This window comes from Ricinus communis, chromosome 10, assembly GCF_019578655.1.
Source record: "Ricinus communis isolate WT05 ecotype wild-type chromosome 10, ASM1957865v1, whole genome shotgun sequence".
NCBI classification, from domain to species: Eukaryota; Viridiplantae; Streptophyta; class Magnoliopsida; order Malpighiales; family Euphorbiaceae; genus Ricinus; species Ricinus communis.
In genome coordinates, this window is record NC_063265.1 from 7,861,493 (window position 1) to 7,991,654 (window position 130,162).

Here is a 130,162-nt window from a genome sequence, read left to right on the forward strand (position 1 = left end):
TCATATGGAGACATCTAAAAGAATTTAGTTTGAGTCTTCACTTCTAAAAGAAAAAGAAAAAATAAAATTAAAAAAGATGGTGGACATGGTCCAAATTCACAATCAAGACGATGACGTGTTTGGTTTCTGGTTGGACTTGCCCCCTTTTGCAATTTTACTCTTTTATTTCTATTATTATATAAAATTCAGGTCAGGAGTAGTATTACTGTGTTGAACATCAATCAAACCCGTGATTCGATATTCGCTTCCCAGGCAGAAGAGTCCAATCCATCCTACGGTCGAAGATTTGTCGTCCGTCTCTGCCTTCCCCTTCAATTTTCAATCCTTTGTAGGACAATGACAGCTTAACACCCCCTGCTCAAATCAATAAACCTAATAATTATGAATCTCAATGTTTCGAAGGCTTCATCACCCGAAAATTAAATATTATGCAATAAATTATTTCCCATCTTTCCTAGTGCTCCATAAAAAATTAAAATTGGCCAACAAAATTTAGATTTTGTTTCAGTATTATTGTTTCATATTATTATTATAAGTTTATTTTAATCATTCAATATTTTAAATAATTTATTTGTTTAATATAATATTTTTTTACTATTTTAGTCAATAAATTTGCATAGATAATTTTAATTATTTTATGCAAAAAATAATCATATAAATGAAAATTTGCAGTTTTTCAAGTACCATTTATTAAATTTAAAAATAATAAAAATAATTAATTAATTAAATATTTAATTATGTTAATAAATCATTAGAATAAAAATAATAGTATTTATCAATTTAGATAGTACTATACGCCATAGTCCATTTAAAGAATTCAAAAGGGTTAAGTTAATTTTACAGTAATGGCTTTCTATTTTCTAAAATTTAAAATCATTTTACAGAAATATATAAGTTTATAACCAAAAAGAAAAGAGCTCGTGTGAACTAACATAAATACATGTCCACTGGCATACGAATTACAGCTATCACATCCTACGACTTGTGGTCGTCGTTGAAATTTCAAATTGGTTCTTTTATGTTAATTTTTTTATATTTAACTGTAAATCGAATATACAAAATTTTAATATATAACTGATGTAGCCAGATAATAATTATATATTTTAATTTAAACGAATTTTTAAGTTTCTATTTTATTAAAAAAATATAAAATTTAAGCGAATAACTTCCAAGTGTTTTTTTTTGTGTATGATAAAATAATAATAAAAAGCTAATTTTTGAATAATTATTTTTCTAAAAAGGCTTTTCCGAATTATAAGTTATTTTCCAGAATAAATAGTTGAGCCTAAGTTGCTTTGAAAAGTAAAAGAAGAAGAAGAAGAAGAAACCAACAAGAATTGACTTGGGCCTACAATCGTTTCAAGGGGGATTAAATGTGATCAAACAGCACATTGAAAATGAAAGAATCTACTAGGACCTACATTTTCTTAATAATAATAATAATCTTATGAATTCCTGAATCAAACCAACGTAAACCCTGAATTTGAGGCAGTTTAATGATGTTTATTACCCTGTCCAATTAGAGGTTTTCTGTCTTCTTGTATCAGTCACCGTTTTGTGTCCCAGAAGACAGTCTCCATGTTTCCCTTCCTGTTTATATTACTATGGTTTCCTGATTTCATGTACATATATGTGTATGAATACATCATCAGGATTCAAGTTTTATTTGCCGAGCAAGCAATCACAATTAGTTAATGAAATGTGTAGGCAGACTCATACAGTCTGCTGTTTATATATGCATTACTTTATTTTATTTTTTTCTTTTTGCTTTCCCTTTGGTTTCTTCCAGGAGACAATTATTTTAGGGGTTCGGCATTTGGAGTACGTTTCTTACAACGCACAAAATTAAAATTTGCTCTCTAAGTCAAAGTAAAGAGCACTGATTGGGCACCCACTTTGAAAACTATGAAATCCTGGCTTTTACGTACCGCTTCAAATTAATATTTTTTCTATTTTCTTATGAGTTCTTAAAAACATCTTAAAATCAACAGCAAAAATATTATTTTTACTCGATAATTCCTTTAAATACTGTTTTTTTTTTAATTTTTTAAAATACGGTATATAGTTATTTCTATTTTTTTATCAAAAAATAAAAAGAAAACCGAAACTGTATTTTTAAGAAAAAAAAAAGTATATTTTTGATATTTTTATACCATAAAAAAAATTACATTATATATTTTATAAAAAAATGTTATAAATATTTTTATTATTTTCTCTATTTTTTATCATACAAACCTGCATTACAAGGCCCAAGACAATTTATAATTTAATAGCTTAAAACTAAAGGATGTAACCCCGTAAGTCCAACATACTAGGCTGAAAGCTCAATGCCAAATTGGTTTTGAGGGCTATAAATACTAGAAAAGTATAAACTGGTTTGGAACTTGAAACCTTGTATCCAGATGTGACCTTCTTCTTTCTTCTAAGCACAACCACCGTAGAAAACCGGAAACCGCAACTCTAATCCTTCTTTAGGACCCAAAATCTCAAGAACCATCTGCCCTCAAACCACAACGTGATGTATAAACATATCTCTTTTTATTGTACATAGAATCTAACCTCATCAAGCTTAAAACACACTGTCTTGAGCTTCAAATTACAAAAAAAAAAAAAAAAAGAACATAGAAACACGGTTTCTGTCTATTCTTCTGTTCAATCCAATTAAAAGCTAGGGTAAGAGACAAAGAAAATGATAGATATGGAGCTGTTGTTGCTGTTATTACTTCGGTATGTTTGTTGACAACGAATGAATGGATTGGGTTTGGGTCTTAGGTTTTGTTTTGGTTAAATTATAAAAAGGAAAGGGCAAGATAAGAGAGAGAGAGAGAGAGAGAGAGAGAGAGAGAGAGAGATCTGACAGCTGCAAATTCTAATTTGCTGTCTACAAACGATGATAGTGAAGAAAGTGGGTTTTGTAATATCGAAAAGCACTTGAATTTCTCCTCTTTTTCTCTGCATTAATATCCTCCCCAACGCTTCAATCAATTATTTTTTTTCTTGTTTACTGAAGACTGAAAGAAGAATCATTTCTATCTTTTTTCTATTTTTGTTTAATTTGAAACTCAGCACGGTGTATTTTAAACTTTATGAGATTGGATTTCTTATAGAAAAAGTAAAAGACATGTTTATACGTCACGGCGTCAATGATACATGTCTAAACGGCGTTAATAATACATGTCTAAACGGGTTTAGATAGACTTGATAAAGAATATAAAGTTAAAGTAATTAAAAGTGAGAGCAAGTCACATACGAAAGATAATAGAAGATATTGTCTGAAACTAAGAAGAGAAAGCCATCAAAATTGGAGATGCAAATGAGGTGAGCCGAGCTTTTTAGTGTCCACATTGACTTGCAGAAATTTAATTAAATTATATTTATTAATTTTATTTAAATAAATAAAATTAACTTGCTATAATACTTTATTATTATAGTTTTAGAAATTATTATTAAAGAATATTTTTAAAAAATAAATTAAAAATTATAATATTTATTCTAAAATTTTAAAATAATCAAAATAAAATTATTAAAAAATATAAAATATAAAATTTAATTAATAATTAGACTCTAGTTTAAAGTTTAAGTTTAATTAAGCTTTGACCAAAAAGTTCAGGAGCTTATAAATTATTATCTTTTTCTATATAATTATTTAATTCATATAAATTAGTTTTAACAAAAAGAAGTATAAAACTTTTCGAATTAAGAAAATATTTAAAATTAAAATAAGAATAACAGCAAGCACAGTATGCAAATGATGAAAAGACAAATAATATATCCGGGAGCTACTGGGAAAACGGATTAGTGCAATGCAAAAGTTGATTTAGCTGGAAATATATAATCAATTTCTGACGAGAGTACGTCCATCCAATTAATACCCTTTCCTCTGCTATGTTTGCTTTGTTACTTTACTGGTGAAATTAGAGATGGTAATTTGCCCCTACCCTTGAGTAAATCTATAATCTGATCTGAACTGAGCCCAGAATACCTATACCTGCTGCTACCGACGGGATGGATACGGATTTAAGTCTCTCTGCTCTATAATCTGTCATAAACTATAAGTAAATAAATATTATTTCTTATAAAATATATAAATATATTTTTTAAATATAGAATTTGTTCTTTCAATTATATTTAATAATATAATTAAAATATTAAATTAATAAAAAAAATATTTTTAGCATAAATCTAACCAATATAAATATCATATCTAATAATAATATTATATATGAACGTATAACTAATTTTCTGGTAAACTTACCCTACCTAGAAATTTATTAGGCATTTAAGTCCAAATTAATCACCTCAACCGTTGAATAATTATACCATAAGCCAAACTGCCAAGTAGGAAAAGAAAAGATCACGAAGATAAATTTCAAGATTAACAAAAGAAAAAAAAATGATTTGGGGAATTTCGATCGGGATGAGCCAATAATGAAGAAAATGGAAAGAAAATTTGCCCCATTGATCATCTTATACAATTCAAATGGTCTTTTCAATATTATAATCTGTGTACAAAAACCTGAATATCACCACCATACCATTTAACTACCAAACGAAAAGACCAAATTTACCAAAATGAAAACATCAAATATATAAGAAATGAGAGTGAGAAAACATCTAATCGAAAATCAAGAGCTGCGAACAAGAACACTCCGCATCATATCTTTAAACTCGAAGAAATCGACGCGGCCATCGTGATTGCGATCGACGGAACAGATCATCTGTTGAACCCTTTCAATCTCTTTAGCTTCAGGCATGCCGAGTTTCCTCAACACAACCTGAAGCTCATGAGCAGAAATGTAACCATCGCCATCTTCATCAAACACCTTAAAAGCCTCCGTTAGATCAGACTCTTCCTGGGTCACAGCATCGACTCCGTTAGCCTCCACCTCCTCATCGTCGTAGCTAAAGAATGCCTCGTCCAACGACTGATGAAGCGAAAAGAAATCCTCAAACGCAAGCCCGTCGTTGCCGGGTCTGATATGAGACCTGATGGTGGATTCAAGTTCTGAGAAATCAGCTTCGAGCCCTAAAAGGCTAAGCGCTTGGCTGAGGTCTTGAACAGTTATCATGCCGTCGCCATTCTTGTCGAAGAGATCGAAAATGCGGCGGAGACGGAGAGAGTTGAGGCTGGGGCTGCGGAGGCGGAAGGAGGAGGCGGTGGATGCTTTTCTTGAAAGGGTCGGCCTGGTTCCTGTAGAGGCTGCTGCTGGTTCTACTTCCATGGCCTGTTTTTCTTCTTTCCCCAAGTATTAGCAGCAGCTAAATTGATTTTCTTTTTAAAAAAGATAAATGCCGCTAAAAAGCGAACGGATTCTGGATAGGAAAGAAGAAGAAGAAGAGGGAAATGGAGTTTGGAAGTATTATACGTTATTGTGATTGTGGAAGTAAGAAAGGAGTAGCTATATTATACGGGATAAAGCGCGTTTATCGGTTTAATTAAGAAGGTTTGACCAGCCATCCACCATTCATATGACCTCTTCTTACATACTTCCTTATGTTTGCCAGGCAATTTCAATTCCTATTCCTTCACTTGCGTATAATGCATGTACCGAAATGTGAGTGGCCACTCGCTCCCTCCTTCCTTCTAAATTAGGAAAATTCTTTTTATATATAAGTAAAATATATTTCATATCCAACATAAAACAATTTTATTTCAAAAGCAAAAACTAGTCTCTTGATAGGAATTGGAGAGATTGTTTGAATCTCTTCACAATCCATTCGTATTAATTTCAGTTTATATATATTATCTATAAAATAAATTAAATAAACATGTAAGAAGAATAAGGTTAAATTACTACATTGACTACTCTTTTATTAGAGTTCACATTATAGGTTACATAAGCATGTGCTATTGCAACATAATTTTTCATTCCTATTAAATCATTGAAACTATAGTGATTGGAGAGAATCTTAACATAGAATGGTCCCTCGGACATTCACATTATGATATGCAATATAATTCAGATGACAAGTCTAGATTCTTTTGGTCATGTTATTTTAAATCTTTGAAGGAAATATTAATTAAATGAAAAAACATGAAAGTATTACAAAAACAAGTGAAATAATAAAATATATAATTATTAAATAAAAGAATTTACAACATATTATATTTTATCAATCAACAACCTATTATATATATATATAGTATTGGAAACTGAAGTCTCGATTTCTATAAAGAAAAAAAAGACAACTTGCCTTACTTTGTCAGCCCGTTTTGTTTTTCCTAATGAAATTGAGCACGAAAATTGTGTTTAGGGAATAATTATTTTAGCTGTCGAATAGTTCATCTCCTAAAAGAGTATATCAAAGTTAATGGAAAATTAAATTTAAAAAAAAAAAAAAAAGTAATTCCATATGGGTAGATTGATCATTCACAGTGCAACGTTAATAAAAAAGAAAAAGAGTAAATATAATTCAAATTCTGACATCTCATTCTATATGGGGTATTAATTTGAAAAATGGTATAAATGGTTGCATGAAATATAATTTAAAACTGTATAAGATGCATTGCTGGATGAAATTGTAAAATGGAATTAATTAGCAAGAAGGAAAGAAAGAAATGTTCATGGTTGGCAGGCTGATTATAAACATGTTTCATTTTTCAAAATATTTAATTTTTATATGGCTAATTGAGGCATCGTGGGGAGGCAGTTATTGAAGCCAATTATCTGACCTTTAATTAAGCCAGCCACAGTCCACCAGACCAGACTACTTCCATTCCATCAATGCCGTAATGCTCTTCTAGTAGCCCATGTTCTCCGACCATGTCACCCTGACGACAGTATTTCGTCTGTGAATGTTACCTGAGCCAATGTTCTTTATCTTTCAATAATAAAAAATTTATTAGTGAAAATTAAAAAATTAAAAAATAAACCCATTAATAGTTATGCAGAAAACAATCAGTCTAAAATAAAATATAAAATCGATATTGAATTATTTTTAAAATATTTTTTATCATATAAATAATTATTTTGTAAAATAAACTTTTCCCAAAAGATAATTATACGTGTAACTAAAATATTGACATTTAAATTTAAGACACGTATTCGAAGGCTGGAATCAGAATAATTTTCAACTTTTTATAAATAAGAAAGTTAGTTGAGTAATTTATCTTTTTGCAAAAAGGAAAAAAGAAAAGAAGAAAATTCGACTCCAACTGTACCGACGTGTGAGTTGTGACTGGAACTGAACCATGTTAAAGGTGTTTAGAAAATCTTACCCGTTAAAGAAAGAGAGCCGCAGGTGACACGAACGCGCCCATAATAATAATTGAGGGTCGCAGAAGGTGACAGAGACGCGCCCATACGAACTCTGCCTCTGGGACTGGCATCTGATAGATCACGTTCGTACCCACATCATGTGACATCCACTTTCCCCCAGTTGCAAAAGCCCTAATTTTCTCAGTTCGCGTTTTTCAACAACTGGTTCATTTTCCATACACGCTGCCGTTTAGCCCATTTTCACCCACACTTTCTCTCTCTCCAGACAAAAAGAAAACAACTTTACCCCCTCCCTTTCCCTCCATTGCCGCCGCCGCCCTCCGCCGCCCCAACCCCCTCTGCTGCTGCTGCTACTGCTTTCTTCAATCTTTACCACTATCCATTATCTTCACCTCTAACCTCAGGTACACTTAACACGCTCTTTTTCATCTTCTTTGTGATTTCTTTGCCATCCGCATTGCGAGTTTTTTAGTTTCTTGTCTTCTGCTTGGTGTATTAGGGTTTGATTAGGATTTGGGATTTTCTAGGTTAGAGCAAAGTTTCATTTTTGTTTTGTTTTTGCAGGAAGTTAATTTCATCGATATCACCAATTGTTGTTGTTGTTGTTGTTGTTGTTATTGTTCTGATTATGGGTCAATTGGGTTTTGAAAAATGTACGGAAGAAACAGGGAGAAATCAAGATTTTTCCAAAAAATGGACTGATTGTTTAGATGAATCTTGTGCTAATAAGCCAGAAACTGAGCAATCTCTCGGGCCTATAACTCCTGCAAATAAAGAGAATGGGGATTTTTCTTTGGATCTTAGTTCTCCACTCACCGTAGTGAAAAAAGTCCCTAAAGCACTAATCTTTGATTCTAATACCAACCAAAATCAAGACCCACTCACCAATATTGATAGCTCTAGTAGCCCCAGAACGCCAAAGGATGGCGTTTTTGATCCGTTTGCTCCTGGTCCTGAAGACAAGGCCTGGGCTCCCCAGTGCAAGAAATACTCTGATGAAGCGAGGAGCAGTGTTGCTAGACGGCTTAATTTCAGTTCTTCCTTCAAAGGTTTGGGTGATGAATGTGCTGGTGATTGTGTGGAGTCTATTTCGGATGAGCAGATGTTTGAGTCAGTATATGAGAATCTCTTAGAGGCTATTGTCTCTAAGCAAACTGAGTGTTCTCTTGCTGAACTATCAAAAATGGAATTAGATTCGGATAGTTGTTTGACGCCTTCTTCAGCTCCACGATTAACTGGAGTTGCTGATGCTTGCCCTGGTGCTCCTATGAAACCAACAGGTAAATCAAGGATTATCGATTTGGGATTATGCAGGAAGCTTGAATTCTAACAGCAAGGACTTGTATGATTATTTTGCTCTGTTGCAATTATGACACTGCGCTGATGACTAATTCTGCAAGCTGGCATTATATATTATTTTGAAGCTCTAACTACTGTGCCTCATAAGTTTAACTTGTGGTTCTTACAGATTTATTTTGACAGGAAATTTTAGCTGTCTGACCAAGATCAATGTAGTGGTAACTTGTATAGGAATTACTGACGCTATGGCATCTTTGAAAATTTGCAAATGTTCCTTTTTTAGACTGCTATAAGTGTTCTTTTTATGTGCATGTTGTGTTACGCATTCTGTTAGTCTGTACATTCATAAACATGAAATCTTCGCTTCTACATCTGGTGTCATTATGTTTGAGCCAAATGTTGACTGAATTTGGTGACCAAAGTAGCTAGCTGTTTGTCCATTAATTGATGAAGAGAATGAAGAAATAGGTGGATGTGAAGATCATCGATAAATTGGTTGATAAAGGAGTTGTTATGTCCAAGCGAACAGGGTACTCTATTCTATCAACTTTTGTAGAAGCTTTCTTTCTCTGTATCTTCAAGTTCTTAATGAGTAAAGCACATCTTTGTATCCAACTGCATCGCAGAACTTTTCATTGTGCAGCAAAAGTACCGCCTTACTTTGCTACTACTTAGAACCTTATGTACGAATAAGACCACTCCATTAGCTAATCTAAATGTCCAGTTTTTCCATGTCTTTATCTCTGTTGTTGATTTTGATATTATCTGTACCATTCCGTCAGGGACAAGATTCTGTATTTGTATTTAATTTATCAAAAAGCTTAAACAGGAAAAAAGTACTGCAGAATGTTGTACACTTTAATAATATTTTTTTTGTTGTTATACCCTATATGCATACTCGCTATTAAGCAGCTCAATTGATGAAGATAAGGTTCTCCGACTTGGCACTTTGTGCTCCAACATCTGCTTGTTTGCATTGTCAGTAAATCAAGTGCCTGACGAGGAAAGATGAAAATAACTTAACAAGAAAAAACACTTACAGGGTGTGAGACTTGTTATGCACCCCATTACCAAGTTTTGAGTGTGAAAAGTGAGCTGAATTATGCGATGTGTAATATCTTTTAAATGTTGCCTATGGGATCGATCTGGCCATAGATATTATGGGTTCAAAGTTTATTTGAAATTTGAGGTTTTGCCCAACTGTGGAGAAGAATCAAGAAAGATTATGTTTGCAGATTTACAAAAAACAGTCTCAACCCTACTCCCTTGAGAGTAGTTAAGGGGCATTAAACATTACAATAAAACATATCTAAGAGAGTCTCCAGTCTACGCCACTAAATAAAATATTCAAGCACTCGTGGGGGCAACACTGAAGCCATACGCCTTGTGTTGATGCTTTCATTCAAAAACCATATTCTTATAACTTTGTCTTGCTCCTGCACTCCTGGTTTTGAATCTTCATTGCAGGAAAAGCAATCGTGAATCTGCATGCAGAAGTAGCTACGGCATGCTTTTTTATTATCCCCAAGAATGTAACCCTGCCTGGAATGCTTGTCCGTGTTTCCATAACAAGCTGTCCTGCCAACACATCCTGGATTAACTCTGTCATGTCAGATGCTAGTTCATCCACCTCAATAGTAAGCCGGCAAGCAAGCGGTGCTGATCCTCTAGAAGGTATAACACCCGGATACAGATCCGCTTCTCCTATCTGCTTATCTTGATACAGAAGGGAAGTCTTGCCAGCACCATGCTTGAAGCTGGCATAATTTCGGTTGTGTACCAGAAGATTGAGATTAAGCGAGATGTTGAGTTGAATATTGATTACTGGGAACGAGATGCGAGGAGAGATGCCATCTAGTGTGGCTGACACAAGATCAACCTTGGGTTCTTTAGCCTTAAAGACCGTCAATACTAAGATGAGAATGATTATAAATAGCAACAGCACCAAGAAAAGAGCCACTCCGCCAACGATGAAACAGCACCGGCGGCGTCTCTGACGTTTGCTTGGAAGTTGATCGTTAGTTTCCGTCATTGAGAATACGGAAACGATCTTTATGGTGTTGTGGGTTGTGGGTTGCGAGGTAGGAGGATTAGAAATAGAGAAGAGAAAAGCTATAGTAACATACAATTATGCGATCATGTAAAGATTGTGAGAGGTGAAAAGAAGCCATAAATTCGGAGATTGAGAGAGATGAGGTAACTGATTAATAGTGGAGTGTTTAAAGAAGATTGGTCAGGTGAGCTGTTGGGGGTTGGATGGCTTTAATAATGATGGTTATATTCAGCCTAATGTCTACCTGTTGTTGCCGCAAAAGATGCTTACTTACTGGCTTATATTTGAAACAAAATCAACCCTATTAATTCCCGCAGACTGAAATCAAATATCACTTTCCTCGTCGGATCTCGATTTGAATTCCATTTACTAATCCAGCCATTATTCTTACAATTATTTTTACCTTAATGAACACTTAATTAACTTTATAAACCATTTAATTAATATTTTTACTTATTAAAAATCTGAGAGATTTTGAATTAGAATTTTATCTGTCAGTAGCTCTATTTAAAAGAGTAATGTTACACAACCTATCACTATTTGTATCAAATTTTATCAATATGACGTGGTATATAATATATTTATTATAATTTTATAAAAATATAATATGTTATGTCAGTTGGACAAGAGTTATAGATTTAGCATTAAAAAAGAAATATCTAGAATTAGATGTAACTCTATTTAATACTACTGATAAGTAAAAAGAGATCAACCTGAGGAGACAATCAAATAAACTTGATTTGCCAAGTATTATTTATTGAATACGTGTTCTAGTTGACGAAGATGAGGTGGGTAAAATTTAATATTTCCAAAAGAATTGTTCTACGTGGGATACATGCACTATGCATATAGTAGCATACCTTTTAATTATCCTATTAAATGAGAATTTAATGGCTGAAGCTGTATATTCAAAGAAAATACACATTTCGTTGCTAATTCAAGGAACACTGCACCTGCGGTGCGTATGTGACATTCACACACAAGCAAACAAAACTAAAAATTGTCAAAATTTGTCCTACGATTAGTGTGGACACTTCTGCAGGTTACTACCACTTCCCATTATCAAACGATCCCCTTCATCTCTTTTCTTGTTTTATGACAAAATTCTTACCTGTAGAAAATTAAACAGAGTTATTACCGGCTTATTTGGTTCAGCTGATTTATGCAGCTGGTGATTGATAAATTAAACTGTTTACTATAATTTTATTAGCGGTTACTATTAGTATGTTAAATGATAAAATTTATTATTAAGTATATTTTATTATATTATATTATATTTAATCATATAAATTAATAAAAATAACTTATAATAATTAAAAAATATATAGTTAATATATTTTTATCTTAATTTTATTTATTATTAAAATATTTATAAAAATTATTTTAAAAGTAGAAATCTAAAATTAAATTCTACTAATAAAAATTCTAATTTCAAATACCATAATTTTAAATATTATAATTATATAACTATTAAGAATAATTTAAAAACAATAATTATTTATTTTAAAATATAAAAAAATTTAATTACATGAGATCAATTTAAAGTAAGTTATTATTAATAAGTCTTAACGAGGATAATAATGTTCAAATAAATAAAAATCAAATTAGCTATCAACTGGTAAGAAAAAATTCTAAAATAGAGCTGATTAAAAATAAATCAACTATCAGCTGTTGTTTTTTAAGTTTTTATCAAATGTTTCAATATAATTGTTCAATGAGAAACAACTATAGTTGTATTAAATCTCTAAACCAAACACCTTTATTAGAACTAAATTTTAGAGAAAGTTAAAAATCTAGAGATTGATTTTAAATTTTGTGATTGATTTTCCTTTTCTTTCGGAGCCGAAAGAGAGGGATTTGGGCATGTTATCTTAATGGCACAGTAGTACGGGCCTTTAGTTTAAATTGTGGAGCTTGCAGCTGTTGTTAAGGTGGGGGAAGGGTTTTATTTAGCAGAGTTCAACTGCTGCACGTGGGCCAGCAGTTTGTTACTATGCAAATGCAATCAAAGATATTATCGTTATTCTCGACGTGTACTACCGCTCAAGCAATTCCTTGTGAACTTTCACATGTTGGGAGCTTTCATATATTTTAATGGGTGATAATGGGATTTCTTTTAATCTTCGAATTATGCACATGGAAGTCTTAATTAATCCTGGACTCGATGCAAGTGTTCAATTTTGTCAATAAAAGGCGAAGCTCCAGTTCCTTTGACATGGAAATTTTATTTTTTTTGACCTAATCAAAAGAAGAGAGAGCTTCAAGTTCCTTATCATTTCCTCCCAGTTAGGGGAAAGCCTGATTAACAGAACATCACATGTTAACCAAGTTTCATGACAAAAGACACCATAAGTTGGCCACAATTTGTGTGAAGTTTTGAGAATAAATTATTCAATCATTGTCCTTTCTATGATTCCTTAAATGAATAGAATCAAATTTTGCAATAGTAATTCCCTGGAGATGGAACACAATATTCATATGACAAGCTCATGGACGACCAACACACAAGTTCAATTTCATAAAAATGGCTTCATATAGAAAACAAGCATATGGTTTGATTGCGAAAGAAGTGCATTCAAATTCAAGAATTGGCATAATCACAAAGCAGAATCAAGAATTCTGTCTGTATCTGGGCAATCAAACAGTAAAGATCAAAACAGAAAACCCCCAAAACGGGCGAAGTATAGAATCGTACAATCGTGTGTAACTCCTCCGTAATAATAACATAATTATCCCAACCAGCCAACAAAGAACAAGAACATATTCTGCAAGTAGAATTAGTACACTAGACAAAAAGACTAAATATCTTGAAACAAATACAGAGGTTGTCTAAATTTTTGCCTTGTACTTGCACTTCTGATCTGCAATAGTAGCATTTGCAATAAAGACAGAAACATCGCATGTAGTAGTTGTATCCACACTGATTTTGAAAATATTAAAAATCGCAACTTTGCCAGAAAGTTTAATTAAAGTACTCACGTTCAACAATCCGGACATCACATCAGAAAAAAGCTGAGGATTAGACAATAACCGATCCGCCATGACAGTAACAGTAACATTCATGGGTCTGGTCTCGTCGGCGCCCATCTTTCCTGCAGGAATCGGGACTTCACCAACAAGTTCACCTCTATAATTCAGCAAAGCTGAACCATTCTTGTACTTTAGGCCTACTTTGTTTGGGTTGGTGACGGTGAGATCAACGTCCATAGTCATATTCAGGTCGACACCCATTCTCGCAGCGTCCAAATCTACTTTGAGATTTTCTAGAGAGATTGAGTCGATTGTGGTGGTGGGTTCTTTGGCTTTGAAGACTGTGAATGCTAAGATCACAGCTATCACGACGATGAGGACGATGACGGAAGCAGTTATTGCAAGACAGATGTTTCTGCGCCTGTGTTTGCTTTTAGTTTTGGGCTGTGTTTGAGCTTCGGTGTCTTTTGTTGAATTTAGAGCTGTTTCCTCTGCTTTCTTCTCCACCTCCATTTTTTCTTTAAAAGAGCGTCTGCTTTGGGTTTTGTGCGTTTAATTCTTGCTCTCTTGGGGTGGTTTAGCGGGTGGGGTGATCCGGGGGTCTCTCGTTTGTAGGAAACTACATGCCTATAAATACATACTGCCCAACTACTGGTTTCAGCTTGACCTTCTTTTTTTTTTTTTCTTTCTTTCTTCTTCAGTGACGATAAATATTATATTTTATATTTAAATACCTGCATTTCTAAGTTATTGAGTGCACAAATTTAAAAATACCCAACTCTGATAATACACAAAATAACTCTAATAGAAATTTAATCTAAATTAGCATGTAATTTAACATAATAATGTATTTTGAAATTTTCAATTGTTTGATTGCGTTCTTGTTTATTAAAACTAGTGAGATTTTAATTTTGAGACTTTCCATCATCATCCATTCAATTTTGATAAAAAAAAGTTTATAATATATACAACAAGAGCCTAGTAGTTAAAAAAAAATTATTTGGATTCAATATATACACCTCTAATAGGAGAGTGATATATATCTATGAGTATTTTATATTTTAATATTAGATAATTGATATATATTTTATATTTAAATAATTAAATATTCGCCAATTATCTATTAATTTAGCATATAAGTAGAATATACACCACATATAAATAAAAAATTTCTAATAATTAAACTTCTAATGAATTTAAAAAAAAAAAAGAAAAAAAAGTGCTCCTCAAAGTATCACATTCTAATCTTTAGATAATAATTATTTATAAAAACTGAAATTTGTCTAACACTATATTTAGTTGAAAGAATTTATTTTATTTAAAAAAATATATGAGAAAAAAATAAAAATATTAAATTTAAAAAAAAATTAATATTATGAAATATATTGATTTACTATCTATTTTGTTATATTTTAATTTAGCTATAACTAATTTTATAAATTTAATAATGTAAATTTATAAATTATTTTTATTTTAATCAAAATACATAAATTTTATATTTGTAAATAAATTTTTTAAATTTCAATCAAATATGATGTGAATAAATATACCAAATCAATTAAAATAATATTTTATATTTTATTTTAATTAAAAAATAGCGAAAAGAAATGTAATTATGAAAATTCAACCTTCCATGTAAAGAGTTTATTTGCCCGAAAGCATACAACATTTTCTATTATCCCGTACTAGTTTCTCTTCAGTTTTTCATTCTACTAGCTAATTATTATGGGATGTAATCTTCTTCTATGAAAAGTAGGATCTCCTTATATATATATATATATATATATATATATATATATATATATATAAAGTACAATAAGGTATAATTAGGTCAGTGCAAAAATTCAGACAGGAAATTAAGAATGATTTATTTTCCATGAGGACTGGAGACTTGTTGGGGCTGCTTATGAAGACCACTCTAGCAACGCGGTTAGGAAGTCTTATTTGTGTTTAAATTAAATACTTCCTTCTTCTACCTATTTTACTGGGTCGTCTTCAGATATCCAGTATTTGCTGTTGCTGTGAAAAACAGAAAAAGAACTGTTGCAATATATGATTAAAACTTTTCAAGCTCCTTGTTTATCTCCTAGTTCCTTTTTCCGAGTCCATCATTCTTTAGAACACAGCAGAATTCAATTGTTTTTAAATGTATAACTAAAAACCTACATATATATAAGGAAATTTCAGAATCTAAAATTAATTGTTCAATGATCATCGTTTGACTTCTTCCTGTGATGATAATCAAGGAGAAGAAAATATACCAAAATATTCAATATGCTTTACTTTATGGAGAGAAAAACCAAGAATGAAGCAAAATGATATCAAAATAGAGAGTAATTAATTAGCATTCACTTTGAGAGCAAAAAACATTTGGCTGCTCCTGGAAGCATGGAAAGTAACATGTTGAGGATTGCGTGCAAGAATTTTAGTACCCTTTTTGTCCCATATATCAATACTTTTTAAGAATAAAAATAAGAAAAAATTAGTTTGACTTTGCAATCCTTAATCAGCATTTGTAATAGCTGAGGACAAAACAAAAAAAAAGGGAAAAATAGACAATCTAGTTAGAACGTCCAGGTCTTCATTTGCCCGCTTTACTGGGTTATTACAAAGTGCATTTGCAGACAGCCACCCTAATTATCAAATCAGTGACTTAATAAATAATATGCAATTTTATGAGAAAATTTAAAAATTTGAGTTGAGCTTTTTCTTTTTTTGCTGTGGAAAATGAAGCAGAAGATTGAGATTGATGTGGGAAGGAATTATGAGTTCAAAACAAGAAAAGTATCATTGCCAAGAGGATGACTTGGTGTGTTAATATATATAATATAATGCAATGCAATGCAATTTATGCTGCCTGCCTATGAAGATTTTACTAGAATCAAGCAAATAGACTTTGCCTATTTCAGCGAGTGAGAAGAACTACATTAACCTCACGTTTTCAATTAGAGATTTCTTTTTAATTAAAAAAGAGGAGAGATTCCCACAACTATTGAAATTCATAAAAAATCAGTATTTTCATTTTCAGATATCTATCTTTAGTTCATCTTTTTTACTTATTTAATCTACTATTGTTTAATGCTTATTTAATTTTATTTACACTTAAATAGAATAATAGATTCCTATTGATAAGAATAATCAAAACTATTTTTTTTTTAATTATTATAAATAAAAGTTCTTCAGAAAATTAAATGTTATAAGAGAAATTTAGATAAGTGGGATGTTTTATCAAATTTTTTTATTCACTAAATCATTATATAATCAATTTTTTTTATCTGTATTCCAATTTGTTTTATCAATAAATATTTTAGAAATAATCCCTGAATAAAAATAAATGCATTTGCTGAATATGAAAATGAGGTACCGTATTATCATCATGGCTGCTTGGTTCAAACTAGTATAAAAACAATGATTAAAAATGGGCCTTAAAAACGCTGCGCAGAAGATTAGGCCCAAGAAGAGGAGGAACTCGATTCCACGTGTCTCTTGGTCAATCACAGTCTTCTGCTTCCAGAAGCTGCTGTCTCCGTGTCTGTCGGAGCGCGTAGCCGCTTACACGTCTTATTTATCAAAGATCGTCGGCGAACGCCTGTGTGATCATTCAATGTTGTTCCAAATAGGTCAAACCCTTGACCTGCAGGTTTCGATTCCATTATTTCTCTGTGGGATTAGTTTTTAGAGTCAAAATTAATCCACTAAAGAATTTCACAATTTTTTTAACACTAATAATTAACACACATTTCTTTTTCTTTTTCTTTTTCTTTGTTTCTTTCTCCTCTACTTTTTAATAGGTTTGATTTTTTTTTTCTTTTAAGAAGAAAAATAAAAATAATGGTGGAAACTGAGCTTATTTGTTTAAAAATATTTACTAAAACCTTGTTTATTTCACAGAAAATAGTTTAAGTTTTTCTATATTTATAATGTTTGAGAGATTAATACCAATTATTATTATTATTAGACTAAAGTACCACATCAATATAAATTGACAGTATATGTATATAAATAATTATTAATGATTAGCAATAATGTATTGTACTTTATGAATATAAATTATACAATATAGTACTCTCTAAATAAAATAAAAAAATTATATTACGAATTAGATACCTAATTTACTTATTAAGATATCAAAACTATAATAATCCAAATAAAAATTAACCGCTAATCTAGATTACCAATTTTGACATATTAGAGGAATTTCCTTGCACGTACGATTTCGAATTCAATTGATGTGTAAAAGTGAGAGCAATGACTCGAAATATAATAGTAATCACGAGACTCGTGTATGAAGTATGTGGAAATCTTTTAATTTACCTAAACTTTGATTAATTATAAGTTAAATTGATTTTAAAATGTATCGTGTTTAATATAATAAAATTAATAATACAACGTTTTGGACTTTGACGATGCCGGATGACTCTTCAAATTCAATTTCTTCTAGATGTTTGATTTTCTGGATTATAGTATTCTTTATCCGGATTTCAATAGATTAAAAAAGTTAATAAAGGAATTTAGCCCTTTGTTAATTTCTGGATGACTCTTCGTGTATGTATGGATGGAACGTGATAATTATTTAATCTACTAACTGAATTTGCCTTTTAACTTGTCAATCTGAATTTCATAGTTTAGCATTTTAAAAGTAATTTTTAAATATATAGACATAACTTTTCAGAGTATTTTTTTCACTTTATTATATATAAAAAAAAAAAACTAGATTAAATACACACATTCATATTTTAACTTTTTGTCGATTAATTAATTGGTTTCTTAAATTTCAATTTTAATTAATGTCAAAGCTATTGTCCTTAATTTATTTCATTAATATTTTATTAATAAAAATTGATAAATATACTTTTAAAAGTATATTTTAATATAAAAAGTAGAGATAAATTTCATATATTAAAAAATACATGTAAAAGAATATACTTTTAATAGTTATTATAATTAAATTGCCGAAATTAATAGATTATAAGTTTATAAGATATATATTACACTCAGTGCATTAAACTACATATTAACTTTATAAATCTTTTGATAAGTCAGATTGTTTGAATAGCATATTGAAATGGAGAAATAACTCAACAAATACATTATAATTTCTATAAAATGAGAACTTAATATATTTAGAATGGAGAAACTTAATTTTAGAAAATATATATAAATATTTATTTATTTAAATTAAATATAAAATTAAAAAAATATTTCCAATTTATAAGTAATCGGCAATCAATCAAAAAATATTTTGAAAACTTAAAAAAGAGTCTATGGGTAATGCAATTTTCGATTCTACCCTAATCCAACTTGGGTTGGAAATTAAACAGATCTATTTGCATGCAACGCTATCTCCATGCAGTATATATACCAATTTAGTTATAATTATATTTTTAATATTAGACGAGTGTCTGCATATTATTATAATTAGTGCTTTATGATTATTAAAAATTTCAGTATTATTTTTTAAATAAAATATTTAAAAAAATTAAAAACATAAATTTACATTGTTAAAAATAAAAAAGATAATAATATAGATAAACGATGAAAATTTTAATTAAATCATTAAGAATATATATATATTAAAAAACACACAAATATCTTTAAATAATAGAAAAAATAATATTTAAAAAAAATTATTCTAAAATATGTAATAATTTTTTATAAATATATCAAAATGCATAAGAATGATTTAAAAAATAAAAAAAAATATTTTAAGAAAATAAAACGTCTCTTAAAATATTTTTTTTTAAATAGAAAAATATTGATTTGAATTTAACTAATCTAGTATAGAAAAAATAAAAATAAATTTATTTATTCATAAAAAAATTTCTGATAAATATAAAAATAAATAAAAAAAATTAAGTTGAAGAAGTTGACAGTAACTTGTGAATAAAATAAATGGTAAAAAAAATAAAAATAAAAAATGCGAATTAAGACTTTTTTTTTAGAAATAAAAAAAATAAAAAAATTATAATATTTAAAAAATAAAATTTATAAGATATATTTTAATTATCATATATCTTTTTGCATTCTAAAGATTGTAATCAATTAGATCATATTGACATGAGCTTTACCGGCTCATTAAAAAGAGGAAAAATTGTAATTAATTATTAACTAGTCTTTTATGTTATTATTTTGATTATAAGTTGAGTTGATGGATATAGTTTAATAAACAATTTAATTTTTAATATTAATTTATAATATTTTAAAAATAATAAATTAATTATTTTTAAATATTTGTTAAATTTTCTTAGAATTATATAATTATATAAAATTATTTTAAGAATATTTATTAGTTAATTTTAATATATTATAAATTAATTAATAGTATTAATTATATCATTATTTTAAAATTTTAAAATTTATTATATGACTAAAATTAATTTACTATTGAATATAATATTAAAAATATAATTTAAAATAAATTAGAATTATTATCTAATTACAAAACTAACTTATTAGTTAATATAATATTAAAATATAATTAATATGTTATTTTTTTAGGATAGAATTAGTTTCATTATCTAATTAGTAAATTATTTATTGATATTAAATATAATTAATATGTTATTTTTTAAGGATTGAAATCAGTATTTAATTATGAATGTTATTTAGTAATCAATAAATTAATAAAAAAGTATAATATATATAAATTTCTGAGGCTTAAAATATTTTTTGATACATGCGTTTAATTTTTAACATGTAAGACTTTTATTTTGACACGTGTATTATTTGACAGGTATAATTCAAATTTATGTGTAATTTTATGATTTTTATTTTTATTTATTGATTAATAAGTTTTTTTTAGTTAAACACTGATTTTAATTCTAAAAAATAACATATTTATTATATTTTAATATAATATTAACTAATAAATAGTTTTCGAATCAAATAATAGTAATGATTCTATTATAAAAGATAGCATATTAATTATATTTTAATATTATGTTAACATAAATAGTTTCTTAATCAGATAATAATATTAATTATATTTTAAAAAGTAGTATATTAATTATATTTTAATATTAATATTAACTAATAAATTAATTTTTTAATTAGATAATAATTCTAATTTGAGAAATTAACATTAGATTAATATTTTTAATATTATATTTAATAATAAATTAATTTTTTATTTATATAATGAATTTAATCATAAAAATAATAATATCAATTATAATATTAAGTTATATAATTCTAAGATTAATTAACAAATATTTTTAAAATAATTTCTATATTATCTTACTAATAAAATTCAAAAATTTTAAAAAATTAAGGATATTTAAAAAAAAGTTAATTTGCTATTATTTTTTAAAATATTATAAATATTAAAAATTTTATTAAATTATATCCTGTAAATTTAATTTTATAATTAAAATAATAATAATAATGGTAAACGACTAGTTACACATAAACTTGAATTCCATGTGTAAAAAATAAGTACATATGTCAAAACAGAAATTTTACATATAAAAAATCAAGTAAACGACTAGTTACACATAAACTTGAATTCCATGTGTAAAAAATAAGTACACATGTCAAAACAGAAATTTTAAATATATATATATATATATATATATATATATATATATATATATATATATATATATTTAAAATGACCTAAAAATATAACTATTTTGTTATGTTATATAATTTGAGCAACTAAATAAAATAAAAAAATTGTGTACGATTAAAATAATATATAAATAGTGGCTTATCTAAGTGAATTTGTTCTCATTAAAAAATAGACATTTATATACATACGGAAAAACGACGACAAATTTTCTTTGCTATGATCAATTTTTTTTTACAATTTTTTTTTATAATTAACTTTATTTATACGATATTGTCTTCGAAACTACACTATAATATTCTTGTATTATATTTTTGTTATTGTCAAGTGACTTTATAATTTAATTTTAATTGTATTTTTATATATTTTAACTACATTTAGTATATATTTGATATATTATGATATTTTTATGAAACACATATTCATATCATTAAAACACACTAGTTGCTATAAAGACATGTTAAAAATTATTCAATTCACAAATACAAAACATAAAAATGTAAAATAAAAATAATAAATCTACCTCATTTGATTGATTTTACAGTAATACAAATCAAAATAATATTCTTTAAGTATTTTATAGATATATTTTTATTATTTTTTTTTGACGAAATTTTTAAAAAATAAAAAGATATAAAATAAAACTGATTTTACAATAGTACAATTTAAAAATAATATCATTTAAGTGTTCTTTAAGTATATTTTTGGGACGAAATTCTGAAAAAGAAATTTATAATACTAGAAGTTAGAATAAATAAAATTAGAATAAATAAAATTTGAATATTTTTTAGGTATTCTAATATTGTTTTTAAATGGAATTCTAAAAAGTATAAAAAATATAAAATAAAAAGTGATTTCACAATGATATAAATTAAAATAATATTTTTAAAATATATTATTAAATTTCTTTAGTAAGTAAAATTTTCAGAAAAATATTATAAAAGATTTAACGCAACAATAATTTTCCATCATAAAAGATAATGTCTACAAATTTCTTTGAAAAAACCGGAATATATATATATATATTAATTTATAAGACCTAAATTTTTTTTGATATGTGTGCTTAATTTTCTACATGTAGAATTTTTATTTTGATATATGTACTATTTTGGACACATAGAATTCAAACTTACGTGTAATTTTATGATTTTTATTATTATTTTGTTGATTAATAAGTCACGTTTCTAATTAAACATTCATTATAATCTTAAAAAAGAGCATACTACTAATAAATTAGTTTTTTAATTTGATAATGATTATTCTAAAAGATAGCATATTATTTATATTTTAATATCATATTACCTAATAAATTAGTTTTCTAATTAAATAATAATTCTAATTATATAAAATAATATTTTTAAATATTATATTCATTATTAAATTAATTTCTAATTTTAAGAAAATAGAAATATCAATTATATTGATAGTATTTATATAATATTAAAATTAATAAATAAATATTTAAAAAATAATTTATTGATAGTATTAATTTAAAGATAATATGAATAATATATATTTTATTAGTATAATAATAAGAAAAGATATTTAAAAATTAAAAAATTTAAAAATAATTAGTTTACTATTATTTTTAAAATTATAATAAATTAATATTAAATATTAAAAAATTAATTAAATTATATTTATAAATATAATTTTATAATCGAAATAATAATAATGACGGTATGATTAATTTGTTCTAAAAGATCTACCGCCAATATGTGGACTTCATATTTGATTAATGTTTATTTTATAACTATTCCAATTTTAAGTTTTACCATTATTAATTTCCAGCTATGACAAGAAAGGGGAGATTAAAGAGAAAAGTTCCAGATAGACCCTTTGATTATCATCCGAAGGCCACTTAGGTCTATTATTTTATTTTGGTTTCCAATAGAGATCTTATTATTTCAAAATCAGCCCGTATAAATCCTATTGTTATTTCAACCTAAGTGAACTTTAGTTTTGATTCTGATTTAAAATAATAAAATAAAATAATTTAAATTTAAAATTAAATTAAAATCATCAGTATGTTTTTTTTCTAATATTAAGTTAAAAAAAAGAGACCGCGACATTTAATCAAATAATTAAATAAATTTAAAATTTACAACATATTACTTTTTTTTTTTATAAAAAATCAATTTGAATTGAACTGGAATCGATGCCAAACTTGAATTGTCCACTATCTTTGATTGAATTAAAACTGATTTGAGCCAGTTTCGAATTGGGTGGGCTGGTTGTGAAGGTGTTTGGTGTGTAAATGTAAAAACGACAACAATAAATACAAAGGCAAGGGCTGGTGGGGAAGATAGCAACGGAGAGGTGGGTGCTAATCACGTGATACAAAATCCACACAACAACTTATGAAAACAATTGCGATTTTCTATATGGAGTAGACTAGTCAATTAAACAGAAGAAAAAATAAAAAAGAACAGAAAGGAGCAAAGCTCAACTGAATCAACAAATCAAAATACTATATCTATAACAACCCATAGGAACTGGAGAGTAATTTGAAGGAAATGCTTTAATTTTGATGGAGCAGGAGAAGAAGAGAGAAATGATGGTGGAAGATAAAATCTTAGAAACAATCAAAGCATGTGAACAGCGACAAGAAGGTCCTTTAGTAATGGGGATGGAAGTAGCAAAATGCCTAGTCTCTTTAGGAATAAGCGTACCTAGTCCTGAATTAGGGCAAGTTCTGGTTTCTTATCTTTGCTTCCAGAATAATCACCCTTCTCTATGGAAGTTTCTTCAACAATCTCTTTCTTCTCGTCTCGTTTCTTCTCTGCACGTTCTCTCGCTTCTCTCTTCCAGGTTTTCGTTATATTTGCGTTATTTCTCTGTTTGTTTTTTCTTTTTGGCAATTTGATTTTGTTTTTCAATTCTTAATGTTGTGTTTGTATTGGTAGAGTAATTCCAAATCGACGCTCGCAACCGGAGGCTTATAGACTGTACCTTGAATTACTTAGTCGATTCTTGTTTTCAGCTGATACAATTGGTGATGATGCTCGTAAAGAGAAGTATGTTTTTGTTTAAAAGACAGAACTTAATTATGTTGTTTTGTTGTTGTTGTTGTTGTACATTTTTTTCTTTTTCAAAACTTGGATCAGGTAGAAATGGTTTTGACTTAAGGTTTACTGTTAGGAAGAAAAATAATAATATCTTTCTTTTCAATAAAATATTAATGTTAAATTTTGTTAAACTAAGGCTTACAGGAGGTAAAATGAATGGTCAGGTTTGTGATTTAAGTGTGAATAGAAGTAGTTAATTACGAAAATTCTGTTGTGATTACTTTGAGAATAGCACTTTAAAAAAAGAATTGTTTGGAAATCAACATTGTGTATACTAATAACTTAATTACACTGGAAATCCCTCTTAACACTATTATGATATTCACTTCTCTTGAGTCTGATAAAAGATTTTTATTTTGCGTTCGGGAATGCCTTATCCTAGTTGGGGATATAAATAATCTTTGTTTTTCTTTTAAACGATTTACTATAAGTTGCTCTTGCATGAATTTGAGAACATTGCTTAGTTGAGGGGCTCAATCAGCATGAATGATGATTTGATTAAATTGGCATTAGCTGACATACTGGGGCATGGATGTTTGATTTAAGTCACAATTTTCACCTCTCAATATCATTTGTTTGATTTATGAGACTCTGGCAGAATGCTAGCTAAGGGGTGTCTCTATTTCTTATTTGGTCGCCCTATTAAACACTGGAAATTGTGCTCTTCTGTCTTGTAGGATAATAAAGTCGGTTGATGTTGCTCTAAAGCTTTCTCAAACTTATGGAGTTCAGATTCTGGATCTTGGGCATGTCCTGGTGCTGTTCTTTTTTAGTATTGTTGTTGGCTTGATTGACAGCACATTCAATGACTGGGGATTACTACTGAAGTCTCCAAATGTACAATGTGGACCATTTGGAAATGATGATAACCAGGATATGGATGTTGATGCCAGAGGGAATTTTAATATGGGAAGACATGAGCATCGTGAAGTTTTAAGGAAAACTAATCCTATCTTTGCAATAGAGGTTCTGCTAAAATTAACAGAAAGTAGAAAGGCAATGGTTCTACTCCGTGTTGTTCACTCAAACATGTATGTATCATTATTCTCCAGTTAATTTGCATTAGAATTTTTCCTCTGCCTGATGTGTGTGTGTGCGTGTGTGTAAAATTGTAGCTCATGATAGCTTGATATGTTGTTTTGTGACTCTACCTTCTGTGTTTAATTTCCTAGGGGTTGGGTATGCACATTTGTGATTTTGCTCTGAATGCATATGTATGCATTCGATCAACCATCTGTGTTTTGTTAAATTTATCAACTTTATTCTGCTGCACATTGTGAGAATTTGAACAAATAAGAATCCTTTATTTTTTTTATAGAATGGGCAGTAACAACTACTGCCAAGAAGGCTGTAATGCAGATGATTTCCATTTTTATTTTTTTTTCCAATTCTTATGGTTGTCATTCTGTGATGTGTGTTCTTATAATAAAGGTGTACCCAATATACATGCATCCAAGAATACTTAGTATATTCCTGAGTTAAAAGTTCAATTTCACATTGATATTATATTTTATAGAGGGGTAATGACCAATTGGCACCCAAATAAACATATTGGCAACAAGTGAAAAGAAACTGGTTGTTTTTTCTTTCCCTCATATTTACTTGGTTACGAATCAATAGTAGTTTACGGAAGAAAAGACAAATACTTCACTCCCATCCTTGTTTAATAAATTAAAAATTTTGTTGTTTTGTCTAACTAAGGCTTAATTTGTTTAATGGAGAAAACTTTCGAATGTTTAACACACCTATGAAATTGAGTAGATGAAAATTATTTATCCAGTGTCATAACACATATTTCTTAGACAAATTATTTTGGAAAAATATCAAAATACCCATTTTTTTTTTTAAATTTTTTAATCAAATTTATGATATTTTTAATTTTTTTTTTCATTTTTACTGTGTTAAATATCAAAAATACGGTTTTTTAACTTTATTTTTTTCAAAACTATGGTTTTGGTTGTTTTTTGGTTTTTCTTTGATTGTTTTTGGGTAAAACAACCGAAGAACTACCACAAAACAATTGAAAAACAACTAAAAAACAATCACTCCGTAAATTTGAAAAAAAAGTTAGAAAACAGTATTTTTGAAAAAAATAAAATTTACACAGTAAAAACAATATCTTTTTTTATTGATTTTAGGGTATTTTGAAAAGTTCCCATATTTTTATCCAAAAGAAAAAAAGAGTACAAAGTTGGGTGAAATACCATCTTACTGCTTAAGTTGATTGCATGTGATAGAAGCTTATATGTGAAGAAACTACATATATTGAGGAACTCGCTATATTCCTCTGTTTTTTTTTAAATTATTTTAATTTTTTATAGGCCTGATATATTCAACGGGCTCCTGCAAAGGCTGTTGTTTTGTAAAGCCAATGAATTGGCATCCTCCAATATGGAATCCGCAAACCAGCTTTTGGAAAGATTATTCGCCAATATTCAGAGGGTTTATAATTTTGAATACCAGTTAAACCAGCAGCAGATTATTCAGATGCTTATTGATACCAAACCATGCAAGCCTATGGCTTATTGCAATTTAGAATCTGAGAAATCTGCTTCTTGGGTTTCCTTTGATATTTACATGGAGAATATAATGGACGGGAAGCAACTTCACATTAGATCATCTATTGCTATACTTAGAGGTAAATCTTTTGGAACGTTATCTTTATTTTGCACACATAAACACATGTATGCTTTTATTTGTTTATGTAGATATAAGTTTAAATAAAAACATTTTGTTTGGGAGCTGCAAGAATTTTTCTTATACTGTAGTTTGCATGTTATAACCTGCAGAAACAATTAAGACACTCCAAGTGCTTAACCGTGCAAGCTGGCAGGAAACTTTCTTAGCACTCTGGCTTTCAGCTCTTCGGCTTGTGCAACGAGTTGAGATGATCCCGTGTCAACATTTTTTCACTTAAGAAGATAGGTTCCAATATATAAAGAACACTTATTTTTCTGCTTCATGGCTGTCTCTTTTCAGGAACGTGACCCTGTGGAAGGTCCTATTCCACATCTTGAGTCTCGTCTTTGCATCCTTTTGACTATTGTCCCCTTGGCAATTGCTAATATATTGGAGGATGAGACCAAATCTTGTTCCTCTGCGCTTCAGGGAGCTGGAACATCTGGACACATGGAGACTAGGTTTCAGTGTCAGGTGGAGGGGAATGGTCAAATTTCAAGGAAACATGGACTTATTTCAGCTCTTCAGGTCCTTGGAGACTTCTCTGGTCTCTTATGCCCTCCTGCATCTGTCGTTGGCGCAGCAAATGCTGCAGCTATAAAGGCAGCAAGTTTCATTTCCAATTCCAAAAATGCAAAAAGTGGTTTAGGTGGTGGTAATCATATTGATGCTTCTGTCAATGCAGGTAACTTGGGAGTGGTCATGTAGTTCAATTCTTAGTCTTGCAATTCTTGTTCGCACTATATTAACACTATATCGATGGACCACCTGTTTCCCTTTTTACTTTCCAATGTTTTACATGATGTTTTTGCTCTTTGTTCATGCTTTTCAGGTGGTAACATGAGGCACCTCATAGTAGAAGCCTGCATTGCAAGAAATCTAATTGATGCATCAGCATATTTTTGGCCTGGCTATGTACCTGCTGCAGCAATTTCAATGTCAGATTTACCACCGCTTCAAAAATCTCCTTGGTTAACATTTATGGAGGGATCAGCACTGAATAATTCTCTTGTAAATTCACTTCTCACGACTCCTGCTACCAGGTAAAACAAATAAGATAAGATAACAAAAGAGAAAAAGCAATTTGACTTCCAGAATAGCAAAGTTGTTAATTTTGTCCTCTTCATTGCTTCTGGTAAAGTTTAGCAGAGATAGAGAAGTTATATCATATTGCATTAAATGGGTCAGCAGAGCAGTCAGCAGCTGCAAAAATTCTATGCGGTGCATCGCTAACTCGTGGATGGAATATTCAGGTAGCACATGCGCTTCATTTATGCTGAAATATTTCAATTTGGCGGCCTCCATAACTTCTTATACATGAACTAGCTAATAGAGATTGTTGTTTTAATTGTTCAGATGTTTCAAAATTCATGATCATGCTATTTACCTTTTTTGTGGTTGTTTAATGGAGTGTATTCTTATATGAAATATGTTAATTTACCATGGAGTAGCTATGGGAAAATGAATATTTCTTAATGTTTCTGTCTTAAAGAGTGTACATGTGTGTAGATAGATAAATTGTCCTAATTCAACTGAAAGCTTTCAATGTCCTTAGATCTGTGTAATTGCTTGGCAAATGGAGGTAAGGTATTTATTCTAAATTTTGCAAAGTAAAAGGAAATTTAATATGATCTTGTCTTACTCTTGGCACGAGTAAAGTAATGCCTTTTTCCATCATGCTCTGAATGTACTACAGTAGGAAAGCAAATTCTACACAGGTTCCTGCCTGAGACATTGATGAATAACTATAGAAGGGTCGAACAAAGTAAAATGGACATGGTAAAAGTATGAAGTGGGATTAAGAGAATGGTAAAGGGATACTTAAAGTGCTGTTCATGTTATTGAGGACAATATTTTATTAGGATGCACAAAGAATTTAAAATCGAATGGATAAGCTCATCCGAAGTGTTGTGGAACTTTCTGATTTCTCACTTGTTTGTTTGTCTGTGAAGGTGTCAACTACCTCTTCATTACCTAAGCTCATACCCAGGGTAAAGTATCATATGGTCAAAGCCTAAAAGGAATTTATGAGACTGTTTTGTTACTAGCCATATCTACATAACCAAATGTTTAGGGAGTTAGTTAATGCGATAAACAGTGGTGTATGGTTCAGAAAGGTCCTCTGAAATTTTCTAAGCATAATGAATCAGAAAGACAATGCAAGGCACCCAAAAGTTAGAGAAGCGAAGGAAGATCTTGAGTTGTGTAGCTGAGCTGCTTTCTAAATGTTGCTTGTGTAGTTCTCTTTGTCACCCCATTTATCCCCTTTTCCTAATATTCATTTGAGCCTAATCCCAAAGGCTAGGTAAAGTAGCTGAATGTGCTTACTTCTTCCTAGAGATGATATTGGATGTACTACAAGAGTTATGTTCTTGTTTCAGTTAAAAATTCTTTATTATTACATTTGTTTTTTAGGACCCGATATTCTTTGTTTTACCACTGCTATGCATTTGAAGGTAATTCTTATATCTTGACACTGAATGTTTCTGTGTCAGGAGCATGTAGTGCACTATTTGGTCAAGCTTCTTTCTCCTCCTGTACCTTCTACACACAGCGGACTAAGGAGTCACTTGGTTGACTATGCTCCTATGCTCAGTGCCATTCTTTTTGGAGCTTCATCAATTGATAATGTCCATATACTTTCTTTGCATGGCGTTGTAAGTGAAATAATACGACTGTCTTTTTTGTTTTTATTACTACAAGCTGGATTTGCCTTTTAACATTTGATGATATGGGATCTTTCTTTTAGCCTTATATTTCTTGGATATGAAAAGAAATGTTATTAAACTAGAAGGGAAGAAGACATGGCTCCATTCTGACTTTCATATTCGATTTTATTGGCGAGTTTTCATGCTAGAAAATTTACTTAATTTGTCTTCGATGACTTCGTCTCACATCTATTTGGGTTTTTGGAAAAATTTAGAAAAGTATCTTGTGATTAAGTGCTTGAACACTTAAGTAACAAGACTCTTGTGCTATTTTAGTACTTTGAGGTTTGAGTTATTTCCATTTTAATACTATCTTTATATTTTTATTTTTTTTTCAAAATTTATATTCAAGTAGTATTTTCTATGATTAGAAAAGGAAAAGATATTTATTAATAATATCTAAGATGCCTTGAAGAAAATTTATTTATTAATTTTTGTATAGTTTTCTCCGTCATGAACTCTTATTTAAAATGAAAAAAGTTGTTCATGCTGTATTGATATGTACAATGTAATTCTTGTATGGATAATACACAAGTTACGAGCAGCACAAAAACCAAAAGGTGCATTTCTGAAATTTCCCCTTGTTCTCTATATTGTGATGATCTCTTTATGTTTCCATCTCTTTTAGACATTTGTGAAGTTGTAAAGTTGAATCTCCTTGTGATCTGATGAACTCAATGATTCTATTCGTTCAGATTCCTGAATTTGCTGCTTCTTTAATGCCTATTTGCGAGACATTTGGGTCGCTTATGCCTACGTCAACTAATGTATCTAGTACATGTGATGAGCCCTCATTTTACATGGTTTTTTCTGCTGCTTTTCTCTTTCTTCTTCGTCTATGGAAATTCTATAGACCCTCTGTTGAGCAGTGGTTGACGGGAGGAGGAACCTTGGGAAGTGAGATTACTTTGGAGTATCTTTTAATGTTGCGCAACAGACGCATTGCCTCAAAAAATTCTGCTGCTTTGGGTGAAATCAACAGTGTTAACAGTGATTCGGTCCAAATTGAATCCATATCAGATAAGCCTGTATATGTTGACTTTTATCCTAAATTACGAGCTTGGTATTGTCAAAACAAGTCGTGTGTAGCTTCAACACTGTCTGGGCTTTCTACTGGAAATCCTGTTCATCAGGTTGCTAACAAAATCTTAAACATGATTTACTCAAAAATGACTAGAATCGGAACCTCTCCGGGAAATTCCTCAACTCTATCAAGCAACAGCTTATGCGGGTCCTCCTCAAGTAGTGGTGAAGATCCTTATCAGAGACCAATGCTTCCTGCATGGGAAGTGTTGGAGGCTGTTCCTTTCGTTCTTGAGGCTATATTAACAGCTTGTGCTCATGGAAGGCTTTCATCTCGGGACTTGACAACAGGTTACATAAAGGCTAGCTTTCTTGTTTGTTAAGAATTTTTGGTGGTTTTATTTTCTTATTATGATTGTGTTGATTAATCCATCTCTTTGTCATTAGCAGAAAGACAAACACATGTTTTATTGGAAATTTGGAAGTATAAAACTGAAGTCACTCTATGATGTCTGTTTTCAGTTACTCAGTTTACTTAACACTTGCAGGTCTGAGAGACCTCATTGACTTTCTTCCTGCATCTCTTGGAGGCATTATCAGTTACTTTGCTGCAGAAGTAACTCGGGGCACATGGAAACCAGTTCCAATGAATGGAACAGATTGGCCTAGTCCCGCAGCTGTCCTATCATCTGTCGAATCTGAAATGAGAGAAATTCTTTCTGCTGCAGGAGTTGATTTTCCGACCTTTTCTTCCAGTATGTTTCACCAAGTTTTATTTATTTATTATTATTTTCTTATGGTCTATCTAATGAATACAGCAATCTAATTCTATTGTCTTCTTCTTTAAAAATTTTCATTTAATGGAGTTCTGTATAGGTATAGATGAAAAATTAAATTTCCACTTGAACAACAGTATATTCTTGGACTAGGAAATGTGGACTTTAGCGTATGCGTATATGGGCTATAAATGGGGAACGCTATTACTATATGGTCTTGCTGAAGTAGGTGTCCCGGGCTAGGAGAATCCTATCTTATTTTTCTCAAAATGGTTGGGTTCTTTAGATTTGAATGTACTCTTCCCTTCTTCCCTGCAAACTTAGACTTTCACTTCTGCACCAAACAATGGTCTCATCCTTATGTTGACACGACTGCTTGATGCGGAGATTCTGCTTGGCTGTTTTGCTGTTTTTGAGTGAGCCTTGTTTTATGGGGCCTGGCTTGGCACAAACATGTTGGAAGTTCGTAATTCTTTTATTTTTGCTGGTTTCTCTCATTTTTGTGGACTTCTTACAATTGTAGCTCCATTCAGCAATGGAACTGTTTCTAATAAATGGATGCAATATCGAATTGAATGATGAGACATGTAGTAGAGCTGTTATTACAAAATTAAGAGTGCTTATTTTAAATCCTAAAGCCTGTGTAACTTCTTGCAGGGCATTTGCCTGTCATGCTTCCATTGCCAATGGCAGCTCTGGTCAGCTTAACTATCACTTTCAAACTCAACAAAGGCCTCGACTACCTTCATGTTGTAGTTGGGCCAGCGTTGGAGAATTGCGCATCAGGTTGCCCCTGGCCTAGCGTTCCAATAATTGGCTCTCTGTGGGCCCAAAAGGTCCGTCGCTGGCATGACTACATAGTTGTATCATGTGCTCGCTCTGTTTTCAGGCAAAATAAAGAAGCCGTCTCTAAGCTTTTAAGAAGTTGCTTCTCCTCATTCCTCGGATCAGTTAATGTTTCATCGCCTTTGTTGACCAATCAATGCAGCATAGGGGGTCTATTGGGAAATACTATTCCGAGTGCTTGTGGATCCCTGGCTCCTGGATTTCTTTACCTTCGCTCTTGTCGGACGATACAAGATATTCAATATGTGAATGGTGTGATCATAGGTCTTGTAGGAGAGCATGCCAGGGAATCAGCTGCGAGATGGGCAAACACAAGCTCCTCACGCCTGAAGTCTAGCCAAGCATCTCTGAACCTAGCAGCTGCAAAGGCAAGGGAAGCAGCCACACTGGGTGCAAGCCTCTTATGCATTTCAGGGGGGATGAATCTCGTCCAGGAACTCTACCTGGAGACGATACCCACCTGGTTACTCTCATCCAAAGCCGTGAAACATGGTGAGATGAGTGTTGTATCTCGGATTGTGGAAGGATATGCAATGGCTTACATGTTGGTCCTGTCAGGGTCATTAGTATGGGGGGCTGGGAGTAAATCTCCATCATGGGCATTGTCTAGAAGGGCGCACATTGTCGGCTCCCACATGGACTTTTTGGCAGGGGTATTGGAGGGACACATATCGCTTGGCTGTCATCCAGCCACTTGGAAAGCTTATTTCTCTTGTTTAGTTCGCTTGCTGGCAAGTTTTGCTCCAGCCTGGATACAAGAAGTGAGGCTGGAAACTATGAAGAAGTTGGCCAATGGATTGAGAGGATGGTATGAAACTGAGTTGGCTATCTCTCTGCTCGAAAGAGGTGGGGTTGCAGCCATTGGCCTTGTAGCCGAGCTAGTAAATGTTTTGGATTGAGTAATTCCAAGCTGAGCATAAATCACAACTTGGTTTCTGCTCCTCCGCATGTTGGGAGCATGTCAACTATGGTTCCCATATTATGTGTGTGGAGCATAGACTTGGCTTCTGAGTGGCGAAGGAATGGGCAGAAGGTTTATGGTGTAAGCAATTTGTGAAACTTTGCCGTATCTGATTGACACAGATGATTCAGAGAATTAAAATTTGAACCGAGTACCTGAGGTTGAAGATATTGCGATTTGGCCTTCGAAGAGGCTATGATAAGGAGTTGGAGCTATACAATAATGATAGCTGTTCCCTCTTGGAAGCGAAGTTGGAAGAAGGTACGTATTTAATTGTCAACCATATGTTGGGGTGCAGAACCATGTGCTTTGTTTGGCAAAGAACATACGTCAAAAATGAAGAGGTGGAAAGGGTTAATGTTCTGCCCATGTGCAAGAAAAATTACAAAATCGATTGAGGGAGAGCTGGAAAAAGGAAAAAACAAACAAACAAAAGAAAAATTCTTATCCTAAACAAATTAATCATGACTTTCTAACTAATTTTTATTGTTTGCCATTTTGTTTTGTGCTTTCTAAAATCCATTCTCGTTTAAGCTGGAAGCATTACGAAAACGAGAGAACTGCTAGTTTAGAAAATGAATCTCCTCACATATAGTCGCAGGATGATGTTGTTGAATGGAATTATAGAACTGACCCTAAATGTACTTTGGGTTATATAATTCAATAGTTTGTAAAAATAATTCAGCTCAATTTTAAGACTTTCTCTTTGAATGAATATTATATTTAATTCTTTCGATACCAACGGTAATTGAATTGCTCTTACCAAATCACTGTGAACTAAAAAAAAACTCGATCTGAATTGTTTTTGAAATATTAAAAAAAAAAAACAAAAGAAATGCAATTTTCTCTTTTATGAAAAAAAGAAAAAGCAGTAATGATTTTTGCTGGGAAAAACAGATTGGCGGGGCCGCCTTTCGAAAACGAAAGTTCATTGTTTGAAACTTGAAAATTTAGAACGAGATTATTATAAGGAAAGAAAGGCGCAAAAAAAGAAAACGAATAATTTGACCCCTGTATTATTGAGGTTTCTGCTATTAAGCCCTTGTATATACTTAATTAGTGACAACTAAAATGATAGCACAAGGGCTTAACACCAAAAATTCAAATTGTATAATGGCTAATATTATGCGTTTGGTAAAAACAATTGATCAATTTTATCGATAATTACTTAAATTTTCGCCAATTTTATTATACAATTAAAAGCTCAAATATTTAATTTTAAAAATTTAAAATTCGTAGTAAAATTTAAATTAATGATTTTATTTTTGATGCAAGATAGGAAAAAACTAGAAACTAGAAAGCGATTAAGCGCTGATGAGAAGTACCACGTAAATCATAATTTTCTTTTAATTTAAACAAAGTATTTACCAAATAATATATGGAATATTAAAATAATAAAAGGAACTCAAAATTTAATTTTGAAAATAGTAAAAAATATAATAACGTTACTGAATTCCTCCTTCATTCTTCCTCCTCCTTCCTCTCCTCCTACTCACACAGCCTGCTCATCTCTCAACTCAAACTTCACATAAGGAAAAGAGACAAGGTAGGTGTTTGCTACAGTGATACCCTAATGCTATTCCAATTCAACTGTTTACCGAATTTCAGATTTTTATTTGTTTCAGATTAGGGTTTGGACTTGAGGTTCAAGTAGGGGTCTGGCTTTTTAGAGTTAATTTATATCAGTAAACAATCGTAAGCTCAAGAGAAAGGAATAAAGATTGTGGATGGAAGGAAGGAGAATATCGGCGAATCCAAGGCCGTGTTCGGGAAGAAGAGTATTAGCAAAGAAAAGGCAACGGTCAAATGGGTTAATGAACACTGTTAAAAAGCTTCAGCGACGCGAGATTTCTTCTAAACCAGATCGCGCTTTTACTATGAGTAATGCTCAGGAACGATTCCGCAATATGCGTTTAAAGGTCTCTTTCTCTCTTATTCTTCTTTGTTTTGTTTTTAAAAACTAGGGCAAATACAGTAATTTGCTTTTCCTAATTCTTGAAGTATTTGCAATTATTCTCCTTGAATTTGAATAATGTATACTGAAACTTGTACAATTTATTACTTAATTGTTGGTGGCTGTTGCTGTTGTTTTTATTTTTAGTATTATCATTTCAAGAGTTACTTTTTCAAGATAGAGTTAAATGTGTCTGGTTTTCAATTTTAATCAGGAGGAATATGATACACATGATCCCAAAGGCCATTGTTCAGTAGTACTGCCTTTTTTGATGAAGAGAACCAAAGTTATTGAGATTGTGGCCGCTCGTGACATTGTCTTTGCTCTTGCTCATTCCGGTGTTTGTGCAGCTTTTAGTAGAGGTACTAACTAATTATAATATCATAATTGTACTCTTTTTCCAGTGAAGGAGTGTGATTCTAATTATTATTGTTAATGCAGAGACAAATCAGAGAATTTGTTTTCTGAATGTGAGTCCTGATGAAGTCATTCGAAGCTTGTTCTACAATAAAAATAATGATTCCCTCATAACAGTTTCAGTTTATGCTTCAGATAACTTTAGCTCGTTGAAGTGTAGATCTACTAGGATTGAGTATGTTAATACCTTCTCTTCTTTTCATTATCTCTTTTCTTTATCAAGGTTTATCTTATGATTGTGTATATTAGATTCTTTGATGTGTGTATTATTTTTAAATGGTTAGGTACATAAAAAGGGGCAAGCCAGATGCTGGTTTTGCTCTTTTTGAGTCCGAGTCATTGAAGTGGCCGGGGTTTGTAGAATTTGATGATGTTAATGGGAAGGTTTTAACCTACTCTGCCCAAGACAGGTGCTTTTCCAGCCCACTTACTGTGTCATTGCAAAATGTCTCATTACTAACTTCTATTTTTTAATTTTTCATATGATAATCACGATCAGTGTATACAAGGTTTTTGACCTTAAGAACTACACGATGCTGTACTCTATATCGGATAAACATGTACAAGAAATCAAGATCAGGTAGTCTCTCTATCTTTCTATCTATCTGTCTATCTATTCGTGTTTGCGTATGTGGGCGCACTTTACGCTTTCTGCTTAGACTTATATTTGGTCTCATTGTCATTACAATGTAGTTTTTAATTGTAGGAAAATGTTATGAATATAGTTAACCTCTCAGTCTTTCAACCTTCTGCAAGAGCATATATTGAAAAAAAAAAAAAATTCATTAGGTTGTTCATATATGTTACCGTTTTTTCCTGACCTTTTTGGATACTAATTCCAAGTGGTCCTTCATTTACCCAAATTGAATGAGTTCTAAGATGTGTCATTTTATGTGTTACATGATCTGCAGTCCAGGTATCATGTTATTGATTTTCAATAGAGCAAGTAGCCATGTACCTCTTAAGATTTTATCAATAGAAGATGGCACAGTTCTCAAAGCCTTCAACCATTTACTTCATCGGAATAAGAAGGTGGACTTCATTGAACAATTTAATGAAAAGCTTCTTGTCAAGCAGGAAAACGAGAATCTCCAGATTCTTGATGTGAGTTATCAGTTTAAGTTAGTGACCTTTTTGCTGCATGATTACTTTATATGCCAGTAATTGAATATTCCTGTAAGCAGGTTCGAAATGCTGAGCTAATGGAAGTTAGCAGAACTGAGTTCATGACTCCCTCTGCATTTATCTTTCTCTATGAGAATCAGTTGTTCTTAACTTTCAGAAATAGAACTGTTGCTGTCTGGAACTTCCGTGGGGAGCTTGTCACGTCATTTGAGGATCACCTGTTATGGCACCCTGACTGTAACACAAATAATATATACATTACGAGTGATCAGGATCTTATTATTTCTTACTGTAAAGCTGAGACTGAAGAGCAATGGATGGAAGGAAGCGGTAACTTTTCCTGCTACTCTTTTAGTTGTTTACTATTATCGAATGTTTATACAGCTTATGGTTTGAGCTAGCAGAATACTGGTACAATCTTAGTGGGACATAGTTATATTGGTTCAAACTCTTAGAATATCACCCAGCTCCTTTTTGCAAGCTTGCGGAAAGGCTTTTTTTTAATTTTTCCTGAAGTTTTTGCAATTGTAGTCTATTACAGTAGCAAAAACCATAAATTTCACCTTTAGCAAGCTAATGGAGCTTTGATACTTTTGAGTTCATTTATAATGATACAATCATTAGAATTCAGACATAATCAATGCAGTGAGATTCTACCTGGAAAACATCTTGGCTGCTACCCTGCGGTCTCATGTACTAGCTTGGAATACTTATGTCTAATTTCAAGTTGGCTGCTAGGGATAGAACTTGTCTTCTTGCAACTGAAGATTCAAAACCTCTGCTTGGGTCAATATTATTCAAAACCTCATATGGTTTGAGTTGTTTGTTTGTTGCTTGGATTCGCATGAACTCTAATGAATTTTACCATATCTTATTGAAACCTACAGTTAACTCAGGATTTTGATCTGTCGCAAAGTAACCAATTTAGGCTTTCTTTTTAACCATTCTTTCTTTTAGCCACCAATTTTTGTTGCTTTGGCCAATGTTTATATCTGATGCTAAGTAATTAAAAACAAGTGTTTGATTCTAGAGTATGTGTAAATGTTGCAAATGCTGTATCAATTACTGAATTTTGGGTTATGAAAAAAATTTATTGCCACATCTTTTCAGAAGGAGCAATTAACTTTGCTGAATTTTGCAGCTCCTGACAATTTGTGTTCTTGTTTTATTTTTCATGTCCCTCTTAGGGTTGCTGTTGTCCCACTTTTGCATGCATCACCAAGGGTTGTCAATCTCCAACTCCTGCATGTGTCTGGCAGACCTTTGTTCAGTCAAATATTATTTGTTTTTCACTGTGATGTGGTGAAGAACACTGCATCTGAAAGACCCATCTCATCTTTTACTTTTTATGCAGCGGGGTCTATCAATATTAGCAACATCTTGACAGGAAAGTGCTTGGCTAAAATTAATGCTGGCAATGGTGGTCCAAAGGGTGGTGAATGCAGCAGCAGCAGCAGTATTGGCTGCTCGAAACAGAGTTGCTCTTCCATGCGAAGTACAGTTGCTGAGGCACTGGAAGACATAACTGCTCTTTTCTATGATGAAGAGCGAAATGAAATCTATACTGGTAATAGGCATGGGCTGGTTCATGTATGGTCTAACTGAAGTTGCAACATGTTTTATCATTTTGATATGGATGTTACAAATCTGCACCTAGAGGATATTCCATCATGTCTGCAATGAGATCTATACCCCTAGTTGATGTGGGCTGGTTCATGTATTGGCATATTGAAGAGCAGAATGAATCATGTTGACCTGAGTGCTATGATTCCACAATTTGACGGTCTGTCATGCCTGCACAAGCTCGAAGCTGATGTCTGCATAGCATTCCATTAAATTGCTTCAGAATGAAGATTGAGTTGTACCATTAGATAATTGTAGTTCGTTGTGTAGCAATCTGTAGATTCTTACAATTGGGGTTTCTTAGGGTATCTGTTTGAGATGCCAAAGAAGGGTTTAAATTTGTCAAAGCCTGAAGACTATTCAGATTATGCTATATGTAACATTACTTTGTATTCTGTCTGCCAAGTAAACAAGATGTTTGCTTGTTAACTATATCTCTCTGCCACTAGTGAGGATAATGTGCTCAAAATTTGTGGTTGGCAAGGAAATCTGACAAAAACTAAATTCATACTTGGAGAAGTACCCATATGGGCTCGAGTCTGTAAATCTTTTTCGAATATACTGTCTCATACATTCAGTTAGGATGATGATTATTTTGCATTTTCTCATATTGGTTTATCAGGTTAGGGTTAGATGTATATTTTCTTTATTGTTGATATATTTTCTTTCTAGTCATAGTAGGATTAGTTAATTTTTCTTTTCTTACTTTGTTTATTATCCTTATCATTAGAATTAGTTTTAGCTTTTATATTTTTCTAGCTTATGTATGTAGAAGTCTTAGGGTTGGTATCCACCATCTACGGATGTGTTATGTTCTAAACCCTAGAAATCATTAAGTATCAATTTAACTTGTTTATCCTTCTTTAAAATGCAGCCATGTGCTCTAATCTGATATCAGGTTAACTCTGTCAGATTCTTTGCACAAAGAGAAGATTGATCAAGACCTCTAATATTGAAGAAAAAGATTCACTTAGGTCGATCAGGCAAGGCAATATCATATTTTCCAATGATCATAAGGAATCAAGTGCAAGAACGGCCTTGATAAACACTGTACGGCGCATTGCTTTTTCTTTTTCTTTTCCTGCGAAAACCTACTATTAGTTTTACAGGAAGAAAAGTTGAAGCAGGTACATCAGATAAATCACTAGAAGCTGACAGTTGTGTTACAAACCGATATGCCAAACATTACCTATGAGCAGTTGGTATATATAAAAAGCTTTCTGATAATCTCAGTTACATGAATTAACCTAGATGATATAGAGGCTTTGACTCACTGGAAGCTGAATATTTTACAGGTGAAAAAAGGCAAAACACTAACTAAATTGTCTATGGCGGAGAGGGAGGTGCCTCTCTGTTGGCAGAGAACTATTCAAGCTGTCCTGCTTTTCCTTTCCAGGGCTTCAGAATCTGAAATGAGCAGAGCAAACTTTCATTGACACACATTAGTGCACCGGCATTGTTAAACTCTCCGCAGTAGTTTGGGGCTGAGAAAATGGTAACCAACTGCCTTTCTGCGAAGAACTCGTACCCATCCTCAACTACCTGTCAGCATTTTCAACAAGAAAAAATGTTACGCATTTAAAAAAAGAAAAGTGTTAAGCATCAAGATACTAGAATTCCGCTCTCAAGGAGCAAGAGATCAAGACCTGGTGAGCACGGCATATGAGATCAAGATCATGTTTCTTCAAGAATTCTGCTACCTTGTCAGCTCCAAAGGTATAGGAGACACCTCTATCATTCTCACCCCACCCTCTGATGTCTCTATCAGGATCAGCCCAGAGAAGGTCACAAAGAAGGCCTTGGTCTGGCACATCTACAGGCCTTTCAATAGCTCTAATCTGATCCAAGCTCTCCATATCTGGTGAGAGTCCACCATGCATGCATAGGATTTTATCATCCACTACTGCAGCTACTGGTAAACAGTTAAAGCAGTCCGTGAAAGTTTTCCACAGACGGACACTGAAACGGCGTTTGCACTCATCATAAAATCCGTATATTCTGTTGATAGAAGCACATTCATGATTCCCTCGGAGGAGGAAGAAGTTGTCTGGAAACTTGATCTTGTAGGCAAGGAGAAGACATATAGTTTCTATACTTTGTTTTCCTCTGTCTACATAATCTCCAAGAAATAAGTAGCTGGAATCTGGTGGAAACCCACCATACTCGAACAGTCGTAAAAGATCTGGATATTGGCCGTGTATGTCACCTACATATCCAAAATAACCCAAATAGTAACGAGATACATGGAGGGAAAAGTACAGATTTTCGAGTATCAAACTAGTCTTTTGATATGTTGTGGCATCTATTTCATTGCTTGCATTACTCTTAATCAAATCCACTTGCTCGCCTAGATTATTGAGGTTGAATTAGCAAGTCGAGCATACTGAATTAACTCATCCCCACCACCCCTTGATCTAAAATAAGACTTCGATAAGGTAAATAATGATCAGCAGAATCTACATAAAATTAAGTTATTTCTTCATAAAATTATCCTCTACAAAAAACTTTGTTCTCGAAAGATATAACTATCAACTTATAAGCTGATTCGCTTGATCACTATACCTGTAGTTTGCAGGTAAAGTTCACAGGTCATGTTTGCCTTCGTCCTTTCAGATTCAAAACAGCAATTGCAAATGCAGCTCATTTTCTGAAGCATTTCCTTAACAAACTTCTATTAAATGCTTCACCATTCCAGTGAAATATCCAAAACAATACTTCTAAACTAAGCTTAGTCTAAAACAAAATGAAATTAAGAAGCATCATTATTCAATGAAACTATTGTCAAAGCCTTAAATAAAGAAAGAAGTGGATAAAATAGCATGAAGCTATAGCACCCATCCACAAATGATATTAGGCTTGTGATTTCCTAGGAGCTATAGCATTGTATGGAATTCTGAATCAATGCGCAATATGAGCAAGATAATTCTCAAATGTCAAAAGTAACAATGAGAAAATACTTTCTTGGTTCATATCAAATAAGCAAAAATTACAATACATATATTATCCAATAAAGAAAAAGAAAGAAAGAAAGATACCACAGATGTTGATAGGAGCTTCTAGTTCAAGAAGTACAGGCTGAGCAAGAAAGACTTGTTTAGCAGTGAGACAGAGATTTCTGATCTCAGGTTCAGTAAGCTGAATGCGTTTGCCTCTATTGTTTTTTCCTTCCAAAAGCCTCTGTATAATCCCTTCCAATCCTTCCATTCCACCCAAGAGGAGACAATTTCCCTCCTCTTGATCTTTCTTTATTATTGTAATCTTGTTTCTTGATTCTTGATGGGTTAGCTAAAGATCATTTATTGATTCTTGATATACAAACAATACATTCATCTAATAGTGAAATGAGGATAGAAAGAAAGAAAGAATTCAAGAAAGCGAAGAAAACAAAAAACAAAATTTAATTTATCTATTGGTTCTTGATAATTGATACAAGAATTGAAAACTAAATCTCATCCTCTAGATTGAGAGAGAGATTGCAAAAGAACCGCGGGAGTTTGAGATATATTTGGAAATGGAAGTTGGGTAGAGAGCGAGAGAGAAATTGGTAGCAGTTAAATTTGACTTTGTATTTACGGTTGTGGTAATTGGTAAAGGTGCGGTTGTTTAACTTTTGCCAACTAATGACTTTTCTTTTTGGTGTGAAAGGTAAAAGAAAAGTAAAATAATTAGTCTTTTAGTAAATTCTCTACCGACTTCAATGCCTACCCTAACAATGATCTTTAAATGGATAATTATTCAAGTTTTTTTGGATACAAGATAATTAATTAATCAAATTTCCTTTCTCTAATCAACGGTTTTAACAATTTCCTTAAATTGTTTGTAACATTTTAAGTATCAAATCCTTCTATGATATGTATTGATAATATTAAAATAGTGCACTTCCCATGTTTTCACTTATATTTCAGATTCTATGTATCCGGACAACTCCAATTTATAATTTAAAAAAAAATGTGCTACTTCATCCAATATTATTATAATAATTTATTATACTAGTTGATGTGATTTTATTTTTTCATTTATCTTAGTTGCTTTTTAAAAATAGAAATATGTTATTTAATTATAAAGTTTACATCTATTAAATGTTAGGTTAAATGGGATTACCCTTAATTAAATAGGTGGTTTATTTCCTAAAAACAAAATTGAAACCCCAATTACAAATGAGAATTTTATGTGGAGAATTTTTTGAGAAAAAGAAATGATTGACTTATCAAATACTATTGTTTTAGATAACACAAAATATGTGTACGAAGTGGCAGTAGAAAGTAAATAAAATGTAAGATGGGCATGAAAGACAAGTTATATCAAACTGTGCAAAGTCTGAACAGCCTGTTTTTTCTTTGGTCTTTTTGGAGACTTTTCAGAAGGAAAATGTAGTAATTTGACTGTGGATGATGTCCTAATCCAATACTAGTGACTAAAAAGTATAGCTGTTATGTGCGGCAATAGAGTTTTCAACCCTCGTGTTATATTATAATATATATATATATATAGAGTGTGTGTGATATATTAGTAAATTTCTTATAGGATTAAAAATGTTTATAAAATTATAATTAAATTAAATTAATCATTAATTAATTTTATTAGAATTAAAAAAGTAATTACTAATTAATTTTATTAAGATTAAAAAATAATAGTTAATTAATTCTATTAGAATTAAAAAATAAATAAATTATATATATATATATAGTTAAAATAGAGTAAAATTAGTAATTACTAATTAATTATAAAAATATTTTAATCAATTAATCCTTCATATTTATAGATAGATAGATTGGAATTTTATGGATTCGAGTTTTCCATTCAATTTGAATGGACCCAGCACGCCAGAGCTGTAGTGCGTGCAGCTATCCTTTGCGTTTAAATTTGTTCTTTTTCTTATATCATCGAGGATATGGGTACCCAGTAATCAGACAATAGCGAGTCTTTGTTTCTTTGCCGACATTGAAATCTATAAAATCCAGATAACAAAACGATATCCCCTCCTTCTATGCCTTTACATTAATGTCCATAAGATAGCAATCAACAATAAAATAAAACTCAAAAATATAAGAATGCATACTCTCTCTAAAATAAAATATTTCAGATATCCAAGTGCAGCACCAATCCAAGCAAATTAACCTATTGAATTTCATTCTCTGGAATTGTCAAAATACATTTGAGAGAAGTGCTACTAAGGCATGCAATATTAGATTAATACGCATATATCATACTTAAAAGTTCAATTGTTTAATCACCAAGATGATGAGCCAAGCATTTTTTGACATCACTATTAATAGAACTAACTTCTCAATGAACGCAGCATAGAAGAAGAAGAAGAAGAAGATACAACTTCCAAAAGCTGTTATATAAATCCTACGACAAAATCCCAGTCACGCATGCAGCTTCAGAACTGAGACTTGTCAAGGCTGTCAAAATACGGATGATCCATAGCTGCTTTGGCTGAGATTCTTTCTGCCGGATCATATTTTAGCATTTCCTGCAGTTTCCCAGAAACAAGAAACTGTTAGGACCTTGAAGAAAAAGCACTTGATAGACCAATGACAGTAAACTAAGCAGAGCCACCCAAAAAATTAAAGCACGTCATTTCTGAACATGGCAATTCCATCTTAAAGTGGAGGAAACAATGTGAGATTTTGACTAACACACTCATTCCAATTCAGATATGCTAACATTTAAACCAGCACTTTCCATGCCACCATATATTACCGATTTCAACTTCAGAGACACTTGCAAATCCAATTATAAATGATCCCAGAGCGCGATATCTAACATGGCCACTTGAACTAGTGACCCCACAACTCTCAAAACTTGAATAATAGACTTAGAATTATTCAACAAACATTCTATCCATCTGATACTCTTTTCACATCAACGTTCAATTCAATGCCAATTAGTGGTAAGAGTTTATAATAATTATGTAATCCAATTCAATGGCAATTAGCCACTTAGTGGTAAAACTTTATAATAATAATAATGCAACTAAAGAAGTAAATAATTACCGATAAAAGATCAACACCATCAGGTCCCAAACTTGAAACAGCTCGCGCCAAGTTTTGAGGCTCCCACTGAGGATACACATGCCAATCACGAAATGAAGTCACTCCTGGCCACTGTTTTTCAGTTGGTGTCCCCAACAACCTTCCGATCAAAAGCAGAAAAAAGTTGAGGAGATTACAACACTGCTTGAGGATACTAAATTGAAGTGGTAAAGAAACAAAGACTTAAGTGATAGATACACGACAACTTCATAAGCAATATAGAAATAATATAGGGCTGATTAATAGGAATTCAGCATTTGAGAAAACTAAAAAAGAGCCATCTAGCCTAAACAAAACATATTGCGTACTAGTTGGCCATTGGCATTTTCACAAGCATATTGTGTACTAGTTGGCCTGGATTGGAATTCATCTTTTTGCAACAGTTCAATTGAATTGAATTCATGCAAAATCATGTCACTTCTTTGGCATGATCTTATTTCTTCCATAATGTCCTTTTTTACTTAAAAGAATTGAACTAAAACAACTAATTGCCTTGTTTGGTAAAATTATTCGACAAAAAGCCTTGTTAGAATATATATTTTTCAGCAGTATAGTTGACTTTAGTTCTTTCAAAATTATGTCACTTTTTATTTCTGTATGATATTGTTTCTTTCAAACTGTCCTTTCTTTTTAAAGCTAGAACAGAATTCTAATTTCTAAAAGCTATAAGTTTGCCAAACATGAAATGGCTAAAACCATATTACATTTAAAAAAAAATTCCAAACAGAAAGAAAATTGAAGAAATAGATGTATAAACCAGAGAAAATAAAGATAAAGATAAAAAAAAGAAGCAAAATCATTCATTAAGTAATACCTAAAAATATGAAGCAACTGCTGAAACTCGGAATCACCAGGAAACAGAGCTTGCCTTCTCGCCATTTCAGCTGAAAACGAATTTCATGAGACAACTGAGAAATAAATAAAAAATAGAGGCATAATGTGCAATTGAAAGTGAAAAATGCGGTGAACATAAATTACCGAAGATACAGCCAACAGACCACATATCAACAGCAGTAGAATAATGAGTAGAACCAAGCAACACCTCAGGAGCTCTATACCAAAGCGTGACAATCTCATGTGTATAACTCTTTAAAGGAACCGTAAAAGCACGTCCAAGTCCTAAATCAGCAATCTTCAAAATCCCCTTTTCCTGATCCAATAAAAGATTCTGAGGCTTCAAATCACGGTGCAGTACACCATGACTATGACAATGAGCAACTCCCTTACAAAGCTGAAACAAGAAACTCTGTATTAAACCAGGCGCAAGCGGCGTAGGCTTTGGACCTTTGCGGTGGGAATCAATAAACTTTTTAAGATCGGTGTCAAGATATTCAAACACTAAGTAAAGGTTAGATTTAGAGATGGCGTTTTCCTTGTTAATGTTGTCATCATCAGCAGAATTGACATCAACGTGTTCGACGGAGAGGAGGCGAACAACATAGAGGGATTGAGAGAGCATTTGGAGTAAAGAGACTTCGCGGAGAGCGGTAGGAGGGATGCCTTCTTCGTCCATTTCGAGACGTGTTTTCTTGAGGGCCACTATTTGGCCTGTAACTCTATCTTTCGCTTTGTATACTTTCCCGTATGTTCCTTCTCCTACTTTCTCTAGCTTCTCGTACTTCTCCATTGTCGAAATTGTAACAGAACCCTAGATTTGCAGACTCGCCCGTTAATGATGATGTGACGATGATGATGATGATGATGACTTGTTTTGATTGTGAATCGAGAGAGAGGGAAAATAGGGGGGTTACTGTGAGTTGTGTGTGATTTGAAATTCAAATTTGTAAGCGAAAGGAGGGAGAGAAAGACCACTGGATCCAACGTACAGGAGCGTCTCTCGCTTTTCGGTGCCAACGGAACTCATGCCCGTTCCTACCCACGTGCTTTCCTAATTTTTCTTCTTTTGTTGGCTTTTATAGTCAGTCTATTTGTTATTTTACTGTTTTTGAACTATTTTTCATTTCAATTTTGCATCTATGTCATTATGCCATCCTGGCCGGTCATTTTCTTCAATACTGATTTTGATGGAGTTTAAAAGTGAATATAATAATAATTTTAAAAAAATTATATAAAATTTATATAAATTATGGATTATTCAATATAAATTTTAAAATTTTTTAAAAAATTATAAAATATTCAATTTTTATTTTTATAAAATTTTTAAAAATAAATTAGTATTTAAAAATTCATTAACTTTTATGTACTTTTAATTACTTTTTATGCATTATTATGAATAAAAATTTTCAAGGTTTTTTTTTTTCATTTTTCATCAAAATTTCAATGGACTTTTCTTTTCAAAAATTTATATTTTTTCTTTATAAATTTTCTTATATTATCGTCATCATTTCTCTTTATTATATTCTCTATCTTAAAGATATAAGAAATTATTAAACTTTAGAAATTTAAAATAATTTATTAATAATATTTTTTTATATTCAGACAAAAATTTAATTAAAATATTTTAATTTAATATTAAAAAGACCTCATAAAATTATGAATTTAAAATAAAATATTTAATAAATTATTTTGAGCAAAAAACTCCACCATATATAGACTTTGAGATTTTATTAGAAAGATTATTTAAATAATTCTTTATATTGGTAAGTATAATTATCGGTTTAAGTATTTATCAAATAAGTAATAAACAAAATATAACAATTATAACATGAATTTGGTGGTTTAATTGGAGACAAATTGTAACATATGATAATTTCATTTAAAAAAATTGTTTTCTTAATAAAAAAAATAGTATTGATGTTGTGAGATAATAAAATTTAAAACTGGTATAAATTTAATACAATAATAAAATGAAGTATGTTATTTTGTATATAATATTATGAAAATAATATTTAAAATAAACAAAAAAGAATGAGGAAAATAATAGAAGTAAAATGATTAAATTTATTTTTAAATAATTAAATAATAAGTAAATAATAGTCTGTAAAAATTAATAAAAGTCTATTAATATCTGTAAAAATATTTTTAAATAAAGTCTATAAAAGTCACTCATTAAATCATAAACTCTGTAAAAATCATTAAAAGTTCAAAAACTTTTTAAAATTAATTTATTTTAAAAAAATCTTTAAAAATCTTAATTAAATACATCATCCTCTTATAGATGTTATTTTAAAAAAATTTAATAAGAGTAAGGCCTGGCCTCTATTCATTCACAATCAAATTAAGAATATAATTATTCATACATGTCTTTTAAAATCAAAACCTTTGAACAATGTACTAGTCGCTAGGGTACCTTTTTTTTAAGAGAGGAATAAATAATTTCATTAAAGAGAGAGGATTACAAAATAGACCTATACATAAAATCCAAAGGGAAATAAACTCCATTCAGGCAACAAACACAGGATAACAACAAAACACATCCTCAAGACAATTAAATAGAATCACTGTAGTTATTCTGATTCTGAATAATAATATATAGAAAGATTTAATATTATAATTATTTATTAACTTTTAGAAAATAATAAATTTAACATCTTTCTAATAATTTTTTTAATATAATTTCTAGTACTTTAAACATACAATGAATATAAAATATTTGAAAGATATTTGATAATTAATTTATTTATTATATATTATAATCAATGTTAAAAAATAATTAAAATATTAATTTCTTAAAACTAGAAATTATTTTATAATTAAATAATTAATATGTATACAGTACTGATACTTCATATAGGAGTAACCTCCACATAGTAATAAAATTATGATTTTAATTTGAACCAGTTATAAATGTGAATAAACTCGTTACTTTTTAAGAAAATATTCCTCTATGTAGTTATATTTTTATATATAACTCTTAAAAATATATATTATGTTACGTTTTGCTTGATTATTATTTTCTTATTTGTATAATATGACAAGATATTACGTATCTTATCTCTAATTTATATCATATAATTTATAAACTTAAATATTTAAATTTTTATTAAGTTATAATCTTTTTATAGTCATAAATTTAAATTGGTCCTAAATATAAAACTATAAAGAAGTTTGAGCGTATATGTAAAATTGTTGGCATAGACTTCAAATAGTTATAATTCTATTGGCTCATATATTCACAACTTTAACTGTTGCTTGTAAATACTTGGCCCATTGCATTAGTTGAAGGAAGGATCGTGAAACAACGGGATATAGAACACTTTTTTCCCTTCAGCTTCAAACCAGTTAAAAAATTGAAGGCGAAGTGAACAAGAATAAGTGATTCAAAAGGGCCAATTCAGATAAATAGCAAAAGTACATTTAAAATACAGTTTTCCAGTAAACTTTCGATCATAAACAGATGGATATCCAGATCCATGATAGGATTAAAAAGAAAAAAACCCGGCCGAGGATGATTAAAATAACTTATTTAACAAGATAACTTGCTGTGTATCACTGGCTTCCGCATTGCACAGTTTCTAATCAAAATTTATGCAAACCTAAACTTTTTTATAACTTTTTTGGGTTTCTCCCTCCTGTCAATCCTAGTTATCAACAGCCTCAATGAGTGTAGGCTCATAATCACTAGGAGCCTCAAATCCATGAAGATTCATCACAGTTGCAGCCACATTGGCAAGTCCGCCAGTAGGAATATCGCTGCGGAACCTCACTCCAGGTGTCAATCCAGGACCTCCTATGGCAATAGGCACCTGCACAAGAAGAATAATCCAGATTTGAGTGGACAGATCAACCGGCACAGCAAGATGGAGAAATTTAAATATAGTCCAAGTGTCTCAAGACTGTATTACTGAACGGCAACGGCTTATCCAAACCATGACAAGCTAACAACCGAGCAATCTCACTACATGATTTCTTCTCTTTCTTTTGCAGCGTTTCAGCCTACTTAAATTTCTAAGAGATTTGCTACAGCATTAGGCTCTTCCTCGTTCAGTTTTTATATAATCAATCTCTCCCCATCAGTCATCACACTTAAGCCATCAGAGTTTAGAAACTACATTAATGATTGCTCAATATTGTCTAGCTACGAGTTCAGTGCACTTACAGGCTGCAGAGTGTGAGATGTGAGAATCTGAATCTTGCCACTCTTATCAGCCATAGGTTTCCCAGACTTGTCCCTCTTTACCATGTCTTCTGCATTGCCGTGATCTGCAGTAACAACATATATTCCACCGACTTGCTCTATAGCATCAATGATCATCTGTAATTAGTAAATAGTTCCAGTCAGCAGAAAGGCAGTAAATAACAAAATCTGTCTACTTCCATAGCATTACAGTAGCAGCTATGTCGAGTGATACTTCCACAATTATCAAATACCCACAGTTTCAACCTAACATATCCTTCAGCCAAATTCTTACATCCAACATAGCAAAATATACTAGTAATATGTTCTAAAATTAGCAGTCTAGGACCAATTAGCATTTAAATTACTTTAAAATACCAGCTATTCCACCAAAAAAGGTGCAAGTTCCTCATGAGAAATCACCCCTAAAAGTTACCCATCGGGAAGAGGGAGCCTGAGACATTATCTACCCATGTCATGTTTCCCATATAACAGATGAGATGTGGGACCATAACATGCAAATCTACATTGGAAAACAAAGAAACAACAGTACAGGTTTGCATTTAGCAACAGAAGCATATACCATCGACTAACATCCAATTTGGGAAACTAAACTCTGAAACCCTGGAATTTAGAATTAATAAAATTTAGGTTTACCTTCACAGCTTCGTCAGCAGCCTTGCAAGCCACAACTGTGGCTTCAACATCTCCTGTATGTCCAACCATGTCACCATTTGGTATGTTAACACGAACCTAAACCAGCATCGAAAAGTACAGATTACTGACTAGTTCCTGTATAATATTTTGCACAAGACAGATGCAATAAATACCTGCTGGAATTTGCCACTGAGGATAGCATCCCTTGCCTTCTCTGCAATCTCTATTGCCTTCATCTTTGGCTGGACATTGAATGTAATTCCCACATCACTAGGTATTTCGACATATTCCTCCATTTCTGGGTTGAAATAACCAGAGCGATTTCCGTTCCAAAAGAAAGTGACGTGACCAAATTTGACAGTCTCACTGTTGAATAAATTAATGCATAGGTTAAAATAAATCCAAGGTGGCCCAGACTCATGCAGGAAAATGAATTTTGAAGCCAACCATGCTCGCACAGATTAAAAATCAAGTTGAATAAGCAAAAGTAACAAGTTCCTAAAAACATTTTAAGCGATGGCTATTTCTCACTAAACCATTACAATATAGTACTGGGGCATGCTGGCATGGCGGGTACAGATATGCAGTCCCAACAGCTGTTAAAATAACAAAGGAGATATAACATAGAAGGAAGCAAAACATATTGTTTTCTCTTTTGAGAAAAAATAAAGAGCACTGTGGCATGTTATTATAAATTAAGATACAGCCAGTGCTCACTGACCTGCAAGCAAACGTATGAACACCATTATGCACTAAATATTCACCAGATGTTCTTTCTATCTCTGGAGGAGATACGAGGTAATGGCTTGGAAGCTTGAGCTCGCCATCATACTGAAGCATTCCAGCATAATGGATCTTAGGGAATCGAACTCTATCAAATGTGTCAAAATTTTCGTATTCAAGCGCCTTAGCAAGCATAACCATACGATCTGCACGAAAATTGATCGTGACAACAGCATCGCCATCCACAATTGGGCCTACGGGCTTCCCGTTCTCATCAACAATGACAAAAGGGGGTAAGTACTGGTCATTGGCTTTGGGCTCTTCCCTTAGTTTCTTGATGGCTTCAACAGCACTCTTAAACTTGTATGGGGCTTCACCAAGAACCTGAGCGTCCCATCCTCTTTTCACAACATTCCAGTCATTCTGCAAGAGACAACAGGTATAATTTACATAAACATGGGCAAGATGTTGCTTAAGGTTATTAAACTTACCTTTTTTGAATTAGAGTAAGTGGAATGTCTACAAAATTGTATAATAAAAAGATAAATCTTCACAAATTATATTAACTTCCATTCAAATAACAACTATTACTCAAAACAAGCTTATTTCCAGTTTTTATAGTATTATTAGGATAAGAATTAACTGTATTTAGAAGTAATTTTTCTGTCACTATATAATTAGTTTGAGAAGAATTTTGCCCACTAGCAATTCTAGAATTTAATATTTTGTATATTTAAAATTCAATAGTTGGAAAGATGGTACAAAAACAAATTAGCAATAGCTGCAACCAAACATTTTTATGAATGTTGACTGATACATAATAGAAAAATGGTTCATACCTATAATACATGAACACAATGTAAGATATTTACACATATCATTATTCCATCTTGGTAGCAGTAACTAACTATTCACTTAGATACTATTCACGTAAATAGTATAAAACTAGAGTGCAAAACAGCCGCAACGCTGTGGAGGCATGATACAGCTCACAAGCCTCAAAGTGTTACGAGCATAAAATTTTACATGGTACAATGGTAAAATTATATTAATTTTACAATGGTAAAATGGTCTTTTAAGCCCTTGAACTTTTTTAGTTTTATTCTATTGAGCCCTTTAATTTTTATTTCATTTCATCAAGTCCTTATACTTTTACTTTTGCTTTCATTAAGGATTAATAATCCTTAACCAAAGCAAAACCAAAAGTACAATGGCTAAAAAGAACAAACCAAAGTCTCATGATATATGTATAAAAAGTACTTAATAAAACCAAAAATGAAAATGCAAGGGCCCAATAAAACAAAATAAAAAATTCAAGGGCTCAATAGAGTATAACAAAAATTTTCAGGGGCTTAATAATAGAGTTTGCCTTTTACAACCAATAAAATTGATTTCAAACATTCCTTGATTTTAAGTTTGTATGCATTATTTGAATTGATCGCACCATTCTAACTCATAAGTAGTAAATTTAAACATGTAAACTGAAATTTTTTGACGATGATGCTAAATTGATAATACCAAAGAATACAGACCAACATCCACAACAGCAGGAAGCAGGAAAAGAGCTGATTAACATTATTGTGGCTATTTCCTAATCCCACATGCCCTTTCTCCTTTCATGATAAGCTTACCTACATGCCACTGTTTTCAGTTGTGTCCCAGTTTATCTGAATTTGACAGTGATATAAACAGTTGGCCATCTCCAAAGGAATACTATCTTACAAACCATTTTCAATTAGACCCTAGGTGTCACTTTTCTAATTCGGTAAAGTTGATAATGAAACTTAAACTCCATAGAACTCTACCAAGCAAAGGAAAAAAGAATAGTTGTGCAAACAAGATCCATTTAATCTAGACAAAGTACCTCATAACGATCCATTGTAACATACATGCGACCCCCACCAGATGCAACCTGTGCATCAACACCTTTCTCTCGCAAATTTTCCAGGTCTTTCTCAAGAGTTTCAGCAAAGCCAACACTTGTACCATCTATAACATCACGTCCATCAGTAAGAACATGAACTCGGATTCTTTTAGCACCATGTTCAGCAGCACCTTTTAGCAACAACTGGAAAATAAAATTAGAAAACAAGTGAGGAAGTTAATATCATCGTTCCAGAAACTAAAGCTCTGGCAGATATTTAAATAAATAAATAAGCAAGCCCTCAGCCACAAAACTCACCTGCAATTGATCCAGCCTGGAATGAACTCCACCGTCACTCAGTAACCCAATGAGATGCAAAGTGCCTTTGTCAAAACATTCCTTTACATACTTAAATCCCTCTCCTTCATAGATTTTTCCAGAGGCAAGAGCAAGATCAACAAGCTTTGCACTGCATTTAAAAGTACATATAAACTTCCCAAACTTGAAGCTAATTTAACAAAGACAGTGTTTATCAGTAAATAAACACCTAGAAGCCCACTCATGCAGTTTATAATTCATAAAATCTTAAGAACAACCAGCTATATAAGGAACTAATGACTGCCATATACAAACAGATAAGGATTCTATCATTGGAAGGACTAAACTAGTGCTCCTGAGACACTTCAAAAATTAAGAAGATAAAAAGAGAGAAAGCATGACTAGATTAGGCATTAGTGACCTAAGAGAAAAAAAAACAGTGAAGCCTTCATTTTTTGCGCAAGAAGAATGAAATTGCAAAATTTATCACGTAGAACGCTTATTTTCTAAGTTGAAGTCCAAACTTCAAAAAATATTATTAAAGTACATTATTTAGCCCCAGAAATACAAAGCAATTAACAAATAAAGCATTAGGCATTCTTGGTTTAAGTTTAACAATCATACTTCTTATAGAGAGACACATGTATTTAATATGCATTAGATTCGATCAAGGAAGCCATTGCTCAATGGTACAGTGAAACAGTTGGGCATAAGACCACAAGGTCCACAGTAAATCACTTTAGCATTTTACCGACGCAAAAATCAAATGATGAAAGAATAACTAATGGAAAATTATAGGGAATAGAGATAGACCCTTGAGCATAAATGCGTCCAGCACCGAGCGCGTTGTGACCAACTTCACTGTTGCCCATATCATCTTCAGTTGGAAGTCCCACCGCTGTTCCATGAGCTTTAATCAGCCTCCATCTCTCAGGTGCAGTCTATCAAATTACAGAAATGGTCAGAAAATAAACAATAAATAAATACCCCTACAAGTACGATTTTAATTGAAAAAAAATAGATCTAAAATATATACAGAAAATTGAGATCTCCAAATGATCTTAAATTTGATAAAATGGTAAGGACCTTTTTGAAGGAATCCATGGTGGGAGTCTCGGCAACGTGGATACAATTATACTGATCAGGTTTAGCCTCACCCCAACCATCCAAAACAACCATTGCTATTGTCTTTCCTTTTGGTAACTTTGGATGATCCGCCAATTTCCATGTAAATTCACCTGAGCTTCCCATCTCTCTTTCTTTCTCTATCAAATCGAACCAAACCGAAAAAGTTTTATCTACATATCAATTCAAATTCAATATGAACACTTGAAACACAAATCAAATTAAACCACATAAACAAGAAACGCAAAAGTCCAAAACTAATCGCATTATATCATTACCTGAAAATCGACTGGTGAAGACAAACAAAAGAGATTAAATCAGGGTTCTTGGGTTATGATAAATCGGGTTCTCTGCAAATCTACAGAGTGAGATAGAGCGAGTACATAGTAGGTTGCATGCGTTGGTTTATATGAGAATGTGTGGACCGTGGATATTGAAGTTCGAGATCAGAAATGAGCGGTTTCTCGCCGTTGGATTTAAATACCACTTGCTATTCGCTGCTTTTTGCCGTTGTTATTACTACTTTAGGGTTAAGGGTACACTTGGCTGTTTGGCTTTGAACCTTTTAATGTGTAACTGGTACACGTCGTGCTTCGACACGTGACATTTCTAGGAAAAAAAATAAGAAAAGTACTTATTCTCCCAAGGAAAGGAATATTCCGTTTTATGCGATGTCGTTTTTCATCCAGCCTGCTATGTAATATTATTTCCTAAATATATGATTAAACGAATAAATTTAACTTAATTAATAGTTAAGTGACATTTCTCTCATTTCACGTATAATTTTATAAGAAAATTCCTATTTACACAGATCAATTATAATTTTGAATCATATAAAAGATTATTTTAATCAAAAAAATAAAAATAAATAGATAAAGTTGGTTGGAGGAAGGGAGATGAAACCTTCGGTTGAGAAGTTAGGTACAAGAGAAAGAGTGTGTATCCAACTTTTTTTTAACACCAAACACATCTTTGTCTCCTGTACTCTCAATTTTCATTTTTATATATAAATGAATATTTCTATTATGTAATCACCATAAAATAATAATAATAATAATATTGTAGTGATTATTGCCTCTTTAATAAATTAAATTTAAGAAAATGGTAACAACGTTTATGTCTCTGTAGTTTAAATTTAAGAGAAATAATTAAGAGCAAGACGAGTTTCCTTTCCTTCTATTATAAATATGGCATATACAGTAATTGATAATGTTTCCTTTTCTTTTTAACCATTTGAGTCTAATTGGAATTTACCAGATTGAATTTGATAATCACTAAAGTTGTAAATATACTTTAGACTTTTAAGTTATAGATAGATACTATATTAAGTATTATAATAATAAAATAAAAAATTTACGTTAAATCGGATTAGATTCGTAAAAAATATTGGTTATAAAATAAAAATAAAATGTAAATTAATTCTATCTTTGTATTGTATTAATATTTTCTTTATGTTTCAAAATATTCAAGATAATAATATATATGGTCACAATAATAAAAATCGTGTTGTAAATTTATAAGAACAAGTTTTCTGTTCACGTGCGTTGCACATGAATATTAATAATTCGACTTGTATATATTATTTTTTTTGTGTAATTTTTTATATGTATTAATTTAAATATATAAAAATTTTACTTAAACTCATTATTATAACATATTTTAGAACTGTTTTAATTAATAATAAATATTAGATGAACAATATAATAATTAATAAAAAATATATCTACTTTAGATTGTTGTTTAATTGATATATTCATCAATCATATTAACAATTTTAAAAGTAAAATAGAAAAATATGATAAAAATACATAAATAAATACTTTTTACATGATAATTTATCTTTAATTATTAATTATACTTTGTCTATTTTTAAATTCCTTACTCAAGTTATTTTTAGTAGTTATTTTATCTTCTTTTTTATTTTATCTGTTTTGAAATTTTAAACAATTAATTAAAAAGTAAGATATATAATTCAAATAAAATTTAATATCTTAAGTATTTAGCTAAAAGTTTCTTGATTAATCACATCTTATGTCCTAAGGATGCTTCAAATTGCCTATAGACCAAGTTAATATTTAGTTACTTAAATAAAGTAAAAATCAATCATATGACAAAATTATGACACAAATATAGTCAAATATGAAAATAATCTCTAAAAAGTAATATATTTTTTATTTAATATTTTTATTAGTTAATTTAGTAAACTCTTAATAGAGTTAGAGTTTTATTAAAAGTTACCTATATAGTTATTATATATTATATGTTTGTTTAGTGAATATGTCTTATTCAACTTCAATATTCTTTTAAGTATATGAATTATAATACATTCATAAGTTAAACTTTCATAATTTTTTATGTACTAGAAATACCACACTTATAGTATAGTCTACATTTTATAAATAAGCTTTTTCTATTTTTTTTTTAGTTTTTTTATTTAATAATTTATTATCTATAATGTTAGATTTGTATTTTAATATATTTCTATATTATTTAATAATATTATTTGTTGTAGTTTTCTCTATTTCTCATTAAAAAAGCATATTCTATCAAAAAACCAATAACGGAAATGTTATCTTTAGTTGTTTTTATATTTCATTATTTCTTTTATCAAATTTAATGGTCTATTATATATAAAATATATTTTTATTTAATAAAAAATTATTTTATAATTATATTGAAAATTCTAATAGAGTTGGAATTTTAGAGTTAGGCTTATACTTGATGAATTATTAATAAATTTGATTAACAAATGACCAAATTAACTAGATTATACAATCGGTAAGGTTTCTCCAATAAATTTACATGTTATCTCTCTTTTATACTTATATATATATATTTGTTACATTTTAATAATAAAAAATGACACTTTTAATATTACATAATTACGTAGTATTTAATTAGATTAATTCATCTAAATATTTAGAACAACTATTAAATTTACAATTAAGGACTTTTTAATATTAAAAATTATAAATTTTTTAAATTACAAGGTCCATTGTTGACCATAATGCAAAAAAGATTAATTTTAGATGACAAACTTATATATTTAATATTACCTTTAATACTTTAGACATAAATTTATAAATTATATTTTTCTAAATTTATCCAAACTTATTACCTTTAATCTTTTGATTTTATTTTTTTCTATATAATTTTTGTTGTTCTCTATCTATCATTTTTTATATACTCATTTAATATTATTGTTGATTTTTTAATTACTATTTTATATAGTGTTTTAAACAATCAACTAAATAGATAAGTTTTAGTTGTTGTTGATTCAGTTAAATGGAGAATCTCGTGAGTATTTTTATTTGTGAGAAAAAGAAAGTCTAAATCTTTTTACTATTGTCTATCAATATTAATTAGAATTTAGTAATTTATAATGAGAGATTCAAACCATTAGACCTCTAATAATTTATAATTTATACTATAAATACTCAAAAGGCTATAACTTTTAGTTTTTTGTCTAGTATGTTAATGAATCAAAGATATTATTTCTTTTCTTTTATATTTAATTTATGAGTGGAAGTCGATAAATCATGCGTGTCTCATATTTATATATATTATTTTTCTATCACCAGATTTATAAAATCAGTTATAGACAATACTCAAATTTAATCAATGTAAAGATGTAATAAATTAATTTAAGATATGTACACAATTCTAACTTATAGATACAAATTGTTTTCTCAAAGAAAACGTATAGATACGAATGTATAGAATGTCTCATAAATATATTATTTAAAAATTATTTTCTACCAGTTGTATGGATATGAAAATAAAAACTCTTTCTATAAGATTTTTTTTTTTTATTTTGAAAATAATATAAAAATAAAGTTAAAATTCATATTTTATTATGACTGCACATTTAGTCGGTTCAAAGTTAATGTTTTTCTATAAAAAATTTGAATTTCCTTACAATAAATTTTTTTAAGTTAAATACTATTTCTAATTAATTGTAAATAGTATATTATATATATATATATATATATATATATATATATATATATAGTTTATTAATATAAATTATTATTTAATATATTTAAAAATATCTAATTACTACTTGTCCAAACTTCATTTATTAACGATGAAGAAGTTGAAGTAGTAATATAATGATTGCTACTTCAAAAACATTAACAACTTGTTATTCGCATGTATCTAAAACTCTTTGTTGTTTTTCTTTTAAACAGATTTTTGTTTATCTTTTTTCTAAAATTTTCAATTGTTAATTTTTCCTTTTTATTAGTAGATTTTTTATTTTTTTGTTTACAACATTTTAGTGTCATATCTCCATATAGATTTCATTCTTACACTATTATCATATATTATTATTTTATATTAATCATATTAAATTAGTATTAACCAAATTCATATTAAATAGGATACTAATCCTAATAAAAATATATTATTATTATTATTATCTTAAGTGTTATCGACTTTTGAAATTTATTTAATATTAAAATATTAATAGAGTTGGACTTTTAGAGTTAAATTTATCCAATTATCTAATTAATTAAATAATTAATAAAATATTTTTAGTAAATCTGTTTGTCCCTCTTTTTGCACATTTATTAACCAAATTCATATTAAATAGGATATTAATCCTAATAAAAATATTTTTATTATTGTTATCGACCTCTAAAATCTATATAATGTTAAAATACCAATAGAATTAGATCTCTAGAGGTAAACTTATCAAACAATTCAATTGCTCAATTAATTAATTAAGCAATTAATAAGATCATTTTAGTAAATATATTTGTCATATCTCTTTGCACATTTATATATGATACGATAAACAATATATATTAGCGTTCTCCATAGACAATAATATTTGTCTCTTGAACCAATAATTATTGTAGTGAGTCAGCGATGGTGGTTTAATAATAGTAATAATAATCGTTGAATTGCATTACCGAAGGAGGCATGCGCGCATGCTGCAGCAGAACACTAAAGAAAAGCAGTGACGATTATTAGTGTGTTCAATAATAAACAGTTGAGTCAATACGCATGACGAAAATGCACGAGCCTGAGCATAAGCAGGAGGGTGGTGGCTTAACGATTAGTGTGTTAATTTACAGGTTGAATTATGCTTTTCTTGTTCGGTTCTCTTCTCCCTAATTTTTACAAAGGAAGATAGCCCATCCTACCTAAATGTTGAGGGTGGGTTTTTATTGTCTTTTTTGGTCAACGTCTCAGGAAACATAATATACCCATTAGTCCCTTTCACTTTGCAATAGTTGAATTAGTCAAAATGTTTCGCTACAACATCCCAACTAAGCAAGCCTTTTCTTTGTTTCCAATTGTAATGGGCCACTTGCCAGTGTACCAAGATTTTGATCTAACATTTATAAAAATTATGAAAATAAGAAAACAAAAAGGTTGTGCCCGGTTTTATTGATTGGTGGATGGCAGTTGCAATGCTTCAACAGCTACAAGTGATAATTAAGCAAGAGGTTCGTCCAACAATTTGTACCTAACTATAGTGCATTGTTTTGGGAGCACAAGAGATAACATCAACATTATCTTGGGTCAAGGCCCAAAATATATCACCCCGGGCAGCTGGCCCATTTGATGTTTTCATTACACACGAAATTATATCTATTTTTTCACTTTTCCCCTCATTCTTTATTCTTCTTCACCGTTTTATATATTTAATTCAGAAATAGGGTTTTTATATTTTTCATTCGTTTTCAAATTAGATGATAACTTTTGCACAGTATATGTGTACATATAAAGGATAAAATAAAACAAAACGAGATCATTTTTAAGAAATGAATTTTTGCACGGCCCATTGGTCCAATCCAAAGATTACAGGCGGGGAAAGTAGTTGTTTTGGTCCATTTTGTCCGTCAAATTCACACCCTCAATTCCATCTAAAGCATGTCATAATTTGCAAAAAAAAAAAAAAAAAAAAAAATTAATATTTTAAAGCTTGATTTAAGGCCGATTGGGGTCATCAAAATTAGGTCAACATATTCATTCCACGAAATATTTCTCTGTTGCCTTCTCCTTAATAATGTTATTGTTTAACGTTTTGATACCATTAAAATATTGCAAGAGGCAGAAGTACACAAAAAAGGAGCAAAGTTGAGATACTAGCCATCATCTGAAGAAAGAAGATAGCATCAGTCATATGATGCAGCTATTTCAAATCATTAGATTTACCTGTGCATTTGGGTACCCGAGGTTAAACTCTAAAACAAGCATGATGGCTCCATATTACGAGAGTGGTTGTTTTTACAACCAGAGGAGGCGATAAACCAAGCAATTAGGAACGAGGGAAACCTATTTTATGGTGCAGTTGATCGTTATTCTTCCAGCTTAGCCTTAATGAAAGACATGTCTTACGAGGCGCAGGTCTGCGGCTGAATAAAAATGTTTATGAAGCTAACTCTTCAATAGTTATTGATAATTGCAATAAGCTTAATGAGGAGCCTTACTGGGTGAATCAAGCTATTTTGTATTTTGAATTTTCTTAACGGATGTGCAAACTGTACTTCTGATAGAATTAGTAAATCCTTCCAAAAAATTTAGAGGTCCATTGAAATCGTGATATATGGTTCCCTAGCAATCAATGATATTGCATCATTCTTGATCAAAAAAGTTACAGTAGCAGTCTAATAATTGAATATCTACTTGACATTATAATTGCTAAGAATATTCAATAAAATTTTAATGACATTAATTAGAAATATTAAAAAAATAAAAAGAAGAAGAAGAAATAAACGGCATCGTTATGTTAAATAGAATTGAAAGATATATGAATATTGTGTAAGCTCGCTTAACATTTTGACAATGTAAATTATAATATGTAGATCATTATAACAGTTCTTCCCACTGCAAGAACCATAACAAATTAAGATATAAGACCAAATAATAATTGTTATAATAATAACCAAGCTTTATTTGGCTATTCAACTTTCATTTATTTGTTCTGAATTTTCTACAAAGAGAAATTACCATTTCATTGAAAGTAATCACCACACTTGTACACCAGACCCCAGCCTTAGAAAGAAAAAAAAGAAAAAGAAACACCTTCAAAGTGAATTAAAAGAAGAAGAGGAAAAGGGAGTATTTGTTTTTGTTCTCGAATCATATATACAACTCCCATTGAAGCTTGGCTTTTTATTTAAAAGGAAAAAACCAAGCTCTAAAGTGACCCTAAAAGGTTTCAAAAAAAGGTGTATATATATATGTATATATATATGAAAAAAAAAAAAACGGGGATTTGCCATCGTCGGTGGTGGAGGCGGGAGCAGTGGCTGTAGGGTGCAGCAAGCCTGCAACTGATAGTTGACTAGTTCGTTTAATATGTATATAACACGAAAATTTTCATTTTAAGTGATTAGGTATGGAAGCGTCTAGAAGAACCAAACATCTGGTCAAGCAGGATGACAATTGCCATAGCAACTGACGTATCCATTTTTGGCCCTATGATAAGGCGGAAAACGTCGACACCGAAGGCTACACCGCCTACGGCCTCTTTTTGTTTGATCTCCGCCACTCTCCTGTGTTTGTCATCATACACCGCGCAGCTCCTTTGTGAGTACGATCCTTCTATTTCATACACAATATTCTTGCTATTACTAGTACTACCGCTGCTGCTGTTGCCGCTCACGTGAGCCAAACTCTTCGTGTTTAGAATTTTCACGTGCTTCCTCACGGAGAAAAGCGGATTTACCGCGGTTTCTCCATCGTAAACCAGCCAGTTATCCCCTAGGCTCAGCCTCTGCATACACACAAATGCACAAGCAAATGATTCAGTTGAAAGAATTAATAATTAAGTAATTAAATATAGAGTGAAGTCTTAGTCAGGCTGCTGGTAAATTGGAATTGCTACAAGACTATGATATATACCTTGCGGCGGATGGTGAGGAGAGGCTTGCCGTCAGCGTCCATGAGAACAATCTCACCATTAGCACCGGAGCCGGCCATGTAATTATCGACTCTAAAAACGAGATTACCAGAGCCATCATAAACCGTAAAGCCGTTGCAGTTGAAAAGCAAAGACTTCTTCCAAACGGTCAGCACAATCGCATCCGCCGTATCTAATGACGAAGATTTAAGCTTCTCCACCACGGGCGTAGATGCGGCAGCTATGTTTGGGTATACCTTAGTCATTCCGGGAACTCTAGACGGTACCGTTTCCAGGCTGGAGCAGAGAGAGAAATTGAGGTTGAAACTCCTTTTTCAGTTTAAGGCAAGTTGGTGTGTGTTTAAAAGTGGAGACGCTGTAGGGGAATATATATATGGAGAAAAAGTGGGCCCGAGAAAAAGGAAATTATACCTTAGGCAATACTAACAGACGCGCAATTGAGGCGCACGATAGTATAAGTTAGAAGCCAAGTGCGCCTCTCCGAACATGACGTCAAAGCTTTGAGATAAATACAAAACAGCTGTTAATTAAATACAAAATCTTCTCGTCGGTAAATTGACTATATATAAATACTATAATATTAATTGTATATTTTATTTTATTGTTGGAATAAGCACTTAAAATTATAAGTGTTTGAAATCAAAGAAATACTTTCAATTTGGTAAAATAATTTCTTATTTAATATTATAGTGAATGATTGGTCTTGTGCATTATTGCAAAATCCAGGGATACATAATTAAACTTATAAATGGAGATGCTAGATTTGATTTCTTTCTAATTACATAAATATATCAACATTGTATATAGTTATTTAGTTAATTAATTTACCAAGCTTTAACCGTACCAAATAGAATAATTAGATTAACTCTAATAATCAAGAGATAATGATGGGTAGGAAATTGATAAAGAATAAAATGATAAAATAAGAAACCTTGAGCCAATTTTAAATAAAGCAATCTCAAACTCTATCTTTACTTGTAAGGCAATATTTATATTATGAATTCTTGGTTTGCTCGCTTAAAATATTAAAAATCAAAAACTTATATAATCTTGTGGCTGAGGACCAATTTGTGGTGGAGGAGCAACCAGCTGTCCACTCTTTGCTTAGATATTTTCATGCTTCGACTTTTACAAGGTCTTTAATTAATCACTCACATTCTTAATTGAGATAATCCAATAATTAATTTTTTAATCAGTAAATATGTGATCATAAATTAATCGTATGTGATTGGGTAGGGCGGTTTATATGACTCCTCCGAAGCAATCGAGCCAAGTTCTCATGTTGGATGCTTCTGACTTTCTATTTTAATTATATTTTTGTTTGTTATATTATATGGTAAGATATATACACGCACGATCCATTCATTGGTATCATTTGAATATTATTAAAAAGCTACTCAGTAATAAGCATTTTGGTGTGGTGAGATTGCCTCCAATTTAATTGGTGAAACATTCCCTAGCCAATTTATTTATATATATATATATATATGTATGTAAAATTTAACTCGATAACCCATCAAAATCTGAAGTCAACATTAAGTGAGAGCCGAAATAATTTTTATATTAACCTAATTGCGACCAATCATATTATAATTAATACAGATGCAATGTTAAGCTGTTATTATATGTTTATTTCAAGAAATAGAAAATAAGGTGTGATATCAAACTAAAATTGGGAAACAATTTGCTACTACATGTTCTTATATTTCATAATTAGTAAAAGAAAAATTATATTTTCAATCATATAATTCATCCATATACATTAAAGAAAAAAAAAAAAAAAAGGAAATGTTAACATGGAAAATAAATCCATTTGATTTTTTAATTAAGACAATCACTGAAATGTACACATCAAATCAGCTTAGCTCGCATGTATACATTTTAATAAATTGAGGAATGGAGGAAAAATGAGGATTTTTGACCTATTAGATAAAAATTCAGAATATTGTAAGAATAAATATAGATTTTCTGTTTCCATCTTGAATAGGGAGATGATAGCCTCACAAAGGAAAACAGGTAAGCTAATAAATGACACCTGGCACAGTTAATATCGAAGATACAGATATGTTTAAATTTATTAATATATATAAAAAATAAAATCCAAAAGTCATAATCTAGAATGTTAATTTATAATTAAGAAGAATAGGAGGGAGGGGGCCTCCGGTTCAGTCCAAGGACCTTCAGCAATAGTGATATCATAGAGGCTATACAAAAATCAGAATAAAGAGGGTGGAAATTAATAAATAAAAGAAGGATCATTTTGATTCCAATTCATAAGCAATAAGGCAAGAAGGCAAAGACAAAAGTAATAGCTGCGGGCGTGGCGCTTATTACTACAAAAGAAACGAAGAAAATATTATAATTCATTTTCTTTGGGCGGTAGCCCCAGTCCTCACCACCCACCAAAGGAGGCTGACCAATGATCTTTACAAACACAGTGAAAGCCACTGTTTTTAGCACTGTATTAGCCATTTTGTACATCTACGTTACGTTCGGCTGTTGATAAGATTTTTGTGCTCCTACCTTTAGTCCTCAAGAACCTAATTCTATACTATTTTAGGAAAATCTTTTTCTATTTTTATTTTAAATTATTAGATAATTAATATATATTTATTAATGTTAAGGTCTAAAATATATAGATTACTGATTTTCATCTATTTTACACATGAAACGTCGTTCATTTGCAGAAAAGATTGAATGGTCTATAAATTATTTAAGAAAGTTAAAAGAGAAGGAACGAGAGTTAACAAGAAAAGAGTGGACAGAGGCGTTGAAAAATGAAGGAAGGGGAGGTGGAGAGATGGCTCATGTTGAAAATGACACCCACCTTTAATACCTTTTTTCCTTAGTGGAATATATGCATATATTGGAAGTGGAAAGAGACCCATTCTTATTCCTTTTGATAATATCCCACCACCACCACATCACAGCCCGAGTCCTCCTCCTCCATGGAAATTAAGAAAAGAAAAGGATGGATTCCCATTTCCAAATTTTCCTATAGTTACCAACTCACAATCAAACAAGCAACGCCTTTATCTTCTCTATGAGCCTCTAGTTTCTTTCCATCTTTTTCCTCCAAATTATATTAATAATGATGCTTATAATTGGTATTTGGGGGCTCCTTAATCTACTTTTTAAGTATCTTTTCTAAATTTCTCCTTTTTTGTCCGAGTAAAGTTAGTATAAAACGCATGTAGTACAAAACACATGCGCTTGGTAGCAGGCTTAAGCTGGAACAGTGATTATTGATTATAATCAATTTTGGTGGATTCTACTTTAGATGGACGGCGAGTCGACAACCCCATAATAGCATCCAAAGCAATAATAGACTTTGAACAAAAACCCATATCCAAAACATTACTTGAGGAAAATAATTGTAACCACTCCTTTTCTTTCATGGAAAATGCTTTCCTTATTTTTCTTCTTCGTTGTCTTAAAATGTTTGTTTGTTTGTCTGTTACACTTTCAGAAGTTGTTCAGACCAAAATATCTTTATGATTAAGGAAAAAGATTAGGACACACTTAAGAGAAGATTTTTCTTGAATTTACAAGAAGAAAGAAAGGTTTTCACAAACTAAAGAAAAATGGAACCATACACTTTCACTCTTTTATCCAAACAAAGGGTAAAAGGAAAAAGAAAAAGGGTTAAAAGTATGAGCTGCAAAATGTCAAAATCTTGAATCAGTGTTGAAGACAGCAAATTTTTCACTGCTTGTATGATGTGACCATCGTCCTTGATTTTTTTATTTTTTTTTATGTCTGTTTTTCCTCCAATGGCGGATCTAAACTAATGGACCAACCAAAAGACCCTTAAAAGGTAATAAATGCCTACTTGAGCATAATTCGTTTACAAGTATCTTTTTCAAGTACTTAAGGAAGACAACACATAAAGCATAATACTTTACTATATTCACCCAATTCTTGGTAAATTCACACACCAAGTTCACCCACCTGCTGACACCTTAAAAAGAAGGCATCTTCCCTTGTTCCATCTCCTAGATGTTTCATCCTGGAATTTGCTTGCCATGGCACATAAAAGCATGCAAATTTCAACAAAACAAGACAAAAGACATAGAAGCAGAAAAGAAGGTGGGAAATATAGCACGTGAGCATCTCAATTTTGACTTTTGAAGATGAAATCAGAATCAGCAAGTCTGATACTAAGCATTGATTTTGAGGACTTCACTAACTCATTTTCCATGTGGCGAAAGATCATGCAATAAGATCCTAGAATCAACACACATGTCAGACTGCCATTGCATTAAAAGAGAACTTTGATATCCTCCACAGAACAGTGGCATGTAGTTTTCTGAAAAATGGTCACGCAGCCCCTTTAGCTCTAGAGGTAGAATAGTAAATAGGGGTCTTTCGTATCCAATATGAATACAGCAATCGCCTTAGTCAGTCGCAAAAGGAAATGAAGATATTTTACAATCATCTCTTGAAGAAGATGAGACAGGAAAACGATTGATCTTGAAAGCAAGAAGAAAATCTCTGCATACATTCAATGAGAAAAAGACAATCACGTCTGGATCCAATACTACAAGAAATCAAAATTCAAGTTCCCAGAGTACCATAAATAAAGAAACGGGAAAATGAAAAGCAAAAAGAACAAGAAAGCAGGAAAAAGAGAAAGAACAGCTATTGCCAGTCTAAGAAGGAATACTTGCCCCCGCAAAGGAAAGAGGAAATCTGCGGCATCATAAGTTTATTGCACCAAGTAATTAGACAATATAACAATACAAAGACAGAATGGGAAGACTACTAAAAAGTAAAAGTAGATAGTCATAGAGCCTAATACTAGAAATAGGGTTGTGAATTTAGAAATTTAATTGGTCCTTTGAGGCTGCAGATATCAAAGAAAGCCTGATATCTGCCTATACATATGCCTGATGTCTGAAGAGATTAGGACCTAGATTTGGAGCGGCATCTATGCCTATGCATATGTAGTGTTTAGATCTTTTTTCAATATCGAATAATAATGCTATTGCCCCTCAAATCTTGGGTTAAAGTTTCTATTCAAGCTTTATTGTGATTGCTTTGTAGATTTTTGCATTTTAGGTATGAACCAACTCAACACCAAAATGATGGTTTCAGATTCAAGACATGCTGAGAACATTGAAAAGTTCTACCGAATCATTCAGCTTCTAAAATGATGTCGTATAAAACTTAATTAAACACACTGAAAAACAATAGTAAAACAAAAACATCACAATAACCATAATAAAACTTAAATAAACAAATACCGACACCCGGTAGACAAAAAGAAACATATAAAGCCATAAAGCACAAACATCCTTAAAACTAAAAGGATGATAAAATTGATAAGGTTCTAAAGATAAGATCTCTGTAAGCAAGTAGAAGCAACTTTTTGCCCCATCTCTTTTCATTGCCCCTCCAGCTTCTCTATTGTTTACTTACATTAGTTTTTACCTCTAACTGCTAGTAGCGGAGGTTCTAAAATGAGATCTTCGTAAACAAGTAGAAACTGCTGCTTGCCACTTCTGTTTCCTTTGTCCCAACTCCTTTATAGTTCCCCTGCATACTTTTTAGTTCCTAGTGCTAGTAATGGACATATCATCTCTGAAAACCTGACCTACCTAAACCATGTACTTAACAGCCTCCTCAAACCTTGTTTGCCATCACCAAATAATGCATCTTAAACATTTGTGCCAGAACCAAAAAAGAAAAAGGAGGAGAAAAGGGGGAGTGTGTCAGGAACGGCAGGTGGCAGCACTTGACAGCATTGACAAAAAAAGGAACTTGTGGCGATGAGAAAATTCAAAAAATCAGTGAGAAGAGCTACCCCAAAACTCTCATGAGGAGGTGAGGTGTACTAGTATTATTGACATTCTACTTATGGAGTTTGAAATTAGATAGAATTGAAAGATGAAAAGGAGAAAATTAAACCTAAAATCACCCTCAGTTACCCCCAGCATATAATATCAAGAGGAAGATGTTAGGAATATATGAAATGAAAAAAGGTAAGACAACTAGTAGCCAATTTGGCATTATGTTGAAAACTGTGTTTCCCATGAAAACTAAAGTCACCAGCTTAAAAAGCAATTTATAGCTTATGTTTAGTTCTTTTCAAGTTTTCTAATGAGTTGAAGTTTGGTAGTAGGGTTGAGTACTATTAGTAATGCATCTATTTTGTGTAGTATGACATACCCTGTTTTAGCATAATCTTATTCTATGTCAATACAATCGTATTTTTTCCCAATTTCTACCCAAACCTGTTTAGAGGATGAATAGGGTTAATGAATTTCTTCTCTAACAATACTTTCTCTCAGACTCAGCATAAAGGTTACCTGGAGTGGAGTTACAAGCACATAGCCTTCTCTCTTGCATTGCAAGGAGAAAATTTTCTTGTCATAAAGAGTGTGTTATGGGAGAACAAAAGGCATATAACCTCTGCCTTACCTTGTAAGGAGGGCAGTATACACAATTCGAGACCATGATGACGTCCAGGTTAAAATGGACCAACTATAATGTTACTCTAGTCCAAGTATTTTGGTCATTAACAAATCCAAACACCCCCGTAGAAAATTATTAAAAAAGCAAAAATAGGCGTATCATTGAGAGCAGATAAGATATATTTTCATTCAAAGAAAAAAAGACGGCATGAAATACAGAAAATGGCAACACATACTTCCAGTTATCCATGGTAAAGCAACTAGCCATCATATTAGACTACATATCCAAAAAGCAAAATGCAAATTTGAATTGAAATAATTCAACAGCATCAAGGCACATCTATAAGCCAAGTATGACTCTCAAAAACAATAATAAAATCAAAATACACTAGTTCATAATGGATGACTATCGCTAAACAATGCCAAACATTCTTAACTAACTACAGATGAAAATACAAAACTGTAATTCAGAATATGTTCAATTCTTCACAATTCACAAATTAGATTCAAGAAACGAAAAACAAATACCTAAACAAGCTCAATGTAAGCCATTGGCGCATTATCTCCTCTCCTCGGCAAAGTTCTAATAATCCTGGTATACCCACCATTTCTTTCACCATACCTATCTGGGACCTCAGCAAACAAGGCATGAACAATCTGCTTTTCATATATAAAACCAAGAGCTTGTCTTCTCTTGTGCAAAGACCCATCTTTAGCTAAAGTAATCATCTTGTCCACATATTTCCTCATGGCACTAGCTCTAGCTCTAGTTGTTTTGATCCTTCCATGTTTAAGAAGCTGAGTAGTTAGCCCTCTAAGGAGTGCCTTCCTCTGGTCAGGTGGCCTATTGAGCTTAGGAACTCGCCTTCCATGTCTCATACCAAAAACTCTAGACCCATTATCAATTGAAGGGAACCCATTCTCAAAACTAGTATACTCTGCATATTTTTCATATAGACTTTAAGAAGACGCAGTGTTTATGGAAGAGAAAAAAATAAACAAGAAAAATTAAAAAGAGGGAAAAAGAACTGGAACTTTGAAGACTTACCGGAGAATCCAATTGATAGAAGAGAATTTAAAGGTGAAAGACCGGTGAACGAGCGGAGGAGAAGCGGCTGTTGTTGGTGACGGCGGGAGAGAGTAAGAGCACGTGGATGTGGTGACTGGAGTCGCAGTGCGGCGGTTAAAGAAGAAGAAGAAGAAGAAGCAGAAGAAGGGAGTGATGAGATTAGAGATGACATGTTCCATGTATTGTTGTTGGTACTACAAGCTACAGGCATTGCCATTGCCATTGCCAGATGGTGGAGCTAGTACAGGCAGAGAGGATCAGACGAACAGATGGATAAGATTTAACAGAGGCCGGTAGGAGGTGGAGCAATTTTGGTTTTGTGAGACCTTGGGCCATTCTTGGTTTTGTGGTAATCCAGCCCAAGAGTTCTTTTGTGTTAAGCCTAGTTCAGATTTCAAATTAATTGGATTGGGACTCTTTAAAACCTTCCATAAAAGGAAGATGGCACCAAATTTGGGTTTTGGATTTTACGGTAATAATCAATTAGGGTTGGGGGACACAAAATTAATCCGATAGCAATTTGTTGCTTACAAAAGAAACTTATGAGAGTTTTTATGTTAATTGGTGGACATAAATATAGAGTAGCAACTCTGGAAGGTGGGGAGCCAGAGACATCAAATCTCACAAATACATTTATTTTCAAGATAACTGCAGTACCAGAAGGACCTTTTTTGTTCCCTTTTGCAAAAATAAAAAAATAAAAAAATCTAATTTATCTTCAAAATGTTGATAAATTTCTCAATACACATGTCACATTATTCATTAAATAAAATAATACAACTAATAAATAATATTATTTTTCAATAAATTAATTTTAATTATAAATGATATAATAAATTATACCTATCTTAAAATTTCTTTCTTAATAGCCAATAATTTCTTCAATTTTAATATGTAAAATAAATAGCTCAACGCTCCACTTTATTGCACCCTTTTCTCTTTCTTTTATGAATACTTGGTTTTGGGTCTTTTAAACCTGTTATCATTTCTTTTTAAGACCCTATTGAAATGAAAAATATTATTTATGCATAATATATACATATAAAAATGAGAATCATAATTTTGCTAAAAAAGGAGACATAATATACACATACGATTTTCTTTTGAAAATATGGAAACAACATTAGTATTTAGTGTCTGTATAGAGAAAAGAAAAAGAGGAACCAGGCATTATTGGGGGAGGAGACTGAAAGCTACCACCCTAATTATGATTCGAGAAATAATAATATGGAAACATTACCAGCATCATATCATGAAATATAAATATAAGATTAATCACAAGCATTGATCTCAGAAACCAACGATGGAGTTTTAAATTTCCTACTTTAAATTTAGGGATTGATTGGTATGACGAGTATTTAGAAATCATTTCTAAATATATAGATCACCAAAAGCACGAGAACTGTAAAAGAAAATCAATTAATGGAAGTGCCTCCAACATTAATAAAATCGACAGACAATATATATTTTAAATTATTTTTAATAGTTAAATACATTCAATTTAAATTTTTCAATAAATAGCTTTCTAAACTTAAGATCAATCGTAAAAAAATATTAAATTTACTTTTGTAGAAAATAAAATAATATTAAAATTTTAAATTCAGTTAAATTATAAAAATAAAAAAATATTTATTTTGTTAATATACTGATTTAATGATGTACTATATAAAAATATATTTAATAAAATTTAAAATTTAAAATTTAATTGATTTGAAAATAATAAATATTAAATAAGTTAATTTTAATTTTTTAAAAATTAAATAAGTCAGATTTTAAATTTATAAAAAATTAAATAAATTAAATTTTAGTTTATTTTAAACACATCTCTATACAGTGTATCAGATTATATTGTATTAATAAATTAATAAAATAAATAATATTTTATTTTTAAACATAAATTTAAAAAATTATTTATTAAAAAATTAAATTAAATATATTTAATTTTTAAATATAAATTTAAAAAACTGAAAATATTTAAATTATATGAATTTCACAGTTTGACATAAGTTTATAAGGTGAAGTGACTGTTTGTACATTAATAAAATGAGAGAGAGCCGTTGGAAGAGGATAGGCCAATGAAAGTGACCATCGAATAGTAGTTACCAACTGTAAATTGAGGAAAAGAAAACAAAAGAAAGAAAGAAAGAAAGTAGTATCCAGGAGGAGAGTTTGATGTCCTCCTGACCAACTGGTCCTACCCCACCACCTTTGAAACCAGCCAATGCCATTTTACCAGATAACGAAAATGAAACCAAAGAAAAGATGCAAACTTTCTTTTCTCTTTTTTCCCATCGGAATTTGATTACTGTGAACATTAATTACTATATATGCACATATTTATTTTCTCTTTTCTGTACTGTGTCTCTGTTTTCATAGCTTGTTATATATAATATATATTTATAAAAAAAGGGATAATATTAAATTCTTACTATTAAAAGTCTGAATACAGTGTGAGAGAGAAAAAAAAAATTAAGAAAGAAAAATAATACGAGAAGAGGGAAAGAAAAAGGAGCTACAACCCCCAAAGGATGAGAGTCTGCACTATTACACTTCTACTACTTCAACTACTTTCAGAGCAACTGCCTGTTCTACTTGTGCTGATTCTTGCATCAGGTTCTACTGCTACTGCTACTGCTACTACCACCACTGCTGCTGCTACTACATTCAGTCACTTTCCCACCAACCAACAAAACTACCAACGACATCATGGGCAATTGTGGCACTAGAGAGGAAGCTGCTGTTGTCTCCAATGCTCAAGGTTCTTTTTTTGTTTACTTTTATTTTCTCCTTAACCCTTTTTCTTTTCCTGTTCAGATCTGCATTCTTTTCCTTAATTTCTGTATCTATACTAGTAAGTTGTAAATTTCTTGTCTTTTTTGGATTTTATATACTGGGGTTTTTGTAAAGTTCTTGAATTGAATTCTGAGTTGATTTAGATTTAAAGAGAACTGACCTGAAAATGAAAAATTTGTTGTCTTTTCTTTTTCTTTAAGATTTTTTGCATTGGGTTTTTGTAGAGGTCTCGAACTGAATTCCGGGCTTGATTTGGATTTATAGAAAACTGACTCATAAGTGGCAAATTTAATGTCGTTTGTGGAGTTAGTGAATTGGGTTTTAGTTAAACTGAATTTCTAGGTTTGATTTGGACTTGAAGATATTTTTCCCCTTCATTTATTTGTTTATGAGTGTGAAATTTTGGTGGGCAGTTCAACAGCAGCTTCACCACATGTTATCCTCTTCTTCTGTAAAAAATGGTCTCCCTGAGAAGAAGCATAGTCGGTCTATATCAGATCTGAGTGATCCTACTTCTACTCCTAGAAACTTTGAGGATTCCAGGAAGAATGCTGTTCTTTATACCCATGTAATTGCCTTCACTTTATATGAGCTTGAGACTATTACTAAGAGTTTCCGTTCTGATTACATTCTGGGAGAAGGTGGATTTGGGACTGTGTATAAAGGTTACATTGATGAGAATGTCAGAGTTGGTCTCAAGTCTCTTCCTGTTGCTGTTAAGGTTCTCAACAAGGAGGGCCTTCAGGGCCACCGCGAATGGCTTGTATGTTCCTGGTTCTTCTTCTTGTCATTTCTGCAAATTTGTTTCATTGATAACTATCTTCTTCTTACTTAAGTGGGATACCATTCCAGACGGAAGTCAACTTTTTGGGGCAGCTTAGGCATCCTAATCTGGTCAAGTTGATTGGATATTGTTGCGAGGATGATCATAGATTACTTGTTTATGAGTTCATGTTCCGAGGAAGCCTTGAGAATCACCTCTTTCGAAGTATGCTTTTATTGCCTTTCAACTCTCTTTCATCATTTTTGCTTTACTGTTTACCTATTACCTTATTTTTATGCCATTGCCTCTTATCCTTAATCTTTTTTACTATTAAGAAAAGAAAGTTGTACATGATAAAACATGTAGAGCTTTCCATTTGCTCAACATAAAGCATCTTTACTGCTGATAATAAAGTCCTTTGCATAACTTCTTTGATTTATTATGGCAATTGTTGCGAGGAAAAGTTCATACTGTAATAAACACCTATATCCAAGACTCTGCTCCCTTTTTAGCGAACTGGATAATCTTGGTTCTCTCACCATCTATGACTTTTGCTTTCCTCTGAATACATGATTTGCTTGTGTGCGCTATGCACCACTGATTCTTACAACAATTATTTAAAGTGGCAGCAGCAATAACAATATTAGCTTAAAGAATGTTTAAGGTAAGATGGCACCATAAATTTCCTAGTGGACCTATAAGTAATGCTTGTCTAATAAAGTATTAGGCTCCTTACATGGTTGTCTAATAAAGAATTAGGCTCCTTACATTATAAAGTTTCCTGGGTTTATATGGTATAACTTAATAAGTTTTAACAAGTCTTCATATTGGCTTGGTTCTTATAGTCCATTTTCCTGGCTAGTGTTAGCTCTTTTCTTGGTCCATGTCTTCTTTGTGTTGTTGGTTCTTTTGCAATCTTTTTTGTATTTATTTAGTTTTATCCTTTACGAAGTTCTCTTTGTTTAACAATCTATTATGGATTTACCTTTTTCAAATTCTTCTTATTGTTTGACCATCCAGATTACCCATCTCTCTAAATACTTTTGCTTCTTATTTGAAGAACTTAAGTGAAAACAAGCAAGCTACTTCTTGAAGCAATTAATGATGAGGTTGACCTGCGTACTAGACCTTTCTCATTTTCTAGCTGTCAGAAGTATTGTTTGGTGTGGAATGAACGTGATATTAGCATAATTTGCGGATAGCTGAAACTGAAAGTGATGCTAAAACAAAAATCTTAAATTGAGAGATAAACAAATAAATATTAAAAAGAAAAGGGCTATGTTAGATTCACAAAAATCAAAAGGCACTTGAACATTTAAGATATGACTTCTATTTGAAACTTTTGTTCTTTTTGTGGATAAGGGGCTCCGGGTCACCAGCTTCCTTTCATAACTGTTCACAAAAAAGCTTTATAATCATCACCTGTATGGCTCACATGGATTTATTTGTTTAATACCTACTTTCATTGATTGGATGTGAGTTATTCTATAGTCAAAATCCTCCAACTTGGGTTTACCAAGAAAATATTTACAACAATAGGAGAATATGATGTTTTGATTTTCATCTTTAGAAATAGTGAGTTCTTTCTACTTGGTTTTTGAAATGATATAGTATAATGATGCAATATCCCTGATTTATGGAATTTTCTTTTAATGTTCTTTTCAGGAATACTGGTGCCAGAAAATGTTATATTGTTTGATTCTAATGACAATATTATCTGAGTGTGAGATATCATATTTAGTATCTGTAATGTTAACTCATTTATTTTTTTTGTTAACTGGAATTTGTATCGCCTTCACTGTGTCTTTCAGAAGCAACTGTTCCACTGCCTTGGGCCACAAGAATGATGATTGCTCTTGGAGCTGCCAAAGGGCTTGCTTTCCTTCACAATGCTGAAAGGCCAGTTATATATCGTGACTTCAAAACCTCTAATATATTACTGGATTCTGTACGTGGTGTTCTTACAAATTCATCTTATGAATATTATCTGTGTTTTCTTGGTACGGGGATAGTCCTATTCTCTATTGACACTAGTTCCCTATGTTTCCTCAGGATTACACAGCCAAGCTATCTGATTTTGGGCTTGCAAAAGCTGGACCGCAAGGTGATGAAACTCATGTATCAACTCGAGTAATGGGAACCTATGGGTATGCTGCCCCTGAATATGTGATGACCGGTAAGCCATTCATTTTCTCCAAACTGCTTGATTTATCAGCCTTATTAGTTTTCTATATGAACTTTGGTGATATTTTTTTTCATTTTAGGCGTCTAATTGTGAATTTATGTGGACATGCTTTGTTAAATATGCAGAAATGGCAATAGTTCTAAGAGCTATCTAATAGCAAAGTGATATGGAAGTGGGTGAATGTCTTGGTATTGTATGATATCATGCCAGTTAAAATGTCAGTGGTTCTTTCTTCATCCTCTGAAACTCTATGGCCTTGAGTATATGGTTCAGTTGAATAAAAAAGCGGGAAATTTGAAGCAAACAATGAATTAGAATGAAAAAGAAATACAAAATGTGATCAATTGTTATGCAACAATGTAATATGTTTAAGCTTATTGATATTTCTAGATTCCTTACTTGCAAACTATTGGGTGCACACTCAACATCCCTCATAACGATCGCAATAAATGCAAATACATGTAGTACCTGGTACTATAACTGAAAGTAGATTTCATGAAAAGTTGAGTAAGGATCACAAAGTTTAATGGGCTTTGGCTGAATGACACATGAAGAAGGGAGAGAAGGAGAATTAGTATCTGGACACCAAATAATTGTTTCAAGAAAAATCAATGGTCTTCCCTATTCTTTCTGGGACCAATGATATGTAAATCTTTGAAGCTATTACAATTCCATATTCTGCTGCTTCTTTAACGTAAAAAATGATGTGAACTATCCCTATTAGCAAACACTCAGCTATTTGAAATTTTGAGATTATTTCTCATTTCAACCACAATTTATCTTGTGAGATTTTGATTGTATAAAGATTTTATTAAAGTTTGTGTTAATCGCAAGTATACTTTTCATGTTTACAAACTGATGAACATTTACGGTGGGTCTATATATTCCTCCCATGTATTTTGTGAATGAGATCTGTATGGTTTGCAGGTCACCTTACTGCAAGAAGTGATGTATACAGTTTTGGGGTTGTTCTTCTAGAGCTATTAACGGGTAGGAAGTCTGTTGACAAGACAAGACCCAGCAAGGAGCAGAGCTTGGTAGATTGGGCCCGGCCAAAGTTGAATGATAAGAGAAAGTTGCTCCAAATAATTGACCCTAGATTGGAAAATCAGTACTCTGTAAGGGCAGCACAGAAAGCCTGCAGCTTGGCATATTATTGTTTGAGCCAGAATCCCAAGGCAAGGCCCTTAATGAGTGATGTAGTCGAAACTTTAGAACCACTACAATGCAGTAATGATGGTGCTACTGAAGTCACATTTACCCCAACCTTAGCAGGTGGTGCTGGTGCATTTGCAATGGGAGGAGTTCCTGATTACCGAATGCGCCGTAGATTTGCCAACAATGTTGGTCCTGGTGCAAATTGTCGGTCACCTAATCCAAGTTGCTCCCCAGGTGGTCCTGCAGCATGCAGGGTTAGATGAGCAATGTGGTCGCTATGTAATTGGTGTGCTTTTCCTCTCCCAACAGTCTTTGGGGATAACAAATCTGATTTTTAAATCATGAGTGCATTTTCTTTTGGCTCTTCCTGTACATTCTATCTTGATCCCCAACAAGCTGTTAATTTTTGCTGCCTGACTCTGTGCTTGTATTAGTTTCCTAGTGAAGTATTTTGAGCAATAAAAATGCCAAATGAAACTAGCTTTTTCCCTTCCAGAAAGGATAAGAGAAAAATACTAAAGAAAGTGAGAAGCAGAAACAGTATTCTTGGCCAGGGGATGGCCTACATTCTGTCTGCTACGCAGTACTAAGGTATGTGGGTGAGGATGTCCTTGGAATCCTATTTGATACGTTGATGGAAATTCTCATGAAACATTGAAATAATTCTTTCTGAAATAACCATTATTTATAATATCTAAACAGCAGCCCTAATTAGCCTCTTACAATCTCCTTTTCTTGCCTGTGTTAGGTTGATGCTTAATCAGTCTGTTTCTTGAAGCATTATGGTAACCTGTTTCAATGATTTCTTTTTTTCTTTAATAAAAAGAGCTGGACTTCAAGCTGGATGTTTATCCAAATTGAGTTATGCATCTTGCAGTGATGATCTCATTTCTTTTGGTATCACATCACCTCTAGCTGTTAGTGACTTTTGAACTTCCCTTATCTTGAGGCTTTAAATATCCAGAAACTGGCCCAAGATTTCAAGAAAACGAAAACGAACAAAAAAAGGAGCTCTTTATATTACCCAATCAAAGGTTTTCAAAACGATGTAAGATAAATTTTTCATTCATTGACATATAATTGGTCCGACTTGAACATTTTTTGTCTCCATCATCGGCTTCGCATGATCCATAACAGCAAAATAAAAATATCCATTCATTGACCCATCACTCTTCTCAACACCTCTGCACCACACAAATTTTATTCCCTGCACAGCCCCTCCTTGCGTTGTCTGTGTCTTTGGGTCCGTGTGTATGCATGTGCGCCTGCATGTATATTCCATCGGCTCGCTGTATACAGTTTTTCAGGGATCGAAAAACATACCATGAGACTCCTAATATCATTAGTTCTTTTGATCTCTCAGTTGATCCTTACTGCTTCAGGTTAGTCGATTTCTTTTTTTTCCCTTTCTGTAATCAAGAATTCAATCTCTATTTATACCCTTCTTGGCTAGCTAATGTGTTAAAGCAAGTAGGGGTAACATGCAGCTGAATCTTTCCCAGAAAATGCATCATCATCAGTAACCGAATTCAAGCCGGTTGAACCAACTGGGTACCGGCTAATTGAGACATCGATGATGATAACGGCGTTGGCGAATGATACTGCGCGACGACGAAGGTTAGCACCCTTTCAGTTGTGCTTGCTGTGCAAGTGCTGTGCTGCACCTGCTGCAACCACATGTTCTACTATGCCTTGCTGCTTTGGTATCGATTGCCAGCTTCCTAATAAGCCTTATGGGGTTTGTGCTTTTGTACCCAAGACATGTAATTGTACCTCTTGTGCCGTTTAATGCTTAATTTTTCATTTAAATTATTTTTCTTCCCAATTCCAACTGTACTCAGATTCTCTGCCATTAGAGATGTTAGTTACTGTATAAAAAAAAAATAGTTGCTGATATTGATAGCAATATATAAGGATTGTACATGAAGATTTTCTCTAGTTCTTTCTTGCTATTAGAAATCAGTGGATCTTTGATTTCCTTTTTGGTGAATTTGAGGATTGTATTGTCATAGAGATATGATGTTCAATTAGGATTTGTTCTTCAATATTTCTTCTTCTGTGTTTCAATTCATTTCACTTGAATTTTTCAAGGATAGTTTGGTCAGAACAAGCTGGGAAATGGTGAGATTTCTCTCTGTCAAGTATTACTAACACATACTAATAATGGATGTTTTGCAAGAATTCATTTGTTCAAAGATGATTTTAGATAGAAATTGCAACTTAAAACATGGTTTTGTGTTAAAAAGCCAAGAATAATAGCATAAAAATACAGACTTCTTTCAAAATCCAATGCTAACTCTTATATTTTATAATCATTTCTGTGATTTAGTGATAAAACATAATTGATGGATGTTAAAAGAGTACTACTCCAATGTCATCTAGACCATAAAAGAAAGAAAACACAAGTGGTGAGAGCACTGAGCAGTGTAAATAAAGACAGTGAAACTCACCTGCAATAAAATTGAATAATAATAAGGGCAAAAGTACATGTAGGCCCTTGAGCTATGGCCCATAACCATTTGGGCCCTTTTACTTTTACTCCCTATAGGAGGTTTTTTTTTTCTTAATTGTTATATTTAATTTTAATTTGAAACAAGCATTCTTATTATCTTTATTTATTTGTAGAAGGATCGACCAACCATGAAATACACAAAAAGACTCGATATAAAAATGAAAACTTACCTAATGTCAAGAATAGAATTTGAAATCGAGAACTTTACTTTCAATAGTAAACATTCTTATCACGTGAAGAGATTGGACTCAAATGTATTGTTATTATCATTTTACTTGCTCAAAATTAGATTTAGTTATCCACATCAGTAAATATTAAAAAATATTTGAAGTAAAATAAAGGAAGGGTTTGAATGTTTCTGTTTCTTTTTTCTTAGGGGTAATAATAAAGGAAGCAGCATGTACCTTTGGCCTAATAATAATACCTACTGAGAGTCGGCAAGTGTGTGATGTCTCTATCGGTCGGTTGAATTTTGAAGGCGATAATATAATGTTTTTGATTACCAAAGAAAAACTCGATTGGTCCTTATTCACTTAATTATCAATTTCAGATTTTTCTATTTCAAGGTTTTGTTGCTTTCATTTCCATTAGCTTTCCTTCTTTTCTTACTGGAAGATATTTCCATTTTTGTTATATTCAGGTGATATTTCGTTTAATTTTTGGGGAAGTTTTAAGTATAAATCGATGGTCAATTAAATTATTGACCCGACCCGACCCATCAAATATGTGAACCCACATGTTAAAAATGGGTCGGATTCGGTCTGGCTTTCAATGAATTACTGCATGTTAAGCAAATGGGAGAGTCTAAATACATGTGCAGAAACTTGTATTTGTCTAAATTGAACTCTACTTTGACTTCACCAATTACCTAATACTTAATTGATATTTGATAGTTAAAATTATTATTCATTTATAGTGATTTAAATTCAAACAAATTATTATTCATTTATAATATGGATGTTAAATTCAATCCTTGCTTATGTAGTAACGAAGTTAAGACAGATGCTAGTTATTTTTCTATTTTCTTTTCTTTTATTGATTTTTTTTGTCAGCGTTCTTTTTTTTTATTGAATTTTTTTATCATTTCCGATTATATTTTAGATCGCCATAAAGATAAGATCTCACATAATAAAAAAGTGAGGGCTTGAACTCAATACATTTACCTCCTAAAAGCAACCACTATTTGAGCTAGGCTCCAAGTGTGATAAAGCTGTAATATTGAAATTAAAATTTTATTTATTTATTTTCTCAATTAGAATTTATTTAAAGATCAAAAATCAATTATTGTTTAAAATAGCTACTAAATGGAGCACACAGATTACCGAATTGCAAATTAAATTTTTTTTATTAATAAGATGTAAGAATATTTTACTATTAAAGATTTTTCATTTGTACTTGTTAATTATAATATTTATTATTTTATCATGCATCATTTCATACTTTTATTTTTCAATGAATAGAAGATTCATAATTTCTGTAAAAAAAATATATAAAAAAAGTTTAGTATATAGAAATGACTTAGTTTACTAAGTTGCATGGAAACATTTGTCATTTCTATAAAAAAACCAGACCTATTTAATTATCATCATATTAATCTTATCATGATAACTATACAACCTTAATCTTTTTGCGAAACATATAAATAATAAGTAATTGAGTTCCTGTTCGTCCACAAGGATTTCCACCCACCTTAGTCACCATATATAATATACATTTTTTTATTATTTAGAAATAGAAAGATTTTATGCAGGCTGCTTATGTGAACGCCACCACTATTAACTTATCCCAATCCTATAAAAGAACACACATATGCCAGAAATCTGGTACAAGTAAAGGTCCATCTGCCTCTTAAAGAAAACCCCATAAACTTAACCAGGGAGTTCTGCTTACTTTTTGCTTCTTCTTTTTCTCTTTTGGTTTATATCGTTGATTAATTGTACAGATGTCCACATCTCAAAATTCATTTATATATTATGATGTTTTGAGCTTTGACTGGTGCCCCCAACATGCATGAGATTATTAATCTTGGAAAGAAAAATCTCTCGCGAACTTACTAATTATTGAAAAAGAAAACTTGCCCAGGCTCATCCTCACATGTAAATTCACAATGAGAATATGATGTTGCACTAACAACATTCTTCCTCAGTTCCCTACTCCCTTGCCTAGCTTTCACTCTGTGGCATATGGGGAAAGTGAGTCTTTGAGAATCAGCTGGATAGAGGAAGAAGAGATCATTCGGAGAATTTTTGAGAGTTTTAATCTGCGTATGAAGATTTGTCTCCCTCATTGAATAACCCATTGGTCTGGCATCTACATCTCCCTCCCTCGAGCTGGATTAAAGTAAATTCCAATGTCATCTGCAGACTTAATCATCTTAATCGTGGTAGTGTGGCTTTCCTAGCTACATGCTAAAGTTATATCTCGGCGTCTTATTTTAAAGAATCTTGCATTAAGGGACTGCATGGATTGGCCGTCCACTTTTGGATGGGACAAAGTAAATATTGAAGAGGACTCGCTCCAAACTATCCAAGTCTTTCTCGTCCTCCACCAAAAGCTTCGGCAATATTTGAGGCCAGTGCTTGCAAGAGTCTTTTAAGCAATGTAGATTCTCTTTTTGTCCTAGAGAATGTAATTCTCAAACTCATAACGTTGCCAACTCTGTATTTAGGAGTTCTTAAGGGTTGTAATAAAATTAAAAAAATTAAAAAAATATTAAATACTAGATTCATCAGTTATTTATGGTACTTAATTAGATTTGTGGCTATTAAATATGAATCTTGATATTATTTAACCTTAGACATAAGTTTAAGGAGAAAATTAACCCTTTGTCCTTTGAACATCTTTCTTTATTAGTAAAATAAGTTTCCATAAATTACTAATTAAGTTATTATTTTTTAATAATTTAATCTAATTATTTTAAAATTTAGAAATAAATACTCATATTTTTATTTAATTTTAAAAATAATTTTCAATAATAAATTTTATAATTTTACATTAAAAAATACAACATTATAGAACGATTGTGTCTATAAAAATAAAATAAAAATTTAAAATTAGTAAAAAATTTGATATAATTAAGTTTAAACAGTATATAAAAATACACATATATAAGACCTTTAATAATTACACTGTTAATTTTAAGATAAAACTGCTGATTTATTATATAACCTTTTTTACTATGAAATTGTAATTATTTTTAAATAAAATTAAAAATATAAATATTTAACTTCATATTTCAAAATAATTGAATAGAATTATTAAAAATATAAATTTTAAAATTTAGTTAATAATCTTGAAAAGCTTGAATGTCTAAATGATATTAGTTTTGGACATTTTGAATCAGTTAAATACTAAAAAGGGAAAAGAGAAAAGAAAAGAAATTATAACCGAGTTACAAGTAAATTCCTACCACTCGAGTTAGTTTTTTAATTCGGTTGTACATTCATGGACAACCTAAATTAAAATTAAATTAGTTGTTTATCCGTATGTTGCATGGCCGTTATTATTATTTTGATTATAAAATTACGTTGATACAATTTAATAAAATTTTAAAAATTAATTTATAAAATCTTAAAAAATAATAACAAACTAACTATTTTTAAATGTCTTTAATTTTTTAAAATTTTATTAATTAACTTTGATGGTATATAAATTAATATATCAATATAATTGATATTGTAATTTTTCAGAATTAAAAATTTATTATATAATTAAAAAATTAATTTACTATTAAAATATAATTTAAGACGTTATTTTTTAGAATTAAAATTATTATCTAATTTATATAATATAAATATGGATTAAAAAAAATAATGATTCAGTTATAAATTCACAAACAGGAGGCTGATTAGTAATGGGTTAGTTTCACACGTGCCATCATCTGGAATGCATTTGTTATCAATAATGTAATAAACAACTAAGATGTTGTATACTATAAATCTATCGACACAATAAATGAAGGTAAAAGAGAAAATTTGACATGTATTTTTTTCAATATGATTAAATTTTATAAATGAAAGGATAATATATTATTTAAAAAGAATTCAAAAAGAAAACGTAGACTAAATATCACAGGGCAATTTAGCCAGTCATCTCAGTGCTGACTCCATGGGAATTAGGTTTTAGTGGTTGGTTGAAAAACAGAAAATGACCTTAAAAGCAAAAGAAGTAGTGGCTCTCCTCCGCTTGTCGTCACTCCACCACCAACGGCCTGTCACATCCGCACATGCTTCCTCGGTGCCGCCGCCACCTCACGATCACTAATTAATCCCATTTTATCAGATAATTGACATGCAACGTATTTATGTTTTGTGGATAATTCTGTTACTTCCAAACTATGATTAGCCTCAAAAATACATTCTTTTATTTTTCGATAGCGATGGAATCAAAAAGATGATTGCAGTACGAATTGGATGCATAAAAGCTAGTAATTACGTCAAAGGAATAATTATAATTTGATGATTAAAAACGATGTCGTAAATAAAAAATAATTTGGATTTTACACTCTTCTAATAAACTCTTACTATTTTTGCTTCCATTATCCACGTTTTACTAGCATAGATCCCAATGCATTATGCACTTATAATTTTAATGGCCTCACTGTTCAGAAAAAATAAAAATAAATAAATATATATATAGTATTATATAGAATTAAGAATTCATTTAAAATTATACATAATTATATGTATGAAATTAATTAGCTGTGACCCAATCATATATGAATAAAATATGTAAAAATTTAAATAAAATATATATATTAAATTAATATATTAGTGTTGAGTTTTAATTTCACTAATGTCATGTTAGTCTTTTGGTGGGAATGCATGTAAATGTATTGGGTGGAAGTCATCAAAATGTGGAATTAGACATCCTGATCAATTTGTTACAAGCATGTAGCTTCACAAGTTCCAATTATTGGTGGGGATTAAGAAACTTGTAAGAAATCAACCAAACTGTTGATTTTTAGGATTTTATTCAATGGAAGCTTATCACCTACTCCTTTTTTTTTGCTTTTAATCTTCTTCTATATACTATTTGTTTATTCGTAAATATTTATTTTCAAAAACATGTCTCAATGCATGTCAATTTCCCATAAAGATGCCATCTTTCTCTTCTTGCTTGATACCTATAAATATTTCTATATTATTAATCACTTTGTTTATTCCAAAGAAAATGACCTCAATTAGTTATAGTTAAGGCGCTTAGTATTGTTTTCATGGAGAATGTGATGCCACAATCAACTAGAGACTCGTTACTTAGTGCTTTCATGACTCAAAACCAGGGGCACTACTCCAAGTTGCTTAATTAATTAACACTTAATTCGGATAATATTATTAATTTATGTCTTAATCTTGGAATGAACCCACTTTTCCATTTGACCGTCTCTCATTCCAAGCTTAATCCTTTTTGTCTTAATGGGTTTTTCTTTTTTAATCGATCAATTATATTCTAGCTTATACCAAGTTTCTGCTGTCATCTACTGCAGATGAACAATTTTTTATGGATCAAGACAGAAGACATGAGACAAGAAAAAGTCCCTGCTTTACAACTAAAACCCACCATAGCAGCTACCTAGGGTTCATGCCCTTCTATTAGCACCAAGTTGACATTTTTTTTCTGACAAAGAGAACCCTATTTTCTTTATCAAGACAAAAAAGAAAAGAAAAAATTGATCACATGGCCTTTGGACGAAATGCAGTTAGTCTTTCAAAATCTGTCAAGATTGCATCCTTAATTTGTTAATTACAATATCTAACAGGGAATCTTGTAATTTATTGATATTTTTTACTCATAAAAAAAATGAAAAAGTATGGAATTTGGATCTAGTTTTAAGTTTGAAACCCTTCTTCCACCTTCCATCAATATTAATGAAAATTTATTATAATAAATGACGTTCTCTTATTATTTAATAGGTGGTCTGTTGAATTTTAATAAATAAATAAATAGAATTTTAACCAGTGCTTCCAAATTTGAAATTCTTTTACTATCAAACAAACTTGGAATATTGGACGTGATAATGACTTCAGATTTTTACGATGAACCTACTCCTTTGAGAAGGAATTGTCTTTCTTCTTAAGGTTGTAAATTGGTCTGCCGTTTTTGCTTTACATTTGAATTTGCTTAAGATTACTTTAGAGGTATTAGATATAACCTTAGCTTAATTCTATCTATAAAATTCCAGCCGCTTCTCTTTTTTTTTTCTTCTTGTTTTTCATTAAACTTTCATTTTTTGGCCTGCTGCTGATTATTTCTCGATCGGTGATATTTTCTTTTTTATTTTATTAATTAGTTTTAATAAATAAATATTAGTAGGAGTTTTATGGTCCTCCATTATGGGAGTTTTGAGTTCTTCTTATATACGAGTTTTATAGTCATCCATTATAGAAATGTTGACTTATCCTTTCTATGAAAGTGGCAAAGAGAAAAATAAAAATCAAATCTGACCTTCAAACAATTAGGCTTTTCAAAAGACATCTATAAAGTCGATATATGGCTTAGCACCACTAAGTGGAGCGTTCTTTCTACAGAATTACAATTTACTGCTTTGTCAAAACAATTGATGATTGTTATGAGTAGATTTCTTTCTTTATATTTCTTGATGTTTTATATTTATTTTTATCTTCTATATTAAAATATATTTATTCATTCTCATTAACAGAATATTCATATTTCTTCTCAAAAAATAAATAAAAAGAAGATATAACCTTAGCTTTAACTCGAATATTCAGAACTTATTAAATGAGTAATAAAATAATATTGTTGTGTTATAAAAGAAAGATTAATTTTGTTTAAAAACCATTAAATTAGATTATCAAAGTAATTAAGTACAATAATCATGACACATCAAACACAGCAACATTTTGGCCCCAGTGAGAAACATTACACTCATTACGTGCAACCGTGTGTGAAAAAGAGGGAATGATGGTTTCTCTTAAATCCTATACCAATATAATGTGATGCACTTTACGGTGACCCAGAAGAACATAATCATGTTTAATTAAATTCACATAATTAAAAAGAAGCAAAAAACTTAATCAATAATATATATATATATATATATATATATATTGCAAAGAGATGGCGTCCCTCCATTAACAAATTCAACTGAACATCACTGTATATCCATATTAAACATTGATATTTAGAGGATAAAACCCACTAATCCTAATTAAAGCAATATCTTTTATCTATCTCATAATACTTTATTGCTACAGCAAGTCAGCAACCCATGATTGTGTTTTATAAATGGAGAAAATTGTGCTAATTGAAGGACGTAAAAGCCAGGGATGATGATTTAATTTAATTAGCTTGATTTTTCATTTCATACTTTTTAAAAGTACAATGATGAAGATAATCGCTTCATTGCTAAAATATTGTTACAAGTTTTCATGCATGTTTTTTTTAAAAAAAAAAAAATAGAAGTGTTATTTTATCTTTTGTATTATCACATGCTAATTTTTTATTCAATATATATATATATATATATACATCTATTTATTTATTTATTAGATCTAATTTAAGTGACGAGAACATTTGTTTTTAGAGGTGAGTTCTCATGTTCGAAATCTCTCTTTCTTACTAGGTGAGTTGTGTAATTCACCGCTCCTTAGTTCCTCATGAATAAAATAAAACTAGAAAATTCATAGTTAAAATAAATTCTTATAAATTTATTCTGTGTCGGCTCTTTTATAATTAATATATTTAGTGAAATAAAATAATAAATATTATTAATTTATCTAATTTATGAAAAATAAGAACTAGACTAATGTACTCAGAGAAAACCATATATATAAATTTAAAATCATTTTCAGTCTAATAAGTGATAGTAAAGAATAAAAAGCTCTGGAATAACTTTATGGTGACTATACTTCTTTTTATCCATAGGGAATACCATTTTCATTTGTTTGGCAGCACATTGTATTTGAAACTTCTTAAATGCTTTATATCTAATAGCTTTTAAAATCCTACCAATACTTTTTCTAATAACAATAACTATAAAATCTTAAAATTTATTAGTTATCAGAAAATAAATTATTAATTATGCAATAAAAATCAAAATTGCGTCTTGAAAATTTATTAATTTATAAAATATTAAATGTAAAATAGCCGATTATATATGATATCCACAATGGTTTATTTTAGCGTTCCAATTATGAGAAGAAAAGAAACCAAAAGAAAGAAAGAATGAAAGTGGTAATAAAATAAGGTCAGCCATAGTGGCAGAAAGACAGGGACCTACGGAAGGGGTTGTGTTAGCCACTGTGCTAGACATCCACGATCCACCCGGGACGACCTTCTCCCTTTACACGTACCTTCATCCATTGCTCCCATAAACAAACTAATTAAGTTTCACTATAAAACAAACGCCAAACCCACCCAAATTTACCTTCTGTCGATAATAACATACAAACCAAATTAAAGTCCCAAGAAAACCCTTCATTTTCTCAAACACTGTTCCAACAGATTTCGACATCATCACCCACACCATGTCCAAGATTCATCCGGCGGAGAAGAGATGCCAGGATTTGTTGTTGGCAGAGAAAGAAAACAATAAGGTGGATCGCCATGGCCATCGAAAACTATGCACGCTAACTGTATGGAAGAGATCTAGCATGAGTTTTCAGGGTACTGACGGATTCACCGTCTTTGACACACAAGGAAAGTTGGTGTTTCGTGTTGATAATTATTCGAGGAAGAATCGTCATGTTGGGTCCGGTCTCGTCCTCATGGACGGAGTTGGCAATGCTTTGCTCACTTTGAAACCTCAGGTACGTATACAATTTACATCAGTTTCCTCCAGCTTTCTACATCCTATGCATTTTAATTAAGATTCGCTCTACTTAGACACAGAATTTACATGCAAAAAATTGCCATGTATAGATGGAAAGTTTTTCTTTTTCCAAGAAATATTGACTTTCAGGATTATTCACGGTGAATATTTCTAGTCCTAATTTTGCATCCACGATCTATGCAACAGATAATGAGCATGCAATACCAATGGAATGCTTACAGAGGAGAATATGGGTGCGGAACGAATTCAAAATTGTTTTCAATGAGGAGCTCGTCGGTAATTTTCCACACCGGGAGAGATGTCTCCGAGATCTTCATGGGAGGGCTAACAAGACAATGTCAGAATCCAGATTTCAGGATCGAGGGATCATTCAGGGCTAGAGATTGCAAAATCAAGAGTGCCAGTGACGAGGTGGTGGCAAAGATGTCTAGGAAAAGAGTAAACACTACAGTCTTGCTCAGCGATGATGTGTTCAGTCTGGTGGTAAAACCTGGTTTTGACACTCAGCTTATCATGGCTTTTGTAGTTGTATTAGATCGCATTAGCAATAAGCCTTTTACCCCTGTTTTATGTTCTTAAAATTTGATTTGATTTGTGTGTATAAACAGGCAGCGAATGTACATAGCAGATCTCATTCACACATATCTATACCATAATACATTGTTTTGTCGTTTAATAGTACTATTTCTTGAAGACGTTCGTATTTATGCTTTAAACACTAACTGCACAACTTGCACAAAAACGAGAATGCAAATTCACGCGAAAGAGAGATAACAATAAAAATAATCAACGTCAACAAAGAAGTTGCTTCATTTGACAGATTTAGGACCAGATTAGGCTTGCCCTGGACATATAAAATCTGTTTTAACCAACTCAAGAGCAGCCGCCAGTCCTACTATGATATTTATGGAATGAAACTGTACTGTTTAAAAGAAAAACAAACAAAACAAAGCAAGAAATATGTGTGAGTAGCCTTTTTCCATGTCAAGTGTGAACTTGGTGCTTCGAAGGTGGAACCATTTCAATTGTCATGCATGAATCACAATCCAATGTTAAAAGTGACACCCTTTTCAAATATATGTAAGTTCACCCTCGGCGGCTTGCTATGCATGTAAATTCTTGGCACGACCAATATGCGAGAGAGACGGCGATCAAATCTCAGTAGAAAAAATTCTCCATTATTGATACCGCATAAGTAATAATGTATACATGGAAATAAGATGATGCAACAGATAATAGAAGTGTGCTGAACTCCTGCTACTGTTTGTAATAGTGCCTACATGGCTTTCCTAAGAAATCTAGGTCTCAATACCTCAACTTTGCTATCAATGCCTTGGATCCAATTCCAATAGCAGTGTAAAGAACAAAATGGAAATACAAATATAACTGCCTGACAATACTAACTCATCAATTATATGTGACATGGGATCGCAACTACAAATCACAACCCAATCACGCCAAGTGTAATGTTAGTACAAGTTATTCTGGTGACCACAAATAAATAATGACGTCACCTACTATCCATGCGTTGCTTGACCTCAGCTCAATCACCAGATACAAAAGTCTTACCTTCATAATACCTCTTTTCACTTTCTGCCTTCTTCTCATTGCGTTTCTGCAGAGAGGACAAACCTCTATTAGATTGAACCACAAAATAAGCAGGTATAGATCACTTGTCTAACTGCATAGATGCAAACTAATTCATTAAAACATCATATTGACAAGGTAAGTTCTGTTCTTTGGCTTTGATCCATGTGAGCCTGTAAACTTAGCAACTTTAACTTCTAGTTATTTCTTACTTTCTCCAATTTCATATTTGGCATATCAACCAACCAATTTTTACGCACAACAGAAAGCAGAGGCAAACCTGGTATGCTTCATGATTTGCTACAATCCTCCTAATTATAGTGGTAGTTGTAATATCCAGAGGGCTTTCCAGAACCTGAAAGATACCCATGCTAATTGGAACATCATATGGATTAGACTTTTCCTGCAAGATCAAAACAGCAGATCAGACAAAAAAATTTCCAAAATGGCAACCCAAAATTAATTAATATATATTCATCACAAGTAGCTAAGTAATAGCAATTACCTCCTGATAATCTGTGTTCTCTGCTACTGTTCCATGTACTACTAAAAAGATGTTAAAGGTTGTTATCTGCAGCCATCAATAATTCCCACGTCAAAAAAAAAAAAAAAAAAAAGAAAAGGAAAAGAAAAGATATTCTGAAAAGTTTATGCATGCCAAATTTTCACTGTATCTTAAGAGAAACAAAATGTCGAAAAAAAATTCCAAGTGTTTGTTGTCATGCTCGCTTGACTACACCAGAGTTGATAACTCTCTATGATTGACCTAGAAATCATGACCAATATGAGCATTTCCTAGAGTTGTTTAACATTCTACCCACATAAATGTAACACCTGATTACAGAGAAATTAGACAAGTGCAATTCCAATATAAATCACAGGGTAAACTTTTAAAATCTATGTTGGGAAATACAACTAAACAAGCTCAAGCTTTGATGGTGACTAGCTAAAGCCATATTGTTTAAGGTAGGATTATATATGGATCACATTATCATGCAAAGCCATATTTTGACAGGACCTTTATCCCTTGAAATTCTAAGTGGGAAGGTGGGAAAGGGGAGAAGGAGGGGGAGGTGGGGGCGTAATTGGGGTGTGGTCTACAGGTGAGATCCTTCTGCACACACCATCCTGTGTTTCAATTCTATTTTCTTGTGTTCTGCAATAATTGTTATACACAAAAGGAACCTGCAACAAAATCATTCAACACCCCCAGATCACATCAAAAAGGCTGCTTTCCCTGCTCACTCTTCTCGGAGCGGGATATTACTTACCGGGTGATCCAGGAATTTGCCTATGATTTTTTCAACTGATATTTCGATATAGAAAAATCTCCTTATTTCTTCACCGCGGATTCTTGCGTCATTTGCTCACAATATACAAGGTCTAACAGACATTGTTGTTGCAGCTACTCTTATCACTCTTGAATGTTTAGAGTAATATGCATTTGTCTAGTTTTTGAAATATTCTGAAATATCGCAAAGGAACACATTGGTAGCAATAATAAATTAGATGACATACTAACCATGTCTTTCGAAACTTCCCATGGGGCACCAATTATCACTTCATCCACATATCGACAAGCCAGCACACTTAAACTTCTTTCGTGAAGATTCATAATAGGGCGATGTGCTCCTCTTCTAGCACTGCAAACCAGTTTAAAAGAAACATATACTCAACCAACTGTGGCATTAAGTAAAATGAGAAAGGTTTCTTATCATGCAGCAGATGCCAAAACTTCACTATCCATCTGGAAAATGTAAACAAAAAGTTTTACTTTAAACATGGGAAAGCACAAGATTGGATCATCTACTTAATATAAGCAGCCATCTAAAAGTAAGCCTTTGTATAATATTCGAGCATCAGGTTAACCAATATGGCTTTGAGAAGACAATTTTCAACAACCCTCGTGAAAATAAAAGATTACATCCTAAAAATCTCTCATTCTTAAGGCTTAATATCCACAGAATAGAAATCAGCAAGCACACCAAAGGCACAAGTGCTTAATCCAATTCCAGGTATAAGCTCCAGCGCGAACTGATCAATCTAAATTCTTAAATATGTCACCGATGACTTGGTCCCAACAAAGGCCTAATATACAAGAGCATGTACTAAAGGTGCCATATAAAAAATTTAAAAAAAAAAAAAGACAAACAAAGAAACCCTTGCTCATTGTAAACAAAGAAAACTTGCTAGAACAAGTGCAAACTTCCCAAAAAGAAGGAAGAGTACATCATTTTATTGGCGCTGGACTCCACATGGGCATGCTAAAAATATATGTAGGGCAAAACATATAACAATAGAAGTTAGAAGTTGAGCACAATACATAGAAAAATATGCAGACAAAAAAACCAATAGGTTTGCTCAGTTCTCAAGATGCACATATTGAATATGCTTTATAAACGGAGGATTGTTTACCTACACAAGTACACAACTAAGACTTGCAGTAGGAATAATGAACATCAGGCAATGCGTTCAGTTGGAATATGCACTGAGAATGGTACATTTCAAAATTCATTTCTATTTCATTATAAGTTGGGTCTCTTAACATTTCCCTCTTGCTCATTAAAAACAAAGAAAACTTGCTAGAACTAATGCCAACTCTCAAAAAGAAGAAAGAACGTATCATTTTATTGGCACTGGACTCCTCATGGAACATGCTTAAAAAATATATGTAGGGCAAAGTATATAACAGAAGAAGTTAGAAGTTGAGCACAATACAGAGAAAAATATGCAGACAAAACAACCAATATGCTTGCTCAATTCTCAAGATGTACATATCGAGTATGACTTCTAACACAGAGGATGCTTTACCTACACAAGTACACAACTAAGATTTGCAGTAGGAATCATGAAGATTAGGCAATGCGTTCAATTTGGCGCACATAACTGAGAATGGTACTTCTTTTCCAAAAGCAATTTTTAGAACACAAGATATTCTTTTTCTCAAAGCGGTTTTGCAAATAGTAATCCAAATACACAAAAAGTGTCCCATGCAAAATTCCTCAGAACAGTCATTATGTAACATCCCCCATCTTTTGGGACCACCTAGCAAGTTATTTAATAAGTGTAGTAAAAATTTATAATCAGCCTCTCTTCTAGCGCACAAACTGCAATACCAGATGCATGTATTGCAACTTAAATTCTGTAAAAGGCTAACACAGTAGCAAGAGACATACCTGACAGTCTGATCATTGTGTATTCCGACAAGAAGAAAATCCCCAAGCCCTCGTGCAACCCGAAGAATCTAGACAACAAAAGTGGTTAGATCATCAACTCAACAAAGCCAGCCTTATAAGTTTAAATCAAATCAGATGCATATATCTTTAGCACTATTCCATCTATGACCATATTCTCCACCAGGAATAACAATTTTCTTCCCTAGTTTCCTCAATGATTGGGTCTTCCTCCTCTTGTATTCCTGTTGCATGCCTTATGGTGGCAGGGGTGCTGACATACACAGTAAACCTAAAGGCACAATTAAGGGATAACCAAGCCCAATTAAGCATCCATAAATACAATATTCAACTACTGTATACCCAACTTGGCTACAAGCTCACGGTACTGAGCTTAGCTCCACTTCTAGTTTATTGCCTTCAAGGCTTCTACTTGCCACTATTAGCTTGTTAATAAGATAAAAATGTGGATAGAATTTTTCCTTGTTTCACCCCTCACTCGATACCACTTCCTACTTTTCACACAATTTAAATTTTAATTCCATTTCACTTACAATAGCTTAACATCACAATGCTCCATAGATCAAAGCCCACTGTGTACTAAGCTTACAGCAATTTTCTTCCGCACCCATTAATAGTAAAAAGTAACAATTAAGATACACTTTTTCATTTTATCAGTCTTCTCTAAGTACACTGTTAACATTCTCATCCATATCATCCTCTTTATGAAAGATCGATCATGTAAACTGATATTATATGACATCTGTTAATTATCCATTTTGCCACTCCCTAGTTGAATTTCCTGTTGTTATGAATGTCAGTCCATATATTTGATTTAACTCTACCTTTAAGTGCACCCAATATCCACCACAAGAATTAAAAAAAAAAAAAGTAAAAGAAATAGGATAACCAGCAGGATCCTATGCCAGCTTGCTACAACAGGGTACACACTTATCTCTCTTTCCACAATCATTGCACGCACATGTGTACACATATAATTTAATTTTTAGAAAGTAGCAGCGCCTGAAGTTAATATTTTGTAGTATGAAATAGTTTCACAGCATAAAGAAGTTTATTTCATCCTAATTTACATGGCAAAAGAAAAAAAAGCAAAGCATTTTAGTCAGCCATCTAGAAACTTAGGAGCACACAGAACTAGAAAGCCATAATTTGCAAACAAAACTGAGGGATTAATCACGCATTTGCAAACCAAAGGAGGGAATAAAGAGCTTATCCATGCAATATACCTCAACATGTCCAGCATGAAAAAGATCAAAAGCACCATCTATATAAACAATGCGAGCATCAGGACCTGGACCCTGCAAACAAATGTTAAAAAATAAAAAAAGGTCTATATCAGAAAAATGTTCATCTAAAATTAAAGAAAAAATCTTTAGAAAAAAAAAACTGAAACAATTATACCTTGCCATTGGAGAACTGAACAATCCTACGCGAAGTAGGAAGGAAATGAGAAACACGAGTTCCAGTTCCACCATCTTCAAATTTCTGACTATGACCATGGCTAAATTGTCTTTGCAAGGACGAATTTTTATGACTATCACTAATTGACCTCTCTCGCGTACACAGTAACATTCTACCTGTTAAATTAGTAAATTGAAAGCAGTGTTCCACATTTCGTTTAATTAATCACAAAACAAAGCAAATCTATCGTAGCTAACAATAAGAAAGAAAAAAAAGTACCAACGATATCCGTGCTAGAAACTCCTTCGGTGCGCTTAATTTGCTTATAACGGCCCGCTTTCTTAGCCAGCGCATAAGCATCAGTACCATCTGGAAGCACACAAGGATCATCCCCATGAATAATATAATCAATATTATATTCTTCAAATAGCTTCTTCATGAATTCTTCCGTTATAGCATAAGGCGCGTCTGGAATCACCTCATCAACCCATTTGACGGCGTTAACCATAATCATTCTCTCATGAAGAGGCGTCACGGGAGGACCTTTATTGGCGATGATTTCGGCGTCGCTAACAACGCCAACAACTAATTCGTCCCCTAATGCGCGCGCTTGACGAAGAGCATTGCAGTGACCGTAATGCATCATGTCGAAACAGCCGTCCATGTACACCCGTATATTCTTCTTCTTCTTCTTCTTTTGTTTAATTCGTCTCCATTGATTTAATTCGCCACCTTTCAGATACAACCCTAAAAGTGAAACTCCGATTGCTACTGCTAGCAATGTTGCTACCATTTTTGTTTTGTCCGATTGGGAATTAGCGTCGAGACCCATCGGTGACGAGACTCTTTTTTTTTTTTCCCTTTTCTTTTGAGGATAAAACAGAGAAATTGTTTGTAAATTCTAAGCTAATGCTGATAATGCAAATGCATCTTTCTTCTGCAACATTTGTATATGAACGAGATCTGTGCTTTGGCTTTCTGTCCACACTTATCGCCTTTCTTAAGCTTTTCTTTGTTTTTTTTTTTTTTTTTTTGAGAGCGAGAGATATAGAGGCGGTTTAGTTAGGGCTTCCTTCGAAATCCCTCTTTTGTCGTGTATGTAAAAAAAGAATATTGATTTTTCTTTGGAATGCTAAAAATTTGAAACTTTATGCCGTAGTCTAAACGGTTTAAATTTTCTCGTATGAGTTGCGTTTGAAATTTATTGATTCGAGCATCCAAGGAAAATGCAAATATTTTGGTCAGATTCACTTACTTAAATTCAAAATCTCCCATTTTCAGAGCAAATGCTCTTATCTGTCAAGTTTATAAATAAATATTTTATCTATACAAATATATAAATATAAATTTTGCTATTTCTAAAAATATTACGTTTGAATTATTTAAAAAATAATAATTTCAAAATATTTTTCTCACACCAATTTAATGCATTTAAAAATAATATTTTAGAATACTTTTTAAAAAAGTAAATTTTGATTAACAACATATTTATATAATATTAAATATATAATTCTTATGTATAATTTATTTGTTGAGTTATATATATATATATATATATATGTAAAGATTATTTAATATTTAATACCATATTCAGTGAATAAAATCAATTTTTATCACTTAAGTGAATTAAACAATGGATTATACATGTTTTTTAAAATATTTTTGTATAAAAATGACGGATTTTGCAATATTATAATAGACTAAAAGACAATTTTTCTCTGAGCAATAAAATAAAAATGAAACGGTTGGATTAAAAGCTCAATGGCCGAAATAGTACAATTGAGAAAAAATTTACAGAAAAGACAAATCCATCAATTTAGAACTAGGAAGCCAAAAGCCCTAAGAGCAAACACAAAAGAAAATAGTTAAAAACATGAATAAAAAATTCAATAAATCTGAACAAAGCTTAAAAATCCGACATATCGGCACCAAGACCTAATAAACCTCGCCAAAGATCAGAACTCAGGACCTTCTCCATCATCAAATACCGTCCTTAAGCCACAACATCAAAAATATAAGATAAAATAGCATGAAAGCACAACGAGTCGAATACAAAAATAAACCGATCAGAAAAGAAAACCCGGTACGCCATCGAATGTCTAGCCTCTGTAAACTGTTTGTCCGAGGTGAAATGAGGTAGCAGAGAAACTCGATCTTGAGAGGATCGACAATCACTCCTGTACTCCATCAAATCCAGCAACTCATCTTTTCCCAAGCATGCATTCGTCCATAGACGAACTTATATAGAATGATAACATGCCTTAGAAGCGAACAAAGAAACACCAAAGAACAGAATACCCTACACGAAAAATCAGCAAAAAGGCCAAACAAATGCCTAATAAGAAACACTAAAACATGAAAATAAACTAATTACAAAGGAAAAAGGTAAAATAAAGAAACAAGGAAAGGCCGTAATGGCCACCGGAGAGGTTGCCGGTGGACAAACACGCTGACAACCTCCCAACTAAAAATCTTAAAATGTGAAGATAGATAGTTAGAGAGAGAGAAAGAGAGAAAAAATAACATGCATAGGTTCTCCACCGAGAGATAACTATTTTTTTTTTTAATTGTGTCTATGGTTTTCTTGCTATCATCATTTAATTAATTGTGTACATTGGTTCGTTAATCACTTTTCTTACTTGAAATCAGTGGTGGACACAGGGGGTAAGGGGGCATCGCCCCCAAACTTTTTCTTAATTTTTTTTTTTTTATATTTCAAATTTTGCTCTATAAACTTTTTAGATTTTTGATAATTTTTCCAAAAACAACTTTCTGTAAATTTATTTTTCTCTTATTAATAATTTAAAATTTTAATGCTTCATCCGACCGTTGCTTGAAATGTCAAATGACTCAAGTGAAAAATGAATTTATATTTTATTAGCAAAGTGTGATTGAATGATAAAACACTGGTTTCTCATCTTCTGTTATCAAATTGTGATGAAATGTGAAACACTAATTCCATTTTCCCTCAGCAATTGTAAGTAATGCCAAAACAGGAGTTTGCAACGCTTATATGTCTAATAATTTGCTAAGAAAGATAATTTTATTTCTCTTATTTTCTTAAAGAGAATAATCATTTGCCATGTTTAGAATAGAATATAAGAACGGTTAATTTCTATTTTACAGTCAACGAGACTGTAACTTATTGAGCTAATAGTTAATTTATACTGTATAATTCACAAGATCAGAAAAAATTAACTATGTTTATTTGAATGTACTAAAATATCAAATCAAACATGTAATAAAATAGAAAAAATAAAACAACAGAATATTCTTATTATTATTGTAATTTGATTATAAATAAGAAAATATATGTAATGCAATATAGTTAAAATTTTATTGTAATAGTATAAAAATATTAATTTTACTTATAATATTTTTTATGTTATTAGATCGAAAGTGTTACTGAAATTCAATCAACTGCCGTCAAAATCCAGTGGTTGACCACTAATGAACTATGCTGGTAGTAACTAGTAATTTTATCTTAGCAGTTAAAAATGATATTTCATTACAATCCTCCTTAAAAAGTATGAAATGTTGATTAGCAAGCCTAGATTAAGTTGTGTCCGGATCCGAATTGATTGGATAAAGAATATTACTCCAGCTCCAGATCGTAAGCTTCTCCAACAAATACAGGCTCCTTAATCAGGGACAGAACGAAACCAAAATTGCCAATGAACCAAGTGGCATTGGCGTGGGAGCAAAAACACTATGATATATTCTGTTCTCTCTTCCTGCTGATCGCAAATAAGGCATTATCAGAACCGACGCCCGTTTCTTTGTTGGAAATTCATAATTCCTGGGGGAGTCTGCATAGGACATCTCTTAGGTTTGTGGATCTACACCCGCTTGGGGCGAGAGGACTAGTGATTGCTGGTGGGTGGTTGGACGCCAGCCTGCACAGAACCAGATGTTCAAACCTCCTGCCCTTCCACGCTGGGCCCCCAATCCAACCACCCTTACTAATAATAATAATACATTCTTTTTACTGGATATACTCCTAATAGATTAGATTAAATATATAAACAAATGATACATCATATGGGATTATTGGATAATTACTAAATTCTGCTGCTTGCAAAGAAAATTAATGCTAATAAAAATCATTAAAACGGAAGGAATATGCGAAGCGGATCAACGGCCCAGTAACTCGCTTTAGAGAAATTGCTTCTGTTTTTTTTTTTTTTTTTCCTTGAGAAAATTTAGAGAAATTGCTTCGCAATTCCATACATATTGGAATACCATTGTACTATACGAATATATGTCTCGTCTTCTTCTTTTTCTTCTTCTTCTTCACGCCGCTGCTATTTGATCGTTCACGTTTTTCTATTTTTTTTCCCTTCTAATTTATTGATTTGATTTGAGCAACAGTCGTCTAATCAACCCAATAAGAAGACGCAAATATTCTCAAAAAGAAAGAGAGAGATGGCGTCGACAGAAGGTCTAATGCCAATAACAAGGCAATTCTTAGCATCATACTACGACAAATATCCTTTTCAGCCTCTATCCGACGACGTTTCACGTCTCACCTCTGAGATTCGCTCCATTGCCTCTGATTTGCTCAAGGATTCCCCTCCTTCTAAAGGTACGTTCTTGATTTTTGCCACTTCTAATTTTTATTTTTTTATAATTGATGTACTTTTTTTTTTCTTATATATAATTTAGATGAAAGGTTACTAGTAGAAGAAGCAGAGCGTGATCCAATTCATAAAATTGATGAGAATATGTGGAAGAATCGAGAACTTATGGAAGAAATTCTGTTCTTGCTTGATCATTCACGCTGGCCATCTGCTGTAAGCTTTTTCACTTTTTAGTTTTAGCAATGCAATTCAGTTGTTGACTTGATTTCCTAAGTTACTGCATTTTCTAATGCAATGGCAGCTTCGACAACCATCCACACCTGAAGATAGTGAACTTGCTACTGCTATTGCCAAAGTTAGAGATTTTTTCCGAAAGACTTTGAAGACGTTGGAGATTTTCCAAGCTAAAAATTCTGAACGTGTTTTTAATACAGGTTTGTTCTTATCTATGTCTATCTATATTATATCTCTCTACTTGTTTTTGTTTGTTCTTGATTCTTTTCAGTTTTTTTGTGTGTATTTTGTTCTTATAGAGAGGTTTGATACTCATTAGAACATTTGATTCTTTTACAAACTCAAAGCATTCGCTCACGTGCAATCATTAATTTTTGGTCATGTTCTTAACTAGAATAGTTATGTAAATTCTTTATTAAACTTTGTAGTGTTTTTGGGTGATGATGGTGGACTCAGCTAACATTAGGGATCACCCATGGAAGTTTTTTTTTAATTTACAGAGTCTGGAGGAAGAACGATGCCTAAATTGAAACTTAAGCTTCAAAAGATGTTCTTGTCCAATGTGTTTGGTCCCAATAAATGAAGTCATTTTGGGGATAAGTTTGAAGTTCTTTGAAGATGACAAACGATCTCCATATATTGCGTCAAACCATACACAGCTCATTATAGGGTTTTTTAAAGGCACAATGTGGTGATTTTTCTAAAAACTTAGATGTCTCAACTCGCCGAGGATCACATGTATGATGATCCAGTAATTTCTAACTAGCTTGAGAATGTGATTTGTTTTGCTAATTTTTGGGTTAGTTTGATGTCCTATTGCTTATGATTTGTCATTAACAAGGGCACACCTGGCTTGGGCATATATGGGTAGTAAGTGGAGGTGTTGTTCCTTTTTTGATGTGTGTTTGGTTAATATGAAGTTTTATAATTGGGTCCCAAAATTTTGATACATTGTTAGGGTTACATCGCATTGGTGTCTAACCATGTGTATTCATCATAAAATAGTCTGCGAACAACAGTAGTTAGACTTTCAAGAGGAAAATCTTCTTGATTGTTAAACCACGTGTATTCATCATAAAATAGTTTACAAACATGAATAGTTAACCTTTCTAGAGGAAAATTTTCTTGACTTTCTTTACTTTAAAAGGGACGTGCAAATTTATATTTCAATATTGATAGTGATTACCCATTGATTGCATACATTTCTCTACTTGCATGTTGCACAAGAGTTCATGCTGATTTTCTATGTATAGCTTGGCAGCCATTCCATTAGCCATGGCATTGATAAGTCCAGCAAATGCCAGCAGAGAAAATAGTAGGTATTGTCAGTTGACTAAGCTACTTGTGAACATGCTTTCAGTTATGACCTACATGCCACAAGATTTTCGAGGAACACTTATCAGACAACAAAAGGAAAGGTCAGAGAAAAATAAGCAAGCAGAGGTTGATGCTTTAGTTAATTCTGGTGCAACTATACGCGATCGGTATGCTTTGTTATGGAGACAACAAATGGATAGGTGAGGCACCTTGGTTCTTATGATGAAATTAGTGGCATCTACTTCTGTGATCTGATAATGTGTACTTTTCCTCTCAGGAGGAAAATGCTAGCACAGCTTGGTTCTGCCACAGGTGTATATAAAACTCTTGTGAAGTACTTAGTAGGAGTTCCTCAGGTACAATCTTCTCTTCCTACCCCTTCCCTGTTTTCTTTTGTGTGGATGATGGGACCAACATGTTCACGTTTTTGTTCTTCACTTTTGGTCCTAAATTTGAATGGTATGGTCGCTCTATCAGCATCAATTATCTAACTTAGTTTTATTCAATTTATCATTTTTAATTCATCATTTCCCAGGTTTTGTCTATTTTGTTGTTTGTGATTCATAGTTGCTCCTCCTTGATTATTTGACTTGAGTAAGCGAAGGAATATTCTTGCGTTTTGTGGTTCCTGTATTGCAAGCAAATTGAGTATTATTTTCTCCCTCCCTTTTTGTTCTGATGTAATAGATGTAAATATTATTTGTATGCATGTATGCAACTCTGCATGCATTGCTGATGAAGTTATTGGAGTCTTTTAGTTATGATTATGAAGCTGTTGAGCAGTAGAGATGCATTTTGTATTAATCTAAAAAGATTCTGGATGCATCCAGAATATCGTCTGGCCTTTGGAAAAATTCAATTATCATTTACTGATGTCTGTATGCTCTTCACTCCCTTTGGTGCAGGTTTTACTAGATTTTATTCGGACAATAAATGATGATGATGGGTATGCCATCCTTGCTTTCAGGAGTAAAATGCTTTTATTGTATAAATTATTAATGATTACTTACACCTGAGTAGCAAGACAGAAATAATCATGCACAGCTTCTTTAGCCATCAAATAAATTAATAATTTATTGTCTTTCTATAGGCCTATGGAAGAGCAAAGACAACGTTATGGACCACCTTTATATAGCCTTACAGCAATGGTCCTTTCCATTCGAGTGTTGCTTTCACTATCATGGGCGATGTTTGAGGATAGAAAACTGTGAGATCTATTCTCTGACTTTGCTACTGTTTGAATGTATAAAGTTTCTGTAAACCAAAACCTATTATTTCCTGTCTTATTTCAATTAAATTGTGAAACTTTCTTCTGGTTGCCTTTCTGCATTGGAACCTGCTATGTTTTAATGGAGTAGAAAAGGGCATCAAGTTGTTGTGTTGGAACAAGCCGTTGATGTCTATACCCGTGAGTTTGAAAGGTTCATCATCTTCATCGGGTATTGCTTCTATATCTCCCTTAATTTTTATCTTTTCAATATTTATGGTGATTCTATTAATATTATTATTGCAATGGTCAAAAACTGCTTTCTTTGTTTGCTTCTGTAAACAAACTTGATGATCATTGTGTTACTTTTCTAACTTTATTCTGCTTTTAAGTTCATCAATATACAGAAGGATGTGTTAGGATAGTTTTGGCAAAACAGTGGTGATACTTTCTACTAGTTTCTCAAGGCTTTTCTGAAATTCAAAGAAATTTTAAACTCTTCAATGATGAATTACAATTGTTTTTCTTTCTTTTTTCTGATTTAGTGGGAAAAAAGACAGAGCCTATATAAAAAAAGCCCACCTTTGTTTGCTCTGGATCGGGTTAGGGCTTTTTTAAGTTTGAAATTTAACACTCTTGAAAATTGCTGAAGATGCTAATGATTTATGGATGAAATTTGGAGTACAATGGTTCTTCATTAAGGCCATTTTAGTGGTAGGGAAAAGGCATAGGTGAGCACATTTGCAGAAGGTGTAGATAGTAATGCATTTGAGCATGAGTGAAATAGTCACCTGGAAAAGGTTTGGCCATACTCAATATGGTCAAAGGAATGTAAGAGTATGGAAATATGAGTGGCTGAAGTTTTAGGATTCCAGAATATGTAACATAAAGAGAGATAAGGAGACTAACAAGAATGTTGGTCGAAGCAGCAAAAAAAAAGTAATTTAGTGTTTTGACACTTCACTCAAAATTCAGGCTAAATAGAGTAGAATGGAGGAAAAAGGGACTATATAATTGATTCTAGTTAGTTGGAGACAAACTTAGTTGAGTTAGTCGAAGAATCAAAGACAATAATATATGAAAAAAAAAAGACAATAGAGGAAGCTAAAGAAAGATATTCACGCTAGCTTGCATGGCTTCATAGAAAAGTGGGTATCAATGACCAGCATCAGAGATCTTAGATATAAGAAAATTAGATACAAGAGAATCATAAATAGAGCTACAAAGGTTTTACTTTTCCTTATATTATTAGGACAAAACATTGTAGATGGAAACTCCAAAATAAAGCTTATGACTATAACTTGGACTAGAAGAAAATAAACTAGTAAATGAGACCAAGAATTCTAGATTTGACTAATTAATCAATTGTACCTGGGCCCTTTTCGACATCAAATGTGGGTCTCATGCAACATAACAAAAGCAAAAGCCTTGGTTCCTAATTACATGAATATATTTTGTTTCCTTTGCTGCATGTAATAAGCTACTCATTTGGAGAATAACTAAAACTTTAGAGCATTATTTGAAATTGACTAGTGATCTGGCATTCATGGTATCCTTTTCTATTGTTATGTTGCACATTAATTTTTTCCCTACTTGATTGAGACCTGAAAGCATTATAAATTTGAAATTTATAGTGATTGTTTTCATGGGAGCTTTTTCAGCAGTTTTATAGCACATGAATTGCCTGTGCTTAATGATGTTTGCAGTCAAAGAAGAATTTTGGTCATATTTTTCCATGTCTAATAATTTGTCCGTTTGTTTTGCTAGTGAGGTTTTTGCAAATGCCCCTTTCTTTATCTCAGCAGAGGTTGCTGGTGCATTAGCAGGGAGGTAAGTCATCAGATTTCTATGGCAATTAATGCTAGTTTTGTTTCTAGTTGGAGTTATTTTTTATTTCTCAACAGGACAAATGATGAATTCAAAGAGATAAGTGTTCCAGCTGGAAAAACCCATGAGGTTAGTTTATAGTTATATTTGCTCTATCTGAAGTTCATACCTTTTGTATATGTATTTCACTATGTGCATGCCCTTAATGCGTTTGATTGAACTTTTACTTGTTAAACATTTGTTTATATGGTGAAATAGTGCTTCTTAATTGAGATCACTATTTTCAGACACATCCACATTGAACAAGAATAATCATTATATATATTTTATATAGAACAACTGTGAAAACTATATGCTTTTTATTCCAAATTGGTTCTTTTTTTTTTTTATAACTCGAGCTGCATAGCATGTGGAGATCATTGAAATTGAAAAATCATTAAAATCCAAAAAGCTAATCCAATCAAACTTCCTAAATTTTTTGCCAATGAGCTCTATTTAATAGTATAACTCGGGGATATATTGGAATAGGAATTAAAGACTTTGATGAAATTGAAAAGCTTATATTCAATAATAACCTTAAAAGACTCCATAAAAGTAATGGGGTATTTAATACATTTTAAAAGTCAATAGAAATTAGAGGTATTCAATTACAACTCTTGTAAAGTCTATAAAAGTAAATAGATAATCATAAAGTCATTGGCTTTTTTAGACACTTTTATATACTTTGGATAATTTTTTACGTAGTAGTATAAATAAAAAATTTCAAGAATTCTCTTTCACTTACCCTTAAGATTTTTTTTTCTGAGAAACTTGTATTTCTTCTTTTTAAATTCTCATGCAACATTATCATCATTCTTCTTTACCATTTTCTCCATCTAAAAAAAAAGAGATTGGTTGAAACTCAAATGCTAAAAGTTATTCACTAATAATATTTTTTTGTACTCATGAATACAAAAAATAAAAAATTAACCAAAAGTTTCTGATTTTAGTTTTAAGAGGGGCTCTAATAAAAATATGAATTTCAAATGGAAAGTCTAATGAGTTCTGAAAAACCCCACCATAGACTTCTAGGGTTTAGGAAGATCATTTGGATAATTGCTTCTATTGGTAAGAGATAATTGTTGTTAGTTTAGGTATTTATCAAACAAGTAATGTACAAAATATAACGAGCATGACATGAATTTGGTGGTTTGATCGAAGAAAAATCGTGCTATGACCATTTCTTTTCTTTTTTTCTTTTTTTTAAATTATTGTTCTTGAGAAAAACAGTATTCATGTTGTGAGGTAGAAATTTAAGTGGATCTGCATTTGACACAAGAATAAAATGAAATTTATTACTTGAATATGGAGTTGCAAATAACACTATATTGAACAACACTTGAAGTAAACTTAGAAAAGAGAAAACGAAGAAGAAAATAGTAAGAGTATAACAATAATTAATTTCATCTTTTAATGGTTGAATAATAGAGAAATAATAGTTTGTATAAATCAAAGTTGAGAAGGTGGGAAATCTTTCTGGATTTTGTCAATTTGAGAAGGTTTTCTTTTTCTGAAATTGGTTTGAGAGTATATGCTACTAGTTAGATATTCTTTAGATTCCAGAATGTTTCACATTGAATTAGCTGGAGCTATTTAACTTTTTCCTATGAATACATGTCTCTAAAGTTACCTTCTTGATTTTTGGTTCTCTTTTTGGATGTATAAGAGAGTTCAATGGGAAGTTTACTTAACTTGTAAATTTTTTCCAGGTTGCCCTGGAATAGCCCCTTTATAATGTTTGACTTGCTGTGTGGTTTAAATTTTCAGACCTGTTATTGTTGAATTGACTTCTGTACCTATTAACAGTGTGTGGATATCTTCTTTGCACTATTTGAATATTTCACATTGCTTTCTAATTGGAGTTCCTTTATAGGTTTCATTGGTAGTGGACTCAGTAAACTCATACATTGCTTGGGATTTCTCTCTGATACAAGGAAAGATGAATGTGGTATGTTTTCGAACTATTAATGGAGCTGAGTTCTTGACCATTTTTTTTGTTTCTATCACTCTTATTTATCTTGAGTTTTCTACCATTTCTATTTTTTGTTGGTAGTTGCATTGCATGCTGTTCTTAGTGGCTGATTCTGGAACTTTATTAGCTGCTTTCGGTAAAACAGGTTGTCATCGTCTTTAGCAGTGAACTGCAGATGATTTCATGACCTGAGCACATGCTTCAAAGCTATTCTCTCTATAGCTCTGCTGCATTTAGGTTCAGCTCTTCTAATTGTTCCTTCCAAAAGCTTTTGTGGATGTTTTCTATGTTTGCTAATGAGTGTCTTCATTTTGTATTTTCATAGTCTTTCTACTTAAGATTTTGGAAAAATTAGATCAAGAAAGCCTGATAGATGGATGATAAGGCAACTAAGTAGATCTTTTACTTCTGACAAGGTTGTGGGGCACTGTTACAGTATTGAGTGATGGAAGCAGTTGAGTACTTCCTATGTTTTACAGAGAAGAACTTCATTCCTCTGATGTCAGTGAGTGATTTAGGACTAGTGTTAGCTTTCTCAGTAAAGCGGCAGCTTTCTAGTTGTATAGGCTGTCTTGGATGGCCATTTGTCTATCTTCGTTGCTGTAGTTGCTAAGAGCATTATAAAATCTGGCTGGTCTCAAAAGCTTGAACTGGAGTTGAGCTTGTATCAAATAGTGTGGTCATTTTTGACTCGTAATAATATAAATATGCATCCTATTTCTTTTACACCATCTCGATCTTTTGAATCTTTATATCATTTTTTGTCAGGATATTGGATTTAGCGTGGAATATATGGATCCTTCTGGGAAAAGGAGTGTAAGTTAAACTTGAAAGCAGGAATTATTATTGTTTTATTGTTATTTTAACTGCAGAATCTTCCATTCTTTATACCCCAAAAGTTTGCATTATCTTCCTGGTTTCCCTGCTCTTGTTTTTATTCAGATTCATCTATTTATTCTTTTCTTGTATGTGTATGTTGGCATGAACGATTATTCATCAGTTGATTTTACCTTACCGGCGCTATGAATCTGATCAGGTGAGTTGCTGCTATGGAATTGTGGTCTTGTCATGCCCCCAAGTAAATTAGTTAATTCTCAGTTCTCACAGATATATATTGCTGATATTCTCACAGGGAAACTTCAGCACAGTTACTGCTGGGAATTACAAACTCATATGGGATAATTCATATTCAGCATTTTTCAAAAAGGTAGGAAGACATTGGAGTAGGACTTGCCCTCTAGCAGAATTCATTTGGGGTAGTTTATGTCAGCTATCCTGAGAATTATCATCCCGTTAAACTAGTAAGGAGTTGCTAAGTTCTGTGACACGTGTGTAAAATTTCTTGTATATCTTGGAACAGGTCTTACGCTACAAGGTGGACTGTATACCTCCAGTTGTGGAACCATTGCAATCTACAGACCAAGTGGAGGGATGAGAGGCTTCATCATCTTTGCATATAGCATTTGTCAAATGATGGTGCTGATTTCAATCAAATTTATTTGTACCAGTTCATTCTTTCTCTTTTGAAATTTCCAACTCAGTAGAGTTTTTCTTCTTTTCCTGGCACAAGCGATTGGCCAAGAGTATAGTTACTGTAACATGCTTGTATATTACCTGGCATTGGGCATAATCCATTCTTATAATGGCAGTAGCAGCATATGAGCGCCCTTTATTGCTAGTTCTAGAGCAAAGATTGCACGGTCCAATCTCTCACCATTGCATTGTAAAACCTCGGGCAAGTACAAGTTAATTTATAAAATGACAAATTCGTTTAGGATGTTGTATTGGAGTTAAACCGCTTATTTATTATCCGACCATTTCAGGGTCGTCAAAAGTAGATAACGGCCAAGCTGGTGAATGCACGTCCAGTTAGTTGCAATTACAACACTGCACATAGAATCAAAGGTTAGACTTCAGAATTGACTTGATGCGAGAATATGTCCTTTGTTCATGCATCCCCACCCATTGATTATGTAGACGCCTCTAAGCGACCAAATGCGAAATTAATTGCAAAACATAAGGTAGCAAGACCATGGAAAAATATACTGCTGGAAAATAAACACATTAGTAATCAAACAAAGTTATATGTTCGCTTGGCAGAATCAAGAGTGTTTGACAGCAGCATGGCAATAGTCATGGGTCCAACGCCTCCTGGCACAGGGGTAATTGCTGATGCCACCTTCACTGCTTCTTCATAGCAAACATCTCCCGTAAGACGATAACCGCACTCACTGCTGGGATCCTGCCATCCATGTATGAAATTTAAAATCTGGCAGATATTATCTGAATTAAACTGATGCCTCCCACGCAAATAAACAAAATCATATGGAAGACTTCAACAGAAGAAGAATAACTATTTACCTCAACTGGACAAGTTCCCACATCAATAACAACTGCACCAGGCTTTAGCCAGTTGTTGCGGACCAGATTTGGCACTCCAGCAGCTGTAACCACAATATCAGCTTTCCTGGTTATCTCCTCTGGATCATTGGTGAATGCATGCACAACTGTAACAGTTGCATGGTGCCTCTGCTTAGCATTTAAACAACTGAACGTTTATCACATGGTGAGAGCATTAAATGATAAATTCTCTAAAAGCAAAAGGGGGTACCACCTGCAATAGCAAGGATGTGGGCAAACCAACAATGTTGCTTCTCCCAATAACTACCGCATTCTTCCCCTTGATTTCCACATCAGACCTGATTAATAACTCGACGCAACCCTTTGGAGTGCATGGAATAAACAACGGCTCCCTTCCTCTCATGGCAAGATTCCCCATATTTAGTGGATGGAAGCCATCTACATCTTTTTCCAAATTCAGCACATTCAAAATCTTGTTCTCATCCAAATGCTGCCCGAGACATTTTTTTTTTAAGTCATCCATACATCTCAAATAGACTTGCGACAAATCCTGAACTATTTCACCACTATACAAGAGCAACTAAGAACATTACCACTCAAAACAAGACATTCCTGGCCAATGAATATTCAACAATAAAATAATAATTACATAAGGTTGTCCAGTGGCATATGCATTAAGTTTGAGAACTAGGTCCGTCATCTTCATTCTCCAGGAGCAAAGTAAACCACATAAATTTCAGATAAGTCAGAAAGACAAATCTGCATGTACTCTACGAGGTCAATAACACATCTATAAACAAGGCAAGGCATTCGAAGTAACAATACTTAAAAAATGTATTGGGTTCAATTTGAAATATGCAAACCAGAACTTTGGCTGGTGGAGTTTGAAGAGGCTTCAAATATAGAGAAATTCACATATTTTACTTTTTAAGTCAGTAAATTGTAAGGACTAACATATGCTATCATGGTTATGAAAATTACTTGTGGTAGCGGAAGCTGCACAAGAACACCATGAATAGATGAATCCTCATTAAAACTTGTCACAGCATCCATAACTGCATCTTCCGTGCAATCTTCAGGCAGTTCAGTGATAAGAGACTTAATTCCAGCTTCATCACAGGCACTAATCTTGTTACGGACATAAGTTTGAGAGTCTCTCCTCTGACCCACTAAAATAACAGCCAGGCCAGGAACTTTTCCAATGGATTCCTTCATCCTTCTTACTTCAATAGCTATAGTGGACCTAATTTCCTCTGCAATCAACTTCCCATCTATTACAACAGCATCCTGCTCATTGGCTGCAGTGAACATCAGAACACTAATCATACCACGTCTTGACACACACAAAAACACATACAATGACTATAGCTTAGAAAGCAATCAAATTTATGCATAAGAAGTTCAAAACCTGAACTGGGCATTACAGATTGTGAAGATATAGGTATGAACCAACAAATGTTGGGAAATTAATCAAATTAGCCCGAATTGGAAAATCCCATTACAGTCCTAGCTTAAACAAAACCTTACCTCACTATAAAGTTTCCAACTTTACAGGACATTATAAAGAAATAGCATTGCAATGTTAGAGCAATAGACATTAAAGAAAATTAGAAATAGAAAAATGGAACTGACGGCACTTACAAGATGGAAGACAGTGAAAATCATAATTTATAGGAGCCCAAATTTCAGGGAGGTCAAGAGAAACAAGAGATTGAGGAGACTTCAAAATTTGGGTACTTAATTCTCTTCTAATTATGTCTTTCTTTTGCCACGCTGCTGCTAATCCTTTCTCCCTCAGTCTTCTCATAACTGTCATTGCCCTCATATTTTTCCTCTACTTGTTGCAATTCTTAAGTACTAATTTCACATTGTATATATAATTACACTCATTTTAACAATTTCTTGCAATCTGATGAATGAGACAAAGCCCTAATCTAAATATATGAAAAAACCCAAACTAATTATTCCTTTCTCTCATCAATTTCTTTGGTGATGAGCCTGCTGATATATTTATGTGATCAAATTGTTTTCTTGTTCAGAAAAGTAGCTTCAAGTTTGGATTTTGCAGATTTTAGATTTCATGCCATTCAAGATGTGAAGGATGGGCCTTGAATTAGCCCATGTAATCATTGGACTCAAAGGGCTAGCCAGAGTGACCTGGGCTAGGTCAGCTTAAATTTTGGTACCAATTTCTGTACCAAGTGTTTCTTTTAAAATAACAAAAAGAGAAGAAGAAAAAACTAAATATGACCAAGTTATTATGCTCAAATTATGAAAATTAAATGTCAAATAATAATGGCAAAACATATCACTATATAAAAGAAAGTATGTCCTCTCAAATTTAGGAATTAACAAAAAGAATTTCCAGGTTCCACTCATGGTATAGGGTCTTTCTCCAGCCAAATTTTGAAGGCTTATAAAAACACAAGAGAAAAGATTAGAAAAATAGCATTTTTGTTTTTTCAAATGATGTAAAAAGACAGAGCCTATCTGAAACAACACATGCATTTTAATTCCTTTTTTTTTTAATAATAATAAAGCTACTAAATTAATCTTTTAATTAATAATAGATTGTAATGCCAGATTCATTCATTGTTTTATAAATAAACAAAGTACAACATAAGCAGACATGTTTTTTTTTTTTTCCATGTCTGCAGAAGTTGATTAAAATATTGTTGTACGTAGTTAAAATCTAGGGGTGACCTGTAGTCCACAAGGAGACATCATTTTTGCTTGTTATTTGATATGATACTTTTCCTTCCCCAGAGAAACAATGATATTTAATCAAATTAAAGTCCTACCAAGTTAACAACTCCACCCTTCCCTTTGGAAAAAAAAAAAATGTTTTTCATAAGAAAAAGAAAATATCTCAAGAGCCGACAGCACCATTTCAAGTATACATTTTTGTAATCTGCCATTAGAATTGAACTGAAAAGATTTCTTTCCTTTCTTCTGCATGGAAATGAATAAATCAATACATAACGTTGAATTTGATTCAATAAGAAAAAGGTGAAACAGTCATGTCAATAGATAATATCATTCTTTCTCGGACTTTAATGAAACACAAACATATTTCTAATGGTTAATATCATTCTCTCTCGGACATTAATTTTTTTTTTTTTTTTTGAAGATTCATTCTCTCTTAAACAAAATATTGTTGCATCTAGAAGTTATTCATTTAAGAAAAAAAAGGAAAAAAGAGTTTAAAATATAAATTTCCTACTACATAATTATAAATTGCTTGAAAAGAAGACTATAGATTAATAAATAAGATTAAAAGTATAATTTCTGTAAAATTTATATTTGTAATGATAACAGAGCATTATAAGCTAATATATCATGCTTGAGAAAAATGGGATTGATCAAGTCTACAATCTACTACGGATAAGAGTTTTAAAAACCGTATCATTGATCGGACTCTATAGAACTCTTCAGACAGCCAAAAGAACAAAACGTATTATATATAAGCCGACCTATATTTATGAAATTTTACTTCTAGTAGGATAAGAAGACTATCAACGTTTATATAAGAGCTTTAACACAAATTTTATAAATAAAAGCTACTTTACTCATTCATTATATTTAAGTTATTCTTTCATAAATTATTGACTTAATTATCCGAGTAAGTGGTTGAACAACCCCGTTCGATAATTTTTAAACCATTCTTTCAGATACTCCGAAAATCAGATCGGGTATTCCGAAAATCGAATGCACCTTTGAAAAATCTTGTTAATAGCTCAATCTTTGAGCGAGTAGACATCTTCTATTGTTTTTTAAAAGTAGCGTGATACAATAATATTGAAATTCCTGTAGCAACGGATTGCAGTTGGATAGCGAAATTGAAAGAAAAAAAGTGAACTCAGAAACATAAAATAAATTAAAATTGTGGAAATACTTGAGCTGTAATAGCTTTTTTTCGTTACTTACATAAAAATAGTTATAGCTCTAGCAATTTATATCGTGATGATAATATTTATAAATAAGTTATTTTAATTAAAGCTCCTATAGATTCTGGATATGATAAAATATTTGGATATTTATCACTTACATTATCATTTGTATAACATATACTATTATAGATAAAGTAATTGAAGATAGTAGTGCCAATTGACATTGAAATAGAAACTCAGAAAATCGTTTATTTAATTAGCTTTACATATATATATATAATGAGTCATTACATTAAGCAGATATAATTTTTCAAATGAAATCGCATGCGAACTGTACCTTTGTTAACAATTACTAACAAACTCATTATCAAGTCATTTGAACAGTGATATATATTACAAAATGTTTATAGATTTGTAGGAAAACATATATATAAAGATGAAACTTACAAATAAGATCTGAGATCAAGCTTTAGCTCTAGGTAGGATTTGAATGACAAATATACTCAGAAGTATGTACTTTTTTAATTTTTATTGTCCCCCAAATGATAGTAAAGATCCACAAGGAGAGATTAGGAGGATGATGGTGAAGAAAAGGAGATCCAGCATGTGCAGTATTAGTTAGATTATATGCTGGCTCTTTGGCAAGATTTTGGTGTAAGTTTGCATTGGGATTTTCCTGTTATGGAATCTATTTATAAATATTTATATATATATAAATAAGCATATAGTATGGTGTGTTTGTGTGTATATAGGTTAGATTAACAAGGGTGTGGCTTTGCCACGACCCTCGAGTAGTAAAAGTTGCATGCTTGTCTGGCCAAAGGCATCAGCCTCCATTACTGACCAAAACAGAAGAATTCATCTCTTTATATATATATATATATATATATATATGGTCTGCATGTGAAGGACAAAGCTATAACATTACATGTTACCAGACGGTATATATTTTTGCTGTGCAACTTCTGGAGATCCCTAAGAAATTAATTACAGCATTAATTCTCCACCGGCATATATGCAATTAGATATGTAGGTATCAAAATGTAAGAACCACAGAGAATGGAACAGAGATATCTCATTGCCAATTTTCTTTGTTCCCGTACGTGAAAATGGCATTGCAGAAGAACTCAATAACATGATACATAAAATATGACATGTGATATCACTTGATGTCTTGCACCCATCTAATCAATGATTAGCTAGTGGGGCTCAACTGCATACCATACACAAAAGGAAAAAAATAAAAATAAAGGGCCAATATGTAAAAAGCTAATTAATAAATATGGGGGCAGTTGATATGTAACTAGTGGGGTTGAGGGAGATCATTAATTCTAGTTTTACCATGAAATAAAAGATGATTAACTCGAAGTGAAGTTCATCAAATATTAGATGTTCCTTCATTTTGATAGAAATAATTAGGAATGGGATCGATGCAGTGCATGGGACTTGTTAGTATGTATATATAGACGAAATGGGAAGCAAGAAACTTTGAAAAATTTGACATATAGCTATAAGACGTATCCAAGATTACTGTGTTAATTTTGATAGTTATGCCTTTGTTGGGAAGCAAAGGTCGAATGTTTTTGGTACTGAGTCTGCGTCTTTTTCCTATCAATATTTGTTTATCGTTTGTGCATGAATATGTTTGAACGTAATCCTATTTTAATTTAAAGCCACTTGGATTTCTTCATCCTCCAACATATACATAGACACACACACACATCTCTTTTCTTTTCATATATAATTTCATGTGAATCTCATATATATATAAAACTTACATTTAAAAGAAAAATAAAAAAAATAAAAGTGACCCATGAATATCAAATCAGTCATGGGACATGGGCATGCCCTTGTCGAGCTAATGTTTCTTGACTTGCCTCCCTCTTCTGTGTACAACACCCAAGAAACAATGTTCACCGCAGTGATATCATTTTCTTGTTCTCTTTAAAAAGAGATGTAAAGAAAATTCCAAGAAATGAGAAAAGAGAGTTTTCAATAATTTGCTCATTATTGGCTACTTATGCTTAAATTGAAAGTGTGTTTGATTTCATTTTTCCACTATCTTTCTATTTATATTATTAGAAAAGAATCCAAGTGATCAGTTTCTGATTGTTTGATTTAATTGTATTGTATAAAGTCGTTCCTAGACTTGTCATCTCCAATACCTAAAGTGCCCTATCAACTCATACCACTCTAATTTGTATCTTCATTTTTTCTTATGGGACCCTATCTCTTCTATATGTACATTATTTTATTTTCTTTCTCCTATGTTCTTTTCAATTTTTTCTTTTTTTTTTTTTTTTTGCATTTGGAGTTTCCCCAAATTCTTTTTGGAAAAAATTAAAAAAAATAAAAGTTTCATTTCTTGTTTAAAAAAAAAAAAAACTTTTCTTTTATGATATGTCCACAAGTTTTTCTTTCCAATCAGGGAGATAACTTCTTTTCAACAATAATTTCTTTTAACTATCAGAAAAAATAATTAATATTACCGGTATAAAAAAATATAAAAGGCTTTTTTTTTAATTACATTGTTTCACTATCATTTTTCATCCTCTTTTTCCACATAACATCACAGAAATATTATGAAAAAGATAGTTCAGTCTCCTCCTACTACTAGCTTGTTGTTTGTGTAGTGATGATCCTGAGTCAGACAGTTGGAACATTTATGTAGTAATGATCCTGAGACAGTTGAACCTTTCTGTCCTGATGCTAACGTGACTTTGGTCCTTTAGCAGAATTAGCTTTTCTCCTGATTCAATGGATTTTGCTTCTGTTATCAAATAGTGGCACCGGCATACAATATTTTCAGGTCGTTAGTGACAAAGAGAAGGAAAGCATTATCACATAAATTGCTCATATCTAATCTGCTATAGTTTCTGTGCAAGCCATTTACAAGTGACGCATAGGAAAATGGTGTCCGGAATTTATGAGTTTCATCAACATATCAGAACTGTTCAGAAACAAACCCAATAATTGACCGAGTCAGCTTTTTTTTTTTTTTTTTCTTTTTCTGGTCTGCTCCTCCTGTAGGTTTGGTAAAATATAATGTTTCTGCTGTGTCATGAAAGCTAGAAATATATATATATGACAGCTTATGTTTGATGTGTCTGGAAGATGTAATACTGGTAAAATTGATTGACAGGAAGAGTGAAGAAAGTGGGATGTTCTTCTGTCAAGGCTTTGGCAATGCAAGCTGTTATTATAGCAGCAGCCAGCGGCAGCGGCAGGTCATACTCCTGAGTCCCGTCCTGTACAGTTTGAAATAGATTCAGACAAAACAATTAATCAATCCATAACTTTTGGTCAGCAAGTTGAACTTCATCATTTATGTTAATTAATATCTAGATGTTATTTGGTTGGTGAAAAAATAGGGTGTGAATGGAAAACTGACCGATTGAAGGCATAGGCTACTAAAGTATGTGTTCACGAAAATAGGAGTCTAAAAAATTAGGGATTTTTTAATATTTATTATTATTACAGAATTTTAATTTTATTATATTTTAAATAGGTTTAATTTATGAAGTAATAATTAGTATTAATAAGATGTTTAGTAACTTGTTAAAGTAATTTAAATGGAAATAAATAAATTCAAAATTTTATCTTAATCTATAATAATTTTATTATAATTTAAGTAAGCATTTATTGACGGTATTTTAAATTAAAATATTCACCCTATATAACATCTTTTTATAATGAAAAAGTATGTTGGTAACATAGAAAGCTTTGACTTCCATAAAAAGAAAAGACTTTTCTAATTGCCAAATATATTGTACTTTGAAGTCCTGAGGCGAAAGGAAGAGGGGCTGGGGAGGCCGTGGCCCCTCGAATATTTTTAAATACTTTTTTTATTTTATTTCTAGAAAAAAAGCTTGTCTCAGAGAATTCCTGACTCTTCTGTAATCTTAGCGCCTAATTAACATGAAAAGACTAATTCATTGATGGAATCAAATTTTAGTAATTTATATTCTTTACAAATATTAAAATTAATTATATTTTAATAGAATAAATAAAAAAAAAAAATATTCATATTAATAAATAAGAATATTTTTGTTATTTTATTTTAATTTTTATATATTTTTATATACTTATTTTCAGTTTTAAGTTAAATTTCTAACCTACAATTTACAGAATATTTTTTAATGTATGTATAGCATTATATAACTCTATAAATATTTATATTATATTATCTAATTTATATTTTTTTAAATAATTATATATTAAATAAACTAATTATATATAATATTTATTTTTAGAATTTAACTAATAGTATTCAATAATTATAAGATTAAATATAAAATTCTATTTTATATAAATAATTAGAATTACTAATAAATTTATTAATAATAATATTAATGAATAGTCTATAACTAAAAATAATAAACTATAATCGGTCTAGAATACTTAAATCTTGAAATTTATTTATCTTAAATCTTGTTCATTATCCCAAGACATCACATTATCTTTTCCTTATAGAAACCGAAATTGCCAGTTTTGGGTTGAAACCGTAGTCGGGTCTAGAATATGTTATACGTATTAATATAAGAAAAAATGAAAATAAGAAATGGACGGTCCATCCTTTTTAGACAAAAGGGGACTTATTAATGTTAGCCAATCATGTGTCCGTTTCAGACTTATTATGTGTCAGCCTAGCATTTAATAGAAAGATTACAAAATATTTGGATTTTGGTAAAGTTTACATCCATCATATTTAACCCTTATGAAAAGATATTTATATTTTCTCCATAGAGAGAGGAAAGGAAACGTTATATATCTTATGTAATAATTTAATATTAAGTGTTATATTCATTATTATGTTTATATCTTATGTGTATAAATATAAAATTATTAAATATATATCATATTATGTAACATAACTTTAAATCCATATAGATTTTTTTAATCTTATAGTATAAGATTAAGAAGTATTTATATAAATTACGATAAAGAGATGTAACATTCTAAAAGAAATTACATGTAAAAAATTACTATCCATCCCTAAAAGTGGTTTTAAAATTATTGAAGGTGTATTTCTGGATAAATCTGCATACAATAAAAGATCGGATGCTAAGTTCAATATCTTGTTGGTCGAACAAATATTAAAAAGAAAGAAATCATATACAAGATTTAATATTTTATATAAACAATCTATCATTAAATTATTACTTCATAACAAAATGATTATAAATATAAATGGTCACATGAAATTGGTCATAATTTTTAATAATTATAAGATATATATAACAAATATTCTCATGACCTTGAGCAAAGTAAACAGAAAAGTTTGTCCCTAAAGGGCCTAGAATTAGATTACCTCAAAACCCACATGATAAATAATTTACACAATAATGTTCAAATGGTCAGACTATAATCTAATTATTTAGCTTCATAGGTCTATAAACAACTCATAACTAGCAGTAAATTTCTTAATTTGGTTTTTCTTCTTATTATTAATAATCTTAGCCTTTTCCAAGATTACCCAGTTTCCAGATTTACTTGGAAAGAAGAAAAAAAAAGAGCAGCATAAAAAGAAGAGCACAAAAAGGTGTATGGGGTAGTAAACAAGAAAGGGACCACCCTTCACAAAAGAACATGAGACACCATCACAGATCTCTCTTTTTCTCGCAGAGTAAGAAAAGAAAAGAAAAGAGAAAATTTGAGAGGAGAGGCATTGAAAAGGACAGAAGAAGAATAGATATTCGATAGCATTAGAGAGAGTACCTCGGACACTGTGCCCTCTCACGTGTTCTGGTTTTTTATAGGAAGACTTTTTGTGGCGCCTTCCTTCCCCAAAGCCCCCCTCTTCTTCTAAAAGACATTTCACTTTTTATTAATAATCTTATCGAAACTGCATTTTTTATATATATTACTACTGGCTTTCTTAGCAGCAAACACACCCAATACTTCCAAACCCATTTCACTCCCTATAACTGTTACATATAACTTTATTTCTCCTCGTAAAATGTGTCCTTCCTCTCACTCCTATTTTTGTTTTTTCTTTCAACGCCATCTACTATCGCAATTTGACAATAAAAGGGCAACGACTCTTTTCACGGCTGTATATTTCTTTGGTTCTTTCTTGTTATTATCTTTTTCTTGGCTATGGTTTACTCACCCAATGCCCAATTCATCTGTCTTTCCTTTTTCAGCAGGAGTCAAATCGCCGGCAGTAGAGAGCTCACCTTTCTACCTTTTAACATTGTTTTCAAACTGGTTCCAATTTATTGCAATTACTATTTTAATTATAATTAATTTTATTAAATCGATCTAACTTTTTGACCCACTAATTTTTTAAAACATACATTTTAAGTAGTTAGAATTTGAAGCGAAACCGTCACCGTGAGTCCTTGAAAGAAGAAGAAGGCTAAGTCTTAACTTTAGCAACCCCTTCTCCACCACAGTCATGAAGCTGAGAACCCAACTCAACTCAATTTTTAAGTCCCGAAGTCAGAGGGCCAAGAATTGGAGGTGTCAAATCTAATGTATTATTAATTAAAAGGCCGGTGAATGTGAAATAATATATAGGTATTTTATATTTTAATGTTAAATAATTATAAATATTTTTATTATTTAAAATTAATAAATATAATATTTAATTATTTATTAATTTAAAATATAAATAAAGATTAACGATAAAGTTTGGTAAGAACGCTGTGGAGGAACATAAGCAGGCAGGCCACGCAAACCAGGTACGTACGATCCAATGATAGTAGATAGGAAGGGGGAGTGCAGTACTGTGCATATATACATTATTATTCTATTCTCCTCTCATGAAAATTTCCTTTCTTTTACGCTCAGTCTCTTGTCCTTATCATTTTTGAGTCAAACAATGGGGGAAAGGCTTTTTAGATATAAAAGTAAGTTAAGTTTTATTAAAAAGAAAAACTGGGTTTTTCTTATTTATTCAATCTATATAATTAAGGGGTAAAAAGTTACACGAGTAATGATGCAGTCGAAAGCAAAATGTCAAAAGCTAGGGGTCGATTTCATTTTTTGGGAAATGAGGAATTGGGTTTGGGTTTCCTCCTCGACCACTGCAAAACTGCTCCCTGTTTGCCCCTTTTCTGTCCTCTCCTTTCTAACCTCAATCCCTAATCATGGTTGTTATTATTATTATTATTTGGAATCAAATCACCCTTTTTCTCTCTTTATTCTATTAAGATTGCTTTAACCCAGGTTTGGCTTCACTATTTGTTTTAAGATCATACCAGGGTATCTTAATATTAACATTACATTAGCAGCCAAATAAAAGAAAAAGATTCTCAGTTACTATTAATACTCAACATATTGACGGAACCATAAAGATAAATTTGATTATTACTCAGAAACAGAGATTAGAGAATAATATAAAATTGCCCAAATGAAACAGAAGGTTGAAAATAAATAAATGCAACCTTAAATTAGAAGGGAGTCCTGCTTTAAAAAGAAAACCTGCTACAAGCAGCAGAGGAGTAGGTAGCAGTTGGGCAGGTCATAAAGAAGCTCGCACCTGAATTTCTTTCAATAATTCTGCAAATTGTCATACGCATTTTTGCTGTGCTTCTATTGCATTTTCAACTCACTCTATCCAACTTATTGTTTTAAATACTAATAGAGTGAAATTTCAATATATTTTTTTATATTTTAAACATAAAAAGTATTTTTAAAATGCTTTCTATTTTTCAAAGAATATTTCAAATTTAATAAATAATATTTTATTTTATTTTAGTCTTTTATTTTGTTAAATAAATATTAATATTTTGATTCTTTTCTCTTTTCTCTTTGAAAAAAAAAATAATTGTTTTTCAAAAAATAAAACAAAAAATTAATAAGTATCGATCAATAATATATAGAAATTTATAATTATTATTTACAATAAAAATAAAGAGTGAGATTTGATTTTCTAAATATAAAGAGTTAAATTTATTTTTTATTTTATATTTACAAAATTATTTTTTCAATTAAAAAATATATTTAAATTTTGTTGAATGACACTTTATTATAAATAGTTTAACTTATATAAATGATTATTTAAAAATATTCTAAACTAAAGAATCGATCCGAAGGAGATAATCAAATTTTATTTTTTATTTTATATTTAATAAATATATATAAATTTTGATATTAATTAATTAATTAATATTTATATTTTTTATTTAAAATTAAAGTCATTAATTTTTATAAAAATAAAAAAATTAAAATATAAAGTATTATTAAATTTAAGTAAAATATGTTTTTTTTTAATTTTTAAATATTTTTAAGATAATTTTTATTAAAAAAATTATACTCTTTTACATACAGACCGCAGCTAAAAATGCTCTAAGAAATCATATGGGGATATTTGTTTGGAATGTAAACCTTTACAAGGGAAACTTTACAAATACCTCCACGAGCTTTTTCTTGATGTACATTTTCTTAAAACAATTAATCTTTTTTTATATCTATGTAATATTTAATAAAGTTGTATTTTCTAAATTAAATTATTAGTAAAGAGCATATTAATTTAGTTAAAATATTGAAATGCCATTTCTGTTGAGAATTAAATTATTATAAATTTTTTAAGAAAAGTCAAGCTGAAAGATGCTTTATTTATTCATTTTCTTTAATTATTTCACATATTACCAAGTAAATAGTAATTCAAGTAATGTATAAAAGGTGGATATTTACTTTAACAACCCAAAAACATATACTATTTTAGAAACTATAAAGATGAAAGTATAGGAAAAGATAAGCGTAAAAAGAGATAATGACATAATAAGCTAAATATATACATATTTATTTATTTAAATTTATATTGACTAAATATTTTAATATTTTAATATAATAAATATTCTAATTTTACTTTGGTTTAATATATATTTAGATTTTATTTTATATAATACATATTAAAAAATTAAATTATTATTAAAAATATATTTAAATTTATTAAATTATATTTAAAATTATAATATTAAAATAAATATATATTTTGTTTGTATAATATTGATTTTTTTTAATGTGATGAAAATATAGGCATACGCATCTGGGCATTGCTCCCTGAAAGTGACGTTCTAAGTCAAATACATGTCAATCAACTTCAATTATGCCTCGTTTCTTCCAATTCAATAAATGTTTTTTTTTTTTTCTTTTTCCTTTTTAATTTAATTTTGTTTAAATAGAATACATATGCCATTTTCATTCATTTTGACGTATATAACTGTACACGGTGGCAGATTCTATAGTACACTGCACCCTCATGTACCGAATGCATGGATGTACTGTAGAATGACCCATGTGTGTTCTCCTTCTTGGACAGACATTTGCAATATAAGGTAGCTTATACTATTAATACTGCAGATTTATAAAGTTTTTAACTAAGATCGCTCATTTTGTATAATTTACCGTTAAATAAATGTTATGAACATTTTAAGTATTTCAGCATGCGTCTTGACATAATTATTATCATATGAAAAGCATTAAGTCGAAGTTTTTAAATTTATATACAATAGATTTTTTAATTGGATCTCATAATTATTAAATATCATTAATTATACTTAAAAATAGATAGAAATTATAATAAATAAAAATAATATATCTTATTAATTGACGATTAATGTATTATAAAATCTAAATAATAACAATTAGGTATATCAATTTAGAATAAGAATGCATCAAAAAAGAGTTTTAACCTAAAACGATGCTCAGTTGGCAATGAGGATCATTTTAAAAATGAGGGGCTCTCCTGGCTTAAAAATCAGGTGTCCAATAATAATCCTGAACCACAAAGAAACAATTGAAGTTGCTGAACAAAGTTAGTTACTATCTAAAGTGTGTCCGCACGACGACAATGGCAACCGGGAGAGTTGGTGGTTCCTTGAACTGCTTCTGCTGCTGCTCCTGAAAGAAACTTGTTTAGACATCATATAGTTCACTAAGGTAACAAGATAAACATAGAGACCTGTCAAAGGTCGCAGCATTTTAAGTTGTTGAAACAGCAGGGAGAGCAACTGTTTTAATGATCCTGAGGCAGATCATACATATATATATATATATATTTTACTGAGGAACTGAGATCAAGTAGCCCCCTTAGAACTTTATCTTTTTGTAGCTTTGGGTGCTCAAAACTCTTCAATGTTTGCTGCCTTTATCTCTTCCCTTGACAAACAACAAACTCTAACTCACTTTTTATAGATAGTGAAAGAAAAGCAAGATCTTGGAAGATTTGTATACAATATATTTCCCTACACACACTGTGAGGATGAAACTCAAATCAAACCCACAAAGGATATTAAAGGAGACACGACTTAAAAAAATAAAATAAAATTATAAATCTGAAAATACAACTGCTAAAATAAGAAAGAAAAATAGTTAGAGGGAAAGCATGAAAACTAGACTTAATTTGATAAATGACTTGAGATAGTGGGGTTTGATTTTTTGCAAGGGAAGTACATATAATTGCATTTGTGTTGCAACTACGGCATGTGATCTTAAATTTGTTCAATTTAACCTCAAATTTTATTTTGTATTTTTTTTTAAATTATAAAAATCAATTCTAAAAAATGCAGAAAAAATTAATATTTTTTTTTAAAAAAGGAATTAATATATTAAATAAAAAAAAAAACTATTTTCTTAACGCAAAACATTTTTTTTTTGTTATAATGGGAATAGGAGGAGCAGAAGTGGCCCTATCCGACATGGGTTTGTTTGTAATTATTCCTTTTAAGCTATTCACGATTTATCCCAAAAAATAGAAGAAAAACATTGATGGAGACTGATTTGATTTGAGGCAATTAAAGTATATTTTAATTTGAGAAATCCACTAAACAAAGAGAGACAAGTTGAGGTTCGAATTAATCCAAATTGTGCCGCAAATGAAAAAGAAGAAGGAAGGGGCTAAGAAATGCAAAATTGTTAGGTGGATTTTGAAGTACATTGCTATTGCTATTGCTATTGCTATTTTAGTTGCAACTCTTTCTTGTTGGATGGTTGCGGCTCCTTGTTATTGTCCTTATTACTCATATTAACTTCTTCCTTTTGGTGTTTTTAACTATTATCTTCTTCCTTTTGTTCTTTCTTAAAACTCTCTCTAATGTCGTTTTGGCTCTCTCTCTCTCTCTCTCTCTCTCTCTCTCTCTCCCTCTATCTTTGGATTATTGTTAACTTTGTAATTCCATGCACTCCCAATTTTTGATGAAATCGAAATTCAGTTTATAATTATTATTCTGCTCTTTGTTGCTTCAACTTTTTCATTATTTAAGATTTTATCAATTATTCTTTTTACTAATCATGTCCTATTAAGTGATAAAATGAACAAGAAATATTATTTTGATTTTAAGCAATTTTTCAATTCGGAAATCTAAAAGAGATTTTTGGTTTTTTTTTATTTATGAATTTTCTTTTATGAGAGAGGAATCTAAGAAAAGTTGAAATAAAACGTTCTAAAAAGAATATATTTATTATATAATTGAGGAAAAAGAATACTAAAAAAAAAAAAAAAAGGGCAGTATTAAATATAGAACAGACAGAAGAGGAAGATCATAGTAATGGCCGATGTATGAAGAAGTCAAACAAGCAACGACGAACATAAGCTATTGCCATCTCCAACACTACTCACACACACACACACACACATTAATTCCTTTCCTGCTCACTCTCCCCTTTCATGGTTTCTCTCTCTCTTACATATTTATGCTTTTGCCAACCCATCATCATCACCATCCTCTCTCTCTCTCTCTCTTAAAGCATTTGATAATTTTAACAAACAATGCTTTTCCTTTCACAAAAGACGCATAGCTAGCAGCCACCAGCAAAACCTCTAAATACCACCATCACCACCACCACCACCACCACAGCAGCAGCCCTCTCTTCTCTCTTCCTTTTTATTGTTTTATTTTTTTGCTTTCTTGGGTTCCTTCTCGGTTTATGAAGAAAGATTCAGATACATCCAAAAGCCCATGGCTATACGCTATGTTTTACTAGTTTTCTTGTGTTAAAATATAAGTGCCGAAAAACAAAAAAGAAAAGAAAAAGATTCATAGGGTTGTGTTGGGAACTGGGAGAAAGAAAGAAATCAAGAAAAGAATCCCGAAGCCGCTCACTTTCTTTATACCTGTTTCCCTGTCTTAATCCTTACACCGTTATCTGCTTTGGATATGCTCTCTTCTTCATCTTCTTCTTCGTCTCCCTTTTCCATATATCATTGGCAGGCAACTCCTCTTCTTTTTTTATATTACTATGAATATCAGGTGTCACACCTCCCCTTCACTTTCTGCATATCTTCTTGCTTTTGCTTATACTCTTGGTCATGGCTGCTGCTCCTGGGTCGTTGTTTCTTGAAAATGGCAGCGATACTCATGATTTGAATGTAAGCTCCACCACTACCAACAGCAGCAGCAGCCCATTAACAAGTGGCTCCAGCAATACTACTATTAGCAGCAGCAAAGAATCAAAGATGGTGAGGAAGAGAATGGCGTGTGAGATGATGGAACTGCAAGCAACAACCTCAAACCAAAACCAGAGGTGTTATCGTAGGATGATGAGTAATAGCAGCAATAACAATACTGTTCAAGGTGTTGCAGCAGATGATAATATTAATGGAGCATGTTCTTCTTTGTTGACAAATATAATTAACCCTAACGTTCAAAACCCAAACCCAAACCCAAACCCGAACCCATATCCATTACTCAACTACTCCACTATGAGCATGACTACTACAATGCTACCTTCTTCCACAAACATGACATCTATGACGTCAGGCGGTTCTATGTCTGCATCTTTATGTGGGTTTTTATCTTCTACAGCGACAAACAACTTTTCTTCTTGCAACGACACCCTTTCATCTCTTCATACCCCAGCTCCAGCTCCAACTCCAACACCAACACCAACACCAACACCCGCACCAGCGCCAGCACCAGCACCAGCCGTTTGTGGCTTCTCTGGTCTACCTTTATTCCCTTCTGAGGGAGAAAGAACCAGAAACGCTGCCGTTCCCGTGGTCATTAGTAGCCCTTCTCCCCCTTCAATGGAAGATGCCTCTGCTACTGCTTGGATAGATGGTATTATTAAAGACCTTATCCATAGCTCTACTAATGTTTCTATTCCTCAACTTATTCAGAATGTTAGAGAGATTATCTTCCCTTGTAATCCAAGTCTTGCTTCTCTTTTAGAGTACAGACTCCGTTCTTTAGCTGAGGCTATACCCAATTATCCGGTCGATAGGAGAAGGAAAGAAGCCTATAGTAATATTCAAGGGCAGGGTTCATCTGGGTTGTCTCTCAACGTTACTAGCTTTCCATCATTGCCAGATTCTACTGCAGCCGTGGCCGTGGTTGCTGCAGCTCCGCCTGTTGTCAATCAATACCCAAGTTGGGGATCCACACCCCCCTTGATAAACCAACATATACATCATCACCAAATTCATATTCATGACCAACAACAGCAGCAACAAGGCAGCCCCTCTTCAACTTCGGTTACACCACCGGTTTTAGGATTAAATCAAGGGCATCCACATCCCCAGCCGCAACAAGAGCAAGAAAAATCCTCATCAGCAGAAACAGAACATGTAGCAGCCTCTACACCAGCTTCAGTACCTACTCCTCCCACTAGCGCAAGAGAGAAAAAAGAAGAGCAACGGCAACAAAAGAGGGATGAAGAAGGTCTGCACCTTCTAACGTTACTTCTCCAATGTGCAGAGGCCGTTTCAGCAGATAATTTTGAAGAAGCGAACAAAATGCTACTGGAGATATCACAACTCTCGACACCATATGGTACATCAGCGCAGCGTGTTGCTGCTTACTTCTCCGAAGCAATGTCAGCAAGGCTTATCAATTCTTGCTTAGGAATATATGCAACACTTCCATCAATGCCCTTAACTCACACTCAAAAAATGGCGTCAGCGTTTCAAGTATTCAATGGAATTAGTCCTTTTGTGAAGTTCTCACATTTCACTGCTAATCAAGCAATACAAGAAGCTTTTGAAAGAGAAGATAGAGTGCATATAATAGATCTAGACATCATGCAAGGATTGCAGTGGCCTGGTCTGTTTCATATCTTGGCATCCAGGCCAGGTGGGCCTCCTTATGTGAGGTTAACAGGACTGGGTACCTCCATCGAAGCACTTGAAGCTACTGGAAAACGGTTGTCAGATTTTGCTCAAAAACTGGGCCTCCCTTTTGAGTTCTTTCCGGTGGCTGATAAAGTTGGAAACTTGGACCCAGATAGGTTAAACGTTAGCAAGAGGGAAGCTGTTGCTGTTCACTGGTTGCAACACTCTCTCTATGATGTTACTGGTTCCGACTCCAATACTCTCTGGCTATTGCAGAGGTAAAGAAAGTTTATAAACTTTTCTTTTTCATTTTCTTTAACCTTTAATACTACTCAATCCCTCTCTCTATATATATATATATAGATGAACACAGGATCCCATGACAAAATCTTCTTTTTCTTCTTCACTTTTCTTTCCTTTTTACTGATGCTGTTATTTATTTATTTCTTTCTTTCTTTTTCAACTTCATGATATTTTTCTTTCATGTCATGATGTTTTTTAGCTGTACTAGTCTTTGAAAGTTTGAAACTTTTTTAGCTATGTAGCTATTCTTGGTTTTCAATTTTCATTTTTATTTTTAAACTTTTTTGCTTAAATTATTAAACGACAAATTAATCAAACAGTTGTCCTCTTTAATCAAACTAATAAGCTTGTTATAATGGGTTCTTCTTGTATCGCAGGTTGGCACCAAAAGTCGTGACAGTAGTAGAACAAGACCTTAGCCATGCGGGTTCATTTTTAGGCAGGTTTGTGGAGGCAATACACTACTACTCGGCGCTGTTCGACTCGCTAGGAGCTAGCTACGGCGAGGAGAGTGAAGAGAGACATGTGGTAGAGCAGCAATTGCTATCAAGAGAAATACGAAATGTGTTAGCAGTAGGAGGTCCTTCAAGAAGTGGAGAAGTGAAGTTTCATAATTGGCGAGAGAAGTTAAGGCAGTCTGGTTTCAAGGGCATTTCTCTTGCGGGAAATGCTGCTACTCAAGCTACTTTGCTTCTTGGGATGTTTCCTTCTGATGGGTATACTTTAGTGGAGGATAACGGAACTTTAAAACTTGGCTGGAAAGATCTTTGCTTGCTTACTGCTTCAGCTTGGCGGCCTTTTCATGCCACCGCTACTGCAGCCGCCGCCACTGCTACTGCTACTGCCGCTGCTATTCATCGATACCATCACCATCAATTTGCTACTGCCTAGTACGAGTAAAGATTTTTCTTGCCAATACCATTTTGTTGATTAAATACATGGTCTCTTTTCCTTTTTTTTTTTTTTTTTTTTTATTCCTTAAAGTTTGGTTTTAACTTTCTAATCATATGTATTACCTTCATTGCTTTAAATCTTGAATGTTAAATTTATTAGCCATCTTGGATCTTAATTTAGCATGTAAAGTACAAGAAAGCTCCTTTCTTTTCTTATTGAGTTTGTATTCATATGTAAAGAATTATCCATGTCGCTGAGGAAGCTAAAAGAGGACGATGATGATGATGATGATGAAAGAAGTTTCAATTTCCAAATAAGAAGGGAGGAGAGAGAGAGAGAGAGAGAGAGAGAGAGAGAGAGAGAGAAATGAGACAAAAATCTATCAGTGAAAACATGAGGTCGAGAGTACTTAGTTCAGACTTCAAAGTCTTTTGTACAACTAAAGTGTGCAGTCCCATGTCCTTTTAGTTAATCACGTGAATTTTCTACTTCTTCTCTTTCTCTTTAATTGGTTTAACTTTTTACAAGGCCACCAATAATATAACCTAACATTTCATGCTTTACCGAAGATTGCCATCATTTATGTTTATAGGAACCACAAAGGATGATGATGCTCTAATAGTTGGAAGCTCTTTACTCAGTTGTATAAGGGACTAGATTTGAATCATATGGCCGACTTTTTGGGATATTTATAGGGCTTTGAATAACCTTAACATTTCTTTAGCTATTATCCGTTAAATTAATCCAATTGAGTTTGAATTCAATAATTTTATCAAACTAAATTTAAATTTAATATAATTTCATTCGTAGGCTCACCAACTTTCTAAAAAATTCAAGATTGAATTTAGTCATTTAAAAAGCGTGTGAATACGCTAGCAATTTAAATCATAAATAAATTTGTTTATAAGCTCTTCTGTAAACTTATTTAATGGTTTGAGCTGAAATTTAAATTAATTTTATTATTAAGTTTAAAATTATATATAGTATTAACATCAAACAATACTTAATGCTTATCATTTAGCATAATAAATTAATTATTTATAAATTTAATTTGAATTATTCACGAGCTCAATAATTTTGAAACCAGTGTAATTCGCGCTTTAAATATAAGAGCTCGAAATGAATTGATATTTTACCAGACTGAAGCGAGCCGATTTTGAATACTTCAAATTTCAGCTGAGCTCAAATTAGATAACTCATATAAGAACACTCTCATCAGAGTTTAGTTAAATTTTTTTCGCTCAGCTTTGAAATTGATATTACAATAGCGGCCATAAGCTAAGACTTCTTAATAAAGAAGAATGTGTTATGATAATATTCAGCACACATTGTGACCATCGGTCCTCTTTTCTGAAGAAGTGTTTATAAGAGAGGGTGATATATCTTTTTTAGTACTCGCAAGTGCACGAACCGTTCCTATAGTAAGGGTAAGTTCACCACGAGGTCGATCTCTCAAGGAACTATGAGGCCACTTATTATAAAGACTACTTATCAACACAAAACAATAAAAGTAAATCTAAACACTCTAAATCGTATGTTTAAGAGGATAATGGTCATAAAGTAAAATAACTAAACAATAAATAAATATGCAATGCAAATGCAAATACTTATGATCTAAAACTATATGCTAAAAATAGTATTTAATCTAGCCATTTACTTAGTAATCTCCTTGATTTACTTTAAGCCTGATCTAATGAATGAGATGGTGATGTGCCTTTTCCCTAAATCACTAAAGCTAATGATACAATTTAGGTTTCTTATACCAACATAGATTAAAGTAAAGATGATGTTTCTAATACTTTTAAACCTAAAGATTTTCATAACAATTACTATTGCTAAATTAATATGATGGCTAACTAACAATAATAATTGAAATTAATAAAGATATGAAGGTAAAGAAATCATTCATTAAATAAATAAATAACAAGATTCATACAAAGTAAAAAGATTAGACTAAATATTTATGAAAACTAGCCTAACATATTTAACCCAATGATCATGGTATTAAACACAAAGACATAAAACAATAAAATAAAAAGCTCCCTCAAGATCCAGAATTTCTTCAAGTAGTCTCCACTTCTTGAAAAGCTCCTTAGATCCTCAAAGAACAATGAAAACTAAAACTAAGTGTTTATGAAAAACTTTAGAGAATTATGGAGAGAATAATGGTATACAGATATTAGTATACTAATATAAGTATATCTAAGAGATAAGACTTAAAGTATCTTAATCTCCACCAAATATTATTCCATAAATAACTCTTAATATAAATCCTAATAATTATACAAAATGACTAAAATATCCCTTGTATCTTATAATTAGCAGTCCATACATTTTAATCTTGGGCCTTGGCACGAATATGTCCCATTAAGTTTCTTTTAGCTCCATATTTTTCTCTTTTTGCTAATATTCCTGAAAATAGACAATTAAGCTTAAGTGAGCCAAAATCACATATTTTCACCATTTTATATATAGAAATATATCATTAAAGCTTTAAAATACCTTTAAATATTTATACATAATTTGTACCGATCTGATAGCCAGCTTTAGCATGCCAACAAAACCTTAAATTTCGAGTAAACCTATGTGAGCTCGACCTGTAATCAGAGCTCAAATTAAATAGGGGTTCTTTTAAGCATATATTAAGAAAACCTTTAGGATAGCAGGATGGCATTTCAAATAAACTAATTTTACAATATGGGGAAAAGTGCATGTTCTTATTGAATTATTCCAATTGCATTAACACTGTTATTTTCTTTTTCTAATTTACATCATCGGAAGCCCAAAAAGAAAAGTAAAAAACATAAATAGTAAAAATCTTGCTATCTATAAGGGTTGAATTGAGTTGGTTGATTAAACGGTCCAACTTTGCATGATGAAATTAGAACTAGAATCGATGACTTATGATCATGGTTAAGAGCACAAGCAATGATGAATTCTCGTTTTCAAGAAATGTGTTAGAAGTGTAGATTCCTTCGAGATTATTAAGTAATTAATTCACTGCACGCTAAAGATTCGGTAATAACTACTAATAACACTAGAAGATGGTTTCAATATTGTAGTAAATCAACTACTCTATTTATATAAATTAAAATTAATACAAATATTTGCAGCATTATTAAAAATAAATTATTTAAATATAAATATAAATTTATATAAAAATATAAAATTAAACTTTTTTAATATATAAAAAATTAAATTTTTAATCGGAATAAGTAAATAATTATGAATTATTTTATAAACTAAAAGTTTTCTTTTTTTCTGTATTTCTGGAATACGAGTGTGCGACTTGTTATAATTGATCCTATTGATAGTATAAAAAGTGGGCTTGTCGTCTTGATAGAGATGATTTTTTTACCTCGTTAGGTATTTATTTTAGTATCTGGAGCACGGAATATATGAAATAGATTATGAAGTATTAGAACTATGATTCATACTTTTCATTATTTGAAAATTATAAATTTTGTAATACATTTTTTAAAATATTTTTTTTTATTTTCTTATTTATTTATATTTTAATTATATTTAAAAATAAAAATAGAATATATAAATAAAAAATAGTAATTAATAAATTGATTATAGTAATGAAATAGTTTAGTGCTCATTCTTTGGGCAGAAGTCATTTTATACAAATAAAATATAGCATAAATGGGTCTTTGAACTTATCTCGTTTTTGCAGTTGGTCCTACAATCTCAACTTTAATTCAATTGGATTTCTCAATTTCGTGGATTAAACCCTTCAATCACTGACATTATGCAC

General features: G+C 31.6%; 18 protein-coding genes across 24 annotated transcripts; 8 read left to right on the top strand and 10 right to left on the bottom strand.

The window, feature by feature from the left end:
• Positions 1–4,429: 4,429 nt before the first annotated feature.
• Positions 4,430–5,393, bottom strand: LOC8271690 (calcium-binding allergen Bet v 3). The gene has a single exon (XM_002531773.4). It carries the CDS (start codon positions 5,220–5,222, stop codon positions 4,626–4,628), a length of 597 nt encoding a protein of 198 aa, XP_002531819.2. The 5' UTR covers positions 5,223–5,393; the 3' UTR covers positions 4,430–4,625.
• Positions 5,394–7,351: 1,958 nt separating this feature from the next.
• LOC8271691 (cyclin-dependent protein kinase inhibitor SMR11) lies at positions 7,352–9,408 on the top strand. Its single transcript, XM_048380315.1, has 2 exons — positions 7,352–7,624; positions 7,785–9,408. Exon 2 carries the CDS (start codon positions 7,849–7,851, stop codon positions 8,548–8,550), a length of 702 nt encoding a protein of 233 aa, XP_048236272.1. The 5' UTR covers positions 7,352–7,624; positions 7,785–7,848; the 3' UTR covers positions 8,551–9,408.
• A 314-nt stretch (positions 9,409–9,722) lies between these two features.
• Positions 9,723–10,818, bottom strand: LOC8271692. The gene has a single exon (XM_002531775.4). It carries the CDS (start codon positions 10,549–10,551, stop codon positions 9,937–9,939), a length of 615 nt encoding a protein of 204 aa, XP_002531821.2. The 5' UTR covers positions 10,552–10,818; the 3' UTR covers positions 9,723–9,936.
• Positions 10,819–13,064: 2,246 nt separating this feature from the next.
• Positions 13,065–14,277, bottom strand: LOC8271693. Its single transcript, XM_002531776.4, has one exon. It carries the CDS (start codon positions 14,053–14,055, stop codon positions 13,402–13,404), a length of 654 nt encoding a protein of 217 aa, XP_002531822.1. The 5' UTR covers positions 14,056–14,277; the 3' UTR covers positions 13,065–13,401.
• A 9,142-nt stretch (positions 14,278–23,419) lies between these two features.
• LOC8283029 (mediator of RNA polymerase II transcription subunit 33A) lies at positions 23,420–33,908 on the top strand. Its single transcript, XM_048370198.1, has 12 exons — positions 23,420–23,920; positions 24,016–24,126; positions 24,855–25,208; positions 26,499–26,815; positions 26,967–27,058; positions 27,157–27,541; positions 27,689–27,899; positions 27,998–28,109; positions 29,352–29,513; positions 30,260–30,938; positions 31,136–31,342; positions 32,021–33,908. Exons 1-12 carry the CDS (start codon positions 23,640–23,642, stop codon positions 33,106–33,108), a joined length of 3,999 nt encoding a protein of 1,332 aa, XP_048226155.1. The 5' UTR covers positions 23,420–23,639; the 3' UTR covers positions 33,109–33,908.
• A 657-nt stretch (positions 33,909–34,565) lies between these two features.
• LOC8283030 lies at positions 34,566–38,870 on the top strand. 2 transcript variants are annotated; one of them, XM_002519926.4, is made up of 9 exons: positions 34,566–34,716; positions 34,796–35,089; positions 35,339–35,486; positions 35,566–35,716; positions 35,826–35,951; positions 36,041–36,121; positions 36,453–36,645; positions 36,726–36,996; positions 38,021–38,870. In XM_002519926.4, exons 2-9 carry the CDS (start codon positions 34,898–34,900, stop codon positions 38,269–38,271), a joined length of 1,413 nt encoding a protein of 470 aa, XP_002519972.1. In that variant the 5' UTR covers positions 34,566–34,716; positions 34,796–34,897; the 3' UTR covers positions 38,272–38,870. The 2 variants fall into 2 exon arrangements, with proteins under 2 accessions (XP_002519972.1, XP_048226156.1); XM_048370199.1 differs by having other exon boundaries at positions 34,582–34,716; positions 34,779–35,089.
• Positions 38,871–39,407: 537 nt separating this feature from the next.
• LOC8283031 (serine/threonine-protein phosphatase PP1-alpha catalytic subunit) lies at positions 39,408–41,834 on the bottom strand. The gene is made up of 3 exons (XM_002519927.4): positions 41,325–41,834; positions 39,936–40,495; positions 39,408–39,831 (listed from the first exon to the last, which is right to left on the bottom strand). Exons 1-3 carry the CDS (start codon positions 41,491–41,493, stop codon positions 39,655–39,657), a joined length of 906 nt encoding a protein of 301 aa, XP_002519973.1. The 5' UTR covers positions 41,494–41,834; the 3' UTR covers positions 39,408–39,654.
• Positions 41,835–43,390: 1,556 nt separating this feature from the next.
• LOC8283032 (cell division control protein 2 homolog C) lies at positions 43,391–46,221 on the bottom strand. The gene is made up of 4 exons (XM_002519928.3): positions 45,306–46,221; positions 45,142–45,211; positions 44,289–44,427; positions 43,391–43,765 (listed from the first exon to the last, which is right to left on the bottom strand). The coding sequence occupies exons 1-4, from the start codon at positions 45,952–45,954 to the stop codon at positions 43,673–43,675; spliced, it is 951 nt and encodes a 316-aa protein (XP_002519974.2). The 5' UTR covers positions 45,955–46,221; the 3' UTR covers positions 43,391–43,672.
• A 2,322-nt stretch (positions 46,222–48,543) lies between these two features.
• Positions 48,544–54,550, bottom strand: LOC8283033 (2,3-bisphosphoglycerate-independent phosphoglycerate mutase-like). Of its 2 annotated transcripts, none has more exons than XM_015719710.3 (10): positions 54,310–54,550; positions 53,993–54,171; positions 53,720–53,847; positions 52,907–53,057; positions 52,589–52,792; positions 50,723–51,147; positions 50,175–50,367; positions 50,002–50,097; positions 49,327–49,482; positions 48,544–48,973 (listed from the first exon to the last, which is right to left on the bottom strand). In XM_015719710.3, exons 2-10 carry the CDS (start codon positions 54,155–54,157, stop codon positions 48,809–48,811), a joined length of 1,683 nt encoding a protein of 560 aa, XP_015575196.1. In that variant the 5' UTR covers positions 54,158–54,171; positions 54,310–54,550; the 3' UTR covers positions 48,544–48,808. The 2 variants fall into 2 exon arrangements, with proteins under 2 accessions (XP_015575196.1, XP_002519975.1); XM_002519929.4 differs by having other exon boundaries at positions 53,993–54,204; positions 54,310–54,542.
• A 6,364-nt stretch (positions 54,551–60,914) lies between these two features.
• Positions 60,915–62,262, bottom strand: LOC8283034 (protein LURP-one-related 8). The gene is made up of 2 exons (XM_002519930.4): positions 61,892–62,262; positions 60,915–61,763 (listed from the first exon to the last, which is right to left on the bottom strand). Exons 1-2 carry the CDS (start codon positions 62,153–62,155, stop codon positions 61,380–61,382), a joined length of 648 nt encoding a protein of 215 aa, XP_002519976.1. The 5' UTR covers positions 62,156–62,262; the 3' UTR covers positions 60,915–61,379.
• Positions 62,263–65,728: 3,466 nt separating this feature from the next.
• LOC8283035 (50S ribosomal protein L17, chloroplastic) lies at positions 65,729–69,755 on the bottom strand. 2 transcript variants are annotated; one of them, XM_048380102.1, is made up of 3 exons: positions 69,375–69,755; positions 68,855–69,264; positions 65,729–66,404 (listed from the first exon to the last, which is right to left on the bottom strand). In XM_048380102.1, the coding sequence occupies exons 1-2, from the start codon at positions 69,616–69,618 to the stop codon at positions 68,855–68,857; spliced, it is 654 nt and encodes a 217-aa protein (XP_048236059.1). In that variant the 5' UTR covers positions 69,619–69,755; the 3' UTR covers positions 65,729–66,404. The 2 variants fall into 2 exon arrangements, with proteins under 2 accessions (XP_048236059.1, XP_002519977.1); XM_002519931.4 differs by lacking the exon at positions 65,729–66,404 and having other exon boundaries at positions 68,611–69,264; positions 69,375–69,754.
• Positions 69,756–71,749: 1,994 nt separating this feature from the next.
• Positions 71,750–76,774, top strand: LOC8283036 (probable serine/threonine-protein kinase PBL8). Its single transcript, XM_015719701.3, has 6 exons — positions 71,750–72,153; positions 72,602–72,951; positions 73,041–73,176; positions 74,763–74,899; positions 75,004–75,127; positions 76,064–76,774. The coding sequence occupies exons 1-6, from the start codon at positions 72,102–72,104 to the stop codon at positions 76,555–76,557; spliced, it is 1,293 nt and encodes a 430-aa protein (XP_015575187.1). The 5' UTR covers positions 71,750–72,101; the 3' UTR covers positions 76,558–76,774.
• A 323-nt stretch (positions 76,775–77,097) lies between these two features.
• LOC107261312 lies at positions 77,098–78,344 on the top strand. 2 transcript variants are annotated; one of them, XM_025157502.2, is made up of 2 exons: positions 77,098–77,676; positions 77,797–78,344. In XM_025157502.2, the coding sequence occupies exons 1-2, from the start codon at positions 77,619–77,621 to the stop codon at positions 78,081–78,083; spliced, it is 345 nt and encodes a 114-aa protein (XP_025013270.1). In that variant the 5' UTR covers positions 77,098–77,618; the 3' UTR covers positions 78,084–78,344. The 2 variants fall into 2 exon arrangements, with proteins under 2 accessions (XP_025013270.1, XP_025013269.1); XM_025157501.2 differs by having other exon boundaries at positions 77,155–77,676; positions 77,782–78,344.
• Positions 78,345–87,036: 8,692 nt separating this feature from the next.
• Positions 87,037–88,273, top strand: LOC8283037 (protein LURP-one-related 5). Its single transcript, XM_002519933.4, has 2 exons — positions 87,037–87,574; positions 87,784–88,273. The coding sequence occupies exons 1-2, from the start codon at positions 87,293–87,295 to the stop codon at positions 88,174–88,176; spliced, it is 675 nt and encodes a 224-aa protein (XP_002519979.1). The 5' UTR covers positions 87,037–87,292; the 3' UTR covers positions 88,177–88,273.
• Positions 88,274–88,755: 482 nt separating this feature from the next.
• Positions 88,756–94,933, bottom strand: LOC8283038 (ethanolamine-phosphate cytidylyltransferase). The gene is made up of 8 exons (XM_002519934.4): positions 94,059–94,933; positions 93,780–93,955; positions 93,605–93,676; positions 92,361–92,428; positions 90,707–90,827; positions 89,690–89,755; positions 89,465–89,587; positions 88,756–89,212 (listed from the first exon to the last, which is right to left on the bottom strand). The coding sequence occupies exons 1-8, from the start codon at positions 94,609–94,611 to the stop codon at positions 89,141–89,143; spliced, it is 1,251 nt and encodes a 416-aa protein (XP_002519980.2). The 5' UTR covers positions 94,612–94,933; the 3' UTR covers positions 88,756–89,140.
• Positions 94,934–97,407: 2,474 nt separating this feature from the next.
• LOC8283039 lies at positions 97,408–106,729 on the top strand. The gene is made up of 15 exons (XM_002519935.4): positions 97,408–98,364; positions 98,445–98,572; positions 98,661–98,793; positions 99,954–100,110; positions 100,188–100,266; positions 100,816–100,856; positions 101,001–101,117; positions 101,269–101,349; positions 102,885–102,947; positions 103,022–103,073; positions 104,857–104,931; positions 105,724–105,771; positions 105,956–105,991; positions 106,088–106,162; positions 106,316–106,729. Exons 1-15 carry the CDS (start codon positions 98,205–98,207, stop codon positions 106,388–106,390), a joined length of 1,320 nt encoding a protein of 439 aa, XP_002519981.1. The 5' UTR covers positions 97,408–98,204; the 3' UTR covers positions 106,391–106,729.
• A 120-nt stretch (positions 106,730–106,849) lies between these two features.
• Positions 106,850–109,359, bottom strand: LOC8283040 (bifunctional protein FolD 1, mitochondrial). 2 transcript variants are annotated; one of them, XM_048369625.1, is made up of 5 exons: positions 108,958–109,359; positions 108,298–108,614; positions 107,570–107,806; positions 107,317–107,484; positions 106,850–107,224 (listed from the first exon to the last, which is right to left on the bottom strand). In XM_048369625.1, the coding sequence occupies exons 1-5, from the start codon at positions 109,139–109,141 to the stop codon at positions 107,027–107,029; spliced, it is 1,104 nt and encodes a 367-aa protein (XP_048225582.1). In that variant the 5' UTR covers positions 109,142–109,359; the 3' UTR covers positions 106,850–107,026. The 2 variants fall into 2 exon arrangements, with proteins under 2 accessions (XP_048225582.1, XP_002519982.1); XM_002519936.4 differs by having other exon boundaries at positions 106,850–107,197; positions 108,958–109,356.
• Positions 109,360–122,611: 13,252 nt separating this feature from the next.
• On the top strand, positions 122,612–126,564 carry LOC8283041 (protein SCARECROW). 2 transcript variants are annotated; one of them, XM_015719719.3, is made up of 3 exons: positions 122,612–124,216; positions 124,328–125,483; positions 125,886–126,564. In XM_015719719.3, exons 1-3 carry the CDS (start codon positions 123,466–123,468, stop codon positions 126,397–126,399), a joined length of 2,421 nt encoding a protein of 806 aa, XP_015575205.1. In that variant the 5' UTR covers positions 122,612–123,465; the 3' UTR covers positions 126,400–126,564. The 2 variants fall into 2 exon arrangements, with proteins under 2 accessions (XP_015575205.1, XP_002519983.1); XM_002519937.4 differs by having other exon boundaries at positions 122,612–125,483.
• Positions 126,565–130,162: the final 3,598 nt, after the last annotated feature.

Excerpts from the sequence above, each read along its gene's own strand:
- LOC8271691 (XM_048380315.1), top strand. The coding sequence starts at position 7,849 with ATGGGTCAATTGGGTTTTGAAAAATGTACGGAAGAAACAGGGAGAAAT.
- LOC8283032 (XM_002519928.3), bottom strand. The coding sequence starts at position 45,954 with ATGGAGAAGTACGAGAAGCTAGAGAAAGTAGGAGAAGGAACATACGGG. Across the intron at positions 45,212-45,305 it reads GTCTGTTGGCTGTATCTTCG|CTGAAATGGCGAGAAGGCAA; the intron begins GTAATTTATGTT and ends ATTCGTTTTCAG. Across the intron at positions 44,428-45,141 it reads CAGTTGCTTCATATTTTTAG|GTTGTTGGGGACACCAACTG; the intron begins GTATTACTTAAT and ends TTTGATCGGAAG.
- LOC8283038 (XM_002519934.4), bottom strand. The coding sequence starts at position 94,611 with ATGGGTCTCGACGCTAATTCCCAATCGGACAAAACAAAAATGGTAGCA. Across the intron at positions 89,756-90,706 it reads GGGAAGTTTCGAAAGACATG|ATAACAACCTTTAACATCTT; the intron begins GTTAGTATGTCA and ends TGATGGCTGCAG. Across the intron at positions 89,213-89,464 it reads CAAATCATGAAGCATACCAG|AAACGCAATGAGAAGAAGGC; the intron begins GTTTGCCTCTGC and ends TCCTCTCTGCAG.
- LOC8271690 (XM_002531773.4), bottom strand. The coding sequence starts at position 5,222 with ATGGAAGTAGAACCAGCAGCAGCCTCTACAGGAACCAGGCCGACCCTT.
- LOC8283030 (XM_002519926.4), top strand. The coding sequence starts at position 34,898 with ATGGAAGGAAGGAGAATATCGGCGAATCCAAGGCCGTGTTCGGGAAGA. Across the intron at positions 35,717-35,825 it reads TGTAGATCTACTAGGATTGA|GTACATAAAAAGGGGCAAGC; the intron begins GTATGTTAATAC and ends TTAAATGGTTAG. Across the intron at positions 35,952-36,040 it reads ACCTACTCTGCCCAAGACAG|TGTATACAAGGTTTTTGACC; the intron begins GTGCTTTTCCAG and ends AATCACGATCAG.
- LOC8283031 (XM_002519927.4), bottom strand. The coding sequence starts at position 41,493 with ATGGAAGGATTGGAAGGGATTATACAGAGGCTTTTGGAAGGAAAAAAC. Across the intron at positions 40,496-41,324 it reads AGCTCCTATCAACATCTGTG|GTGACATACACGGCCAATAT; the intron begins GTATCTTTCTTT and ends TTGGATATGTAG. Across the intron at positions 39,832-39,935 it reads TCATATGCCGTGCTCACCAG|GTAGTTGAGGATGGGTACGA; the intron begins GTCTTGATCTCT and ends AAATGCTGACAG.
- LOC107261312 (XM_025157501.2), top strand. The coding sequence starts at position 77,619 with ATGAGACTCCTAATATCATTAGTTCTTTTGATCTCTCAGTTGATCCTT. Across the intron at positions 77,677-77,781 it reads GTTGATCCTTACTGCTTCAG|CTGAATCTTTCCCAGAAAAT; the intron begins GTTAGTCGATTT and ends GGTAACATGCAG.
- LOC8283029 (XM_048370198.1), top strand. The coding sequence starts at position 23,640 with ATGGAGCAGGAGAAGAAGAGAGAAATGATGGTGGAAGATAAAATCTTA. Across the intron at positions 26,816-26,966 it reads ATCTATTGCTATACTTAGAG|AAACAATTAAGACACTCCAA; the intron begins GTAAATCTTTTG and ends TATAACCTGCAG. Across the intron at positions 28,110-29,351 it reads CTCGTGGATGGAATATTCAG|GAGCATGTAGTGCACTATTT; the intron begins GTAGCACATGCG and ends TTTCTGTGTCAG.
- LOC8283037 (XM_002519933.4), top strand. The coding sequence starts at position 87,293 with ATGTCCAAGATTCATCCGGCGGAGAAGAGATGCCAGGATTTGTTGTTG. Across the intron at positions 87,575-87,783 it reads TGCTCACTTTGAAACCTCAG|ATAATGAGCATGCAATACCA; the intron begins GTACGTATACAA and ends TCTATGCAACAG.
- LOC8271693 (XM_002531776.4), bottom strand. The coding sequence starts at position 14,055 with ATGGAGGTGGAGAAGAAAGCAGAGGAAACAGCTCTAAATTCAACAAAA.
- LOC8283039 (XM_002519935.4), top strand. The coding sequence starts at position 98,205 with ATGGCGTCGACAGAAGGTCTAATGCCAATAACAAGGCAATTCTTAGCA. Across the intron at positions 100,267-100,815 it reads ACTTAGTAGGAGTTCCTCAG|GTTTTACTAGATTTTATTCG; the intron begins GTACAATCTTCT and ends CCTTTGGTGCAG. Across the intron at positions 100,857-101,000 it reads ACAATAAATGATGATGATGG|GCCTATGGAAGAGCAAAGAC; the intron begins GTATGCCATCCT and ends GTCTTTCTATAG.
- LOC8283034 (XM_002519930.4), bottom strand. The coding sequence starts at position 62,155 with ATGACTAAGGTATACCCAAACATAGCTGCCGCATCTACGCCCGTGGTG. Across the intron at positions 61,764-61,891 it reads TCCTCACCATCCGCCGCAAG|AGGCTGAGCCTAGGGGATAA; the intron begins GTATATATCATA and ends GTGTGTATGCAG.
- LOC8283040 (XM_048369625.1), bottom strand. The coding sequence starts at position 109,141 with ATGAGGGCAATGACAGTTATGAGAAGACTGAGGGAGAAAGGATTAGCA. Across the intron at positions 108,615-108,957 it reads TTTTCACTGTCTTCCATCTT|CCAATGAGCAGGATGCTGTT; the intron begins GTAAGTGCCGTC and ends TGTTCACTGCAG. Across the intron at positions 107,485-107,569 it reads CCACATCCTTGCTATTGCAG|AGGCACCATGCAACTGTTAC; the intron begins GTGGTACCCCCT and ends AATGCTAAGCAG.
- LOC8283035 (XM_048380102.1), bottom strand. The coding sequence starts at position 69,618 with ATGGCAATGGCAATGCCTGTAGCTTGTAGTACCAACAACAATACATGG. Across the intron at positions 69,265-69,374 it reads TCTATCAATTGGATTCTCCG|AGTATACTAGTTTTGAGAAT; the intron begins GTAAGTCTTCAA and ends AAAAATATGCAG.
- LOC8271692 (XM_002531775.4), bottom strand. The coding sequence starts at position 10,551 with ATGACGGAAACTAACGATCAACTTCCAAGCAAACGTCAGAGACGCCGC.
- LOC8283036 (XM_015719701.3), top strand. The coding sequence starts at position 72,102 with ATGGGCAATTGTGGCACTAGAGAGGAAGCTGCTGTTGTCTCCAATGCT. Across the intron at positions 73,177-74,762 it reads TGAGAATCACCTCTTTCGAA|AAGCAACTGTTCCACTGCCT; the intron begins GTATGCTTTTAT and ends TGTGTCTTTCAG. Across the intron at positions 74,900-75,003 it reads CTAATATATTACTGGATTCT|GATTACACAGCCAAGCTATC; the intron begins GTACGTGGTGTT and ends ATGTTTCCTCAG.
- LOC8283033 (XM_015719710.3), bottom strand. The coding sequence starts at position 54,157 with ATGGGAAGCTCAGGTGAATTTACATGGAAATTGGCGGATCATCCAAAG. Across the intron at positions 53,848-53,992 it reads CCATGGATTCCTTCAAAAAG|ACTGCACCTGAGAGATGGAG; the intron begins GTCCTTACCATT and ends GTAATTTGATAG. Across the intron at positions 48,974-49,326 it reads CATCTCACACTCTGCAGCCT|GTGCCTATTGCCATAGGAGG; the intron begins GTAAGTGCACTG and ends CTTCTTGTGCAG.
- LOC8283041 (XM_002519937.4), top strand. The coding sequence starts at position 123,466 with ATGGCTGCTGCTCCTGGGTCGTTGTTTCTTGAAAATGGCAGCGATACT. Across the intron at positions 125,484-125,885 it reads ACTCTCTGGCTATTGCAGAG|GTTGGCACCAAAAGTCGTGA; the intron begins GTAAAGAAAGTT and ends CTTGTATCGCAG.